The sequence below is a fragment of the Emys orbicularis genome, chromosome 8, assembly GCF_028017835.1.
Source record: "Emys orbicularis isolate rEmyOrb1 chromosome 8, rEmyOrb1.hap1, whole genome shotgun sequence".
NCBI classification, from domain to species: domain Eukaryota; kingdom Metazoa; phylum Chordata; order Testudines; family Emydidae; genus Emys; species Emys orbicularis.
In genome coordinates, this window is record NC_088690.1 from 93,881,486 (window position 1) to 93,987,330 (window position 105,845).

Below are 105,845 nucleotides of genomic sequence, written 5' to 3' on the forward strand. Positions count from 1 at the left end.
GCCTATTTCCTGGATCTGGTTTAGACATGGCTGAGATCTCGCAAGAACAGAAATTTCTATGAGAGTTTGGCACAAGATATCGGAAGTCTCACAAGGCCAGCTATACACATGAGATTTCCATCATCTTGTGAGACTACTTCAAGAACAGCTTTTGAGATTTTGACACCATCAAATCTGAACCTGAATCACAGCCCAGATTTGGTTTCAGATTGAACTCCAAACCCCATCCTAAAATTAATCTGGACCTGAACCCCACCTCTCCAGCCACCATCTACTTAAAATATTCGGGAAGAAATAGAAGAGACAGAGAGAAACAGAAAGACATAACATTTTAACTTCCAATGAAGAGAATTGTATTCATGTGATCTTATATGCGTTCTTCAGCTTGCAAAGATGAACTCAAAGTCCATTGGGTGGAATTTAAACCACTGTTGCTGAGCTAACCGTAGGCACACGGCGTTACTATGGAAAATTCCTGATTAAAGTCTGCAAAGAATTTCCTATGCAGAGGCTGTTTATTAATAGGTACCTCAGCCTCGCATCTGACATTGACAGTTCTGCCCTTTAAACACATCATTTTGCAAGCAGCATGATAAAATGCTGCACTTTTTTTGCCGACGGAGAGATTGTCCCTTCCCTTCCCCCATGCCTCTCTCAGCTCTAACCCCTATAGTTTGCTTTGCTAAGCACAGGAACAAAAACTGCAACCATGAAATTATTTTAACTAGACCATAAAAAAAAATTGCACGAGTGATGCTTGGAAAAAAAATCCTCGCTCTAAACTAACTAAACAGCACTATGTGTCCTTGTGTAGTTCCTGGTGTTTTTCTGGTTCACTCAGTTTCAATAGATACATAAGGACTGGAGCCAGGGCTCCTGAATGACTAGCTCAGAACAAAAGCAGGTCTCCTGAGTATTCTTGAGCAGCCAGCAAATTGAGGGAAAGTTATTTTGGGTTAATCAATGTACTTCAGTTGCAATCACATTTAGCCTCTAACAGAGAAGGCTGCAAACAAGGAATTACTGTTCCGGGCTCAACGATGGATTAGGACTGGGAAGTGTCACTGGCCAGACTATGCTCTCCTCAATGCTTGTTTAAAATGTGTCCTGAATTCAGTTGTGTAATTTCAAGTATCCTCTTCATTTGCATTTTTCTCCTGCTTATTTATTTATTTATTTGTACTGGGAGTCTGGGAAATTATTGGCAGTTGGTTGGAAGTCCCTATGGGGGAGAATTCTAGCCATGTCCTAGCTGGGACTGCCATATGGAGCCAGAGTAATTATGATCAGTATTCAGTTTTCTGATAGCAAAACTTTGGATTATGCGGGAGAGGTCTCTAAATGCTTGTAGTTTAAATCACTTGGGGAAGGCAACATCATGAGCAGAACCTCCTGAGGGACAGGCATAATGGTAGTTTGAGTACTTTGGGCCAGATTTTCAGAAGAACTGGTCAGCACGTTGACTGATCAGCTCTTTTGAAAATATGCCTCCAGATGAGGACGCTGAGCACTGGAAGATCTGGTCCTGAGCTCCTTTGCAAATCTGGTCCATGTACTAAGTTTAAAGGGGTCCTACTACCTGCTGTTTCTGCCCCCATCACAAGATGTCTATGCAAATGCTATATAGTCCCGGAAGCCCCAGCCTGTCATATTGGTTCCTAAACTGCTGCTTCTACTGTAGTGTCGTATCTGCTTCAACTCCTCCTTGCCATCCAAATATGTGCTATTCTACCACAAAACATGCCAGATAATGTAAACCCAAGCATACTGGCTGTGCTACAAGCACAGGCCCAGCAGATATGTCTCCATCCCCATGCAAATCTGCATCTCCACCCTTTTAGACTGCTAATCATCCTTCTCTCTAGTGAAGATCCGGCCTCTTTAAACTTCCAGTCAACTTCTTGGTCCTGATGGGGGACAAACAGCCTGTTTCCATTCCCTCTTTCAAAGCCCAATCCTGCATGATTCTGAGAACTCTCAATTCCTGCTGAACTCAGGGAGCTGCTTGGGCTCTATGGAGCACCATGAATGAGCACTTCTTTACCTGAGCTGCTGCAATTTAAAATGGGATGTGTATATTTTAAGTGCTTTGCTGGAGCAAAGCCAAAGAACTCAGCACCTTGCAGGTTCGAGCCCAAGGAGAATAAGGCCCCTGACCTCTGGTCTTGTGACTTACAATCTGCTGAAGGTGAGTGAAAACACATGCACCCCTCCCCCCAGTTAAAATGTTGCTATCGTTATTTTGTTGTCTCTAGTACTCTAAAGATGGATAGGAACTTCTGTAGGCGAGGCCTTCTGTTTCAGAGATTTATAATCCATCTGTTCTGGGATTGTATGTGCTCTTTCCTTAGTTCAGTTCCTTCTGTTAATTGTGTGTCGAGTAGCTGTTCAAAAATGTCTTTATCTGGATTTGCTTATGCAGTACTTGTAGAAATCTTGGGTGGACGCCATCACTCAGAATCCCATTACTTTCTCAAGCATGGCTTTCTCCGCTTATTGCATTCTGCAAGGGTTGCTTCAGCTCCTCTAATTCTGCACTTAGAAGAGAATTAATTTTGTTATCTGTTCTCCCCCTTTCCTCCTCTTGCCTCAGCTTCTCCTTAAGTAGTTTCCTTTCAGTTTCTTTGGTAACAATCCATTCAGATTTACCATTTTTTAGAGAAGAACCTGAACTAAAATTCCAGACCTTGAGCCTGTGCTACAGTTTGCTTTGGCTCTGACGTTCAAGTCTTCAAGTGTTGCTTTGTTGAGCCCTCATCAAAATGAGAAACAGAGATGAGTCTTGGACCTGATAAGTTTGATAGCCTTGCTCACCTAATTACAAATGGTTTTTGAAGGCCAGTCCATATATATTTGAAACATGGAATGGCTTTGTGCATGGATGGAATGGCTTCCATGTTGCTGAACGTTTGTCTGGTTCGTGGTGTCATGTTGCATGTGAAAGATTTTCTGGACTCAGAGAAACTCAGTCCTTCAACACCCAAATTTCCACAACATCTAGCTTTAGAAGCACCTATAAGGAAGCAGGGAAGAACACAGGCAAACCTGTCAGGTCCAAAGATTCAACTTGGCTTTTCCCTCTGATGTTATTGGTGTTACTCTGCCAACACTGAAAGACTTGACCCATTAAAGCAATGTCAAGCCCTAAACATTCAAAGCATTTCATAGGGTTGTTAGCTATGTGATTCCTTATAACCAATGGGAATACTGTATGCAATGATTTGAAAGTCTAGGGGATTAAAGTCTAACTTTAACTGAGATGAGACATAATATGCATTTCTGAGAACTGTTGCTCTGTCTTTAACTCCCCTTCCCCTCCCCTTCTATGAAAGTATAATGCATGGTGGTTAGAGCAAGGAACTGGAAATGCCAGAACCCCTTGGCTCTGTTCCCTGCTCTGCCACTGACTCACTGTGTGACCTTGGTGTTTGTCTCTTTACCTCTCCATGCCAAAATTTCCCCATCAGTAAAATGGGGATAATAATACTTACCACAGAGGGATTTTGTGAGGTCTAAATAACCAATGTTATAATAATAATTAATTTATTAACAATATAAGGATGCAATACAGCAGAGGTCCCCAAACTAGGGGGCACAGAGGAACATCGTTGGGGGGGGGGCGTGGCTGAGGCTCGGGCCAGCCCCCACAGGTGGCGCGGAGGGAGTGCCACCCAGCTCTGCTCCTGGCCCCAGCGCTGGCTGCCAGCCCCATGCCTGGGGACCCCGCTGCTGGCCCCGCACCCGGGGCTCCGCTCCTGGCCCCTTGCCCGAGACCCTGCCTGCCAGCTCCACACCCAGGGCTCCACTCTCGGCCCTGCCCCCAGCTGTGACCCCAGCAGTGGTCCCCTTACCTCTGTCTGCATCCCCTCCCCCGGCCCTGGCTCGGGGAGGGGGACGCAGACAGAGGTAAAGGGGGGCACGAGTCTCAAAAGTTTGGGGACCACTGCAATACAGAGTTAGCTGCAGATGATGCCCTGGGTGTGACCCTGGATTTTCTAGCTTTTAGCAATTTAGATCATGCATCTCTCTCCCCTTCATGTTATCTTAACACAGTTGTTTATGATTCTTAATACAATGGGCATTTTATTTTATTCCGATAAGTAGCTCTAATTAGATTAAGCTGCTTCAGATTAAGCCAGTCAGATTTCTCAACTGAAATTGACACGTTCATTCTTATTGTGTCTTCATTATCGGATTAAATCTTGATCAAGGGGAATCATTTCCCGAGGCAGTTTTATAACAGGCACAAAACAAAGCTCTGTGTACTGTTCTCTGCCACTCATGTGGGAGGCATTGCATATTATAGCATGACACAGATGTTTACTGCAGTCATCTGCAAACTTGCTAGCCAGTGGTCAACAACAGCTCCCCATGACAGAAAGCTGTTGCCATCAAAATGTATTTTTAGACTTGTATATTCTGAACACCTCACAAACATTCATGAATCTAGCCTCGCTGTTCCACCCACATTTTTCTTACTTTTTGTCAGAAGAAAGGCTCAGGGGTGACTATGTAGAGAAACTGAACTCTCCCCACAGACCTTAAGGTGATCTCTTCAGGTCAGAGTTAAAGTATGTTTTCTACTGCCAACCCTCAAGCCTTTAAAAGTCATGAATGAGGCCTCCCAAAATCATGAGGTTGGCCTAAAAGTCATGAGATTTAAAAAAAAAAAAGTTAGGGGTTCTTTTTATTTGCCTTCTGATTTTAAAGCTTTAGGGTGCACGTAGGCCATGCTTTCAAGGTATTCCTGGTAATCATGAGTAAGGCTACGATTGTGTCACGAAAGTCACGGAAATTACGGAATCCGTGACTTCCATTGACCTCCGTGACATTTTCTGCCCCGGGGCTGTAGCTCCCAGTCAGTCTTGCCCCCGCAGCTCCCAGCCCCCGCCCTGCCGGGGGGACCCCACCCACAGCTGCCCAGTCATGGCAGGTGGCGGAGGGCTGGCAGACCTTGCAGCTGCCCCACTGCGGGGAGGGGCTGGCGGACCCTACAGCTGTCCAGCCGCGGTGGGCAGCCGATGGACCCTGCAGCTGCCCAGCCACAGCGGGCGGCAGGGGTTCTCCACAACTGCCCAACCACGGCCTGCAGCTGGGGGACCCTGAGGCTTCCAGGGGCGAGGGGATCCCAAAGCAGCCCAGCCCCGCGGACAGTGGGACCCCAGAGCTCCCACGCACTGCAGCAGTGGGGGACCCGGTAGCCCCAGCAGCAGTGGGTCCTGAACTCGCCTACCCCTTTTGTCAGGGATCTATTTAGTTAAAGTCAGGGACAGGTCATGGGCTTCTGTGAAGTTTTGTTTATTGCCCGTAACCTGTCCATGACTTTTACTAAAAATATCTGTGATAGAAACTTAGCCTTAATCATGAAGGCTAGAAACTCCCCCCCCTCCCTTTTTTTTAAAGGAAAGCTGAGACTCAGTTAGTTAGAAGCATCCAGGAGCTGGGGCTTCAAGAGGAGCACCAAATATCCCAAGTGCCAGGGTAAAACCACAAATTGCTGATGCTGCAGGTTGGTGGGGCATGTAGGGAAACATGCACTTCTGCCGGGGCTGTCTCCTTCTCAGAGTTCCTACTAGATTTTCAAAGGCACAAATGGGAGTTAGGTGCCCAAATTGTGCCGCTACCTCCCCTCTGCACCTTTGAAAATCTCTCCGTAAAGCAGCTCATATTACTAACTCCAGCTGGTTATAATCCCATTTCAGATAGCTCTGCTCAGCATTGGTGCCCATGACAGCCAAAGTTCAAAGCCAGCATTGTGGGTTGGCAGTTGGCCAGAAGCATAACTTTCTCCCACCTCTGCTGAGGAAAGGGAAAAGCAGCTCGGTATTTAAAGTCCCCATGCCCCTCCTTCCACATCACTTCTTGCCTAGACACTCCCATATATTTGAGAGAGGGGTACCAGAGCCCCAAACTGCTCATTTGGGGCCTATTCCTTGGACAGTACAAGGAGAACCATGTTTCACTCCTCAGTCAAACATCTATGGGTTTTATCAGGGTTCAGTGTGACACACAACACTCACCACTGAGTGCAGGATTGGGGCCTAAAACAACATTCAGTGGCCTAGATACTGATATAACCATCCTCAGCACATCATAGGCTTGCTGCAGAGTGTTAAAAACACCCCCTCCCCAGCCCCCTTTTAAGGGCTATAATGCAGAGGAAACAAATAGGTGGGCCATTGACTTTCTCTGAATTATGTATTCTGAGAACAAAAGGTGCAGGAGGCTTTCCTGCTCCGTGCCATATCTGTGGCAGGCAAAATATGTTGAGCTTCTTATTGGGACTGTGCAGGAGGAGGAGAAGGTGACAGCTCTGTCACTAATGGACTGGTTTACCCAGATCTTTATTGTTTTGGATACACTCAGGGATGCTGCAGTGACTCAGACTAAATTGCTGCTTTGTCTGAGAGACATGTTTTCTCTGGGTAATGAGTCGATCTTAGCTCTGATTAGATTTCACTGCAGTAATAATAACCAATGAGTGTTGGCAGCAGTGGGGGTGGTAGGAGGGTTAGTTCAACATAAAACATGGAGAAGAACTTGCACTACAAAGGGATAGTAGGAGAAAATGAATTAATCACTACTCCAGCTGATCATACAGAGTTGCATTGTTCTTCCTTCAGTCAGACAATTCCTTCAGTCTCAGGCAGACTGGCCCCCAGCAGCACTGGGGATCAGAGGAAAGTACAAGTGATTTATACAGCCACATTTGCCCCGCCTCCCTACTCCAGCTGTGCCAGGCAAGGCTCTAATACAACTGGGGGTCTGAGCCATAATGTGAAACTCGCCCAAGTGTGGAGGACTGGTGCAAGGCCCCCTGCATTAGTTAAACCCTGCATAGGGGCTGTCTGAGATGTCCGCCTACCGAACGCACATCAGTACAAAAGACCTCATTGAGGCTGGACCAGCATCAGGCCAGGATCTTTGGATCTGTGCTTAAGCAGATTCAGGAGCCCATGTATCTTGTACAACCAGCATGATATGACTGTGATTGCTATTTAAGCCCACAGGGAATAGCAGGTACAGCAAAGGCTGTCAACATCCCACAGCATGGCCCTGGGTTGAGAAATTGGTGAGGTGGATTTCACCCTCCGCTCTCCAACATATAAAAGCCGAAGTTAATTTCACCCTCAGTTCTATATTCATTTTACATGTTATGATTCACTAAAGTACAAGAGAAAACTCTGTCTCAGGCAAGCGTGACGTAAGAGTACAGCTGGGCAAATAATACGAGTGACATTTTCTGCTGCTATAAATTCAAACCGAAATCCCTGTTCGATCCAGCCATCTTCAGAACCCTTCTGTGATCACTCCCACACGATTGCGTTGTGCTAGCACAGACGCTGGCAGAAAGTGAACATTAAGGTCACACAATTAAGTACTTGAGGAAAAGTCATCTTTAGTATGCTTTCCACAGGCATTCGCACTAGAAAACTGTTTCCAATAATTTTACTCAGCTAATCACAGAACAGAAGCAACAGCACATGAGTGATGTGGGCAATCGCAACTTGAATACTGAATATCAGAAAGCAAGCCACAGTGTAAAGAAAATGCACTTTGTCACTATTTTGAATAATAAATATATCTGATTAAAATGTCATCTATCCATAGAGGTTCTTCAAACAGAGCTTGATCCTTGTTCACCCAGTGTGCCTGTGGGGGCTGCCCATCTCACAAGTTGCATTCTCTCTGGGACTCTGAAAACGAGAGGTCTAGCTCCAGCCCAGTGCCAAGATCAAGTCTATTTCAGGCCCATGCTTCAGGGCACAATTTACTGTTCAAACACACCACCTCAGGAGTAACACCAAAACAAAGCAATTCCTCTGACCAACAAGGCCAGGGCCTCCTTGCTTTGCTTACAGCAAATGCCCATGAGAGGAGCCAAGTGCCAGTTCTCCAACTCTCTGTCAATATAATACTTTTGCCTCTCTCTGTCCCTGGAAAGAGCATCCTTCCTTTAAATCCCCTGCTGAACCATGTGACTGGCAGGTAGCCCTTAACCCTTACCTGTCACATACCCTGTCACAGGCTGCTTGTCCCTTTCCTGTGCACATAGGGAACGGATGGAGTCTTGACTTCATATCCCCAATGCACTGACTAGCTCATTTGAGCAGGCACAGAGGCGGAGGTAAACTGATAGTCTGACCCTGTCTCTGAGCCACAGTTCAATCCTTCTGCTCCAGCGCCAGCACAACTACATGCTGCCTCCTACTCAGGGCACATTGTATTCTTACAGCCTGGCCCCAAAAGAAGTGAAATTTGTTTAATAAATGATTTGTTACAAATGACTTGCTCAGCTCTACAAAGGAGCCTGATGTGACATAGTAACTCCTCGCCCCAGCAAATATCTAGGAAAAGAACCCAATGTCACTTCTCCTTGTTCCCATAAACCATCTGGTGACTGTGCATAACTACCTCCTTTCTAAGCCTTAAACAAACATTTGGTCAAGGAGGCCAGGGCCTCCTTGCTTTGCTTACAGCGAATGCCCATGAGAGGAGCCAAGTGCCAGCTCTCCAACTCTCTGTCAATATAATATTTTCCACATCAGCCTCACCAGCTCCTGACAGGTCAGCACGTAGCATGAGTCACACAATGTGCAATGGCAGTTGGTGCTATCATTTAATGTTTTAAACAATGTTTAGTCTCTCAAGCTTTCTGTGGCTTTGTGCATCTCAGTCTTGAAACAGATACAGGGATCAATTTTCTGGCTCATTTCTTGGCTTGTTGCTTCAGCCACACCGCCTCTCTCTTTGCAACCCTCTACTGGCTCCCTGTTCACCATAGAATCAAACATAAACTACTTGTCTTCACTTTTAAGGCTCTTCATGGCCTATTCCTCCCTACTAGTCATCTCTTATATGCTATTAAGATGCTGAATCCCATCTTTGCTTTGCCATAGATGCCAGTCTTCATCACCAGTTTGTTAAATTTTCAAAGAAACACCTGGATGCTCTCGCTCATGCCGCACCTTATGCATGAGGAACCCCCTGTAGACATTTGCAGAACCACCTCATTATCCTCCTTCAAAGCCTTCCTTAAAATTCTCCTCTGCCAAAAAGCCTGCAAAATACTCAACAATGGTTAGGCAGCTGGTGTGCTATCAGGATAACCAGTATTGTCTCACCGTGTCCTTGTGCTCCTCCTGTCTGTTTGTATCCCCCGTTATCTCATATCTTACACTTAGGGCTGGTCCACACTAACCCCCCAGTTCGAACTAAGATACACAACTTCAGCTACGTGAATAACGTAGCTGAAGTCGAAGTATCTTAGTTCGAACTACAAAGTACTTACCGCGGGTCCACACGCGGCAGGCAGGCTCCCCCGTCGACTCCGCGTACTCCTCTCGCGGAGCAGGAGTACCGGTGTCGACGGCGAGCACTTCCGGGATCGATTTATCGCGTCTAGACAAGACGCGATAAATCGATCCCAGAAGATCGATTGCTTACTGCCGAACCCGGAGGTAAGTATAGACGTACCCTTAGATTGTAAGATTTTTGAGGCACCATCTTTTTGTTGTGGGTATGTAAAGTCCCTAGCACAACAGGGCCCTACTGCATTGTTGAGGCCCTTAGGCAACTACCGCAATATAAATATTAAATAAGGGTCTGATCAAACTCCCACTGAAATCAGTAGAAGTCCAACCAAGTGTTTCTTTCTCTTTCAGGTCACACCATAAAAGATCCCAAAAGCCAGTTTGTTACTATTGCCATCTTGCTTTTACCCATGTGAGCAACCCTGTCATGGTTTCATAGATAGAGGTTAATGCTGGCCATATGGAAGCTAGAATGCCAAGCTCTTACATGGTTTTGGTTTCTACTAATTTCTATACATTGTGATTTCTAGTAGTGTGTTTAGTTTCTTGTAGTTCTTTAGATTGTAACCTAGCCATTTCAGACTTTCTCAGGACTAGTCATTTAAGATACCAAACCTTGAAATTGTTACTGGTCCCTCTGCTGAGAAGGAAGTTTCTTCTTTTGGCACATGTCTAAGACTGAATCTAGTAAGTTCCAGACCATTATCTCGCCCCCCCCCCCAAAAAAGATAAAACCAAAAGCTAAACTAGTGTTAAGCTATCAGGGACCACTCCTCCATATCTCAGAGAGCTATCTTTGTTAGTCTGGAAGCAAATCAGTGCTTTCCCTAAAGGGAGAACATTGTTGTGACTTCATGTAATTGTTTTTGAGCCACTGCTCTTTAATTTAGCTGAGCTGCAGCCATGGGAACTCCACCACGCCTTCGCTCTAAGGGTATGTTTTAACTGTCAGCTCAGGAGGTCTAGGAGGTAGAGGGGTGTTTGTACATTCCCTCTCCTTGTGTTTGTTACCCACATAACCTGAGTGTTTCTCCTTGGCAGCTACTAACCTGGCACCCGTTCTTTGTAAGTGATTTTAGTGTGAGAGCACAGAGCAATGTGTTTTTGTATTTATCAGACTGCATACTAACAGATCTGGGAATTAATCAACCTTTCATTTCTAACACTGCCTGAGGAAACCTGCAAACTTTAAACCGTTTTTTGATCTTATATTTCAAATTCTAGAGAGTATTTTCACACATTTCTGAGGGCTTTGGTTTAGTTGGTGGGTAGTTTCATGTTGTAGCGTTACCAGCTATTGCTATTATGGCAAAGTGTCAATCGCATTTTCCATTGTGAATGCCCCCATTTTTTGCTGGGGTTCATTTGTGAGACAGTCAGGAAGCAATATCTTCTATCCTACAGAAAATCTCTTTAAGGCTGATATTTTCAGTACTGCTTAGGAAATCTAGATGTACAATTCCCATTGAAATTAATGGGAGTAGTGCATCTAACTCCTTTAGGCAGCTTTGAAAAAATCTCACTTTTTTGTAATAAAGGAATAATAATTTTTGGGTGGCTTCAGAAGCCCAATTTTAAGTCTAGAATTTTGTTGACTCTTGACCCTTGGTATAGTTTGGTGCCATCAAAAAACAGAGTAGAGATAGGTCTGAATAGCAAAATTTGGTTCCAGTTCTGGGTTTCAGACCCATCCCTCCTTCAAAATTCAGGAGTAATCACATCTGCAGTTTGGTTTAGCCCATTACACAGATGAGGCCAATAAAAAATTTGGCTTCAGATTTTGAATTATGATTTTGAAGTTTGAGGGTAGTAGACTTGGGGTCTTGGTTTGAGCCCATCTCGAAAATAAACTAAGCCAAGGAGCTGTCAAACTGAAAAGCAAATGCTGTGGGGATGGGAGGGAAAGGTGAGGATTTTCCTCCCAATCATCATACTTCTAACTGTGAAAGGCTCTTCTCAGGACCTGTCAGTGGCTCTTTAACTAGGTACAGGAAGATCTTCCTTCCCCATCCAGCCAGGTGATGAGTGGACCAGGTAGAGCAGGACAATTTTTTCAATAAATATTTTACTGGCCAAAAAATATAGTTTTGGGACATCCCAAACTGTTCACAATACGGGTCAAATTTGTCAAATGTTTTCAGACGTATAAAAATGGGGACGGGGGAATTTTGAAAAAGTCAAAACGGGTCGTTTTGACTTTTCATTTTGAAATGATTGTTTCCAAATTTAGCTAGATTTATCTTTTATTAAAAAAAGTTAAAAACATCCAGAAATGAAACACAATGTTTCATTTTGTTCAATCCTAAACTAAACTTTTGGGGGGGGGGGGGGTCATTAGCCTCTGAATTGAAAAAATCAATGATTTGCCCTGCTCTAGTGCCAGGCATCTGCCAGTCTATGGAGTAAGAGTGCAGAATAGGGTTCTGTTGGGCAAGCAGGCAAGGCATGGAAACTCAAAAGGCAGGGGATGCTGCAGTTCAGGCCAGAGGTTCACAAGCACACAGTGTGAATAAGGCCAAGGACAGGAATAGCAGAGGGTGCTGTTATGCATGACAGAGATGTTCTGGCAGAGCTGCATGGAGCCTTAGAACTGGAAAAGCAGGTTGAGTTGGGTGGGAGTTCCAGGACTGGAATGGTAGAAGGTGCTGCAGCTCAAGATTGAGGTACATCAGCTAAACTGTGTTGGGAAGGAGTTCATAGAGCCTGCCTGTGCAGTGCCTATGATGATTTGCACAAGTACAATCCATTCCTCACTGCTCTGAGCACTAAATTTCATTGCGCAATCATCACATCCCAACCCCTTGTGTGCCACCCACCTTTTATGTCTTGCCTTTTACATTGTAAGCTCTGTTATTATTTAACATCTATACTGCATTAGTACCTAAATGCCACAGTTTGTGTTTGATGCAGTGGAAGGGAGCCAGTGAAGGGACTTAAAGAGGCAGTGACATAGTCAGAACAACAAGACAAGGAGATGATCTTAGCAGCAGCATTTTGAATGGATATGAAAGGGGTGAGGTTGCAGGCACAAAAGCCAGAGAGGAGAAGATAGCTTAGTCAAGGCATGAGATGATCAGAGCTTGCATAAGAGTTTTAGCAATGTGGGCAGAGAGTTAAAATTGAAGCTTGGAGATGTTGTGCAAGAATAAATGGTAAGAATTAGACACAGCCTGGATCTGTGGGTCAAAGGAAAGGGCTGAGTCAAAGATGAAGCCAAGATTATGGGCTTGAGCAATGGGGAGGATGGTGGTGTCCTCTGAAAGAGAAAGGCGGAAAAGCAGAGGGTTCGGGACGAAAGGTCAGGAACTTGGTTTTGGCCATGCTGAATTTCAGTGGAAAGTTGGCCAGGAACTGTCATTTGTTATACGTGTGTACAGTTCCTAGAACATTGGGGCCCCGACCTGTTTGAAGCTAGGTGCTACTGGGGTGTTGTTGATAAGGGTAAGGACCACAGTGTGAACCCTCCCAAACTTGGGGGCAGGGGAGTATTTAAAATGAAACCCAGAACTGAACCACCCCTCCTTATAATTACACAAAACCTCCCCAGTGCTTTTTTTCCCCATGCTCAAGCCATCTGTTTCCCCATTTCACCAGAAAAAAGCTTACCCAAGGAAAGTATCACAGTACATGCTCACTCCAGTTACGTTTACACTGCAAGTACAAGGAGTATACGTGACTTGGGTTAGCTCACCTGCATAAAATAGCAGTGAAGACACAGTAACTCAGCTTTTAATTCAGGTTAGCAGCTCGAGTTCAAACCCAGGTTCCCCTATAGGCTTGAACCCAAGCTGCTAACCCAGCTAAAAGCAGAGTCTCCACTGCTATTTTAACCCAAGTTAGCTCACACAGGTTAGCTAACCTGAGTTAAGAAGACATCTCTTTTTGCAGTGTAGACACACCTACACAAATGGGGTGGCTAGGTGGGAAGGTGAGCAGCTATTTAACATCCCCAGATTTTACTCTTCTCTGGGGTTAATATGTGAAAAAGGTTACTCAGTCCATCAGTGTTTTGCAATATTTTCACGCAAACCAATGAAAACAACAACAGAAATCAAATTGGTGCCATCCCATTGCAGAATAGGAGCCCTGGCGACTGAACAGCACGTAACCATGTTGGAAATCATTAAAGAACAAGGTTGCATGTGAGTGGTTTTAAATGATAAAGCAGTGAGGTCAGTCTCAACCTAAAAGGGATCCAGGCACACATTGTACTGGGAAGAGAGAAATCTGAGCTAGCTACATGAGCATTCCGTACCTCATCATCATCCCAAGATGACTAGTGAGACTGGGGACAGTTTGAAGAGACCGAGGGGCATGGGAGCGGCAAAGAGGAAAAGCAGTCCTGTAAAATCAAAACAAATTAGGAGGTTGCTAAACCTCTTCGTTTGCACAGCTGTGCCAGGCCCATCAAAGACAAAGCTTTGCTCAGAAGAGAGGGAGTTGCTCTTGGTTAAACAGCCAGTTGATTTTTCACCCCTGAAATTTCCACAAAAAAATGACAGAACTTTTTTTTCAACATGAATTTTTTATTTGGCAAGCTTTTGATTAGTTCCTGATCTGTCACATCTCAAGACTTCAGTTCAAATTCTTCCACTGGATATACCAAGTGAAAATTAGTTAGTAGTGTCAGTATAGTTGTCCATCTATGCACATCACAAACTCACCATATACACATGGCTCAGTTGATAGTCTCCACTCAAGAAAGACCCAGGTCTGAAATAGCAGGATCTCCAGGGATATGTCGCAGGTCAGGGCTGACATGCATTGATAGAATGCTATTGAGTGTGCAGGCACAGGCTAGGAACAGCAATGAAAGTGCCAGTCTAGAGAAATGGCTCTTATTTCTTATGTACTTATACACCTGAGCACTTCAATCTTTAATGCAGTCATCCTCCCAACACCTTGTGAGGTAGGGCAGTGCTATTATCCCCACTTTACAGATCAGGAACCGAGGCACAGAGAAATGAAGTGACTTGCCCAAGGTCACACAGGGAGTCTGTGGCAGAGTAAGGAATTGAACCTGAATCTCCCAAGTCCCACATAGCACCCTAGCCACTAAACCATGCATGTTGTGGGCCAGGATTAAAACAATAAATTAAAATTATAATGCAGTTCTTATATAGCACTTTTCATTCATAGATTTCAAAGTGCTTTACAAAGGAGGTCAGTGTCATTTTACAGATGAGGAAGCTGAGGTGACATGACTTGCCCAAAGCCATCCAGCAGGCCAGCGGTAGAGCTGGGAATAGAACCCAGGTCTCCTGGTTCACTGCTGTATCCACTAGGCAACACTTCCCCCTGTTTTGTTTTAACTGTGTGATATATGGGAAGACATGAGCGCACGACCGTTGAAGCAATGGTACTTTGGGTCAAGGCAGAAGATCATCTTGTCCAGGTATTTATAGAGCACCCATTGACTGAGCTGCGAGTGTGGGAAAGCATGCATAACACTAGGTCCTGTTAGCTTTAGCCTGTGCAAAAAGCCCCTTGCTTTTAGGAACATTAAATTAACTACAAAGTAAATAAATGAAAATGAAGAGTTCTCTCTTGCTATTGTGTTGCAGGCATCGTTTGTTAGATGCTGCTGTACTGTGGAGTCCTTATCTCTCCCTCCAGATAAACTAAATCAGGACTCCCGAGGCTGACTCTCCTAGAGTGTTCTCATCTGCCAGAGATTTAGCTGCCCTTTTCTTGTACGTTTTGCTAGAGAGTGATTTTTTTTAAATTTTACTTTAACCCCCAGCACACTCATCATTCATGGCTCACACACTCAGGACATAAAGGACTGAGGAGGGATCCTCCAAGGTTTTTTGTTCACGTTGATGAACTTTACTTTCCATAGGCAGTGACAGGATCTCTGTTAAACACAGATGCTTCAGCCATGCTAAAAAAGTGGTGCCTTGTGTAGGGTAGAACCTGGAAGAGCTCATAGACAGATCAGTCACTCCCACCTCTTCCCATACCATTACAGTAATTAGACTTAGCTCCCCCATCACTCTTGCTTTCAGTATTCTTTTAATGGGGCTTAATGAGCATTCAGCTGTTGAAACATGAATCAAATGTACAAATTACACTTGAAGTCACTGGGGAAAATCAGTTGACTGTTATTTTGAGCCCCAGTGACTTTTCTCACTCTGCAGGGGTATTTGGTCCAGAGACATGGAAAAGGCAGGTCCCAGGTGGATAAATGAGGCTTGGATTTTCAGTTCAGCTGGAGGAAGATTTGGTGAGACACCATTGCTTTTTTAGCTTAAAGACATTATCTACTCATCCTGCTGATTTATTCTGTAAAGAGGGCTGAAATCTACTTTTAATTAAAGCCTATGGGCCAGAGCATAAATGTAGGACATACATTATCTTCTATGCACAATGGATCTCACTGATGCTAATGGGACATTTCCACAAAAAGCAAGGGTCAAATATGGCCTTTCTGTGATAACTCAGCTTTTAGATATTATCATTGTTATTTAAGTACCTGACTGTCACATTCAGCATCACTCAGTAGGAAAATACACTCCACTTTTAGGACCACCACTATTTCTGCCCTTTATTTCTCTTCCTTTCCCACCTTCCTTTCAATGCTTCTCTTCTACTTCCCTGTCTTTGTGTCCTGCTGCCTTGCTACCCTCTGCATTTCTCTCTCTGCAGTCCCTCCAGCCCTGTCACGTGGGCTTCCCTCTCATCTCTTCCATAATTTATCTGCTGAAATGGTCAACGTTGAAATAATTTATACCAGGGTAAAAACTATAGTGCCTTCTCTCCAACTAGGATTTTACATTGTTAGCTTCCTCAGTATAAAAGCACACTTTTTTTTGCAGTGAAGAAAAAGCCTTAGTTCTATTCCTCCCTCCAACAGGGTTCTTCTTGAGTAAATCAGTTAATTGCTCCGTGCCTCAGTTTGCCTACCTGTAAAATGGGGATAGTGCCCAAGTTCTACTGTTTTATTAGAAGAATAGAGAGAAAATATGTGAGACCAAACAAATGCAAATAAATGTTGAATGACAATAAATGATCTAAATTGTTGAACAGATATTTTAAAGTTTATATTAATAATATATATCTACTTTTTTTGATTGGTGACCAAGGACTATACAAAACAAAGTGACACCCAGCTATATGACATGTTGGTATATGTCCAGACTGCTGAAGAAAAAGAACGTGTATATATCATGTACGTGTATATATACAGAAATGTCTAAATATGAATACTCATATACAAATACATACACTGTGGATTTGGGTAATCTATTCAAATGTTAGAGATGTTAAATAGTAGCAAAAATCCTGTATTCATTTTTGAATTTTCCGAAAACATATTCAGCTGTTCCATCCACCAGAAAACATCTGTCTCGGGAACTGGAAATTGGGGATTAACAAAATCCAATTCCTTTCGAGGGTGATTTTGATCCAGCTGCACCCAGTTATGAAAGTTAAAACAAAAAAATCACAACAAAGCAGCCATCACTTTAGGATGACTTTAGAAAGCAGCTCTGAAACCTCCTAGCAACAACCGCCTAATTATCTCTGCAGGTTGGTGTTCCTGTTCTAAGCTGCAATAAAGCACCCTGTCACCAGCCCTAACTGTTACTGCTGTAATTCACAAGTGGGTATCTGCTACGCAGCAGGGGCTGACGGTTAACATACATTTTGCACAGAAAGTAGAGTTTGTTTTCAAGATCTACAGAACCTTGAACCTATTTCAGCACCCAACCTATGATGGTAGTCAGTATTGTATGTAAACCTGTGGACATTTCATGAATCAAGATCACTACTGGAATTAACTGGGCCTTGGTCATTTACGAAGGAACAGCCTGGTGGATCTCTCCCGGCCCTATATGCCCTGTATTCCAGTCATTTGTACAGTTTTTAATTTCCTGAAGAATCATTTATGTTCTGCAGAAGATGGGGAAGGATGGTTGGGTGGTTAGGGTGCTAGCCTGGACTTAGGAGATCTGTCTTCATTTCATTGCTCTGCCACAGACTTCTTGTGTGACCGTGGAACAAGTCACTTGGTCTCTCTGTGCCTCAGTTCCCTGTCTGTAAAACGGGCACAATAGTACTTCCTTATCTTACAAGGCTGTTGTGGGATTAAAGATTGTGAGGCATGCAGATACTACATAGAAAGAAGGCCATGCAAATATCATGGATAGAGAGGAGGGCATTTTGTTCATCAGGCCTTTTATTAATAAATTGTGAGTTCTCTAAATTAAGGGTTGAAGTGGGCTGGCTCATGACAGCTTGGAATGTTGCTACTCTTCCTTTGTGTTTGCAGGGAGCCTGAGACAGCATATCTGAGAGAGGAGTGAATTGCTTCAATCCATGCCAATTAATGTTAACTCTGAATAGTAATGAAGACATTTTCAATATTGTCAGCATGATCAGGCTTTCCTATAAATTGTCACATCCTACAACTAAATTGTTAAACATCAAAGGCTACAGACAATTTTCTGTGTAGGTGATGAATTAACAATATTCTGACACTGGATAATGGGGAAAAATGGTTTGAGTAAAAAAGTCAACAGAGTCTGCTGTCCGTAATTTAACCTGGAAACACAATACATCATACAAAGGAAATTGTATGATTTAATGGATATGAATCTTTCATCTCCATTAACGATGAGCCCGAGCTGCAACGTTCACATCCAGATCTAGAACTTTTATAGAGTTTGGGGTTATCCAGATCCAGGAGTTTGATTGCACCAATTATACAGTGAGGGGCTATGTCAGAGGATTTTTTGTTTTTTGTTTTTGTGGGGGGAGCAGATTCTTCTTGCAGTTACTGTGGTGTAAATCAGAAGTAATTCACTAGAACCAGCTGAGCTACACCAGTGTAAAACTGGCATAAATGAGAAGAGAATTGGGCCTGGATCTGAAAGTCATGGTGAGCATCTCATGACTTCTTGGAGGTCTCAGTCTAGTTTCTAGCAGGTCTACACTAAATTCACTTTCTCAATTATTTAAATTATTATTATGTTGGTTATTATTAATTTGTCTTCCAGTGGTAAGTTGGGCCCCAATCAGAATTGTGGCCCCATTATGCTAGGCATTGTACAAACACAGAGTAAGACTTAGTCCCTGCCTTGAAGAGCTCACGGGCTAAATATGGCAGGAGTGGATGAGAAGGGAAGGCAGAAGGGGATTAGTTAAAAGAAAAAGAAAAGGAAGGGAGATGGTCAGGGAGGAAAGCAGTGCTGGATTAAAGAATTTTGGGGCCTGTTGCTATGGAATTTGGGGGGGCCTCCACTTTCCTTAAACTAGACAGAGCATATGGGGGGCAGATATTCTGACTAGGCACCAAACCTGAGCGCTGCTGTGACCCCAAGCACCAGGTCACAATGCCACCCACTCAAATTTGGCCTGGTCGTTCCCCCATTATGATGGAGGGGCGACTGGGACAAACCTGAATGAGTGGAGCTGCAACCTGGTGCTTGCCCCCCACCCCATAACCATGTTTATGTGTATTGTTGATTTGGGTTGTGTGTTTTGTTTTGTTTTCTGGTGGTTGGGGCCCTATGCAAGTGAATTTAGGGCACATTGGTTAATCCAGGCCTGGAGAAAAACATGGAGAGGTGTGTAGAAGGAGGCTGAAGTGAGGTGCCTGTGAAGGAAGAGGAGCAAAACCCCACAGCCCTGAGATCTCTAGCTGGAGACGTAACCATTCCAGGGGGATTAGGATTCTTTCACTCTATTTCAGTTTGGTGAAACAGCTTCCATTTGCTTATGTGGTGCTCCTAGAATTTCAGAGTTAAACCAAAAATTCTCCTTCCTCTATCTCCCTCTTTATTTCATAGAATCATAGGACTGGAAGTGACCTTGAGAGGTCATCTAGTCCAGTCCCCTGCACTCATGGCTGGATTAAGTATTATCTAGACCACCCCTGACAGGTGTTTGTCCAACCTGCTCTTAAAAACCTCCAATGATGGAGATTCCACAACCTCCCTGGGCAATTTATTCCAGTGCTTAACCACCCTGACAGGAGGGTTTTCCTAATGTCTAACCTAAACTGCCCTTGCTGCAATTTAAACCCATTGCTTCTTGTCCTATCCTCAGAGGGTAAGGAAAATAATTTTCCCCCTCCTCCTTGTAACAACCTTTTATGTATTTGCTTTGCATCCCTGAGATTCCTCACTACTCTGAGAGTTGAAGTGCCCGCTGGCAGAAATTAGAGCATCCCTGGAAATGCCCAAATTTATAGTAGCCTCCCAAGAGTTGCCTAGTCTGGAGCAGCCAAGCATCTCCATAGTGGCATTCTCTATAGAGACTCCTCCTGCCCCCAAAATACTGACGCCTTCCCTCACCCCCAGCATAGCCCCTATGCTTGGATTTGGGTGGGAGCAATGTAGTACCACTTACAGCAGCCGAACGTTATGCTTGAACTGGCAGAATGCTCCCTGATCCGTTGGAGCACATTTCTGTCCCATATATGCCATCAGAACAGCACATAGGGGCTGGAGCAGGGAATTGAATCTCTCCTAATGAATCTGTTGCTAGGAGAGCACAGTATTCAGTTTATTAAAGTCTGTGGGTGTGTGTGGAAGGGATGAAATGTGTGGAAGGGGGGGTGAAGCCTTTTTAAGTGAGGTTGGGGATATCCTTCCCATCGAATATTAATTTAAATATCTGGCCTTTGTTGCAATCTGGTCTGTTGCTAAAGGCTGATATATTCTCATGAGCCTTAGGGATAAGTGATCTCTGCCAGGAATGATTCAGGAGCACTGAAAGAGACTGCAGAATCACCTGGACTCTCCCAAGCATTGGATGGCAGAATTTTAACAAGGAATTCCTGACAACTCCCCTCCAGCACATCTAAGTTTTTATACAATGCTCATTGCCTTGGTATCTGGGTGCCATGGTATCACCACTGCTTCCCAATCCGAAACCTTATGAAAATGATGAGATGAGACTCTCAACTCCATCTTTTATCCATCTCATAGGAAGGTCAGTGGTGAGGATCTAAGTGGACATCAGAGAGCCCAACCTCTCCCTGCTGGGATTGAATCTCTGCACCACTCTCAGACTCACTCCCTTTCTGAAAAGGTCCCCATTTCAAGTCTGTGATGTTTTCAAGTGCAACAACGTGTGGGTGGGAAGCTCTGTATCAGCTACAGCACTAGCACAGTCCTCAGGTATATGAGCCTGCAGAATAAAGAAATGGCACAACAATGCCTTACTGGAGAACAGCCTTTCCTGGAACATTAGACTAAAGAGAGAATGCTCAGGCTATGGTCTCTCTAGATTGTGTTCCTGGAAAAGCTGTTCAATTATTGATAAAGGTCCTACTGACATCACCAAAAGACAATGAGGCTCTTGCTTCCCTTTAGTAACTTCTTACTCAGCAGATATCACTTTTACAACTCAGCAGAATCAGCAATGCAGAGACATCAGCTGAAATACAATATTCATACTGCAGAGAAAGGACACTGTACAGCCTTTTTATTTTTAAACTGTAAAGAAAGAAATGTGCCGGCATCACACAGAGTGAACATTATTTTGCAAAATGCTATTACTCTGACCCTTCCTGGAGCTTTTCTATAATGCTGTTAACAGCAAATTGTTGTTTTATTTTATCATTTATGGTTGGTCTTGGGTTCCATCCACCTCCTTGCCCAGTATAGGTAAAGGAAGACCGATGCAAATACACTTGGCCTAATTCAATTTAGCAGGCACCATTCTAGCTAGTAAAGTTTGTCCCTGTTTTACTCAGGGTACAGTTCTGACATCTCTTGCAGGGAGGGGCACTAGCCCTATGTGATCCTATTACCAGCCCTAGTTGACAAAAGTTAGCACCTTGAATTCAAACCTCTTTGAAGGGGTGGGGAACAGCAGGATCTCCAAACATGTCCCTCTAGATTCAGTTCCAGGCTGGATCTAGACTGGAATTTCAAAAGAACTTTGTGAGATTCTGGCACCATTGAACCTGAGTCTAATTTGTCCCCAAACCTCAACTGTGAATGGCAGCCTAACATGGCAGCCTAAAGTAAATCCACATACACAGTGCCTTCTCAATCCACTTGTAGTATTCATTCACATCTCTGAGCCTGCTGGTGGCTGCCATACCACTAACAAATGTGATCACTGGCACCACTATGGAGCCTAATGACTGAGGGCTTGTCTACACAGTGGGGTAATGTGCTCTACGGGAGTATGATTTCTAAAGCACACTAATGTGTTGCACATTAATTGATCCATGTAGACTCTGCTGGTGCACTTCAACATAGTACTGTTAAAAACAATACTATGTTAAAGCATGCTATTTTAAAGCATGCTACGGAACTTTTAGTGTCTGTATGGACTAATTAATTTGCAGCACAAAAATATGCTTTAGAAATCACACCCCCATACAGTGCATTACTCCCCTGTGTACACAAGCCATGAGTCTCATTACAGAAGCAAGACATACGCTCCCATGCAGGCAGTGCTGAATGTCATGTAGGGCTTTTGTGTCAACTTGAAATCACTAGGCCTGAAGCCTTCCATAAGTTTCACATGTTGTTGCATCGTCAAGACAGCACAACAGTGTGCTCCAGCAGGGAGGGTCATCTTGGTCATGGAGTTTCACACCATGACTTCCCTTCTGCTTGAGAGAGCTGCAAAGTCAGAGGCTGCCAAACCAGCTGCTCTCCCACTTCCATTCAGGTTTAACAGCCAAAAGAATGTCTGCGTTTAAGCAACCTGTTTGCAGTTCGAAGAGTAAACAGCAAGGTTCTCCTGTTAGTGATTGCTCCTGTATTAAAAGTAGATGTAAACATAGCGTTGCCAATAATACTAGTCACAGGCTTCAGACCTTTTTCAGCAGAAAGGTGGATACCATTGGGAGAAATGATTTTAAATAAAAAATATGGGCCGGATCCTCAGCTGATGTAAATTAGCAGGATCTGAGGATCTGGCCCAATATTTGTCAACACATATGATAACCTGTGAATATTAATATGTTCTGTTTTCCTAGCACCTTGCATCCCAAAGCATTTCACAAATTATATTCATTCAACCCCACTGAAATGCAGCCAGCTTTGGGGTGGATGACAGAAGTCAGGCAGATGACTCTCTGGTAGGGAGGGGGGAAGGAAATTTTGGCCACAGACACTTGAACATTCTTGATTTTTCTCTCAGTGGTGTGGGATCTTTAATCTATGTGCAAAGAAGTCAGCACTTTGATTTCAGTTCTTATCTGAAAATATGCAAACAATAAAACAGCAGAGTACTCTATGTTGGAAAGATAAAGGGCTGAATCATGCCTGCCAGGATTTTGAACCTGTGTTCCAGTGAGCCTAGTTATTTGAAATCTGCTGTGTAGACCACTGAGAGTCCCAAGAATATTCAGTAGTGATGGTTGAAGCAGAAAAATATTCAGATGAACATTCAGATATTTTGATAAATGTTAGCCAAATTTATCTGAATCTTACTTTGAGAAACCTAGCAAGAACAAGCTTTTCTATGGCATCTCCAGCCATAGAATCCAAGTTGGATCAGAACTTCAGTCAGAATAGTGCAGAAAATTAGAATGTCCCTGATGTTCCCAACTGAGAAGATCCATAAAAACTTCAGGAAAAAGTTAGCCAATATTTTTAATCTCAAAAGAGAGACAGATGCATTTTATTTCACTCATTACAGCAGGGATCGGCAACCTTTGGCACGCGGCTCGCCAGGGTAAGCACCCTGGCGGGCCAGGCCGGTTTGTTTACCTGCTGCGTCCACAGGTTCAGCCGATTGCGGCTCCCACTGGCCAATGGAGGCGGCGGGAAGTGCGGCCAGCACATCCCTCGGCCCGCGCCACTTCCCGCAGCCCCCATTGGCTTGGAGTGGCGAACCGTGGCCAGTGGGAGCCGTGATCGGCTGAACCTGCAGACATGGCAGGTAAACAAACTGGCCCGGCCCGCCAGGGTGCTTACCCTGGCGAGCCGCGTGCCAAAGGTTGCCAATCCCTGCAATACAGGTAAAATTAGGGTCAGTTTCTTTTATTCCAACAGATTTATCAGTCCCTAATGCTACCCAGGTTTTTCTCCCTATATGAACTTTCAGGTCATATCTACTGATATTTTTTTTAAGTGCCCATTGCCATGGCAATCCCTTCAATCTCTGTACAATTCCAACAAATCAATATCCATCCTTGCATTATACCAACCAACCAACAATAACTTAGCGATGGGCCATCTTCTAACATACATTTGACAAAAAATGTGTCTTATATCATGCCCTGAGGGTGACAAACTGAGTTCCATAGCCAAATGCTTTCCCCTGAAACTCTAGTCCCTCAAGGATACATAAGAGAGACCTATTGAACACTCAGCAGAATGGAGATAACTTGATCTGAAGCAGTGGAGATCTGATATGGGACAAGTAAACTGATTTTGTTAAAGTTTTTCCCCCCTGCTTACAAAACTAAAGCAGCTGCCAGGAACACATGGATGAACCACTGCACAGCTCTGAGCTTTGAGAACAAGGAATTTAGATTCTGTGACATTGTTTTCCTCTGTGCCATTCTTAGCTGACAAGTAGTAGCAGTTACCAGAAACCATCCTGCACTTTGTACTAAAATATAAACTGTGCTGAATACTTGTCATAGTCCTTTGAGCTTGCTCCTGACTACTGCAGAGTTTAATACTGAGAATGGCAGCACTAACCTGTCTGATGTAATCCATTCCATTACAGATAGTTACAGCATGCCATATTACAGTATAAAGGCTGAGGCTTAGAGACTATAAAGATGAGACAAGCCGACAAAACCAATGTGTTCAAAATGAAGGCTGATGCTGTGGGGTTCATTCCCCTCACTATACAGTCACATAACTCCTTTTGATGGCAGTGGGAGTATGTATAAAGCAAAATTCAGATGTAGTGTAAGCAGGAAGTCAATGAAGTTACTTTTGTTTGCAACATGACTGAATTTGGACATAAGTCTCTAACTTATGCTAGAGGTGCATAATTACAAATGTTCAGCATCCAAAGCCGGCTCTAGGATTCACATAAGGGGGGAGGAGGGAGTCTGCAAAAATGCTGACAAGGGCATCCCCTTCCCTTGCCTCACTGTTAGAAGGGTGGGCTCTACTCTCTGCCCTATGGGGAGGTGAGCATATAAGAAAGTCTCTCTTCCCTACTCCCCATCCTGTACTGTCCTTTCACCAGGGCCTGCAAGTAGCCTAGAAGAAGATTGTGGTCTGTGAGTGACTCAAAGTCTGAAACTCATGTGCAACTGAGTAACATGTTAAGGCACTTATTTTTCTCCTGGAGAGATCCTCACCCCCATTTCCCTCTCTCTGAGTCTTGGCCAGAAAGTGTTGTTTGAGAGCCATACTGAGCAGTTTTTTAATATTTAATGGTGTGACTTGACTAGGTGAATTCCTAAATGTTTCCAGAGCCCAGTTATTTTCTCCAATCCACCCTCTATTGTGGTCTCTATCGTGTATTCTGCACTAATCCTGCTAGAATTTTCACTTATCTCAGTAGGTGCTCTGCCTGCAGAGACCTGCCTTTTAAATTAGAGGTTTCCATTGAAGATCACAGAGGATAAATTTGCCTCGGAACTTCAGGTTCTTGTGACTTGGAGTAAAAAACCACCCACCAACCCACCCAAACCAACCAACTCCAGATAATGAGATCTAAATGCAGTGCTGTGTATTGGACAGAAACAGACCTAAGACAAGAAGTTTATTTCCCCAAAGTCTTTGAGAAGTTGGAGCTGAGGTTCTCATTTGGATCTATTTCTAATTTTGCATTTAGTTTATACTGGAAGTTTAAAATGGAGAAAACATGCATGGAATTATACATCCATTATTTACCTAATAAAGCAGGATCCAAACTGGCTTCTAGCTTTTTGCATTGGCTTCCGTAGTGCTGTTGTCACAAATAATGTTGCTTTTCCAGTATATCAGGTAAGCTGATTTCAACTGCAGTTTCCCCTCTCCTGACCTCCGTATTGCTGGCATTTGAAAAGATTTATTTCATGTACCTATTGATTACCTGACATGTTACTCTAATCTCTAGGAAATACAAACATACCTCCTATATCATACAGATGCCTTCAGATCCATTTAATTTGCTTGGGTAAATAAAGCATATTTTGCCAGGTTTTGTAAGTGTATTAGAAATGGGCCTGATTCTAATATTACACAGGCTTTACACTTGTGCAGTTCCAATGACCTTAGTGATATTACTTGTGAGCACATAAACAGAACCAGAATATCTATATACATTTTTAATTTTTTCAGGGACTAGATGCCTTAAAAGCACTCAGCTATCATGATCCCATTACCAGTCTACTGTAGGTGCCTAGATAGAAGACTGGTAATGGTTTAGGGAGTTTTTAACCATTAGGTCATTGTGTCAGCTCCTTCATAGTGATTGAAAGTCATTTCTTTCTGCTGCCTGTTCAGTGGTTTATGAAGTTGGTGGTCTCAGTCACTTCTCTGTATAGCATTCACTGACCTACAAAAGGCCTTCAACACAGTTAGCAGGAATGGCATATACAAGATCCTGTTGAAAATTGGCTGTCTGCAAAAAGTGCTCTCCCTATTTAAGGAGTTCCATGAGGGAATGAAGGCAACTATCCAGTATGAAAATGAAACATCGTCTGAGTTTAGCATTGATACTAGCAGGCTGTGTCTTAGCACCTATTGGTTTTGGCATCTTCTTCTCTATTCTTCTTAAGTACACTTTTGGAAACAATCAATCTGGCATACTAATTGAATCGAGGACGGATGGCAGCTTGTTCAAACATCAGATGATTTCAGAGCAAAAGGCACGTCACCCAGTTCATTATTTGGGATCTGCTCTTTGCAGATGACACTGCATTCATCTCTAACTCGCCTGATGAATTGCAGATCATGATGAATAAGTTCTCTGATGCATGTATCAAGTTCGGCCTGGTAATCAGTATCAAGAAAACAGTTCTCAAGTCACAAGGCACCAACATCCCACCTAAAGTCTACATTAATAATGAAGCTCTGGACAACATGGATCACTTCTGCTATGCTGGCTCAACTCTGACCAGCTCACATAGCCTGGATAGAGAACTTGATGTGAGAATTGGCAAAGCCTCTATCACCTTTGGCAAATTTACCTCACGTTTGGAACAGCAAACTGCTAACTCTGAACACAAATGTGTCCGTTTATCAGGCTTGTGTTCTGCGTAGCCTCCTTTTCAGCTGTGAAAGCTGGGTCACGTACTCCAAGCAGGAGCAGCTTCTAACTTTGCTGTCTCAGAAAAATCTTTGAAGTCATTTGGGACCAGTGGATCACTAATAACGAGATCCTTGAGAGAACCAACCAGCAGTCTGTGCAGACTATGCTGGATGCTTGCAGGCTTTGGTGGCTGGGACACATGGAGTGCATGCCTCAAGATCGTCTGCCAAAGGCTGTGTTCTGTGGCCAACTCAAGAACTGCTCGCAACACAGAGGAAGGCCAAAGCTCCGATACAGCGACAAGGTCAATCAAGGTCTCAAGAAATTCAGCATTCCCACTGACAACTGGGAGAACCCTGCTCGCAACTGCTCACAATGGAGAAGCCAAATCAAGGCTGGTGCAGTCATTGTGGAGAGCCATCAGAGAGCCCAGGCTGAGGCCTGCAGGTGATCTAGGAAGTAGAGTGTGCTCCAACCTCCATCTGGCGAGTGGACCTGTAGCCACTGTGGGAAGGTCTGCCGCTCATGCATTGGACTCTTCTCCCACACTCACTATCAACACCATTGTCTGACTGACTTCATTGTGTTTCCTTTCATCTGTCAAGATGTTGGATGGCCATAGTAGTGGTCTCAATCAGTTCCTCATGGAGCGGTGTCTGTATCACAAATGCTACCAGCACAATGGCCCCCTTGTTTGCAGCATGAAAGGAGAGAGAATGGAGTATGTAGCCTACACTATTCTTAGTTGTTGTTAGTCCAGCTCAGAGAAATAATAATACTGATAGTTGCAGAGGTACCTGCCCACGTTCTATCTGTCATGTGGGTAGGTAGAAGATTCCATTCTTTAGGGTTTTCAATCCAGTACTTTTCACCCACACAAAATTCAATTAGAAAAACCAAAACAACCCCTCAGAATGTATATCGCTCCGCTCCTTTGAAGCTTCTAGTCCCTGCTAGTTAAAAATTCATTTGTAAAACTGTTTATAAAAGTACACTATTTACCTAGTCCAGAATCATCATGGTCTAATGTGTAAATGCTAAGGCTCATGTTCCATCAGAGCCATGTCTAATGCCCACATTGTGAAAACCTGCTGGAAGTTACAATCACTTCCAAAATAGAGCTGCATCTATGCTAGGATAATTGAGACCCATAATTTCCCACTAGTATAGCTCCACAGCTGGGAACAATAGCAGAGACAGTAGCATAGACAAAATTCAGTCATTTTTTACCACTATGTTGTCTAATTCTGTGCTGGTAAAAAAATGCCTGTGTGCTGTCAACACTGTATCCTACCACCAATGAAACTATACCAATGGGTATTTATGAGTCCTGGTTTTTATAGTGTGAGCAAACTCTAGGCGAGCTAAGCATGGCGGACTCAGCCTCATGAATGTCTTAGGCCCCAATTCAGGAGAGCATCTTTATTCAGGACAGCACTTAAGGATGTGCTTAACTTTAGACACATGCTTAAATCCTATTGACTTCACTCAGATTTAAACCATGTGCTTAATTCCTTTCCTGAACTGGAGCCTTAAAGAATAATGTTGATACAGGGCTTGTTTTTTGTTTTGTTTTAAGAAAGAATAAATCATTTGAAAAGGCTGCTTATGGGTATCACTATTAAAAAGAGAAAAACAATCCTTTTGTAATTCCCACTCCATAGCTAGAATGAAAAGATGTTTAAATGCGAGTTACGTAATAAGCAGCTAAACAGAGAAATATTCTCAGTCAATATAAGTAATGAATGGGCAATCATCACTCTTCTTTATGGCTGGCTGGCTAAAAAGATTGATTCAAAAAATTGTAGTTACAGTTTATGAACCAGATCCTGATCTTGTTACACCATTGTAAATGAAGTTACTCCAGTTTTACACTGCTGCAACTGAGATTAGAATCTGGCCCTATGTAGATATTCATCTTATCTAGTTCTAAAAATAACATTACATTTCAACCGAAAGAGCAAAGAAAGAAAATAAATCCACTGACACCATAATTTGTCTCACTAGATCATTTTTATACTTGTGTTCCATTTAAAAGAATAATCTGTAAATTACTTATTATCAAGAAAAGTTATTTGTTTGCACTAATCAAGCCTTAAACTTGGAGGCATAATGTGGAACTAATTATTTTTAACTAACTAATCAACATGCTTCATTCATAAGTTGGGATTTATCAATATAGCACATGAAAGGAGAGAACATATTATTATTTCAATTTAGATAATATGCAAAAAACAGTGTGTTTGTAATGACCTGCTTTCACTGAATATAATCAAGCTGCAAAGCTCTATTACAGGCTGGAAATAGCAGCAGCTTACTTTAATGAGATTTCTGGCTCTGGGCCCCAGCTGTTCTACGCAAGGCTCTCCCCTTGCTCTATGACCTACCAATATGTGCTGTCACCAGTAATGAGACAGGACCTATTTCCTAACATGGGGAAAAATTGGAAAGTATGTGGTCAATCGACTACTCTGGCAGATACACACACCCTTTTCCCAAGCATGGAAGAAAGAGGGGAACATTTAATATGCTTATGCAACATCTTTATCGGACCCCACCACTCCAACTTGCATTAAGATAACGTTAAACCCATAAGCCAGAGAATTCAGTGTTAATGCTGAAACTCTATTCTCAACTCATCCCTGTTGCACATAGGTATTGCTGTTCATTAGGTACACACAGTATATGCCCCTCCCCTATGAAAGTCCCCTGACAGAGGACTCAAGTCTGCAAGGCATGGGGAAGAGAGGATGATTATCGTCATAGCCTTAACTCGGAATTTTCTAGATTTGGTGGAATTATGTTAGAACAAGGACTGGGAACATGCCAGGAGCCAAAGTGCTTCATCTAATTTGCATAAAATGAGCAGATTGCCACTGCTTTTGTTTTTAATATGGAGATGAAGCCTGGAGACTACAGGTTCCAGCAAGCAATGCTGCATCTCTATCTGAGCAGCCTAGTCACTGAGCTCAAGCTAGAGCACTGCATCCTGGGACCTGAAATCTCTGAAGGCTGTACCTCTGAAACGAAACACTGGCCTAGCCTCAGGTTCCACTGTAAACTCTGTGAACTGCATTTTGGTCATCCTTAATACTATTTTCACTGTTCTTTTTACGAGAGTTTCTTTATCATGTTCAAAGAAAAAGAAATCCCTCTCCTGAAAGTGTTTGATAGTTTCAGATTTTTATTTTTTAAACATATATGTACCTCAAGGCCATAGCACCTCATTTGGAATCATTCAGGCCTTTCACTTGAATCCGTTGTTTAGGGACAAGAAGCCATCATATGTCAGTATTTCAAGCATCTAAAACCCAGAAATTATTCTATTGCCCTGCATACAATCCTCCTAGGAAAAAGCTGATGAACATTTTAGTCAGAGCACGGGAAGGTGTGTGGATAACTGCACTTTGAAATTAAATGACTTACTGCTTTTTAATTTGTCTTTTCACCCTTCCAAAATACCCAAAGGCACTAGCCCATATTATAAACGAATGGGCTTTGAAATCTTACTTTGAAAAATGAAGATGTTACTGAAGCTATGTCTACACTGCAATTGAAGATGTTATTGCATCGTGGGTAGACATATCTATGCTAGCTTTGATCTATCTAGCACAGCTAAAAGTAGCAGTGAAGATGTGATGGTGTGGACTTCAGTGCAGGCTTGACATGTAAGTATGGACCCAGGGTTCTGAAGTCCATGCCACTGAGTCTTCACTGCTATTTTTAGCCATGCTAGATAGATTAATGTTAGCATAAGGTATGCCTACCTGAGCTGCAATCACACCTCTGATTGCAGTTCAATTGTGGTGTAGATACAGCCTGCATTACATTGATGATAATACTTGGCACTTATACACTGTTGCTCTTTACAGGCATTGACTAATGACCCTCACAACACCCATGATGTATTCCTATTTCATTAATTATTCCTCTTTTATAGAAAGGGAAACAGAAACATTGAGGATCTAATTCTCCACTAGCATAAATGGGCTCAACTTCCATTGATTACACCGAACTGAATTTGGTTAAGAACACACACATTACTCTTGTCTACACTGAGCTTTTTGCCAAAATCTCCCCCTGTTGCTCCTCCAATGGTAGTAATGCTGTGTCAGAGCTAGGATTTCTAGGATTAGGACTCAGGAATTCCTTCCTGTGGGGACCCTGCCCAATCCATAATGGTTAGATACCACAGTAATATGGCAGGTGCTGTATAAAACTTATGATTGGTAGAGCACAAGATGCTGCACTTTTGGAAATTAAATGGCAAAACAGATTTTATTTCAAATTTTCTTTTAAAATACGTATTTTTGTTGGAATTTTTCTATGCCCAGTGTTATCCCAGAGAGAATTGTTATGACTGAGTGAAAATAAGAGTTTTCAACAGTCAGGTTGCTAATCTTTTAAGTGTAGTTGCATAAAGAACCCCACTGTCCTAATACTATCTATTTCCTCTTTTAAATTATTTATATATTTATTATATTTTACATGAGCTGTGGAACCTGGAGGCATTTTTGCAGTGTCAGGTCATTCTGAAGCACATTACATACAAAGAATCTACTCCATTACATTACAGGGCTGGCAAATGCAGTTGTATGTGATATTGTTCATTAATATTGCATAATTACTGTATGTGAAATAGTTCTTTGGGCAGTGATGACATTTTTTTCATAAGGACTTAAAGCTCCAAGGCAATGTTCTCTATTAAGGGGCTGTCTAACATATGAGGGTATATCAATATACAGTACCTTAATGCAATTGCAGAAAAATAGTGAAGGCTGCTTAGCCAAATGAAGCTATTAACATGTATAATGTATTTTCCACAAGATTTAAATCGTTTACTGAGTTTATAAAAATCACACTTCATATCTCAGCTCTGTCATTGTAATACCTAGTGACTATCTAGTGAATAGCAGTTGCAGCTACATCAGTTTCAGACAAATACTAATTTCCTATGTGGAGATGAATTGTTGGTTTTTCTCTGAAGCCTATAAAATACTTGTGCGCTCTTTGAAAATTGCTATAAAACCAGAATTTTCTCTAGATCTTGGATAATATTAGCTATTCCTAGCATGCCTGAAGATTTTAGCTCAGTCATCCTGGAGCGATGGTTGAGGACAAAACATTTTCTTTCAAATCTGTCAGTTGCCTTTAGCATTGTTGAACATGAGCCGTGCCCTATGTACTGTGTGGCACGTTAAACCTAAGCTATTTAGCGGAGACCCCAGAACTATGCCCCCCACAAATCCTCTTACCTTCAATTATTCCTTCCACCCTCTGCAGTCCAGTCCAATATGTACTGTATTTCTGATACTGTAAGTATAATTTTAATCTTGACACTTCATTCAATTAATTTCATGTCACCCCTAATATTTAAATGTTTAATGGGTTGCAGACTCCTCTATGGTAAGGCATAACTGCCCCACAGAAGTTGCCAGAGGGGAAAGCTGGTGGTTTGGGCACATGGGTGGGGATTTTGACACCCAAGAAGCAAGAACATACGTGAGCTGTTTTTGGTACCTAGGATATAGTTGTGGCATCTGGTTCTGGGAAGGGGTTGCATCTCCTCTTTCCACTCCCTCTTTTGGACAGGGCCTTTAAATCTGTGGGGACTGTGGGGAAACTGGAGATTTGAATTCCTTGTCGCTCCACCCCAATGTCAGCTAATACATCCCACAATGATAAATGAGCATGTCAGCCTGATGTTTTCCTAATATTATTGGCAATAGTATACAATGCTAACGTTTAAAGTTTGTGTCCTTATTAACTGAGGGTTCGCCTTTCTACCCAGATGATACCATGGCATCTGCATTCAGTGGAGGCACTAGAATTTACAGTCCCCTGATTTAAAAGAGGGGCCTGCTGTTAGGGCATTTTCCGTAAGGGACGGGGCGGGGGGAGTCTTTTGGCTTGAGAGGGCCCTGATTTTTTAACATCCAGGGCATACTGCAAAGCACATTTGTTCTCCTGGGCTTTTCTGGAAAGAGAGAGGTGAAGGATTTAAGGATTGTGAGTTGTAGGTACTGGGTTTTTTGGGGGGGGGAGGGTTGTGGGTTTTAGGAGGACCTATCACATTATGTTATGGCTTATTATGCCATTAAGTTGGTTGTGTCATATTCTATATTGTTATTTGGGGTATATACCTTGGTTGGCAGAGTTCTTCTATTTTGCATTGAGAATATTTACTCTTTGTTGTGTTTTATCATTTGTACAGCACTAAAACTTCAGACAGGTGCTTTATTAAATCCAAATAAACCACAATCCCAAGGTTGTTTCTGAGTCATTAAAGTAAGTGAACAGATTTTTCTGCACCACTGCAGCTTTTCTCAATTTTTACTGTGACCCAAGTCACAATCTAACATTTATTGGGTGATGTGTTGCAGTCAGAATTGTCAGGATAAGGTTTTTACAAAGCAGGCTAGGAAATCTAATCCTCTAAGAGAGCAATACATTCCCCCTCATGAGTTAGCCTTGCAGTGAGGAGCTGGTCAAGGAGCTTGTGCCCCTGAAAAACAATTGTAGGAGGGTCTATCTCAGTGGTTAGCGCCATTGAAGAGCCATCAACTAGAACTGTCTAATAATGCCAGTAGAAATGGTCTGTAGAATTCCCCCATATAAGTCAATAGAAACTGAACCCATTAGATATTGGTAATACAGTAATTTGTTATGATACCTTACGGTTAAATAATATTTTAAAAATACTTCATTTCTAAAGCTCTTTCAGGAGAGAGGTGCTAGCTTCATACATCACCACTGAATTGCAGCCTCCTCTTTGATGGAGAGTGGCCGCAAACTTGCACATTGCACCTTGCACAGTCTTGATGGTGGGGAAGGGAAATTTTAAAATATACTAGAGCAAACCTCCACTCTTGTGGTCATGGGATCTTTAATGTCCAGGAGGAGCAGACAGGAACTTAGGGTCAGATTTTTTTTAAAGTTATTATGGTACCTAAAGATACAGATAGGTGCCTAGGTGCTTTTGAAAGTCCCAGTAAGCGCCTTTCTGCAGTTTTAGGTGCCTACATACCTTTAAAAATCTGACTGTTTTTAAGGTTCCACCCAAAAGAGACCCATGTAATAAGTGTCAAGGAACTACAGGAGGAGGATGACGGACTGACTTGACCCTGCAAGTATTTGGGTTTGTGGTTTGAGTGAGTCTAGATATTACAAAGGTCCTGCTTAGACTTCTAAGCAAATATTTAATTAGAGCAATAAGAATATGTATATATTGAAGGTTTTTAGAAATAACTGTCACTGTTTCAATATGTCCATCACTGCAGAAACTAGTAATAATATCTTTAGCTCTCAGTGGAGGCTGCTGCTGTTCTGATATTTCCCAGCAGGAACTACAGGCTGGTGATGTAGCATGTGATTTGGAAAATGCAAGCTCCTATTTTAACATTTGGGAAAGCAGGAGACTTTCAGAGTTGTTTGAAATTCTATAGCTGTTAAATGTGATTGATTTAAAAGTATTTATATAGCGTCTAAATTAATCAGTTAAAAAAACTCCACACAACTTATGTGGCAAATCATAATTCCTCCTGTTTGTTCATGCATTCCAAATAAAGCTCAGCTGCATTTCCTGAGCTTTTCTTACTTTACATCATCAAACCATCAATGCGGCAGCTTCCTTTCTGGTTGCTCATATTTATAGACACTACTAATTTTCTTTAGTGATTTATTCTTCTTTGCAATTACATGTCATGACTGCAATCTCTTCTATATCATTGTGCAGTTTTCCTTAAAGAGATTGTATAAAATGACGCAAATCCTGCTGGGAAGCCGATGCCATCAAAATATCACCCGTTGAGAAGCCTCCATCAGGTAGCTAGTGCCAAGAAACCGTGTTTTTCATGCAAGGTGATTAACATCAGAGTTTGGAAGTTCTACTTGTATCACTAGTTGATCAGCACTTTGCTAATGCATTGCACGGGTGTGCCTGAATTTAAATGAAGGCCAGCCACGCAGTCCTTTTCCAACTGTTTATTCAACAATACATTGTTGAAGCCAGGTTCATTGCTTCTTGACAGAAGTGCTTGTTAACTCTGAATCTATGTTGATGATGATAATAATAATAGAGTGACTGGAAAGTGTAGAGAAAAATAGTGTTTAAAATTCAGACAGGCTTGCATAGGTTGCAAAACAGTAAACAAAAGGGGAAATTGTAACCCAGTAATTAGATGTTTGAAAACAATGATGCTTTTCATTGTATGTAAACAAATATATTTTCAGAAACAGGGTGTATACAATTGCAGAGAAAAGGGCTTGCTTAATAAAATGCATGAACAATACTGGATTTGTTGAAAATATCATGTCGCAATTGGGTGACAGAACAGGTTCAAAACAGCCTTGGAGTAGGTGGTGGTGGATACCCCACTACTGAGTGAAACTCTTTGAGAAGTGTTTCTATGTGGTGATTTCCATCTTTCCCTCTAGAATATACATAACATCTTAATTTCTTTTTCCCTTTTTTGTTTCTTAACTCTGGAAAATGTTTGTATTTATTTATTTTGATTTATAGACATGCTGAAAAAGAATGCCTGTCGCTAGATGCCCTTGACATAACTCAAAGTATCAGTGTAGTACTTTAAGATCACTCATCACAATCCTCCACCCCATTATTTCCCCATCTCTCCAATTACAATCCTGTCACCCACCCATTTTCTAATATCTGGTGGGAGGGAGGGAAAATGAGTCTATGGCAAGCACTGAAGTTCATCAACTTTGGACTATTTCAGACCATGATGGAGCAAATTCCAAAGTTGTGAACCCGTCACAGAGAATACCCTGCTAGCAGTCCCTATTATTTATAGCTCATCTGATCTCAGCTGTAGCAGTGAGGCATGGGGACAGAAGTGATCTTTCAGGAACAGGTAGATAGTTTTGTGATGGATATCCAGCTGCCCTGTAATAATTTGTGAATATTGTATACTAACCTGGTTATTGGGATATTTATTGTATTAATATATTGGTTTAGTTTAACTGTGGGCTGTAAGGAAAAACAAGTAGGAAGGGAAGAAGAATAGCTCAGGATAAATCACTCCTCAGCAAACATTTGAGGATTGATATGGGCTCTGTCGCGTCTGGCTCGACCTCCTGTTAAGCCTACTGAACTGATTTTGTCCAGAAGCCGACGAACTGACAAGAACAAGGGACTCTAGCTGGACTAAAAGGGGCTCTCTCTATCTTGAGTTGTTAAGGAGCTGGTCAGGGAAACCAGACTGATGCAGGCACCCACAGGGGTGTCTGAGGAATCTAGGCCTAGGATCATCACAGGATGATAGTGCGTTAGGTAAGACAGATGTGCATGTAGACTGTTGTTTTAAAATCCTTTTTATGCAGAAGGAAAAAAACACAGGTGCCAAACCCAGTTGGACCTGCTGAGTAAGCACAGTCAGTACACAAGATTCTGTAGCCCAGGACTAGGCTAAGTATGGGAGAATCACAGGATTGCACTCTAGAGGAGATAAAGGCATGAGGCCTATGACCTGAGAGGGTGCCCTCATAGCGATTACGAAGGGGAGAAGCCTAGCTAGCCCTGTAACCACCACAGATTTGTTTATTTTTCATTTAGAAAATGCAACCAATACAATCTTTATGCTGCATGTGTAATATTTAACATAAGATGACTTTTAAAAGACAGAAATGGGAACAAAAGATTCCCTTCCCCCCTCCTCAGGATAAACTACACACCAAATTCCACCCAAGGAAGGCAAAAGCAATGAGCCCTGCATCCATACAGTCCATACACTGTTGCAGGGACAGATTTTCAAACATGTGAGGTATGCAAATATGTGTCTATTGTGTGCATGCAGACCAGGTAACTGCACTCAAATTAAGCACGGAATTTCACTTTGCATACCTAATGGCCTTGAAAATCAGTCTCACTGTATGGAGGTTGCTATACAAGGTACAAGAATAGTAACTAAACTTTTAATAAACATATAGGTATATCATAAAGTATGCTTAATTACTATTATAATATATATATATATAGCCTTTCATCCCTAAGCTTCCTAAAGTGCTTTAGAAACCAAGGACCTGATCCTGTAGTACTTACTCAGTAAAAACTCTTCACTAAAGTCAGTTAGATCCTAGGTTCTACTATATCTACTTCATACCAGTGCTGGTATTCAGGGTTAATAATGCTGTGGCCTGGGCGTGGTAGTTCAAGAAGAAATTACAATAATGCTCATGAGGGCAGACTAAATTAAAATGGTCCTTTCCTTCCACCACTCCAACTTTGACAGTTGAATTTCAGCACTGGTATATAGTGGTGTGAACATGGCTCAGTATTTTTTCTATCCCTGTATAAACACCCCTATTTTTAGCTCTCATGTTATAATGTCCTCATCTCATCATCCTGAAAGATCAGATTTATTGGATATCACATTTTAAACCTCCACTTCCTTCCTCTACAAATTTAGCTAAGAATCACAACCCCTTTAAATTAGCCAATGCATGCACGGTGACTTCCATTTGCATTGATACAAGAACATCTGATCTGACTTCTGTATTTTGTTTTTGGGTTTATGGGTTTATAGGTTTATGGGGCAAGGGAGGAGGGGGAAACACTTGCAAATGAAAGATTCCAGCTGACCTTTGAAGTCATCCCGAATAGGCACCACTCAGCTGCCCAGATGACTTCGCTATATGTTCTCAATGACATCTATGGATAGAGTTAATGCCAGAAGGACAACACCATGGTGAACTGAAGGGGAGAGGACTGAGCAATATGTGCCACAATGGGTTGCCATCTTTAATGAGAGCAAAATATGGCTTCTTGGATCTCATTTTATACTGAAACTCTTTCCCTATTTTCATTCTAGTTTATTTGTAACTCATTTGCTTTCAGTGGGAGTAGTTGTGGTGAATATTTTAAACACTTCATCCTTAAATGTAATGTTTTTGTTGGCTTTTTGATTATGAGGGGCTGTGCAATTCCTAGTACCTGCAATTAAATTTATTGTACCTTCCTTTGTTTATATTCATGTTTATATCTTTTACTTGCAACTTTTGCCTCAGGGAGAAAATTCTAGTGCCAAAACACTACAAATTCTTGGATAAATTTTCAAAAATACGTAAGTGACTCAGGAACCTAAGTCCCAGGCTCATAAGTGGCTACGTCCCTTTTGAAAATGGGACTTAGGCTCTTAAGCCAATGTAGCCAACTTTGAAAATTTGGCACCTTGTCTTCGTATGCTATTTCTGCCATATAGAAACTAAAATGTTGTGATCAGATCTGATGGTATTTTGTCTAAATATATAACTCCTTGAAGTATTAAAGGCAGTGAGAAAAACACAAATATAAACACCAATATCTACAGTCGGGTTTGTTTCCTGTGGAACATGCATGTTCAGTCCTGTAAATTATTTCCTTTACCTTTTAAAAACACATATATTCTTCTGTAATGGTACAACCCCCCACTCCTTCAAGTAGTGATATTGTAATGTTTGTGATGATTAGATACTGCAGATATGGGGCAGATAGATTCTAGAACAGTGCTTCTCAAAGCCGGTCCGCCGCTTGTTCAGGGAAAGCCCCTGGTGGGCCGGGCCAGTTTGTTTACCTGCCGCGTCCACAGGTTCGGCCGATTGCAGCTCCCACTGGCCGCGGTTCGCCGCTCCAGGCCAATGGGGGCTGTGGGAAGGGCGGCCAGCACATCCCTCGGCCCGCGCCGCTTCACGCAGCCCCAATTGGCCTGGAGCGGCGAACCGCGGCCAGTGGGAGCTGCAATCGGCCGAACCTGTGGACGCGGCAGGTAAACAAACCGGCCCGGCCCACCAGGAGCTTTCCCTGAACAAGTGGCGGCCCAACTTTGAGAAGCACTGTTCTAGAATATACTTTAGTATTTATTTTATGGGTTCTTTGTGCCTTGTTCTTTCTCTTGTTTTATTCCATTCTTATTCACTTATCATCACGTCTGTGCCCTGCAATCCACCCTTGGGATGACGTGGTATTGATTACAGGGAGGTGGAGTTGCAATGGGCCTCAGTTCACAGGGTGATGAAGTCCTATAGCAAAGTAGGTTTTGTAACGTACATCAGTCCACGGGGTGATAGGGTAGTGCAGGCAGGGAGGGATTGCTATACTGCTCAGCCCCTGTGGTTTCAGGGTTTGCAAAAGGCTTCTGCCCTCAGGGCAATGTGGGGAGGGAGATGGGGCTTGTAATGGGCCTGAGTTTTCAGGGTGTGGGTGTTACAATGAGGTGGGGTTTGCAGTGAGCCGAAACCCTCAGGGCATTACTGGGAGGTGGAATTTGCCGTGGCCAGAGCCCTCCGGGCATATAGTGAGACAGGGTTGGCAGCGGGTGTTACGTGCTCCCCAGGTTTTCCCCATGCAGTTCTATATCTTACTGGTTTCAGGCCTTTTGCCCCTTCCCCTCCCCCATTTAACAATGGAGTTTTGCCCAGGGACGTGCCCCCTGCTCGTTCTCATCCATGCAGGACAACAGAGAACCAGCAGTTACCGAGCGCTGCCATATTCAAAGATGGCTGCTCAAGGAGTACCTGCTTTCTTCAGTCCAAGATGGCCGTCCTGCTGGCAGCTAGCAGATGCTTGCCCCAATCCAAGATGGCCACCAAGCAGGGAAGAATGCCAACCACAAAGATGACGGTCGGAGTGGCACCTCTGTGCCCCTACCAAAAATGGCCGCCGCCCCTCCTTGAATCTCATGACGTCGCCAGGAAGAGGCTTGTAAAGCAGGCGGGGGCGCGGCCTCCGCCTGAGGAGACGCGAGGGAGGCGGGGCTGGAGGTGTGTCCTCCCCCAAACCGGAAGTGCCGCGCTGCCTCCCTCCAGCTGGTTGTCATTTCGCTCAGCGGCTCTGTCCTGAGGAGACGGGACTCGGCGGCGGCCGGGAGGGGAGGGAGGTACCGGCTGCGGCAGCGAGCAGGAGGCGGCCGGGGACAAGAGATTCCGTAATATCCAGACTCGCCGATTACTGAAACGCCTCCCGACTCCTCGGAGCCGGTCTCGCGCCCCCTCCCCCCGCGATAATCGATTGTTTTACATGAGGGGTAAGGGCAATCGCCTGCAGCTGCGAGGACGCGAAGCAAGGAAAGGACGCTTCGGAGCCGCCGCCGCAGGACCCCACCCCCCTGGTGACTCCAGCGGTCTCCCTCCCCTGCAGTACTAATCGATCGTGACCCTGTCCCGTAATCTGCGGGCGATTTGGGAGAGCCGGTTAAACACCTTCCATGGGGGAGAGAGGAGCCTGGCCCCTCGCCGCCTGCACCATCCCCTCCCCGCTGGAGGCGGCTGCTCTCCTGAGGTAAAATCCCTCCTGCCTTCCCAGACGCCAGGACTTCTGAAGGGGGGGTGAGGGGGTACCCCATAGAGAACGGGGGCCTGGCGAGCTCAGCCTCCCTGCACCAGCCTCTCGTCCCCTGCCGCATGCCGAGTCCCTGAGGTAAAATCCATCCTCCCTTGCAGACAAGGGCTCCCGCAGCTGAAGGAAGCCTACCTAGCTCAGTAAAAGGAGGCGAGCCCAGTACCAGAAACCACCCTTCCAGAAGCAGCAGCAAGACACCTCCCTCACCCTCCTCCTGCACAAGTCATTGCCTGCTCTCACCCCCTCCCCCGAATGCTGAATGCAGCTTTCTAAGATGAAACTCTTCTTCGGACAGCCAGGACTCATCTGAAGGACACAAATATCTGATCATAAATAGGAGGCGAGCCTGGCGAGCTCAGAAACCCAGCCCAACAGGAGCAGCATCAAGAATCCACCCTTCTCCTGCACAGCTCACTCCCCTCTCATCTCCAGAATACTGACTTTCTGAGATAAAAATCTTACCCCTTCAATAAGCCAAGACTCCTCTAAAGGACACATACAAAATAATATATATTATTATTATTATACACAATAAAGGCTTACCGAGCAGCAGCCGGGGGGGGGGGGGGGGGGGGAAAAGCCTCCTACACAATTCATTCCCCCACTGAATGCTAAAATCCTGAGGTAAAATCTTCCCATATCCACAGCAAGGACTCTTTTGAACAGGAAACAAATATATATTAGATTATATAGAATTTATTAAATTATTCCAGACTTAATTTTTTTTTTTCAGACAAGAGGTGGAGGGACCAGACGTCATTGTTTCTCTTTTCCTCTTAACTCATTTATGGCCGAGTCAAGGCTACTGAGGAGGAAAAAACAGGATAGTTAAAATCTCTTTATATCTGTCCCCAGAAGATTTTTCTCTTATTGATGTGCATTTCCTTTAGGAAAAGGAAACCTCTTATTTTGCTAACCAAAGATTTATTTTTCTTTTCCTTCAAATCAGAGAAAGGAAACAAACATAAATTGACACACGTTAAATATTTAAAGAGATTTATCTTTGAAAGAACCAGAACTTATATCCAAATCAGAAATATCTAAGGAGTGTGTGGAGGAAGAAACTGGAATATCTAGATTAAAACAAGATATTTGCTAGTTCCTCTTTGGTGGAGGAGGAGAGAAACACTAAACGTTGTTTTTTACCGGAGAAAATCAAATCCTAAATATAATAAATGGGGGATTACGGGTTTGGAGTGTTAGTGCAAAACAACACTGGGAATAAGTCAGCTTTTCCAGTGAGATTTCATCCACATCTGCAGCCTCCACACCATCATCAAAATGCAGCCCCCAGCCCTGCTGCTTTTATAAATAATAACACAGCTGCCAATGGCAGTAGTGCTGGGTCAGCTTGGCTCTTTCCTGCTCCAGCTGCCCATAACATTCAGGATGAGATTCTGGGGTCAGAAAAATCTAAAACTCAGCAACAGGAAAAGCAAGAGTCTCTAGAAAAACAGCAGCTTTCCCCTAGTCAAAGTCAGGAAGCAGGCATGCTGCCTGAACCTGAGAAAGCTAAATCTGAGGAAAATCAGGGAGACAATTCTTCAGAGAATGGCAACGGGAAAGAGAAAATAAGAATAGAATCACCAGTGTTAACAGGATTTGATTATCAAGAGGCTTCAGGGCTAGGTACTTCAACTCAGCCCTTAACATCCACTGCATCTTCTCTGACTGGTTTTAGTAACTGGTCAGCAGCTATAGCTCCTTCTTCTTCTACAATAATCAATGAAGATGCCAGTTTTTTTCACCAGGGAGGGGTCCCTGCTGCCTCAGCTAATAATGGTGCTCTGCTGTTTCAGAATTTTCCACATCATGTCAGCCCTGGCTTTGGAGGTAGCTTTTCCCCTCAGATTGGACCCCTCTCTCAACACCACCCTCATCACCCCCATTTTCAGCATCATCACAATCAGCATCAGCAACAGAGAAGATCACCTGCAAGCCCTCATCCACCTCCATTTACACATAGAAATGCTGCTTTTAATCAACTGCCTCATTTGGCCAATAATCTTAACAAACCACCTTCTCCATGGAGCAGCTACCAAAGCCCATCACCTACACCATCTTCTTCATGGAGCCCTGGTGGCGGTGGATATGGTGGGTGGGGAGGGTCCCAAGGGCGAGACCACCGCAGGGGACTGAATGGAGGGATAACACCCCTGAACTCCATCTCACCCCTGAAGAAGAATTTTGCAAGTAATCATATCCAGTTGCAGAAGTATGCTAGGCCCAGCTCGGCCTTTGCTCCGAAATCCTGGATGGAAGATAGTTTGAACAGAGCTGACAACATATTTCCTTTTCAGGTGAGAGTCTACTCTGCTAATATACATGGAAAAAATGATGATTTAATTTAATTTTTATAGAAACGATAAGGTTTTTTTTGTTTTTTTTGCAATATACTTCAATTATCAGACTTGCATGGTTGAAAATGAATTTAAATTGAAATAAAGTGAACATGTCTAACTTGTAATTCATCCTGTGACATTTCAGTCTTCATGATCTGAGCTGTGAATCATGTATTTTTTTTCAATAGTGCTTGTCAGATAAATATCTATTTATAGCCCAGCGGGACATCTATTAAAGTTCAGTTCCATCGTGGTAATTAACATTACACGCAGTAAGCAATAACAGTTGGTGAACAAATGTTTCTGCTTTTTTAAAAATGTAACATAAAAAGGAGTGAAGAAATGAAATATTTTTTGACTTTAACACTTAGATTTTAACTATTTGGAAATGATATTGCACTATATCTTGAGAACAAGCATTCCGTAATCCTTAAATCTGTCTGCCTTGTGTTGCAAAATAGTTCATGGATTTGCATTGTGACATGGCTTAAATATTTTTTTTAGATTTTTTTTTTTTCCCCCTGTACAATTGAAATTACTAATCTGATTTATTTTATTTTTTTGCCGTGAACTGCATAACATTTTTTTCACCAGCAAGGGTAACAAATATTGGTTATACAATATTAAATCTTTACTAAAAATCTGGACTAGTCAGTTGTTGGCCTGCACTGTGCTACACCTTATACTGTCAGGAGGCCGGTTGTCTGACTCTTCAAATTCATGAGAAACGTATCTAGTTTGTGGAGGTTAAAATTAGCTATCTGATATTGATCCAGATATACAATCAACATTTGGATGGTAATAGTTGTCTCTGTATCTGATCACTAGTTAAGACCTGGCTTGGTAGCTTTCATATGTTTAAAAAAGACCTCATAAGGTGGATCCAAAACACAAGGTTCTTTAATGTCTAGTGGCTTGTTTTTCAGGATCTTCAGACAAGGGCAAAAGTAAAGATTGCAAAATGATTGCAGTATTTCTAGCCATGGTGTAAGAAGCAGGATGACCTACTTTTAAGTAATTTGGGGATGAAAGATCAGTAGATTAGAAGAACCTCAGAACATTTGTCATGGTAACTACAACCCCAAAGAGATCTAAATATATTTTATAATGACCTTGTAGAATCAGAGGGAGGATCAATTCATTTCCCCTTGGTAAATTATTCAGTTTGTTTGGTTTACAGGGCCTATGCAGCCTTCTGAAAACAGCAGCAGCTGCTGGCAATACCTTTCATTAAGGATTTCTTTTTACTGCAGAATCACTAGCAGTTTAAACCTCAGGTAGAGTCGTAACCTTGTACTGCATAGCAATAATAGATCTTAATTTTAAGAGTTGGAAATAATATAAAGAACTGGTATCCAATATACCAAATTCATACACTCAGACTATTAGCAAAGAGACACAGCTGTAGTTGGTCTTTTTTCAGCCTCACTGCAGCAAGACTTGGCTTGCTGTTTAATTCATTCTGTACCCTGACACGTAGCTGATGTACAGAGTGACAGAATGAGATCGTGTGTACTTGGTGCCGCATTTAAGGCCCAAATGTATATGTACTGATAGAAATGTGCTCCTTTTGGTATTGAGGAAATTAACAAAGCTAAGTGATTCCTGAGTGTGGCTTTTGTATTATGTTCTAAATCTCAAAATATGTCTGATATTTTATCATGGCTAAATATAATTTCTACATAACATACTGGTGTCTGTTTATGTAAACAGTAAGATGAAGGTATATATGTCAAGACCATGTCTGACACTTCTTCATGCCAGGAAAAGGAAAGTATTGGAGTGAAATGCTTTCCAGTCTCTTACTATCAGTTATGTTCTGTGATGAACAAGAAAAGGGCAGGGCAGCGAAACAGGACTCCAGCACTGCAGATCCAGAAAAGATGTTGATGATTTTCCAGACCATTTTGGGTAATTGCTTTTTATAACATTTGTGGTGTGAAATCCTTAATACCTTTGTGATCATTTTAAAAGGTGACTTCAGTTCTGAGAACACTGGGGAAAAAATTATGGCCATAGGTTTTTGTTATGCTGGAGGTAGGGTTCAGATTGTATTCTTGTGTCAAATCAGTCATGAGGATTTTTGCTTATGATGGAATACGTGAATGTAGTTGCACATATATGAAGTGTCCTTGAGGAGGCAATCATGTTTTGTTTGAGACTTTCATTACCAGAATCTTCTTGGATCCATATTTAGTGTGGTACCAAAATCTACCTTTGCTGCTGAAACAGAATGGGGGTATTTGATTAACTGTATCTATTCCTGGTTCTCCCTTTCATTTAACATTTATTTTCTTATTTAAATCTGTTCACGAGTGTTGCTCTTATATTATGAGAATTAGCTTATTTAGAATGCAAGAGTATGGAAGAAGAAACACGAATTTTTGAGAATGTGATTTTTAGAAAAGGTATCGTTACTCAAAAGCTTAGTGAAATACAAAAGTACATATTGGAGCATATCTTGTGACAGAGATCATATAGCAGCCGTACCTAAATGCTCATTTTTTATTGACGAGTGTTGCATATGTCTGTGTAAATAACTTACGTGAACAAATGTTGATTTTAATTGTTTTTGCCTCATGATTCTTAGTGACTTGCCATGAGACAAAAATCCCTAATTTTTGTAGATTAAAAATAGGAATGATTTCTTGTGTTGATTCACTTGGTATTTTTGTAACAGCTTAGGTAGCTCATTCGGTATTGTGGTGGCCATGTACAAATTGGTTTGGTATTTGTGATGCCTAGTACCATAAATTTTCCATGCAGTGCCATCAATGTCGCATTCACTCCCACACCTTTGTCTCAAATACTCTGACTGCAGAGTGTGCTACAAGACTTTTATAGTACTACTCATTTGAGGGTCTCAAAGTCTCGGAGCACAACTTGGGAGTAGACAAGATCCTCTTCTTACAGTTGGGGAATCCAAGGCACAGGAGGTTGACTGACTTGCCCAAGATCAGCTGGCAGAGCAGTAAACAAAACCTAGATATTTTTACTCCTCATCTTGTGCTTTTACTACTATACAAAGCTTCCTCTCAATTAAAGCAGTTAAATCTGTTAAAAAAATTAACTAATTCCTTTTTTTTTTTTAGCTTTTCAGAATTAGACTTACAAGAGATCTGTTTCAAAAGAGCAAAGCCACAATTTGTCGTCATCCTTTGACCTCTCATTTGGAAAGTTTCTAGTTTTCAAAAGAATAAACTGTGCTCTTGAAAAGGGAAATGGCAGGTTATAGTAACCTTCCATAGACATCTGACCAAATGAGTGAGTGGACCTACCTTGTAACATGAGGGATTTTCAAAAAACAATTGCTCTCCATTTTCCTCCCTGTGACACTGAAAGTTTAGCAGCTCAATGGGATGGTGAATTGTCAGTAATTGAACTGCGCACTGCAGCATTGTCCTCAGGATTGTACAGACTTTCCTCTTGCTACATACTTGCACGTTTAAAAAGACAAGCACTCTGCTTGTTATGCAATCTATAAATCTTGCTTTGATAGGCATTTCCAGGTTTCAAGCTCTCTTCTTCAAACATGTGAGGATGTTTGTAGAATCAGTCCTTGAAGGCACTAACAAGTTGAGCAATAGTGCTCAGCTTTCTGCAAAAAGTACTCAGACAAATTTCTGCATAGCTTCTTTGACTAGGACATGAAAATAAAAATTCAAATTGCCCATTTCATAGAACTTTACACTTGTGGGCAGTTCACTGAATTCACTTGCTCAAAATGTTTTTTTTTTTCTCCCCAGAGAAAGGCCTCCAGACATTTAACCCCATCCCAATCCATGGAGGTTCTGTGCCAAGGGGGGTTTCTCTTCCCCAAGGTAGATGTGGAATGTTTGTGAAAACACACATGATTACTGTAGTGTAAAATTAAAACTCCCTTCTGTAATCTGTTTGTACACAAAAACCCTGACTATATTGATAAGTGTATTAAAACAATCCCATTCATAAAGCATTTTAGAACTAAAAATATTCTGTTACATGCATTTGTCAACCTTTCATCAAAAAGGAATCTTGCTAATCTAATGGTCTTTAGTTTGCTCACTTCAGGATTTTGATTTATATTTTCTTATTGTTCTGAAGGAGCCTCTTGAGAGACTGAGAGCTGGTTGCATAAAATGATGAGGCAACCTGTTTTGTAGAAAAGGTTTACTTTTATTCTATCAGTAGGTTTTATTCCATAAAGTTATCATTTTAGATTAAAATACATGTATTTGGGTTTTTTAAATACCTGCTTACCCATTTTCTATAACTATATCCACTGCATAGTAACTAGTGTTTTTTGTATGCCATCCCCCAACTGATTTAGCTATTGGTCTGTGGAATTAAAAGCACTATAATGTGGTATGACATACACAATTTAAGTACTGTGGAAGTTAACACTGTTCTTGTTTTATAAACTTACTACTGACGTTTGTACTTAGGCTTCAGCCCTCCTGCATATTTCTGACCTCAGGGATTTTTTAAAAAGAGAGCCTTTGTTAGGAAGCTATTTGAATTATGTTTCCTAAGATTAAAAGAAGGAAACTTATTAAGCATTTTTCTTTGAAAATGAATTGCGTACACAGCAGGGTAGCACAGAGCAGAGAACATTGGGTAGTGTACAGTAGTAGACACATAAAGAGGTTTATGTGCAGCAGAAGTGGGCTCAGGCATGTTATTTGAAATTTATAGACAGGACAGTGACTCTTCTTGATATTTAACAACTCTTTCAGTTTGACAGAGCTTAAGAGCTTTTGTGGGAGTGAGCACTTTTGATTCACTTGAGTTTTCCAGCTTTCATCTTACTCTTCCTGGTGAAGCTATAAAAAATGATCAGAGCAGCATACAGAAACATCCGTTCAGGAAAAACCTGTTTATTCAGTGCCTTGTTAATTCAGCGGTTACTGGATTGGGAGTTGGAAGACACCACTTACTGGGAGGGCTGGGTGGGGTGTATATAGCATCTGAGTTAAGCTTCATCATTCTACTTCAGTATGAAATAAAAATGTGGAATTCATGTCCAGTGCCTAAGGCTACCAAGACACTTGACTAAGTTAGGGACTCCTGGATAGAGAGTTACTAGAAACTATAAAGGCAAACATAAAGAAATAAACAGGCTTTGGTTTATAATAGTAAATATTTACTTTATAGCCATGACACCAGTTATTTAAATTATGGGAACTAGGACAAGTTTTCAGAAAGCTTCAAACCTCCAAAGCACATACGGTGAATAGGAATTAGAGCCAATCTTTCTACAATTATAGTATGCAGCAATTCTGCGAAGCAAGGTTCTCCAAAGAACTAAACAATATATATTGAATAGAATTGATAGTAAAGTATGATATATGCAACTGTGCTTGCCCCATAAATACTGCTTAATCATCATCTTCAATAAATTGCTTAAATCAACAGTTTACTTTGCATCATTATAGATGCCTGACTCTTCAAAAAATTCACATTTTGTAATATTAGGCACAGCCTTTGCTACAAGCAAATTGTCACACCCAGGCAGGCTTTGATTTTATACTGTTTGGCTTTCATAGCATTGGCAGACTATGGTTGTGATTGCCTCATCTTGGGACGCATTGAATAGAAACTCTCAGTTTCTGGAGTCTTAATTGGTCAGGCGATACTGATGGCATGGGTACAGATTAAATGTAGTTAGGCCTGTACTTCAGTGGTTGAATCCAGATCAACTGTCTGTGAAGCGCAGGAGAATTTAGATCTAAGGTTTTGGTTCAGGTCCATGCTGAACATTCTCTTCCATGGCATCAAGTTTTCATGTTCAATTTCCAGTGCATATAGTTTCACAATATGAACTATCCATAATTTATCCTAAGTGTTTTTATTCTGTATGGGTCCCTTTGGACTTCAAGAAGGGAAGAAGATGGATTTTATGGAATCTGAATTGTATGACTTAATGGTTTCCTACTTATAAGCATCTCCATTTTAAACTTTGTCCTTACATAGTACCTGTCAACCATAGATTTCAAATTACTTAAAATATTCTTTACAGATAGATGTGGGGAGAACACGGGGCACAAAGGTTAAGTGACTTGCCCAAATTCACATGAGTCAGTGGCAGAGTTGAGACTAGAATCCGGGAGTTCATCTCTCAATCCTTAACCACTAGATCACATGATCATGGTTACTGTATGTATTTTGAAATTATTTCTAGGCAGCATGAAGGAAACAGACCAGTAATTCCATTTCCTTTTTAGAGTGATTTGGCCAGATATTTGCATAAAGTTCACTGGTATAGAATATTAGCTCTATATTAATTGGGTGTGGTCTGCTAAATATTACCTTTCTATAATTTAGTCTTCTAAGCAATGCTGTTTTTATATAAATTCCACTATTTCTTACAGCATGTAAATGTTGATATCTTAAAAGCAGCCTTTTGTATTGGGGCTATAACTTGATTCTCATTAGGATCTTATTTCTCAAAGTCCTTTTTTGCCAAAGGTAAATGTGCTTGTCCTTTGAGCCCTCTTACAAAGCAAAAGTTCAGATAACCCAATACAAACTCTTGAAATGTTCTTTTTGTGATCAATTTAGGTAAGCAATATCAGCCACCAGCTAAAATGTCTATAGCTATATAGACATTTTACTTTCTTTTGGGTGATCATGATCCCTATATCCATTCTTTCTCATTCATATATTTATTACACACAGATCACTAGTAGGATTCCCCTGGGGCCACTGCCAATGTCACTCAGTGAATTGGGCCATTTAGAAAACAACACCATGCTGTGGGATGAATCTCCCTCCCCACTGTATGCTTGAAAGAAGAACTACACTCATTTTTGCTGATCACAGCATAGTGAACATTCATATGCTTCTCAAAGACCAACTTTTCCCCATATTTGGTTACCGAGTTAAAAATCAGAGCTTAATATTTACATGTTACAGCAGTAATGTTAAAGCAGTATTCAATGTGTAGTTACATGTCTCTTTGGCAAGATGGCCACCAATGCTAGTCTCACATGTTAATTTTTATCATTTTCAGATAAAGTACTTCTTGGTTTGTTTGCTGACCACCATGTGAACTTTTAGAACACTGCACTGAGCAAAACTGGTGCTGTTTTTTCTTTTAAGTAATTGAGGATCAAATATCTTACATTAATAGAGAAATTCTACTAAAAATAAAAATGTGTTCATGGTGCTTGTCTCTCTTCAGGCCATTGTACTATCCTGATACTTAGCCTGACAAATTGTTAATGGACCCCTCTGCACAGTGAACCAAATTTGCTGATATAAACACTGTGCAAGCTCACTGAAATTGATGAGGTTTCAGGGTAGTCAGCACAGATTTAGGTCTGTATTCAGGAATCTGGGAGCCCTGTGATATCTGTTCTTTTCAGAATAGGCACCATCTACAATTGATTGAATAAACAAAGTACTGGGATTCACCCAGTAGTTCCAAAAAGTAAGTAAATCAATAAAATATTTGCTCTATCCACTTCAGGGATAAATCTGCTTTTCTGGTTTTATGCCTTGTTGCTGCCCTCTGGGTTCAAGGTGCTATGTGTATTTCTAGGCTAGTCTATCCTACCCAATGTAAATAATACATAATACAGGGTGGACAAAATGCTCATAATTGTGCAAACTGGCAAATGACATGCTGCGTTTTGAATGTCTTACAGGTGATCGAGAAGCCATGCTGAAAGGGAATTGCAATTAAATAGCACTCAGGAAACATGGGTTGCTATTGTGAGTGTGTCATAGTATAAATAGGGACATAGTCTGCTTAAATTCTGCAATTGGACAATAGCATCAGATGTCATGAAATAAAGTATTTGTACTGGGCTTGCCACCATAGTAACTGAGCAACTTAGAAAGATTATGATAACTAGAGTAGAGTATTGGTCTAGCTTCTACTTTTTCACTAATAAGTGTTGCTTTGTGGCAGGCACATGATGCTAAGATGCATATTAACTTGGTTTGTGGCCTTTTAATGAATGCCCTCAATAAGCAGGGACCCCGAGGAGCAAACTTTTTCAAATGTCCCAGTAGCAAGACTTGTGTTTTCCCAGGATTGAGGCTGAGGCAACTCAGTGCCTTAAGCTGACTAGGCCATTAGGCATTCCCTCAGGCCTGAGAAAAAACTTGCTTATCAGTTGTATATTGAGAATGCTCTAGATTGTTTAGAAATCTCATCATGACATATGACTGAATGTGGAGGATAAGGGCCTCTTGGTATTCAGCATTTTGTATCACCCAGACTCTTCCATCATCTAGGTACGACTGGAACCACGAGAGGGTGGCGAGGATGAGGCTCTGAACGTTTCAGAATCGTCTGCACCCTTCCATTGTGAATAATCCATTAATGGTGCCTACCAATAGGAACACAGCCACGTAACTTTATTTGGTAATCAAGATGAGCATGGTTTAGAACTGCGGGTGGGGAACCTTGGGAAGCTGAGCTTATAAGACATGGATATCCTCATTAAAAAATCATGTATCATAAAGGGGGAGAATAAATGGGGCATGTCATTAAAAATGGAACGGGTAGAAAGTGAGCAGGCTCAGGGAAAATTTCCATTAAAGAATCTAGTTGTCCCTTTGAGGGAATTTCCAGTTTATTCCCTCTTTCTTCTCCCTTATATATGATTAAATACTGTCTCTGTTCTGAATGCCAAACACTGCCCCCCCCCACACACTCACATTCCAGTTGATGAATGCAGATCCCTCTCTGTGACATTCAATAATATAACTTAATCTCAGCACAACACTAAAAATTTAGGGGAGAGAAGTTATTTTGGGGCTGACCCTACAGTTTGTTGGCAGCATTGCATGCAAAATAACATACAGAAGCTGCCTGGCAGTATTCTTCCCATTAAATGTTTGCCAGAGAACTGAGATGTCATTGACAGCGTGGCAGCTGAAGGGTCTGCAAGCTCCTGAAATTCCATGCTCCCCCTGTTGTGAGATAGGAGCAGTGGCAGATGCACACAAGGGAGTTTCCAGCTGCTTCAATATTGGTGAGGCTGAGTTCTAGATCTATTGCTAAAGAGAGATTCAAAACACAAAATTAAGGTACAGAACAGAAAGAAATACATAGTGAGAAATGTTGAGAGATTGGAAAGTGCTACAATACCTTTAAAAACAAAAACAGCCTCCCCCCCAGCTCCCCACCACACACACACACACACACACACACACACACACACACACACACACACACACACACACCAGTCCTGGATGGAAGCAATACAGACAGTTTGGAAAATTTAGAGATAATGTCTGCCTTTATTCATTTCTGACTTGCATGGATTATACCTATTCCCATTCAAGTCAATAAGGATAAGGAACACCTTTTTACCTCTGTAAACTATTCAAATTGATTTCATGGAAATGTAAGGCTTATCTACACTAATAGTGCTGCAGTGGCACAACTGCACCAGTGCAGCTGCACTGCTGTAGTGCTTAGTGAAGAGGCTATCTATGCTGATGGGAAAGCTTTTCCTGTCGGCCTAGGTACTCCACATCCCCGAGAGGGAGAAGAGCTGGGAGAAGCTGACATGGCGCTGTCTACACCAGGAGTTAGGTCAGTGTAACTGTCACTCACGGGTGTGGATTTTCTACACCGTTGAGTGATGTAATTATACCAACATAAGTTTGTAGTGCAGACCAGGGCTTGGAGTTGTTAGAATTATAACTAGACTTTGAAATCTATAGGAACCAGGGACAAAAATATCAAATCAAGCAACTTAAAGAACCAGTGAGGAAAGAAACAAGTGGGAGAAGAAACAAATGTGAAGCTGGAGGGAAAAAGTGTAAGGAACCAAATGTACCTAAACTAGTATTTTTTGGTAGATACGTGTGCTCTCTTGTAATACAGGTTAGTGAGAAAAATAAACACTGAAAAGATGAGGCAGATACACAGCAAATTGAATTTTGGCCATATTAGTATGGTAAATGTTTCTGTCCTGTTAGTGACCGGAGTACATCTAACTTCACCTTTTTGCCATACTTTCTCTAAGGATCATCTACATGCTACTGTAATGAGCTGCCTCTGGAGAGGAGTACTTGAACCATTCTGTGGCAGCCACACACAAAGTTGTGGGTTTTGGGGGTGTGTTTTATTTTGAGGGGGAAGTGAAAAATAAATTCCCAGTTAAAATTACTATTTTGTTTTTGGTAGGAATGTGACTTACTAAATAGGAATTAGGCTAGGACACCAGAGCCAACCACTTCTACTCTTAAAATACCACGGAGTATTTAATGACCACAAATGGCCATGACCAGTTTCTCATTTAAAGATGGACTCTCCTGCAATATAGTGCCCAGCCAAAATGGCAGCAGTATTTCAATATTGAGGCAAATGAAAATATCAGTTATTGAATATACAGCACCATTTTATGCGGTTTTTTAAAACTTCTCATCCAAATACTGAGCAAATCTGGCTCTACTTACTTTGCAAAAGTTTAGCTTTGCATCTAGATGTAAAGAGAAACTAAACCCCCACATTGGTGGGTGGTGGTTGATATAGTTGTATACAAGTTTACTCTAATTGCCTATCTAGAGTTGCTTATAACTTTCCTTGTTTCTTTATGGGCAGAAACTTTCCACACTTGGTCTTGGTTTTGGGTTAAAGGTGAATCTCTCTTGGAAAATGAACAAAATACAACACTTGGGATTAGAGGTGGTCTCCTTTTTGAACACAGAAATTAAATGCAATGTCTGTTAATGCAGTTTAGCAAAATTCTACTTGCCTGTTTCCTTGGGACGGGGTGGTTGTGGGGAAACCTTTTTCGGTGATGTGCCTGGACTAGTGAACACTTGTATTTTTGCAAGACTCTATTATTGAAACATGAAAGTTAAATATAGACACTAAAATCAAGAAATTGAGAACCATAATGCTTGGCCAAAGTGTTTGGTGTTGGTTTGGTACTACGTAAATGCAATACATTACTTTTAACTTGGATAACCAGAGAGGTGGCTTTGACAGACATGTGTGAACTTTGATCTTCTCGTCAGTTGAGCATTGGCTGTTTTAGTCAAGAAAGGGTGACCTATGAAATATGCTAAAGGATGACGCTAAGGAGAAATCCTTGGTAAATTTACTTCAAATGGATCAAGATGATGTGATGGTAATGTATAAGTCAACTTCTCTCTAAAGTTTGTCTAGTGCTTTTGTTTTTAAGTGTTCGTGTAAAATTGCAAAGTTCTGGGTGTAGAGAGTGAAATTTTAAAGTACAAAATGTTAACTTTTTACCAAAAAACGAGGCTGTTTGGCACCAATATTTGCAGTAAATGGAATTCTGTGAACTTCAATTTTAATTGTGCAGACTCTGAAATGACGGATAACTGTATAGCACTTGATTAACATCCATTGTATTGTAATGGCATAGTTTAAACTGGTAAGTGCTTTCCTTAACAAGGATGCTTTCTTGAACTGGGGCCTTAAATTGCAATTCGTTTCATTGCTTCAAACAGGATTTATTTGAGGGTGGAGAGTATTAAACTTGGCAAATAAAGTTTTTGGAGTAGTTCAGCCTCCAGACTTCAGCTGGCCTGAAAACGTCAATGGAAACTAAATTGATGAAAAAGGAAAACAAACGTTTGTGTCATTTGTTTTTCCATTTTCCAGCCAACTCTAAAATATACCTGAACACTCCTATCTTACATTACTTTTCTTTCTTAAAACAAACATAAAGCAACCCAAATTTTCTTGGCCTCTTAACAGTATCAGTTCTGACTCTATTTCTATGGCTGGCAAAATAAATGCTCAATGTCAGTACGATAAACGTATTGTTTTTTTGTTTTTTTTAAAGAGATTGCTTTGCAGTGAGCTTTAATACAGGCTGTCTTATTTTAATTAAATGTTTTTAAAACTACTTATTGCAATGAGGCTTTTTTAGGAGTAAAACTGTACTTTGATTTGTTATCAGATATTTTGTTCATGGTGTTGCTAATGCAAAACTGAAACTTCAGATATGAATTTACTGTTACTCAATAAAAGCCCAAGAGTCTTGTAGTTTTACTTTAAATATAATTTCATTGTATATGTTTAATTCTGATCTAATGACGTAGGGTGGAGTTGAAGCTTCTGCATATTTGAGGTAGCCTTGGATAGCATTTTGCTGTCTAAATTGACTTTGTTTGTGTTTACTTGCAGGATCGCGCAAGAACTTTTGACATGCATTCACTGGAGAACTCGCTGATTGACATAATGAGAGCTGAAAATGATTCACTGAAAGGTAAATTTAGAAGGTGACTGTTTCCTGCAGTAAATAATTAGGATGATGTGCTTGGGCAGGATACAAAACTTGTCTTTTGTTAGAACAACTAAGGTATGATTTGCATATTGCATGCTGGTCAACTCATCTAGGCCTCATTTTCCTTCTCTGTCAAGAGACGAAGGTGTCAATGCAAGTGAGCACCTGTGTGTGTCTAATGTCTTGATCAAGGACACTATGAAATGGAAGCACAAGGCATTCTTTTGTGTAATTGGCTTGATTTGTGTTGATTTTTTTTTTTAAATGCGCAGAATGTAAAAATTAAATTCCCAGTTTCTGGAATCTTATTCAGATAGGTAAAACATACCAACCTACTTGACAGTGTTTTCCCTCTTCAGCCACATATGCTCTTCTGTCTCTGCAAAAATACGTCTTCGGTACTTATTTAACTAACCCAGTGTCTAATATGAGTACTAAGCTATTTCATCACAAGTCTTTCTCTCAAGTAGTCTTTCCATTGACTATGCCACACACTTGCGTAATTATGTCCATTTCCCTTTTGAATTATAAGGTTCTCTTGATGCAATACTTTCTCCAGAGTAAAGATTGAACATTCTTGTGCTGTCTCTCAGGAATGAGAGATGCTTAAATATATAGGAGCAATATACTTTGCAAGGGAAAGATTTAAAAAGAAATGAGTTTTAAGCTTCCCATGAAAGTGTTCTGAAAATATCGACTAAAGAAACAACTGTCTTCTGAAAATGCTTTTAATACACATAGGTTTTACATTAATATATTGCTTAATAGAAGCAGCACATGCTATAAAACCCTGAAGTTTAGTTCATTGCAGGTCAGTGCTAAACACTAATCTTACAATTTCAGTCTCAGGGTTACAGTTGTCTGAGTACTCTTATTTATCCACTTCAAGGTTTTTGCACATTTTTTTGTTATTGACCTGAGGCCACTAAAACAGATTTATGGTAGTCTTTAAAAATAAATTTCCCCTAACACCAAGGTTTGTGTTATTAATGGAAGTGACTTGCATTTTAATAGTGCTTCTCATCTAGTACAATCCCAAAGTACTTAACAGATGTCTACTAAAAGTCCTTGCATCCAGCTCTGGGGTGAAATGCAGGACAATTCAGTGCAGGAAATAACTTTCCAACTGAAACTACAAGGGAGTTCTAAGTAGGCAAAACTCCCACTGAGTTTAAAAATAAAAACAAAAAACTTTCCCCGTGGGGAGAAGGGTACCAGTGCCATTGGCTCTTTAATAAGGTTGCCAATTTTGGCTGGATATATTCCTGGAGGTTTCATTACATGACATAATCTTCAGTTAAATATTAATCTTTAATTCCTGGAGACTCCAGGATAATCCTTGAGGTTTGCTACTCTTTAATAACAGCAAGTGACAAGGGCCTTGTTTGTTTTTGTGTTTGTTTTTTCCCCCCCCCACATGTCATCAGAGCACAGTACCCTGTGTATACCTTAGCATCATAATGGCGCCTTAGTTCAATCCTGAGTCAAAAGTCAAGAGTCCCACTTAAATTAAGCACCTGGAGTTTGCTTGGAGGTCTTTCATCCAGCTATGAGGCGGGCCCAATCCAACTTTTAGCTGATTAAATCTGACAAGCTCACAGTGATGTGGCTGCAGACCAAATTCAGCTTTTAAGGGAAATTTAGTTTTCTAACAAAGTAAGGTTGCTATATTGTCATGTTCGGTAATTAAGGGCAGTTTTATACAGTACTGTGATTGATTGGTTTAACTGCTCTGAAAAAGTCCTTTGGTTTTCAAATGGTTCTTTACTTTGAAGTGAAAAGTGTTCAAAGAGTGGAATAAATGTCAGCAAAGAATAGTGTATATTTCTGATGCTTACAAATTCTTGCTTGAGCTTGATTTGTTAATCCCCAGTGCACAATCATCTATATTCGGTATAAAGCTCTGTGTATTGTTGCATAATCAGAACACAGCAACATCAATCAGATATTATTCTGGGAAATTTTCTACTGTATTTTCGTTAGCTGCTAGACATATATTACTCCTAAACTATAATATTCCTTTTTGATGTTTTAAGGTTAATAGCCCTAAAAATATACTTGCCTTAACAATGCTTCCATTTTATAGTAGTACTTCCTGGGCTATGTTTTTAAGTTACTTACATGAAACTTGTGGTACATAAATCCCTGTTCTCTGCTATTATAGCTTAGCAGGCTTGTGCAGTGGTTTATTTGCTGTAGTATTTTAAGGAATGTGCCTTTTAAAAAAGAATTAGCTTGAATAATGTTTAAAAGAATCAGCAGAAGGTAAGAAGCTTAAAATATGACTTGTGGTTGTCATTTTATAGTCTTGCTGTCCTTTTTTTAATACCTGCAGTTATGTAAGTTGATCCATAAAAATAGCTACGCAGTTTGTTTTTATATGGGTTACTTTTCATGGGCAGTGTTTTTAAACTAATTTGGATTGGCCTTCCATGTGAAGTGATGGAAGTTCCATTGCTTGAGGCTTTAAAAATAGACTGGACAGAGCACTAGCAAACATACTGTAGGAAACAATCTGGGATTGGCAGGGAGATGGACCAGATGAACTAATAGGTCTCGTTGCTAACTTCTGACTCTTTGATAAAATTTAACAATGATTTACGTGTCAGTATTCTAAATCAGGTTACTTCTTCCTTTCATAGCACAATGCACTCCAGAAATAAGGAAAAATATTAAAATACACCAAGTGAGCCTTTTAAAGTCTTCAGACCAATTCAGACCTGGGGGGAAATATGTTTAGGGATTGGGAATCATAGTGTTGGGACCATTGTCTCTTAAGGTTTTGACAGAAACGCCTGTATGTTTAAGTGATAGCCTGACTTAATATTGGGATGTACAGAATAGTGGTAGTTTTTTGGTTTGGAAGTCTACAGCATAACAATCACAAAAACTAAACAAAATCTATATTCTGTTATGACTACTTAGTGATTGAGTCTTACATTTACTAATCTTAGGTTTCTTTATGAATAAGTGTAACAATTGTTCTTTGCTTGCGATATTAAGCATACAAACAAGGCAATGCTTTGTATTTTTGGTGGATCCTTGAGAAGCATTTTGAAAATAGCATTGATTCACTATTAGATTCAGTGTTAAAATCCTGATGAGATTTTGTAAAACGTGATAACAAATATTTTTTTGTGGCTGTTTCATTTTTTTCTTCCCTTGAATCCTATCCCCATTTCCTTTCCTGAACAGCTGCCATTTCAGTATGTTATTTTTATCCACGAGAGTGAGCATGCTGACTTCTACATAGCCAATGACAATCTGCAGAAGCCTTTCCCTAGAGACTAATTGCATCTTCTTTATATTGTACTCGGCCTTCAGCTGAGCCGGAGATCCAGAGACTGATTTTTGAATCTTCCAGATTGCAGTTTGAGCATTGGTGTAACACTAGACGGCTGACTAAATATTTCCCTCTTTCATCTAGAATGAAATGTCTTTAAACGCGGTGTAGTGGCAGACTTGCTGCTTTAGTGACTATCCTGTACCTCTGTTCTTTCCAGGCTATGGGACTGGCGCTTATTGCCTGGAAGTGGTGCAAAGTGAAAGGGATTAGAGAAGCAGGCTGGCACACATGCTTCCAGCACTGCAAAGCACTGTTGTAAAAGAGTCTGTCTAGAAACAGCCAAAGGAAAAGATGTGAATCAGTTCTAAAGCTGCATGAGAGATACCTGGGGAAAAATTAGGCTAAAGATGGCTAGGGTGAGAAAAAGCTAGGCTTTGGATAGAGTAGACTAAAACTGAAAAGGATTGGGTGCATGGTGGCGGGCGGGGAGGTAGATGTGAAGATGGTGTGCACATTGCCTGAAAATTGGATGGGGGGGAAGGCAACCTGATGAAAATGGAATTCAAAGACCTGATGTTTCTCAAAATGGATTACTTTGAGTTAACTGCTACATGTAGTAATATTTCTAGAACAATCATCAGCCTCTTCAAGTCCTGAAAAACTACTAGATTTTTAAAAATGTGTGATGATCCATAATGATCCTATGGAAAAGATATTTGTGTCAAAGGGTTGGGATGACTTGTACAAAGATTTTTCTGAATGTTTGGGAAGGAAGAAATTAACTGGCATTTTTTTGTGCAGTGTTTGGAATGTGGTTTGTTTTTGTGACATCCTATCTGGCTCCTCAAATATATGCTCAGAAAATATATTTGACACAGAGTCATGTGTTAATAATCGCACAATGGTCCCCAATCCTGGTTGAGGCCTATAGATGCCATGGTAATATAAATAACTAATAATAATATATAAGGCTATCGTTCTGGCCAGATAAGTGAGTGACCATGCATAATCAGTGTAAAAAAAAAAAAAAAAAAAAAAAAACAAAAAAACAAACAAAAAAAAAAACCTAAGGTTTGATTTTTGTCAGCATCCTAAAGGGATCTACAAAAACAGAAGTATACATATTTTTATGCTGAGCAGGGATGTTAAACTTAATAGCCAAAAACAACTACTCCTTTCCTCCCTTGTGAAGCACTCCCAAAGCAAAACAGTACCCTTCTGGGATCCTGAGGGTATTCAGACCCATGCGTTAAGACCTGCACTTAATATAGCTTTATAATCAGTGAAGCCTTTTGTATTATATATTAGTTTGGGTGAAAGAGGAGCTGCAGAATGCCTGTCAATTTTTTTTATAAAAAAGCTGAACTGATGATCCAATCTGTGCACCCTCTTCTCTGAGCAATTTATAGAAAAAAAGATCATTACTCATTTGAAACTGAAATACATAAAACTTAATATGAAATGCTGAAAAACTAACTGCCTCTTCCCCTCGTTGTGTGGTACGCTGGCCCAGTTTGTCCTAACCATGATTAGGAAGTACTTGTGAGTTATGCATTAAATGACTGCAGCCTGTAGTCACTGGTGGTCATCCTGCAAGTTCACTTTGTCATAATAAAAATGAAGAACCCATGGGATTTCTGAGTTAATTGATAATATAATTTAGATTACAAGCAGATAAATTATTCACTTTTAAAATGGAAGTGAATGTAATACCTATAAGTTAGGGTCTAATAGACAAGTTAAGAAACAGGCTAGACCTGACACTACATTGGTTTTCCCCTCACCATGACTCTGCCAATCCTGACCTGGGAACAAAGGATTCCAGTCCTATAATTGTCCATTGCAAATGGGTTAGGATACTACTGCCGGACTCTTCATTTGTGACAGTCAAGGATTTGTACTCTTGCCAAATGTTGTTAATGTACTAACTCATCATTTGACCTAGTCCTTGAATTATTTACAAGCCTTTATTTTAAGTCCCTTTAGCTATTTCTAGTTTACAACATGTTTATTTCTACAACTTGTGTGGGTGTGTACATATTATATGTATGTATATATAAAATGCAGTGTTTCCTATACCTGTATGTTGGTTCTCCGCAACCTTTCCTGTATATCTTATTGGCTCTTTCCCAGAGCCTTTAATTTAAAAATAGCTAAATTATAATCTCTTAAGAAGTATCTTTCTGTTTGGTTTTTAACAAAATGAAATAAACAGAGACACGCTAACAGAAATCAAGGCCATGTCGGAGGTTTGATTTTAAACTAATAAAGGAAAAGTAATGACCAATCATCAGGTCTTGGCTTTCACGATTCTTATGCCTATTATCTGGCCAATTTTTGACAACTCTTCCATTTAAAAAACAAACCCAAATCACCTTATATTGTGATCATTTCACTTTTTTAAATATGGAAGAACTCAGAATTCATAGCAAGCAGAAAGAACAGAGTAGACAGGTGGAAGAAATAATGTTGGTACTCTGGTAAATGAAAGACTAAAATGGACAGCGCAAGGACTTTCACTTTTTGACACTGGTTTAATATATTGATTGTTCCTGGTCCTCCTTTGAGCCTGGTAGTCACGTGTGTATGACCCATATATAAACTGCCCTAAGACTTAGAAATCAAGAGGGAATTTGTTTTGAGCTCCTAAACAGATCTGAGATGAACTTCTTAGGGCATTTTTGCAGGGTGGGGAAAAAGGAGAAGGATAACCAAACCCCACTCCAAATTCTGCAATTTGGCCTAATCTCGAATTATTGTAGATTAAAAAATAGGAAGACTGATGATTGCAAGTGAACTTTTGTCTTGATGTAGCTAGCTGTCACGGAATTTGGTCTCAATCTGAACTCGGGGTAGATTTGCATTGAAGAGATACTTAGCATGATGTACCATATGTAGAAAAAATAGAAATGGCATTGATATTAATAGTTTTAGCAAGAAAAAATTGGTTATGCATCAGATCAGCTCTGGAAAAATACGCATGAGGCGGGTGAAGCTCACTGTGTACACTTAAAAAAACAAAATAACAAAACAAAAAAAAACCACTCCCACTTTGTGAGCCTACAGTGTGTAAAGTCATTACCCTAAAATTTCTATGAAGAAATAAACTGAAAGATTACTTAGGGCTTGCTTGCTTGTCTTTCTGGAAAGTGCTCAGTCTCTGAGCTGGCTGGATGATACCAAGTACTGTGAACTGCAGGTGAGAGCACATTTTAATCCCAGAAAGAATTGGAGTAGCTTGTATAAGTGTTACAGTACCCTGAAATAGAGTTTGTTATTTGAAAGCAAAGGGTTTTATGTGTGTGGTGGTGGGTATGGGAGGGGGCAAAGACTTGGTGGGGAGTGTAGTAAGGAAGAAAATGTTCTTGACTCCCCTGCAGTTACTGCTGTTATGGTATGTCCCAAATACTTGTTTCTTTCTGTGCCTGGTCTGTTGTGTTTGTGTTGCTGCTATTTTCTTAAGTGCCTGTAATACAAGGAGCAGTCCTAATTTGCGTATGAAGATTGTACAGCACAAGGTAACTTCTCTCTTGGGATGCAGGAAGAGGGTGTACTTGTGGGGTTGTGGTGTCCCATGCAGTCACTGCGAAGCTTAATAATGAAACTGCAAATGTAACATTAGCTAGCTCTCTCTGGCTTGCTTTCAAATTGCTGCCAACTCAGAAGATTCCTGTTGGAGCATGGGTGGGGGCGCACACGTTGGCTTGTATGTGTAGTGAATAGCTCACTGTAATGCTACTTAAAGCACATCCCTTTTTGAAGTCCATCGTTAAAGGTGATCATTTGTTTTGTACTTCCTGGTGGCATGCCGGATTGTGGATTGCTATCATGTCAGTTTATGTAATGTAAACCTTAAGTAAAAATGGAGAAGCTTTTAAAAATGGCTGGAGTCTTGAAGTCACGTGCAAGCCCCATGATTTTTTTTTCCATAATGTTAGTCTCGCTCATAAAACACATGCATAACTGGCATCTCCCACTAAACTATAAAACATAGAGGAGGTGAGTGAGGTAATAGCTCTTATTGGACCAACTTCTGTTAGTGAAAGAGACAAGTTTTCAAGTTTACACAGAGCTCTTCTTCAGGTCAGGAGAATAGTTTAAAGGGTCATCTTCCCCATATTCTAATTTGGGACTGAAAAAAAACAAAAAATATTTAAGGTTAAAATTGATCTCTAATGTACGTAGTGATTACCTTTGTTTAGTGCCAGCACAGAATGAGACATTTGTCTCCAAAGAAAACAGGGCAAAATTCTGCTCTCATTTATAATGATGTAACTGAAGTCAGTGGAGTTAATTTACACCAATGTAGACTCAGAGTTAACTCAGAAATTGTCCCTTAGTCTAAAAGATAGTTATGTGGACTAGAAGACAAGATGCTCTGGGAAAACCCATAGGGCCTGACCTAGGTCAAGACTTTCAGAAGGGACAATGATTTTGAGTGCCTAACTTGAGACAAAATATAGGGACCGGATTTCAGAAAATGGTGAGCCTCACCTTCTGAAGATCAGGCTCCTTCATGGTATCTCAGATTAGGCACCAGATATTGAGTTAGGCCAGGGGTCAGCAACCTTTCAGAAGTGGTGTGCCGAGTCTTCATTTATTCACTCTAATTTAAGGTTTCGCGTGCTGGTAATAAGTGCTAAAATGCCCCACGTGCCCCCCGGATCCCCCCTCGCCTAGGGTTACCATATTTCAACAATCAAAAGAGAGGACGGGGGGAGTCCCGCCCCCATCCACTCCCTCCTACTTCCCACCCCCTGACTGCCCCCCTCAGGATCCCCAACCCTGTTCCTTGTCCCCTGACTGCCCCCTACTGAGACCCCCCCCACCCTAACTGCCCCCCAGGACCCTACCCCCTACCTGTCCCCTGACTGTCCCGACCCTTATCCACACCCCCACCCCCAGACAGACCCCCGGGACTCCCAAGCCCCATCCAACCACTCCCTGCTCCCTGACTGCCCCCCAGGACTCCCCTTACCATGCTCATGCCGGTCAGACGCTGGCTCCACGTGGAGACAAAACACGCTGCCGCGCGCACAGCCCCTCCCCCGCAGAGTGCTGAGGCAGCGGGAGGGGGGGAGCGCCGAGAGGGGCGGCGGCTCACATTTCCGGGAGCTGCAGAACCCAAGCGCGGTGAGGGGGGGGTGCTGGGGGGCGCGCCTGCCTGGGCTGCGGCCTGGTACAGCAGATGCATGTGGGCGGTGGTCCCCGTGCTCCCCCCTTGCTCCGCTCGGGCTCTGCGGCTCCCGGGAGTGTGAGCCGCCGCCGCCCCTCCCGGAGCAGGCTCAGGGCCTCGTGCCCCGGCGGCTCACACTTCCGGGAGCCGCAGAACCCAAGCGCGGTGAGGGGGGAGCTGGGGGGCGCACCTGCCGCCGGTCTGGGGTCCCGGCCACCGGTCTGGGGTCCCGACCGCCAGCCCCACTCAGCCTCCTGCCGGCCTGGGGTTCCCTTCACTCAGCCGGTAGCAGGCTGGGCGGGGCTGGCGGCCAGGACCCTGGCTGGCAGCCGCGTGCCAGGCAAAATTGGCTCGCGTGCCACCTTTGGCACGTGTGCCGTAGGTTGCTGACCCCTGAGTTAGGCTTTTAAAAGGCTAGCCATCATAGTGATATCTGAGCCTCCTTTCTACAGTGTCACACATGACCCCATGACCACTGTAAAAACTCCCGGAACCTGACATTTAAGATGTTACCTTTGAGTAAAATTGTTTTGTATTTAGCAGACATAATGAATCAGGATCATAACACAGGACAAATTAACAGACTGAAAATGTAGGAGTTAAATTTTGGTTCATGTTTAAAAACACTAGTAATTGTAAGAGGTAAATTGCCTTTTATGCTAAGTTGATTCCTGAGTGTTCTTTGATGCTTAAAATACAGTTTTTGAGGTACAGTAGATCACTTGGGATGAATTATTAATATGAGAGTTTATTCCCCCCTATGTTGGCATTTTACCTCTGACATTCAGAGTTTTGTTTGGCTTGTGCCAAATGTGTGTCCTTCATTTTCTTACCTTAATTTCTTCTTGAAATAATGTTGATTGGCAGCATTTGCTGTGCTGTTTTTAACAGAAATAACTAATTTAAACTTTCTTTTTGACTACATCTGTGTTTTTAGAATAGTGGTCCTTAATAAATGCAAGTTTTAAACCAACCAGAGATTTATTCTCATGGCAGAATGTCTCAGTGAAAGTGTTTGAGCGTTTGTTAACTTGCTGCCTCAGGATAGACCAGATTAATGACCTTATGCTTTTGAGTGAGAATAACACCTGCATTTATGCCATCTGATCTAAAAATTAGGAATTATCAAATCACATACTTCAGAGTGGGGGGAGGGATAGCTCAGTGGTTTGAACATTGGCCTGCTAAACCCAGGGTTGTGAGTTCAATCCTTGAGGGGGCCACTTAGGGATCTGGGGCAAAATCAGTACTTGGTCCTGCTAGTGAAGGCAGGGGGGCTGGACACCACCATGGGGCATTCCTGCACAACTGCCCGGTGGCTTTTTGGGCTTGATCCTGCTCTCACTGATATCGGTGTAAAGACTATTGACTTCACTGGTGGAAGATCGGGTCTTATGTGTTTATTTCACCTTCTCCTGAAGCATCTAGCATAGTTACTGTTTTACTTAAGATCCGGGGTGAAAATTAAATGTACCCCATTGGTTTGTTCAGATATGGCATGTGTACATAATATGTAAATTCTCTTGATAATAAGAAGCATCCATTGTGGTTAGTGAGAGCAGTTTTGAAAATCTTGGTTAAGATCTTCTCCTGACCACTTTTAGTCAGGTCTTTTAACTTGTTGAACCATGATTTTCAAACACTTCCCTTCTGTTTTTAAGGGCAAACCACGCTTTCTCCTTTTTAAGACTCTGCTTAACTTCCTCTCCTATGTTTTGCCTAATCTCCTCCTGCTTCACCCAAGTTTCTCTTGTGACTTCTTCCTTGATGGCCATTTCCCATTCTGGGTCATCTTTCAAGACACTCTAAGTTTGGAGCAGCACTCCCAAGTAATATTTGCCAGTCTCTGCTTTCAAAGAAACTATCAGACCACCTGTTTTGTAAAGATTTCAAACTTTCTCCACTCATTTTTGTTGAATTTTTCCACTTCTTTCTATGCTCATTCTGCAATTCTCATCTCTTGCCTTTAGACAGTAAGTTCTTCAAGAGAGGGGCTAACATGTTTGACATGTTTTACTTACTCCACAGCACTGTATACATCTGCAGTGCCATATATAAATTGGGTAGAAATAAAAAATAGAATTAAGACTAAAACAGTTGCATCAGATACATAGACCTGAAAATGAAGAGGAAATTGCAGAAAAAATGAAAAAAGGGACAGATATTGAGATGAGAGAAGATAGTAAGGACTAAGACAAAAATGCATGCGTTGCTACAATATTAGCAACGCATGTAAGAGAACAAGAGTCTGAAATATGCAAGTGGTGGACCTGCACTTTCCTCTGTGCTCTTGTCAGCTGAGAGAAAAGTCTAGGAACACAAAGCTGAAATGGCTGTCTTGTTTCAAACTTCACGGACCGTGAAATCTGCATAGTATAGGATAAAGCACACAAGACCAGATTTCACGGGGAAGACCAGTGTATCTCAAACTGGTGGTCCTGACCCAAAAGGGGTTGCAAGGTTATTTCAGGAGGGTCACAGTATTGCCACCTTTACTTCTGCATTGTCTTCGGAGCCGGGTGGCCGGAGAGTGGCGGCTGCTGACCAAGGGCCCAGCTCTGAAGGCAGCAGCACAGAAATAAGAGTGGCGATACCATACCATGCCAGCCTTACTTTTGCACTGCTGCTGGCGTTCAGAGCTGGGCTCCCGGCCAGCAGCTGCCACCTTCCGGACACCCAGCTCTGAAGGTATCGCCACCGCCAGCAGCAGTGCAGAAGTAATGGTAGCAATACAATAACCATGCAACACTCCCCCCCCCCCCCCCCCCCACACACACACACAACTCCTTTTTGGGTCAGGACCCCTACAATTACAACACTGTGAAATTTCAGTAGGGTGGAAGCAAGGATGCATAGGGGAGCAAATGGTTGATTATAGTATAGGAGGCTGTTTGCTTAATATTAGGGTAACCAGATGTCCTGTTTTTATAGGGACAATCCCGATTTTTGGGTCTTTTTCTTATATAGGCTCCTATTACCCCCCACCTCCTGTCCCGATTTTTCACACTTGCTGTCTGGTCACCCTATGTAGTATGCATAGGAGCTTCTGGCTACCTAATTCTCTGCACAATTTCCCCCCCCCCCAACTTTATGTGGCAATCATGTAATTAAAGACTGCATCATAATGCATTTGCGCAAGGGGGCCAAATTAAGGTTGCACAGGCAACTATAAATGTGCACTTTTACTTTTGAATTCTTGACTTTGCAACCTAAATAATGTTTTTTTAATACAATTTCCTAGAATTTTAAAAAGGAAGCAGGCAACAGTAGTTTGGAAACAGCAGTGATGTGTTTTGGGACCGCATGCCTGTGATGTTTGTCAGGGGATAACTGGCTAAAATCCATTGCTTGTTGAGACGCTTACATTTCCTACAAGTTTTCTTCTCTGCTTAAGTGAAAGAATAAACAAACTTATGCATTAGTGCAAGTACACTTATCAGGTCACTTTTCGTTGTGTTTTGACTCATGATTTGAGAACTCCGATACCTGCTTTAGAAATTGAACAGTTTTAGTGATATTGGGGTCGGTTTAATTATACAAATGCTTACAAACCAATACCATTCATTCATTTAATTTAAAAAGAAAATCATGTAGACCTTGATGAACCTGGACCAGTATTCCACTTCTTAAAAGCCAACGGCATGTATACAGTTAAACCAATGGCTAAATCTTCTGGCATCTTTTTATGGCTACACTTCTTATCTCTAAAAATATAGTGTAAACTAGTTCTGATACCACTCTTAGAAAGACCATATAAATATAATTTCAGTATTGGGTGATCTGTGTTTATATGCAAAGGAGTTACTATTCAACAGATTGAAATCTTACATATGGTTCATTTATTTATGATCTCTTGTAATTTTAAGATTCCAGAAAATTCAAATCTAGAATTTGAGCATGTGTAGTGCCAAACTTAATTTTTTAGCCACTGAGGACATTCGTTATAAAGCTAAGATAATTTTTAATTAGGTGAATATGAACATGCAGTTTAAATTTTAAATGACATATTAAGAAATAGGTATCATCCTAGTGTGGTTTGTTTCATTGTTTGTGGAATACAAGTTGATTAGCTGTAATGCTGTGTTTTATTAAATCTACCACCAACGGCTTGACTTCCAGATGTGTGGAGCACCCACATCTCCAGTTGAAGTCCAGTGAGAGTTGCAGATGCTCAGCACCTTTGTAAAGTAGGCCATAGAAATAAGGAGACAAATTCTCTTTGGCTTATACCCTTGAAATTCCACTGACAATAATGAGGCCATGTAGGTATTTGTAAGAATGATTTGGTCCTTGGAACATGTGGAATTTTTGTGATCAAATAAGTTAAGATATTTAAGTTGGGTATAAAACCTTGTCCCAGTAACATCTAAGAGTAGTAATGTTCCATGGAAGTTTCCAAGCTGTGGTAAGTGTTCCAGGACAAAGGTTTGGGCAGATAAAGCCCTGTACTGGGTTAAAACTGCAGTTTGTGGAAAGAGAGACACTCAAGAGGGTGTCATGCTTGTCCTCAGTAGAATTAAATTGTTGGGAAAATGTTGGTGGTATCCAAGCCTCTCTCCACTTGCCCTGTCAAGGTTCTGAATGGTTGCCTGCATGGAAGTCTCATTTTAAAAAAAAAAAAAATTATTCCAGTTTTGTGATGCAATTTACATGCGATGAAGAATGTGTGGTACAGCCAGTTTCTACATGAATTACTGCTTGTAAAATAACAGCCCTCTTGTCGTTGCTCGTTATTGTGAAAATGAGAAATGGGGAAGCTTCGGCTGCAAACAGCTGGGGTATGTTTGCTGCTGCTTTTGCTGGGACTACCATTTACTTGTTGCTTTGGGAGTGAAATAAGAGGAAGCTGTAAAAAAAAAAAAAAAAAAAAAAAAAAAAAACAGAAAAACCTCATGTAAAATTCCAAACTGCCCTGTGAGCATTCCTTCCACAGACACAAGTCAGTGTATTTGAACCTACCAGTATTAACCATAAAAAATCCATGCTAGTTTAAATCCTGCAGCATGCTAGTACATGCCAACGTAAATCCAGCTCTTGCTGTGAATCATGTGCATGAATTGCACTTCCAGTTATTCATTAAATCATAGGAAGGGTACCGCCTGCCCATCTATTTAAATTGTTTATTTGTTAGTATGGGAATAGACCAGCATCTGCTTGAGGAGAAATGCTTATATAGACTCCAGGAATAGTGAATGTGATCTAGGAGTATGAATGGGAGGTTTGGGAAGAAGCTTTACAGCTTTTCCAAATGCCTTTTCTTTTCTCATCCACGAACAGTTTAGCAAGATAAATTACAGATTAGAATAATTCCTTGGAAAAAAAAGTATTCCACCAAGAGGACCTGTAGTGTATGACATCCTACTTACTCCTTCCCTTTGGCCATAAAGTCCATCAGTTTCATATAACACCACTTTTGCCAGCTGACTATAGATCAGTGTGGGCAAACTACAGCCCATGGGCCACATCCAGCCTGTCAACCAATTTAATCCAGCCCTCGAGCTCCCACTGGGGAACGGGGTCTGGGGCTTGCCCTGCTCCAGCCAGGGAGCAGAGTCGAGGGCTGCTCTGCAGCTCCTGGAAGCAGCAACATGTCTCCCTTCCAGCTCCTACATTTAGGGGCAGCCAGGGGGCTCTGCCTTGTCTGCAGGCAGCACCCCTGCAGCTCCCATTGGTTGGGAACTGCGGCCAATGGGAGCTGCAGGGGCGGTGCCCGCGGATGGGGCAGCGCGCAGAGCTACCTGGCCGCGCCAGAGCCGGAGGGGGGACGTGCCGTTGCTTCCGGGAGCTGCTTGAGGTAAGCGCCGCTCAGAGCCTGTACCCCTGCCCCAGCCCTGATCCCCCTGCCCTCCGAACCCCTGAGCACCCTCCTGCACCCAAAACCTCTCATCCCCTGCTGAAGCCCTCAATCCCCCGCCCCGCACCCCAACTCAGAGCCGCCTCCTGCACCCTGAACTTCTCTTTTCTGGCCCCACCCCAGAGCCTGCACCCCCAGCCAGAGCCCTCACCCCCTCCTGAACCCCAACCCCAATTTTGTGAGCATTCATGGCCCGCCATACAATTTGCATACCCAGATGTGACCCTCGGGCCAAAAAGTTTTCCCACCCCTGCTGTAGATCATATTCTCAATTATGAAACCATTTTTAAATAAGTGCATATATCTGTTCTAAAAGGTGTGATAATCTTTCTCTTCTCCCCCCTGTGTCATAAACCCAACCCCTTGAATCTCTGTATTTAAAAAAAAAAAAAAGTGGATATAGCAATAACACTTCACCTTCACATCATCTAACCCGTTCAAATCCGAAATTTTGTAGCATTCCACCAATATATAAGTGTTAATTGATTTTATCACTTGGAACCACCAAGGAAGTGTAAAGATAAGATCTACTTGAAATTATGTTCCCCTTCAGTCAATTGAAATAACTGGTATAATGTCACGAATTGTGAAATGATAGTGGTACACTTTGGATAACGTGATACATTATATGTTTAGGATGTACAGCAGATTTAAAAACTGGAGATGAAACTTCAGAAGAGTATTGAAGTGCACACCTCAGTTTGACACCAAAGAACAATGTAAAGTGCATTATAGCCTAGTCCCATGGTAGTCAATGTGACCAAGATTTGGCTCATGATGTCTGGTAGTTGTGCAGTGGCTGCAGTGAATGCAGACATCTTTTGGGGTTCAGTCCATAAAATCACATTTTAATATCAAGAAGCAGGATGCCATAATGCTAGTAATCTGGTGTTGTGGGGGACGGAGGGGGAATAAATGGTGATTCATTTATATAAATGGCTAAGACATTTATTTCTCTCTGCTTAGATCCCAATGATATACTGAAATATAACATTACAAAATCTGCTCAGTATTGAGAAACTTTGAATAGGCAGATTAAAGCCCTAACAAATGAGAGCCATTTATTTCAACTTCAGTTTTCCAGAGCATTCCCAATTAATGTTAAATATGTTAAATTTTGGGGGAAACCTTTATAGTTTATGTTCAAAGATCTTCATTAGAAAATATTATTAAAATGCCGTTGTTCTGGTCTGTGCCAAACAAACAGTGAGGATCTCTTCCCCTACTCCACAGAGCCAATCTAAATCAGACAAACAATGCAGCATATACTGGTAGAAAACAATGTTAGACAGTGCTGATGTTTTCAGAAGGATCAACCTTGACAGGCTTTGTGGAAGAAGTTTATATTCAGCAGGGATTTGGAAGACAGAGGTTGCTTAATGTTGAAATATAAAATAGACTATAGTGTGATGATAACTTTGAATTTAAAACCAAATAAGGCCCTCGCCCTAGTACTATTAAAAAAAAAAAAATACCAGAAACTATTACAATATGATCTTGTCTGCTTAACACATTGGTTTTATAATACCTGTACAAGTTTGATCTCCAGCATGCTTGCCCCAAGAAAGATCTAGGATGGGATCTGATTAAAGCTTGTGGCACAGTCTTTCTTACATTTGGAGGTATTCAGAATTTCATGCCCGTTTATTCCATTCAAACCACCAACATATGATCTGGCATTTCCTCTTCAATGTATACGAAGAATTAGTAAAAACAATGAGGAATCCTTGTGGCACCTTAGAGACTAACAAATTTATTTGGTCATAAGCTTTCATGGGTTATAACCCACTTCATCAGATGCATAGAGTGGAAAATACAGAAAGCAGGTATAAATATACAGAACATGAAAAGATGGGAGTTGCCTTACCAAGTGGAGGATCAGTGCTAACGAGGCCAATTCAATTAGAGTGGATGTAGCCCATTCCCAACAACTGACAAGTTGAAGAGGCAGTCCATGTGTTACTGTGTAGACTCATCTAATTAGTTGCATTCAACTTTCCATAGGAAAAATATCCAGAAATATCTTAATCCCAAGACCTACTCAATCAAGGTGTTTTCTGTCTCCACAGTGACTATAATATTGTATTGTGCTCTTCCATAATAAAACAAAAGAGAGAAATTTCAAAACACCTTTTTCTCCTAGGGTTCTGCAGGATCAACAGCAGTATATGTGAAGGGCACTCTGCTGTTTATTCTGGAGCCAAACAAGCCCTACTTTTGTATTTATGGTACCTTTTTGGAGTTGCATATAGTGCTTCATATTATCTGAGTTTCCTGTAGGTATACATGGGTTTTCTTGTATTCTTAGAATTTGATGCCAATATTTATTTTACAAAACAATATGCACATCTTTCTCCAGTGTCCTAAGTTTGAAGACTTGTATGAGAAATCCATGTCATGTGAAGTCTCCTACATGTTCCCTTTCAGTATTTCATGTGTCATCACTATTCAAACTAAGTCTTCCAGCCTTCTAAGTTAAGAACAAAAACGTAGGAATGCATGAAAATGACATTTTCATTTTGCCTTATGAGAACTTATGAAATTTTCTATCCTAAATCTAATTAAAAATTTCATGTAAATAAGCATTCCATTGTAATGCCCATTTTATCAAATAGGTGCACAAATTTATGCAAAAGTGTAACTTCCATGACAATCCCAGTTTGAGCATGCCTATGTATGTAGTAGACACATGAATATCTGACCTGGAATATGAATGGCTGCTACAAATATCCAGAATAACTTCAAATATAGTTATAATGGAATATACAGATACTCAGAATAACTTCATTGGTCACACCGCATGATGCTGTCATTACAAAAATGAAGCAATATTTTATAAACATGGCATGTCAAGAAGTATATTAATACTAGGTTGGCCACAGTATTTTGCAGCTTGCTTTTAGCCTTGAGCTGAGGTGGGCTGGTATAGCAGCATACCTATTTCCATGGGTGTTTTTTTGTTTGCATAAGCAGAATCCCCTTCTCTCACTATTTCAGAAAGATTGGATTCATTATCCAAATCTTTTCCTCTGAAGTCCTGGTAGTAAACTCAGCTCAAGTTAAAATACTTAAACTTGCAATATTAATAATTTTAAGTACAATCTTATCTGACTCATGCTTGCTGTTTCCCATGCCAGCTTTAAGGGAGTCTTCAGGGCCACCTGTTAACATAAAATATTGTTTTCAGTGATGCTGCAGTACATAGAATATGCATTTAGAGAGCAAAACCAAGGATTCATAGTAGATCAGGATGTATTCATCACATCTTGAGGCATTAAAACGCTATTTTCTGTACAGATAGCAAAATATCACTGAGGGATACATACTTGTCTTTCACGGTAACTTCTGTGCTAATTCATTTTTGATTGTGTAATTAAAAGGGATCTTCTGATTTTTAAGCTGTATTTGGTTGTGTCTCTGTTTTAAAAAGCATGTGTCTACAGACCAAGACAGGAACTTTCAGCTGACATACACAGTGCTGTGTAAAAGGGAAGTGGTTGCCTCTTATTTGATGAGAGTTTGAATGTAGATACTGTGAATTAAATAATGCTTCTAATCAGTGGAAATCTTACTTCCACTGACTAGTACTTTACTTCACAAGTTGCCTCTTGACTTCTGTGGAACTCCTCATGATATAAGGTACTATTTAACATGAGTAGGAATATCATCGCAATCTGGCTCTTTAAAGATAATAGAACGACTCATGGAGTAAGTTGCTATGCAACATGAATGAGTGGTAGAATCTGGCTCTCCGATTGTAATCTTACTTCTTCCTCAGAAAACAACAGATAAGTTAAATAGAAATAAGAGTCTAGTCATTTTAGCACACTAAAACTTTTCTGGGTAATCAGTCAGGGCCCAAGTCCAACAACAAGAAGATCTTTGTTCAAATAGAAAACTAACTGTCCAGCCAATGCAGTGAATCTTCATATCTTCAAAAAAAAAATACTATTCAGAGAAGTAACGGAAAGCGAATTGAAATAAACGTACAATATATTTTTTTCTAGAGGCAACCTTCCTATCCCCTGCTTTGACTCTCCGTTTTAAAGCTTGTTCATACCTCTAATATTTTTTAAGTGACGGCTGATTTTGAGGTGGGTCCTTGTTCTCTTTGAGTGATCTTCTGTCCCCAGGCTTTCACCTGCAAGTGGTGCAACCTATGTCTTATGTAATAAAGGACAGATTCAAACACTTCAGTGTAACATCAAGTTCTTATTTGTTGAGAAATTAGTAGCAAAATATCACTGCATTAGAGAGAACTTACAAACAATGAGTCATTTGGGCAGCCCAGCTTGGTCACTCTTAAATATTGAATTTTAGGGCCTGCACTAACAGTATAGTACTAAACATTCAATTTAGTATAGTGCTTAGTATACTATAGTACTAAGCATATGTAGGGTGGCCTTTAAATACAAGCTTTCCAGTTTCTGTGATTTCAGCAGTAGTTCTAGGTAGTATAGGAGGTAATAAGCAGGGTTTTTTTGGGTGCTTGTTTTTGGGGTCATGTGGCAGGGAAGTGGTGTTACTTTTCCATACTCTTACCTACAAATAAATGCCCATGTGAGTTGCCAAAATTAGTCACAACTCATTGTAGATTGTACAGATGTTCAAATTATGTGTGCTCTGAACTCCACTGGGGTCTTTGAGCTTTGCTGCTCCTTGGTGGGGCTTCAGAGGAGAGAATGATTAAAGTATTGGAAATATGCCTTATAATGATAGACTCAGGGTAGGTCTTCACTACAGAGGGGGGTCGATTTAAGATACGCAAATTCAGCTACGCGAATAGCGTAGCTGAATTCAACGTATCGGAGCCGACTTACTCCGCTGTGAGGATGGCGGCAAAATCGACCTCTGCGGCTCCCCATCGACGGCGCTTACTCCTACCTCCACTGGTGGAGTAAGAGCGTCGATTCGGGGATCGATTGTCGCGTCCCGACGAGACGCGATAATTCGATCCCCGAGAGATCGATTTCTACCCGCCGATTCAGGCGGGTAGTGTAGACCTAGCCTCAAGGAGCTCAACCTGTTTAACTGGACAAAAAGAGGGCTAAGGGATAATCTGATCAGTTTATAAATCCCCACTGGAGGAAAATATTTGTGTTCTTCAATCTAACAGCAAGATCCTGAGTCTGGAAGTTGAAGACAGACCAATTCAGACTGGAAATAGGGTATAAATATATAACAATGAGGGTAATTTAACCATTGGAACAATTTACCAAGGCTTGTGGTGGATTCTCCATCACCAGCATTTTAAAATCAAGACTGTATGTTTGTGTAAAAGATATACTCTAGTTCAAACAGAAATTATTTTGGGGCCGTTCTATGTCAAGCAGGAGGTCAGACTAGGTCAGTGGTTCCTTCAGGCCATAGAATTTTTGAATATGCCTGTGAATTCTGCTGTAGGTTCCTTGGACTTGGCTCTTTGATTTAAGGAGGAGGAGTGGTGGTATATCCCAATGTTACCCACTGGTGGCACCAAAATGACATGTCACTCAGTAAACTACAGATCTGTAATCCTCTCTCTCCTTTCTTACGTGAGGAATAAAATGATTAACAATGTTGACACTTAACTCAGATGTCCAGTGGTAGTAATTTAATTCCTTAGTGAGGTAGATGGGGCAGTTCACACTTCTCTGAGCTGTTGTTCCAGGCTCTTTGCAGATTCACACAGGCATATCTGTATTCAATTACATAAAAACTATAAACAGAGAACTTCATAATAACAGCTAGAGACTGTAATTTTTTTAAATGAAAACTAAGATTCAGGAGAACAAGGTTTCAGAGTGGTGCCTCTAAGCCGATGTGTTTCTGAACCCTGGGTGTTTAGTCTTTGCATGACACACTTCATATCTTTGTCTTTTGTTTTTAATTATATATTTACTCATTTAAAAAAGAAATCATGGGGGCACCATTTGCAAAATCCTTACATTTTGACAGGGTGAATTTGATTTAAATCAAATTGATTTAAATGATGATTGATTTAAATCACTAGTCAGGAAGACTCAATTTAATCATGGATTTGTTATAACCAGTGGTTCTCAAAGCCGGTCTGCCGCTTGTTCAGGGAAAGCCTGCGGGAAGGGCGGCCAGCACATCCCTCAGCCCCGCGCCGCTTCCCGCAGCCCCCATTGCCCTGGAGTGGCGAACCACGGCCAATGGGAGCCGCAATCGGCCAAACCTGCGGACGCAGCAGGTAAACAAACCGGCCCGGCCCGCCAGGAGCTTTCCCTGAACAAGCGGCAGACCGGCTTTGAGAACCACTGGTTATAACCTTAATACATATTCTTCACAACTCACATCGATGTAGGTTTCATTTTTAGAAAATAATCACTATACATTTTTAAGTTTATGTATTTTGAAAAGTTTTCAGATTAGTTTTACAGCTATGTCAGAAAATGAATGATTGGTTATTTAATTTACCAAAGGTGATTGAAGCAGATCTTTATGAAGTCATTGAGAGGTGAACTATCTCCAGTTCAACAAGTTAATCATTAATATTTGGAGGATTTTCTTGCCATGCTGTATTAGGAGGAGAACATCACCAGACAGACATTTGAATTGTGTTATTTAACTAAAACAAAAACGTTATGTATTCTGGATTTGTTTCTTCAACAGCAAACATATAATATTTTATTAAAACAAGCATATGAATTTTTGAATTTAAACATTCAGGTTTTTAAAAATCAGGTTTATTTTTGTTAAAATTGTTTAACTAAAATAGTTAAATGAAATTTAAAAAAAAAATAGACTGTCAGCCAGGTGAACATGAGAAACTTAAAATATTGGCTTCTGCAACTAACTCAGTCGTCTTCATCTTCATTTTCCTGTTTGTTCATAATCTGGAAAAGAAAAACAAGCTTTCCTGCTTTTTCAGGTCCCAAACGATTTCTCAATTTGGAATGAATTAGTCCAAAGGAAGAAAATATTCTTTCTATACTGGCAGAAGAAGTTACTGCTGTTAAAAGTGAGATTATCACTTCAGCAGTTTCTGAATCCAAGTGCTTAAGTGACTTCCACCAGTTCAGTGGTGTGACTTTCTTTAAAACGTCATCAGCAAACATATTTCTTGAATGGTTCACCCTTAGCTCTGAAGTTCATTATAGTTGGCATTATGAAGGGATGATTGCTGGATGTCCATGTCAAAGCCAACTCCTCTTCAGCAGTTAAGGTTTGACCCTGGTATCGAGTATTGAGAATATTTGCAAGAAAGTGAACTGGAGATAGTGCTTGTCCCATTTGGTTTTTTTAATGCTTGTAATTTAACTCTGTCATTGCATATTTCTCTTTAAGATCTTACTCAGTTCCTTCCAAATTTCAACAGCGTCAGCAATAAAACAGCTATTTCCCTGCATTTTGTTCAAGGCTACAGATATAGGCTTCTGGGTACTCAGCATGTGTTCAACATTTCTCTTAAACTCAATGTTGAGAACTTTGGCTGTGACAGTGCCATCTATTTTTTCACTATTTTGTTCACAATCTGTCATCAGATTAGGCCAGTCCTTGATATAGTGTTCAAAACAGTCCACTACTGAGTTCCATCCCACGTCTTGTGGGAGAGTTAGCCTGGTTCCTCCTACTTTTTTCAGAGCAGCTGCTGCAAAGCGGTGGTTACGGAAGTATTTTGCAATTTCAGCAACATTAGCCTTTATTTCTGGAACACTGAAGTCTTTGGCTAGGAGGTGAATCAAATGAGCACTGCAACCCGTATGTTATTAGCTTGGGACTCTTCTAAATTTCTTCTCATCTTGGATACATTTGCAGCATTGTCTGTGACCAAGCTGCGTACTAGACATTTGAATTTTTTTTTTTCAGTTTGTTATAGCTTTTACTGCTACTTCTTGTAAGTATTGTGCTTATGTGCATTTCTTGATGTATCAATTGTTTCTGTAAGGAAGACAATACCTTCTTCTGTTGTCCCACAAGCACATACAACAGGATCGTTGTGGACATTGCTCCACCCATCAAGACTCAGGTTAACAATTTTACCTTCTAGACCTTTTGCACACTACTCAATTTCTCTTTCATACACTTTATCCAGCAATTTTCCTGCGACATCTGCTCTGTTGGGTGGACTGTATCCTGGTCTTAATGACTGAACCATGTTAATGAAGTGTGGGTTCCCAATCATACGGCAAGGAGTTTGTTGCATAAACAAACTGGGCAATTTTTTCATCAATTACCTTTTTGTAATCTGCTGGTTCTTATCACAAACTTATCTATGGTTGATTCTGGATGATGTAGGGTTTTTTTGTTTTTGTTTTGTTTTGTTTTTTGGCTGCAGGTGATGTACTGTGGCTATGTGACCAACATGATGTGACTGAAACACTATCATTGGCAGATAATTCTGAAACTATAGAAAATGATGGTGATCTTGAAGGTGGTTAGTCTTCAGAATCCTGTATATTGAGGATGGATTCTCCTAAACAAAATAAGTCAATGCAGTTACTTAATTATTACCATACTGCTCATTTAGTATTACTCATTGCATTCACTGACACTCAGTGCTACTTTAAAGGTGAAATTGTAAAAGGAAGATCTGCCCATTTCAGCTATTTATTTTTATCACTTATGACCTATTATTTTTCTTAGTAATAGAAATGATTCTTGTTAAACAGATGCTGTTGGGTCACATTTGCCACTGTAGTCAGGTTGTATAAAAACTTGATTATAAATCTAAGCTCAATGGGAATGTTTATCCTTTTTATGTTTAAAATAAGCATTTCTTTGCAGCCTCAGCATTATCCTAGTGCGTCAAGACCTCAAATTAACTGGAAACTTACTAATGAAGCAGATTTATTTCAGTGTCAGAACTAAAAAATGAAAGAGAGCATATTATGGACCAATATATATAGTAGAAAGTGGCAAGTGCCTTACATTGGCAGGTGTGCTAGGCAACGAATAGAATCGCTGTCTTAAGGAGCTTCCAGACTGAAGGCATACGTGGGTACAGTACTCCTACAAGATAGAATAGTGTCATTTAGGTCTTGGCTAGAAAAAAAGGTTTTTTTTAAATGCCAGCTGACGCTTATTAAAATCCTAATGAAGACAAGGCAATTGTGAATTTTTTTTAAACGTGTGTTGGTCAATGTAAATCTTAGGCTGCCCCCTCAGGGTTTATTTTGACCAGCTAACATACAGTTTCCTGTCTAAATTAGGATTTTAATTAGAGTTAGAGGACGTGTATAAATTGTTTTCCTAGTGTAGATGTAGTGTTAGGCAGACAGGGTGGTGTGTGATCAGTGAGGTTGGTGTGCTAAATGGAGCTTGTGTGTCAGTCCAACTCCCATCTTTGTGCTACCTTACATGTTGCCTCTTTTGCATGGAACAGCCTCCCAATGCTAGGCTGCTAGCCTTCTCATTCAAGTCCTCATTCAGCCCACACATAAAACCAAATTCATTAGGGCCCCAATCCTGCAAGTTGTTTCATATGAGTGGATATATTTTAGGAGCCCCACAAAAATCATGAGGGGCTCTGCATGGGCTCAGGGCTTCTCCCGCACAGTGTTTGTTGCAGGTTTGGGATTTAAGGAACTTTAAATCTAAGGTGACCCTTTTATCTAGATTCTCCAGTGTATCTTCTCCTTTAGGGCTGTCTTCTAGATTGAGATCTCTGAGGCAACGACTATGTGTGCCTTATACAGGGCTGAGCACATTGGTAGCACATAATGTAATACCACATACTCATCTTGTTGGCGCTTCTAAAAGAAGATGGAAGGAGCTTGACATATGTTAATTGGGAGACTATACTAGGCATGACAGGTGGCATGGAGATGCCAGTAGACAAGAGAAACCATTGAAAGTCTCACGTGGGCTTGAGGGAGTGGAGGTGGGAGATATATGTGGAAACAAGGATCTAAATGGACTCATTGAGGAGTGCCTTGAAGATGAGGAAGTGCAAAAATCATACTGTACTCAAATTGAAGGGAGGTGATTGGGGATATTGAGGGGGCCAAAGAACGGAAATGATTGGTTTTAGATTAAGTTGCTCACCCCTTACTTTCTTGGGAAAAAATTTTCCTGGGCTAATAACAGTAAAAAAATATTATATTAACTAGATCAGTGGTCCTCAAACTGTAGTATGTACTCCCCATAGGTGGAGTAGAGGAACATTCCGGGGGGGGGCGTGGAGGAACATTTTGGGGGTGTGTGGAGAGCCCCAAGGCCAGCCCCAACATGGGGCAGGGAGGGAGCACCACCTGACTCCGCTCCCGGCCATGGCCCCAGCCTGCCTGCAGCTCCCAGCCATGGCTCCACTCCCGCTCCCAGCAGGGGCCCCATCTCATGGTCCCGGGAGGGAGTGCCACCTAGCTCTGCTCCGTCCCCGTTCCAGGCCCCATCTCATGGTCCCGGCCGCAGCCCTGGCTCCGCTTCTGGCCTGGGCCAGCCCCCACGGGGGGCAGGGAGGGAATGCCACCCAGCTCCATTCCAGCCCCATCTCGCCGCCACGGCCCAGCTGAGGCAGACCGATTACATTACAGGGAACGGTGACATAAAAAGTTTGGGCACCACTGTTCTAGGTGATACAGATGTTATGGCCCTCTTATTCAGAGCAGTGGGTGACCTTACATGCAATATAACAGTATATTGCAATTTTCTGGCAAAATGAAATGAGTTAAGGATGAAGTTTCAGCCTTCACTCAATTTTCTTGGGTATGAGCCAAGCCCTTGATGTTGTTTTTGACTTAAATTTTAGAGGAATTCGAGAAAAACTAGGGTAATCAGTGAAGAGGAAGCTGTACAAAGTAACACTGAAGTGGTCTTACTTTTTAGTGCTAACTATATAGACAGATCTCCTTTTATCCAAGAACTAGGAGACAGACTTTGCACCACTGGTAACTGTTTCCTTAAAGAAGGCTTTATTTGAGCTGAATCTTAGCTAGTACAGTTGCAAAGCACAGATTTCTCTAAAGCAAATAATGAAAGTCATGTACCGAATAAGGCTTTAGTAAGTTTTAGTCAGGCATTTCTTCAGTCTCCCCAAAACACAGCACTTCCCCCAAACATCCCAAAAAGTGCACAAAATACTGGGACATGATGGGCTCTGAGCCCAACAGGCAGACATGGTTTGTGTCTGCATTTCATTGGGATATCTTTACAAAATAAAATAAAATCTGTGGCTCCTAAGGAATATTTTGAAATGTCAAAAATAGTGGATTAGATTAAATAAATGTGGAAAACTACAAAGGAAAACTGCCATACTTTTTTTTTTTTTTTTTAATAAATTAAAACACAGAATCCAGGCATAGTGCTGAGTGATTTTTGAATGTATCTTGTATTTCCTTTTTTGGGGAGGGAAGACCGGGGGGGGGGGGGGAGCAGCGGCTTGCTGTCTGAAAAATACGGTTGGGTCTCAAAATCTGCTTAACAGTATTCTGTACTGGAAATGCCAACAGCTAGTTGCTGAACTGCATTTTTATAGTGGTAATGCTGAGAAAACGTGGCTTGTAATGATACAGGTGACAAAGCAGCAAGGAATCTGCTGACGTACACATCTCTGTGTCACATAGGCCCGTCTCAGGAATTACAGCTATGTTGAATAGCTAATTTTCAGGAGTCAGTGCACGAGATCAGTGAGTTTGTGTATGTTTTGGTTTTGTTAGCAACTTACAGACCACAGGATTTTATGGTTTTATAGACAGGGTACACTTTGAAACCACTTTAGGTTCTTAAATGCACAAAAGCTTCTGAGCTCTCTGTCCTATGCAAAGCAACTGGTAAGGTCATTGCATGGAAAAAAGCTTATCATAGCTTTTCACTCATTTGGGAACTATAGAAGCACCTTAGATTTCGTACTTCAAAAAAGCAGTATTAATTACTATGCAGAAATTATACTTGTAAAGACCCCAAAATGTAAGCTACTGTTTTTAGCAGGAAATATGTGCCAAGCACTTGTGGCTATATTCTCAACTGAGGACCAATGCTTAGCTATACTTTCTCATTGGGATTGTGTGTGTCGACTGTCCCCATCAAAAAAGGATCAGTGAAGTAAATGTAAAATAAACACCTAAGTAAACTGAATCGGTATGCTTTCTTGCATATGGGTTAAATACCCATGACTTGTAGGGTGGGTTAAAACATTTAGATGCTGTAGCAAACTATGGCGGGCCCGCGGGACCGTCCTACCTGGCCCCCAAGCTCCTGGCCTGGGAGGCTAGCCCCCAGCCCTTCCCCCCCACAGCTTCAGCCTGCTTGCTCCGCCGCTGGCGCAGTGCTCTGGGCGGCGGGGTTGTGAGCTCCTGGGGCAGCGCAGCTGCAGAGCCTGGCCTGACCTGGTCTCTGTGCGGCGTGGCTGTAGTGCTGCCAGCCACTGGTGTTCCAGGCAGCACAGTAAGGGGGCAGGGAACGGGGCGGGGGGGGGGGGGGGCGAGGACGTTGGATAGAAGGCCAGGGAGTTCGGGGTGGTGGTCTGGGGGCGGAGTGTGTGGATAGGGATTGGGGTGGTTGGGGGGGAAACGGGGTTGAATGGGGGCAGGGGTCCCGGGGGGGGGGAGAGTCAGGAAGGAGGGGGGATTGGATGGAGCAGGGGGGCCGTCAGGAATGAGAGGACGGGTTGGATGGGGCGGTGGGGGTCCGGGGGCGGTCAGGGGACAGGGAGCGTTCAGGGGACAGGGAGCGGGGTGTGTGTGTGGATGAGGCAGGGGTCCTAGAGGGGCCATCAGGGAACGGGGGGGGGGTTGGATGGGCAGGAGTCCGGGGCGGGGCAGATAGGAGGTGGGAACCGGCCCTCGACTCCCTCCCCTAACCGGCCCTCCATACAATTTACGAAACCCAATGCGGCCCTAAGGCCAAAAAGTTTGCCCGCCCCTGCTGTAGCTACTTGTGTGTCTGTCTGCAAGATGAATTCTGAATGAGGAAAGAAAATAAATCTGGTGATATATTCAGAACTTTTTATAGTACTCTCCAGGAAATTCAGACTTTGGAACAGAGTTGTTTTCTTATCTGTTGAGGATTTGGACTACATTATTATTTTTAAGTGTAATTTTGAGTGGGGAATCAGTTATTGGGCATGTTCTGATAGATGTAGAGATCATCTTAATTATTTTGGCAGTAGAATGTTCTCCACTTTCATCCCAGAAAGGCGCGCACACAAAAATGGAGGGAGCACAGTAGTTGTATATACATGAGTTTTAATAAGGGAGTGCAAAAGGTTCTTGAACTGTGGTCCATAGATCTCTGGAGGTGTGCAGAGGGCAGTGGCCCACGAAGCTGTTACACTTCACCACTGTGACTGTCAGTCTTGCAGCAGTAAAGCTTCCTGTTAGTAGTAAGTTAATCAAGGACTCTCTTAGGGTTCGTGCTGGCTTTTTGGTAACCTTAACTTACAAAAAGGTGCCTGCATTTTTTTTTTTTTAATCCTGTATGTCTTTATCAAGAGTTTTCCTGTAAATTCTCATGATCAAATAGGAGGCACTAAAATTGGAGGGGTAGGGAACACAGAGAATGGCAGAATCAGTGTCAAGTAACTTTAGTGCCTAGTACAATGGGGGGTGATCCATTACTAATCAAGTCATACATCCAGGGAGAGCAGTAAAGAGCACACATACTAAATAAGGATGTAACCCAGATGCTAAAAGAATTGTATTAAAAAGCAAGTCTCTTTACTATTCTTATCTCCTTTGCAGATGTAATGTTAATTTGTGTAACCAAACAGAGTGGTGCAGGGAAGGTATGGGATTGTGTGTGTGTGTGTGTGTGTGTGTGTGTGTGTGTGTGTGTGTGTGTATAATCTTGTGGACACCATTTTAAGTGGTCTGCAGTATGGAAAGGCTTGAGAACCACTAAGCTAGTATAAAGGAGAATCTTTTGGTCCTTAACAATGTTTGAAAGGCTGTTTTCTTTCTCATTTAACATGCAGCAAGGACATATGGGAGAAGGCGAGGTAACAATATTCCTCTTTAATTTTCTAATGTTGACAATGTCTCATGGCGCACATAGCACTAAGCTGTTATTAGAAAGCAACCTAAAAAGATAAGATTTGAAACCATCACTTTAACCCAAGATTACTTACTAGTTTGTCTGCATGCTGTGGTAAACATTTTAACTGAATGAAATATTTCCCCAGAATAGTACTACCTAGATTGAGCTGAGCATAATCCTATAGCTAAGTGTCATCTACATGAATTACTACTTGGGAGAGCTAAAATGCTGTTGTTTTCCTCCTGTGTTTATTTATGAATGACATCTCTGTAGAAGTGATTCCTATTATTACTTGTATTTGAGTGCTGACAGTTGTGTTGGGCCCTGAATATAGGCCCCGTCCCATTGGATTTATAGTCAAAGGCTCAGATCCTGTAAACATGCATACTGAGTAAGTTTATGCATATTGGTTTGTGGTTGTGTTCATCATGACTACCTAGATATCCAAAGTTACTCACATGCATAATTGTCTACAGGATTTGGGTCTTAATAGACAAGACAAATGAAAATGGATAATGCACCAGATAAGGAAAAAACCACTGTAAAGCCTTGAAAGCTATAATGGTAGAAACTTAATCATAAAAGTGGGTGTGATTCCATTTTGTCAGTTTTCAAATGGTTCCTTGAGTAAAAGACATTTAAAAAAATAGATTGTTGAATACTGAAACTAAGACTGGGTCAGTATTGAGTTCTTTAATTTTCTGAATATATTAATTCCATAGATTAAGGAAGAAAATTGGTGAAGTGTGATCTCTATTAGACTTTGACTTTGCCTAGAAAATGTCTGAATTTCAGAGGTGGTCAAATCTGCAGTCTCTCATAATTCGATTTAATTTAAAATCAAGTAAATGTATGTAACCTATTTGACATTGCAAATGAAGGATAACAAAAGAAGATAAATTAATCCCACTGATAACCATTTTTATAGATTGTAGTGAATTCTGAAATATCATCCCCATATAGCAAACTGTAGACAAATGAAAAATTATTCTAGAAGCCTTAACATACCTCACATCTATTCGCTTGCTTTTTCCAATGTGTGTGTTAGTGGAGGACTGGCCACATATGTTGTGACTCTAGTTATTGTATTTTGTAATAAGGAGTAGTAATATTGCAGGGATCAGTTTGTGTGCATTCATATGTATTGTGTTAGACAACTGCATTTGTAAGTCAAAGATCTTTCGTAAAGGAATATGCAAAAAAAAAATGTTACAGCAAAAGGACATGTGACTGTCTCAATAGAGGAAGAATGCTTGCAACATGTTAGAAAACGAGTTAATGAATGAATCTTCTTGTACAATATCTCAGTAAAGTTGATCTGCTCCAAGAATGACACGTTACTTAAATGAGTCTTCACAGGAAATTACAGTGGGTCTTACTGCTTTTATCAGTGTTCTTGTTATCTACAAATGGATGGTTTGTGTTTTAAGTGTTTTGATATCGAGTGACCTAAAAGATTAATGCATTTAGCTGGTGTGGGAATCCTTTTTTCATCTGTACTGTGAAATTACCTTGTGCATGTAAGAAGTTGTTGTTTGAGAAATGGTATGCGTCCTAGATTTTTAGTTATGTATATACAATCAGGACAGTCCCTACAAAGTAGTTGTTATGGTTATATAATGTTTTTCTGTGGCAAGTCTTTTAAAAATATGACTTACATAAAAAACAGGCAGCAGAATTAGGCAATAGCAATTGCAAAACTTCTCAAAAATGAGCTAAGATGAGTTCTAGCTATGGAAAGATTGTGGATTTTCAGGACCTTTTAAAATGCTGTTTGTTTTGTTACAAATTTTCTCTAATAAAAGATACTGCCTCTTTCTGTAGCTGTGTAATTAACAAGGTGTTTGGATTGTTGTAGAACTAGAAATGGTAAGGTTAAATGAAATAAGCAGAATATCAAAATGATCATGTTTTTAGTCTTCCCATTACTCATTAAAGGGGAAGAATACAAGAAGATGTACTGTTAATATTGAACATTATTTCTTTAATATTTAAATGGTATGTTCTTTGTCCTATTAGTATGGGGGTTCCCCCCCCCCTTTTTTTTTTTTTTTTTTAGGTCAGTCTTCACTGTTTCCAATGGAAGACGGGTTCTTGGATGATGGACGTGGGGATCAGACTCTTCATAGTGGCTTAGGATCACCACACTGCTTCTCTCACCAAAATGGAGAAAGAGTGGAACGGTATTCCCGCAAGGTGTTCGTAGGTGGACTGCCACCAGATATCGATGAAGGTATTTTCAGAAACAAGCTCAGTCAGAACAACTCATGTTGACTTAATGATAAATTATAGAATGGACCCTGTTGTTAACAAGCTAAAGAATGATTATAATAGGAGATTTTTTTTTTTTTTTTTTTTTTTTTTTACAAATTGTTGGCCAGATCCTGAGCGGCACTGAACACCTGCTGTTCCCATTAGCCCTGTCTCTACAACTGCTTTGTTACTGAAAGATAAAAATATGAGCTCTTTAAAAAGAATAGTACTTTGGTTATGAATTTGAGAATGAGGACTTAATGTGCTATAACGTTTGTGTGATAAATCTGTTCTTTCGCCAGCCCCTCCTTTTAATTGTATATAGCCCAGACCTAGACCATAAAAAGAGGCAGATCTGTTTTAGGGAGCTGGCCATGCTAAGACCTTCATGTTTATGAGATTATCATAGAAATGTTCTTTGGTCAGCAGCTGTGGTCTTGACAGATGGATGCAATGCCTCAAATGCTTAAGGCTGTTGTATCTAATCTAGATCAAAAACTTTCAACCCTGAGAAAATACAAATCTTGTGACAGAAATAAATTGGTTTCTATTAGGGCTGTAGATTAATCGCAGTTAACTCACATGATTAACTCAAAAAATTAATCACAATTGAAAAAAATTAATCTAGATTAATCGCAGTTTTACTCGCACTGTTAAACAATATTAGAATACCAATTGAAATTTATTAAACGTTTTGGATGTTTTTCTACATTTTCAAATATATTGATTTTAATTACAACACAATACAAAGTGTAGTGCTAACTTTATATTATTATTTTTATTACAAATATTTGCACTGTAAAAATGATAACCAAAGAAATACTAACTTTCAATTCCCCTCATACAAGTACTGTAGTGCAATCTCTTTATTGTGAAAGTGCAATTTACAAAAGTAGATTTTTTGTTACATAATTGAACTCAAAAATAAAATTGTGTAAAACTTTAGATCTTATAAGTCCACTCAGTCCTACTTCTTGTTCAGCCTATCATTAAGACAAACAAGTTTGTTTACATTTATGGGAGATAATGCTGCCCGCTTCTTATTTACATTGTCAAAAGAAAGTGAGAACAGGCGTTCGAATGGTACTTTTGTAGCCAGCATTTCAAGGTATTTATGTGCCAGATATGCTAAACGTTTGTATACCCCTTCGTGCTTCAGCCACCATTCTAGAAGACATGCTTCCATGCTGATGATGCTCGTTTAAAAAAAAGTGTCAATTAAATTTGTGACTGAACTCCTTGGGGGAGAATTGTATGTCTCCTGCTCTGTTTTACCCACCTTCTGCCATACATTTCATGTTATAGTAGCCTTGGATGATGACCTAGCACATGTTGTTCTTTTTAAGAACACTTTCACTGCCGATCTGACAAAACGCAAAAAAAATCCCATGTGAGATTTTTTTTAAACGTGAAAATATGCAATATTGAATTGTTATTTGAATATTAAATCACTTGAATTATATGTTCAAACTGAAAAAGAGCTAGAAGATAAGGAACTAAGTTATCCCTCTTCCTCATGAAACCCATTTTAAAATATTCTTCTAATGGGCTTCAGAAACTTAAGAGTAGGAGTAATATTACCAGTAGTTCTATTAGGTTTGTACAATCTTTTAGGTTTTGGCTCTTCATTCAGCTCCATATGTAAAGTGTTGCTCTATTCTGTGGCAGCTTTTGACAGTGGTTATGTCCAGTGGTAACGTGTCACCCCAGTGGATGGTAAGAACTGAGTCAGGAATCAATCCAGAGGCACTTAATTTTGGTGAGAAGCCAAGAGTGTTTGGTGAATTCAGCATGAATATTGGGGGTTGAGGGACACTGAAGTGTTTGTGTAAAGAAACACCCATGATATGCCGCAACACTAAGGCCATAGCTACACTACCACTTATGTCTGCAAAACTTGTGTTGCTCAGGGGTGTGAAAAAACCACCCCCCTGAGCAACATAAATTACGTCAGCATAAGTGGTAGTGTGCACAGTGCTATGTCAGCGGGAGAAGCCCCCAGTGAGGGAAGATTGTTGTAATGTCTTTGAGGGAAGAGATCAATAAAAGAATAGAAAATGGGGGGAATCCAAGAAGTTACGTTGTAATTGCTATGGAAAAAATTGTTTAGTGAGATGAAGGGATGAATGACAAAACACTGGGAAAACATTTGTCTAGGTATTTTTAATATATTGTAGCACCTACGTGCTAACATAGTCTACTTAAAACTTGCAGATGCCTCTTCAGTAATAGGAAATTTTATCCCTACTTGAGCTTTGTACACAGGTGTTTCTTGTTCAGAAGCTTCTTATTACTAGCAACCATTCTACTGAGGGGAGAAAAATTACCCAAGCTCAAAAAGAACAATGCCATAATTAATGGAACATCTTTACAGGACTAGCAAATAATAAGATAATTATCTTAGCGGAATATTGAAGTGGAAGGAGGATTTGAAATGGGTGCTGCAGTTGCTTCCTGTTACACTACTGTATGTGTTCTCTGCATTCTTTCCAATAGCTATTACATAACTGCATTCTGCAAGCATTACTGTAAGTTAGTCTGAGGTCAAACTCAGATAATGCAGACAGATGTGGCACAAGCATGTGATGTGAACAGGCTTGACTGGGCCTTGATATTCCCTTTCCTTTTCTCCAAACCGTTTGTGATTGCAAGGCAGATTGGCAGAATTTACTGCTAAGCAGTCAGTCAAGGATTCGGACTTTGAACTCTTTATGTTGGAGAATGCCTGAAGCTAGGATATGGTAGCTATTTAGATTCATTGATTTCATTCCTGTGACTTAGTGGGCTGCAAGCCTTTATTTGTAACCATTAATAAAGAGACAAAACCTTGATCTTTGAACTGTTTTCCTCACTATTTAATGTATGTTCTGACTTGTCATGAAGAGTCCCCTTCCCTCAGTAAATGCTTTCAGTGGTCTGATATTTGTTTATAGGTTAGGAAAAATATCTGAAATCCAGATTCTCCAAGGTTTTATGTTCAGTGGGTTTTAACTTCTATTCATGCTCCTTTTTATCCCTCTGTTCCTCATCCCTCAGATGAGATCACGGCTAGCTTTCGTCGCTTTGGTCCTTTGATTGTGGATTGGCCGCACAAGGCAGAAAGCAAATCCTATTTTCCTCCTAAAGGTAACGATCATGATGTTAACATTATTTTAAGAACCATTGCAGAACCAGTGACTGTATTTTTCAGTGTGAGGATTTGAAGTGTAATTTTCATTATGTAAAAGATCTTCATGTTCACTGCCCCCCATACTATGCTGAAAATATGTGATGTAACTCAAATCCTGCAGGATGTTGCAAGTAGGTGGACTGCAGAGCAGTGCATGATATAATACACATTTAAAATAATTACTTACTTCACTTCCTGTCTGACTCCCCTTTCTTTCTCTGTGCCTCCTTCCTTTCATTTCTCTATTCTTTACTCTGCCTGACCTCTTATTTACTACATCATATGCAAAATGTTAAAGACTAGTACTGTGTAAGGGGAATGCAGAGCTAAGCAGCCCGTGGAAGAAATTGCACCTCACATTCACAGCTCACCTGTGCTGGCAGGATGGAGCCAAGGCTCTATCCGTTTCCACCTCTTTGCTTGCTTCCTCCCCACCAGTGGGAAAGAGATAGGGAGAAGAGAGTACTGAGCACATAGCTCTTGTTTTCCCTCCTGCTTTTGGAGGCATGCTGGGAGGCTGCACAGGGGAGTGTTTGTGTGTGTTGGGGGGTGTCTTACTGTTAATCTCTTACGTTGCTGTGTAATCATGTGGGATCAGCGCATAGTCTGGCCCTAAATAATGACACTGAATATTATAAACTATAGAAAACTAAATCTCTTGAGAATCTCATCAGGAATTTTGCAAGTCATCTTGTTCTCTTACCTAGGATATGCGTTCTTGCTGTTTCAAGATGAAAGTTCTGTACAGGCTCTGATTGATGCATGTATTGAAGAGGATGGAAAACTCTACCTTTGTGTCTCCAGCCCCACTATCAAAGACAAACCGGTAGGTAACATTTTCAAGTACTTTAGAGTTGGTATAAAATAAGGCTATAAATTGTGCACTGCAGATGTCATGCATATTTGCTGACTTCAGTGAAACAGATTAGTGTCCAAAGAGGATGGTATGGTTATGCATTATGTACTGGTACTGCAGTGACTATGGGCCTGATCCAAAGCCTAGTGACTCCCACTCATTTTAGAGGGCTCTGGGTCAAGACCCTCTGTCGGCAGACATTGTTGCTTAGTAAATAAACTATGCATAGCCTTGCATGCTGGAACCTGTGTTATTGTGATAGTGATTAGCCTGATGTCTACAGTACAGCTTACTTCGTCAGAACAACACACATCATGGATACATGTGTATTTATAAAGTTTATATAGCATGATTGGATTGTGATAATGCATCACATTAACAGGAAGAACTTGTATATCTCATACCAGTTAAATAACAAGGTGAAATCTGATCTGCTTAGGTCACCATTAATAGAGCATATTGGCATTAACTCCTAATTGGTAGTTTATATACAGTTTGAAAGTGAGTTCAGAGTATAGTCACTGATACCATTTTAAAGTTTTTACCATCAGGGAGGCTACATTGTAACTGACAGTTGATATTGCTAAAATACTTACCTCAACTCTTAATCTGAATTAAGAACAGTAAAAAAGTTTGTTTTCTGGCCATAGGTTCAGATAAGGCCTTGGAATCTCAGTGATAGTGACTTCGTGATGGATGGTTCGCAGCCTCTTGATCCACGAAAAACTATTTTTGTTGGAGGTGTTCCTCGGCCATTACGAGCAGGTACAGTACATGTGTTGCAGCCTTTGGCATGTTGTACAATCAGCCTTACTGCTTTGGGAGAACACTGGGAGTTATTTCAGCAGGACATTTCAGGAGAAAAACATATATTATATATGTAGCTGTAATGGGGCTTGGCCGCGGTTCGTCCCTCAGCGGGGCTGTGGGGTATCCCACCGCCTTGCTCTAGTTCACTGTCAGTCCTGGTCCTGCGGTAGTGGGGGACAGCAAACCCACTGTTAGGGGCTCAGGCCCTTTAGGTCGGGGCTGAGCCGATAGTTCTATACAGATGCCCAGGCCCTAGGTCAGGGCGGGGCAGCAACCAAACAGTCAGGGACTCAGGCCCTTAAGCAGGGGCTGAGTCAATAGTTCTGTAGCAGCCCAGGCCCTAGGTCAGGGCGGGGCAGCAACCAAACAGTCAGGGACTCAGGCCCTTAAGCAGGGGCTGAGTCAATAAGCAAGAGGTCCCAGTCTCTCCAGGCTAGGGAAAGGGGGAGTCTGCCATCCAAGGGGTGGGTGGCAGGGGGGACGCAGGCCCTCCCACTCCACTGCGTCCCAGCCCAGGGCCCTAGCAGCGGCGGAAACTCGCTGCTGTCAGTGGGGATCCTGGCCGCAACACACTGACATAGGCTCTGGCAGTGCTGCAGTGAGACTGGGGTCGGCTGCCCCCGGGCTACTTCCACACTCCCCCTCGTAGAGTACCTGGGTCGCGCCAGTGTCCTCGGCGGTCTCCAGCAGCATCGGTTCCTCCGGGTAGGTGGTGAAGGGTAGGCTTGGCCAGTCCTCCTCGGGGTAGCTGGCACGGGGCAGGCTCAGCTGGCCCGGTGAATCCTCAGGCCGGCCGCGGCCTGCTGCCATCTCCCAAGTGCGAGCACGGCCACAAACGTCTGGTCTCTCCGGTGGCTGGTTCTCAACTGAGCACTGCAGGCGGGCTTTTATACTTCCGGGTCTGCACCGTGACCTCTGAGGGGCGGGTGCAGGACCGAGTGGCTCCGCCCATGTTGGTGTTAGGGAGGTTCGTCCCTCAGCGGGGCTGTGGGGTATCCCACCGCCTCGCTACAGTAGCATATAGACATATATTAGTGTTTGAAAAATGTAAGTATTGCTGATGCTGTGTAACTGTAGCTAGAGACAGGAGTACAAATAAATGTGCATATTCAATGCTTAGAATGGCAGAAAAGGTAGATTTTTACTTTCTAAATCCCCAACTGAGTGTTTGTTTTCTGCTTTAGTGGAGCTTGCAATGATAATGGACCGGCTGTATGGAGGGGTATGCTATGCTGGAATTGACACAGATCCTGAGCTGAAATACCCAAAAGGAGCTGGGCGGGTTGCATTTTCTAATCAACAAAGTTACATAGCTGCTATCAGTGCCCGCTTTGTTCAGCTGCAGCATGGAGAGATAGATAAACGGGTAAGGGCTAAAGCACATTTTGTTTGTTCAGTGTCTTGTCTAGAAATGTCTTGTTTCCGTGTAAATATCAGTGTTTCATTGTGAAGACTATAAATGTTACATACAGACTTTTACTGCATGCATAGATTTAAATTGTGCCATGTAAGCACAGCCCATGGTGCACTGGGAGGTAACCTAGAGGAAAAAGTCTCCTTGAACTCCCTGGCACATAGGGGGGTCATGCCAGGTGCCATACCCCTTCAGAGGGGTACAGAATACTCCCACTGCGAGGCTGTCTGACTCTAAAGGCTGGGGCAGAGGGATGGACTGAAGCATTCTTCAAAGAGGGAGCAGTTCTTGCTCTTTCCCACCTCCACTGTGCACCAGCATAAAGGATGAGCAGAATCTGTTGCTGGGTGGATGGGGGTGTGTTTGCATGTGTGTGTATGTGTAAATAGTCAGAGGCCAGAAGGGACCACCAGATCGAGTCTGACCTCCTGTATAACTTCAGCCACTAACACCACCCAGCACCTGCACACTAAACTCAGAAACTGAAATTGGACCAAAGTGTTACAGCCCACAGGAGACTAGACTGGTTATATACTACAGGCAGAGAATAGGAAGGTCTGAGAGATGCACCAGTGCCAGAGAATTCCCTGCCATTGCAGGGGTAAGTGACATAGAGAGACATAATCCTGGCAACCCATGCGTCAGGGGAAGGCCCCACATGTGAGCTAGAACCAGCTAGCCAAGCACCTGAGAGAGAGACTGCTCGGTGCCGCCTCAGAGCACTGACCTATCCCATCCAGTGTCCATCTCCAACGGTGACCATCTCTGGTGCTTCAGAGGAAGAAGAACGAAAAAAAATCACCCCACCCAACAACAGCAAAAATACGTTGAGGGGAGAAAAATCCCTTCCTGACCCCAGTAGGTGACTGCTGAGGCAGGAAATTTTGGGAATGTTCCCATAAGAGCATCATAGGAGTGCACTGTACAGCATACTGTAAATATTCTGGTATAGCCTCATAACAACCCTCCCCACCTGCCTTAGCAGTTTTTAGTATTTTGTCCTGTCAAGTTAACTTTTTAAAGGAGACAATTAAAGAAGGAGCACAGTTGTTCTCATTCTAATATACCTGAAATTAGTGTGCCTGTTGTATCAACACTGTGTGCACCTCTGCCTGTTGTCTCTGCTTCACGTGTAAGAAACCCAGTTTGGTCATCTGAAAGGCTTCAGTGTTCTGGACTATAAATGAAACAGACTTTCAGGTCATTACTGCCACTCTTTGCTCCATTTAGTGCTACATCTTCGGTTTTTCTTTCTGCAATTGGGTAGTCTCTCATTTTCTCTTTGAAAAACTTTCCCTAAAACTCCAGCAGTCTCTCACTACTGTTGGATGACAGAACTGCTCTTATAATTTTACTTCCACTCTGGGCTCAAAGTCTGTGCAGACAGGTGGTAGTCTTTCAGTGATTTGAGAATGGAACTGGGAATCAGGAACTCCTTTGTCCTAATATTAGTTCTGATATGAATTCCTTCTGTGGTTTTGAACAAATCACTTATGGCCCAGTTATGCAACCTCTGCTTGCATAAGTGAGAATGTGGGTGAATAGTCCAACTGAAGCCCATGGTACTGTTCATCTGAGTAAGTCCTTGCTATTATGAGTCAGGATTTTACAATCAGGTCTATCACCTCTGCCTCAGTTTCTCCATTTGTGATTAAAAAGAAATGGGGGGATGATAATAGATGCAGGGAGGATTCATTAGAAGAACACTTTGAATGTGCAAATGGTAAATAAATTCTGAATGGTATTGTTACTAAATAAAACTAAGCACTGCTAGACTTCAGAGATGAGCATCAAAACATTCATCTTCTTCCAGATACACAGTACTGAGTAACACTGATTGCATATTTATGACCACCTCTTGGAAGCTGGGAAGGTTCTCCCCATTACTCCTTCCCTTAAGAAAAAGGAAGCTACAGAGTGTCAATAGGATTTTCTTCCCCAGCTTTCTGTGTCTAACAATGAGGGTGGCAAGAATATAGTTGACATCCGTTCACATCCTCCCTTCATATCTTCAAAAGGGAGCTTGTTGGCTCCGTGCTCACTTGTACTAATTTCTCAAAATGAAACTGGCAGTTCTGCTGGCTAGTTAGATATAGATTAAATTCTCAGTGGTGACTGGCTTCCTTTGGATGCAGGTGAGAGGAGGAACCACAATAGAGCTGGATGCAGCTCCCTGAATCTGGGGCCTATTCTATCTTGGCCCAGTCCCCAGTGTACTTTAGAGCAGCCTCTCTATGCTACTACAAAATATGCCAGCTGGTGGGTCCCCAGTGGGTCATCTTTAGCTGGGAATTGCAAGAGTGTAGCATGCTCTGACCATGGTCCTTTCTCTACCCCTCCTTGTTCCATATATAGGGATTGGCATGGGAACTACGTGTACAGTAGTCAGAACTCTTCCCTAGCAAGAGAATCCTTAGCTAGGAAGATCTGTGTGCTTTCTGCATTTTTTTTTTTTTTCCTGTGCCAGAGTGGCACATAAGGGCTAGATTACTGCTCAGAATCTTGTCCTTGATGTCAGTTGTATAGTTGTCTCGTGTAATCTATCAAGTTCTAGTCTCACTAATAGTAAACAAGTAGATTAGTTCCATCTCCTACTGCTGACTGGACTAAGTTGAAGTACCAAAGGAAAACGAAACAAACTAAATGTAGCATTTGTTGTTAAAGGTGTGAATGAAACTCGCAAATAAGTGGAAATATGGACTTTGGACTTTTCAAATGTTTGAGTGCTTAAGCTGCAATTTTAATGTTGTGTAAATAATTTACATTCCTGGCGGAAAGGAAATTTTGTGAACGATAATGCCTGTAACTATACTTAAAATAAATCCCCAGCATCCTCCTCTGATTTTAATCTGAATCTGTTCACACACGTGCTGGAATAAAACGAGTTGATTCACCCTTGTGCTGACAACTGCTTGTGCAACATTGATTTTCAGCAGCTAGTTCTTTTCTTAAACTGACTCTCAACCAAAACCGGCATACACTGAGAGTATCACCTGCACAGTTACTAAGTATTGTAAACTTTCTTGTTTTTTGAATGCAGGTGGAAGTTAAGCCATATGTCTTGGATGATCAGCTGTGTGATGAATGTCAGGGGGCCCGTTGTGGTGGAAAATTTGCTCCATTTTTCTGTGCTAATGTTACCTGTCTGCAGTATTACTGTGAATATTGCTGGGCTGCTATCCATTCACGCGCTGGCAGGGAATTCCACAAGCCCCTGGTGAAGGAGGGAGGAGATCGCCCAAGACATATTTCATTCCGCTGGAACTAAAAGATTACTGCAGTGCTCATATGCAGGCCTCAAAATAAGTGCACTCTTCTGTTATCCTGATCCCTCCCCACAATCCCCCTTATTCAAGATAGCATGTCCTTTTGTAGTAGTCTGTAATTTAACAATAGTATAATGAAAGAATGACCTATAATATGGGTATTTTGTAGAATCTTGTCATTGAAAACTGTATTGGGAACTCCTTTTCGTATTGATAACATGTTGCGTGTAAGTTACATCCTCTTGTCTTTGGTATCAAGAGGACACTTACTTCATGCAACGTTTTCATAGAGGAGAGAAAAAAATGTTAAGAAAAGAGAAATGAAATAATAGAGTATTTTGTTTTTTTAATTAAATTATTGTTAATAAAAACATAAGAATACTTTTATTAAAATAACCATGCAACAATAACACTATCAGTCTGTTCTGACACTCCCCTCCTTCGCCCCGCCAAGGGAAGCCTGTTTTTTTTGCCTTTTCTTACTGTTAAATTTTACAGCAATGAAAGAAGCTAGCAACTGCCTAGGAAAGAGCATGTTTAAAGCAACAAAAATGCATGAGCAAGGTTAAAGCAGCATTATAACAATTATTTTTACTTATGTTAAGGGTTTTGAGGCTGAATTTTTAGCACAGGATATATCTCACCATGTCTCCAACTTCCAACCACATCCAAAGTACTAATCAAATAGGCAGATCTTAGTATATTTTGTCAAAACAGTTACCGTTTAAAGGTTCCCAAATATAAAAGTTGGGTAAAATTACTACTGAGTGGAGTGGGGCGGGGGGAGGAGTGCACTTATTACTTTTCATTAAAAAGAGATAACTCAATTGTCTGGTTACTGCCCTAGAAATCCTACCAAAGTTAGAGTAATAACAACTAGTAAACTGGCATTTCCTCTCCTGAAGGACAAATGTATAGATTTTATTTTTGATGGTTATATATAACTCTATATGCTAATATACTAACATTCATCAGGGGCCAGCCTTTGCTCTCCATTTTGACATGAAAAATAAGATACCTCAAGGATATCACTGATTTTATCTAAATTCTGGTATTCCACTGTATCACAGACTAAAAATTGGCTGCTAATTGGTTTTACTCTTGGATGTAAAGTCAGTTTTAATATCCTCTAACTTAGCTAGCTATAAGGTAGAAAGCATAAATAGAACAAAGCTAAGTAGTCTAAGTCTGTTTTGCACTGTTTGCTGAACTAATAAGTGTGTAAATCTGTGCAAAGAGGCATATGCCTATCTTACTGTTCCTGTAGAGAATCCTAACTAAGAATCCTTTTCTTCAGAACTTAGCATGGGGAAATAAAGAATTACAGGTGTCTGAAGTGCCAACTTTGCTAAGTTAATGCATGCTTTATTATAAATAAACTCCAGCTTGAGAAGCATTAACACAATACCTGATAACTGAATGCTTAGGGGTGAGGTGGGGGTTTTGTTTGAAATAGTCTCTTAATGCCCTGGAAGGGGCATAGACTTCCAAACTTGATTTTAACTAATGCCCTGGTCAACTTTTAAAATGATTGTGTAGCAGTGTGCAAAACAAACCAATCCAACGGCAATCTTCTAAACTGTCTGACTGGCATGGTACCATCCTAGATTCTCTCAAACCAAAGATTTGCCTCAGCGCTGCAGAAAACATCTACTCTGTGAGCCCCCTAACCCTCAAGATTATCTTTATGAGAAGCAGTTTTTATTTTCAATACAGGCTTTAATGAACTATACCTTATTAAGTTCCAAAGGTCAAAATGGAGACATTTGCTGTCTACTAGTCAAGTAAAGAAAGGGAGCTGCTTTTAATGAAATCCCTGAAAATATTGACAACAGTAATGCAAATGGAGAGTGCTCTTGTGTAGATTGTCAGGGACTTTTTTTTCTCTGAAGTCCATAATTCTAGTTGGAATGTTCCTTTTAATTTTTTTAATGCTTGTTAGATGGCTTGGGGTGTGCTATTGTGCCGATCCTACCCAGTAAACAGGTGAGATGGGTTACCATTACAAGAAATAACACTGTTTGAGAACTAGCTTTGAATAATAATTTTCCCTTTGTACATGACCTGCTGAATTTCGGTACAGTGTTTTTGTAGCTAACTTATTTTGTCATGCACATAATGTATATTTGTTATGCACTACTTTTGTATATCTTGTTTTTCCAACAGTGAGCATTTTTAGGCACACTTTTCACTGACGGGATATCTCTTTATGCAATACCTCAATTTTTCATATTGCAAAGAGTAGCTTTTTGTACTTTTATTACTGAGAGATCTTCATATACTTCATTTTTTAATATAAATAATTTTAATAAATTTTATTTTCTTATATTCTGCTTTTTATACATTTCAGTGCTCTGCATACATTTTGAATTATGGATGTTGTGCACTGGCAATGCTATTTTAGAATCTGCAGAGAAAAGAAAGCATGTTGCTTAAACATCTTAGCCCAGCACCAGGTATTTGGTGTACATATAATTTAAGAAATAGTATATGTAAAGTTGAGAATTAAAGAAGAAAAAAAGCATGAAAGTGACAAATGACAGTCTTTAGACCCTCAAAAATTAAATGCATAAATGTAGTGTAGAAATTTAAAAGTAAAGTAACATCAAAATTGTCTACCGCTTCTTACTAGGTTTTTAAAAATTATACACAAATGCAGATGTTTTTGGTGAATGTTTAGCCATTTTTAATATTAACAAATTGATGTTAGGTGTTTGATGCAGAAAGGTGTCTGCTCTTTTAAATTATATTTAAAGAAATAAAAGCAAGCCTGCTATGTGGCAGGCATGTAATGTTAGTATGCATGACTAATGTAAGAAATTGTTATTCTACTAATATTCACTTGTGATTGTGTGACAAGCGTGTTTACAGATTATTTGGTTACACTTCAATTTACGGGGCATAAACAATTACATATATTACTCTGTACTTAGATAGTGATTACATGTCCTTCCGATTACATGGGATTTGTAGTTGGAGTTACCATGTCACTCCAAACATAATTAACATGCAATTAGTTTACAAATCTTAGGGTATCACTTCAGTTTGCAAAAGGGTTAAGCCTATAGTTCTATCACGCTAGCATGGCACTGGCCATGTATTTACAATGTAGTTACAGAGTAATTACATGGTTATTTTTGCAGTGTAAAATAAAGTGTTTCTGATTACTTTATATGTAAAGGACCCCCCCCACCACCACTGCCCCGTGCTTTTTGGTATAGTATATACTTCTCCATACACAGACCTCTGCAGAATGCAAATTTAAAACTTGCAGTGAATGAATCTAGCGTTTTATAAGGATGCTGTTGGAAAGACTTGATAATTCACCCCTTTTGTTTTTGAAGAGTTAAAACCTTCTGTTAAAAGGTGATTTAAAACTTGAATGTGATGAATTGTGGCAAGTTAACTTCAAGTTATGTGCAATACTTATTTCAGACTTCTGGAAGATCTTTGCAGTGTAATTCTTTGTTTTTAATTGCAGACATTTAAAAATGTCATTTTCTACTGTTCTAGTAAATCCTCTTTCTTGCTGGTGTTTCTAAAGAAAAGAATCAGAAATCAATCTTTCTACTAATGTAAATTTGAGATTATTTTTAAAAAAAAGGAATAAAAGAGGTTTGGTCATTTGCTTTATTTTATTATCTTATTTTAAAGCTACTGTGATTGATAGCATTGTAAGAATTGGGACAATATTGTATTCAACTGTTTTATTTTTTATATTTTTAAATTTTAAAGTATAATTAGTTTTTATAATTTTCATCAGATTTTTTGTTATATTTTTTGGACGTGAAACTTTTAGCAAGTGGGTGTCTAGTTTTTACTAATCCCTAATATGTTTTTCCCCCAATGTATTGCTCATATTATCAGAAGGAAAAGTTATTTAAGTATGTCAGTTAATTGTACTACTTGGCTGAATTTCCATATAGTTTTTACTGTGTATGGGGAGGTTGTAGTATTTATTATAGCATTTTAAATAAGGGTAATTCATTTTTTATTAAAGTAATTTTCACATTTAAGTTCATATTTTTGTATGTTCTACTCTAAGTTATATAACACAAGTTACTTTTTTTAAAGAGTTCATTTGTTGAAGTGCTAGTGGAAAATTAATGTTATTAAATAGTTTGCAAATGACTATTTATACCAGTATGCATATAATTTTTAAATATTTGTAATGTGAGATGTTGAATGAATAAAACTTTTAATTCAAATTTCTTCTTAACCTTTTTATTTTAAAACACTAAAAGCAGCAGCCATTTGTGGAAACAGTGTTTTACTGTTTGGCTGGTTGAAGTCGTGAGGGCCTGGAATGTGATTTTGATGGAGTGTACAGACATATCTGTGTGTACAATGTGCTACATCCTTAAGGCCAAATCCTGCAGTCCCTACTCAAGTCAAAACTTCTGGGAATTAGAGCTTGATGGTATAGGGTGGTAAAAACTGCTGGTGCCCTCAGTGAAATCCAGCATGAGTAGAGGCTGCTTAACACTACAGAATCAAGCCCATAACTTGGGAGACTTGCCTGAGGAGGACTGCAGGTGTTAGCCATTTTGGATCAGGTTATCCTCTAACAGTGTGCTGTGAGAACAGTCTTGAGAGCTGAATAGTGGTTATATTTTGTGAATTCGATGCTTGTGGAAGTGAGATCACTGGCTGGAATTTCATGTGACTTTGCAGTGACCCTCAAGCAGACTCAGCACCTCAGTGCTTTATTTGTGCAGTCTTCAGCATGTCAACCAGGCCAAAGAGTAGTAGCCAAATGTTCAATCTCCTGCTTCCGCTTGCTGCCCTTCTGCTAGTAATTAACAGGGACAGGGACAAAGACAAGCCCAGGACAAAGCAGAAATAATGGAATGTTTGCTGAAAATTAAACCTAACTGGGCAGGACCTAATGAGGAGAACAGCCCTGAGCCATTGGCAATGCAGAGCCTCAGAAGCGACTGTGCGGACCATGTCAAAAAGGCTTGGCCAAATCTGGGCTAGAGCCAATCATGGAATGGACAAAGGCCCCTGTAGATTCACCTCAACCCCTAACATGCTTTGAAGCTCCTTGAGGGGAAAAAGACTAAAGCTTTTTATAAAAAGCTTCAGACGCTGCAGCGATTGATCCACCGGGGATCGATTTAGCAGGTGTAGTGAAGACCCGCTACATTGACTGCAGATCGCTCTCCCGTTGACTCCGGTACTCCACCGGAAAGAGAAGAGTAAGGGGAGTCGACAGGAGAGGGTCTCCCGTCGACATAGTGTAGTGTGGACCCTGCGGTAAGGAGATCTAAGCTGTGTCGACTTGAGTTATGCTATTAAGGTAACTCAAATTGCGTAGCTTAGATCGACTTTCCCCCCATAGTGTAGACCTGCCCTAAAATTTAGACATGTAGGGGTATAGCTTCTATTATCTCTGTCTCACAAGGAACATTCTGAAGGAGCCTCACAAGGGATTTTAATTGGCACCACTTCAGCGCCCTGGATCTCCCAAATAGCTTAAGCATTCTTACTGTGCTAAGAATATCTAAACCTTAGAGAATCTGAATTGTCTGGTAAGGAAGTTGCTTTCCACCTGGTGGAACCATGCATTGGAATATGTGTGCGTGCCTCCCAAGGAAATACAGAAACTCCCCAAAATAAGAGAATATTTTGCCAGCGAAATAATCAAATCCATGCCTTTTGTGATATCTCTGTTCCCCACAATCCTACTCACTGCATGTAAATGAGCTGCTCATCTGAGCAATTAATTTCCTAGACCATGATCTAGGTACATAGGTTTCAATTTAAGAGGATCTGTCCTGCCAAGTGCTGAGCCTCTCGTATGAGGTACTGGGTAACTTTAATTTCCATTGGCAGCTGAGGCTGCTCAACACCCTGCAGGATTGAGGTCCACTCACATTGGCTTGAGAAAATGTGTACATAGGGAAAAGTTAATGCTTTTAAGCAATGTCCTGGTTAAGCAAAGTTTTCATTAATAGACTTAATACGGAGAGTCCCTCAACTAACTGGCTTGTCACGCATCCCCTCAAAACAGATATTTTAAAGACAACAGTCAGCCGTCTAATTGGGTCATAAGCACAAATTTACAGAAAAATCTGAATGTCTCCTTAGTAATGAATTCCTCATTAGAGCATTTTGTGCCAGCCAAATAGTCCCAGACAGCATTGACCTTTCTCTGGCTGGTTAATGTAAAGAGCCAAGTTTTGGCTCTTTACATAAGTATTAATTATAGCTCCTTTCCCTCTGTTACTGTTTTGTTATGGATTAGAGGTAGTTTGACTTACACAAAAAAAAATTGTTAGGCTGGTGTGCTAACACCCACTTTCAAGAGAAAATAATCTTTTAGGAAGTGTGTGGGGGGTGGGGGAGAGGAATGCTTTATCTACAAGTGATTTTTTTTTTTAAATGTATAATGAACTTAAAGGAAGCTTAGTCTTCTGATGCTGTATCAATAGTCTTCCTTCCCAAATAGCACCTGATTCATAGGCATTCATATGGCAAAGCCATACACAAAAAGTTATTGACTAGAATGGAAACACGGAACTAAACAGACTGGGGGGAGGTATATTTTAGTTGTGATGTTAAACTTTGTCTTTAGCTCCTTCCATCTGAGCATCTTAAAGTACTTTATAAACTTATTGAACTAAACCTCATGGGACTCAGATGTGGTACATAAGCACTATTACCTCTATTATAAGGAAGCTGACACAATGAGTTGAAGTGACTGCCCAAAGGTCATACACGTTGCAAAATGAAAGTTGTTGCTTTTGCTAGTGTGTGTGTCTGTTGCTGAAGTTGACTTGCTCGGAAGCAGATATATCAAGGTCCTTTTGAAACTGATTCTGTCCTCAAACAATTAAAATGAAATATCATGGGCAGGCATTGGAAGGTGGAGATGCACATGATGATAGGTAGAACTCCAACACCACCTCAGCACGTACATCTTTGGAAAGTATTTTCCTTCACACAAACTGTTCATTGAACACAACAGTAAATCACATTTTTCTCTGGGATACCACATTCACTGACTGAACTGATATTTTTCCACATCAGTTGAGAGAGATTCATTTTGGAGGGGAAGACAAACCTATAGTGTAGATTTTCATCAAATGGTATATTTTTAAAAAGACTCTTTTTGCTGCCAGACTGATTGCTCAGAAGAAACTGTTTAGCAAATGTCTGTCATGATTCTTTAGCTGCTATTTATTCAGTGCTATGAAAGCCTGTTCAGACCACAGTCCAAAAAGCTCACCACTTCCCTGCTGGAAATCAAAGACAAATAGCATCAGAAAGGACAGATGAGGGAAAAACACTGACATCTCTTCCAATGTGTAAAATAAACTGATTGATATATAAGCAGCCTCCAGGGTGAGAATATATATGCAGCTTTCTTCAGTTGTAGAAATTTAATTTGAAAAAAAGACTGAATTGATTATTTAAATAGATTACCTCCTAAATCCCCATTTAGAGGTGGTTCTGGAGAGAATCTATCTGAAACTCTAAACACTCTTTAATGCTGTCAAATATTGCCTGCTTTCAAGGCAAATTGTAGCTTATGTACTTACTTTTGCTTGGAATGGGAAGTCAAATTCATAACTGAGAAGATCGAGAAACCCCTGTACCCACCATGGCTATGGAATTGATGACAATTTTGTGCTCCCCTGCTCGCTTTATGGTAGTATTCTACTAAGATGCAGGTCTAAATTTATGATACTGGTTCAAATATGTTAACATGATAAGAGGGCAAACTTCCAGTGGGCCACTTTAGCTGTCTCTGCAAAACATGAAAATCTGTTGTTTTTCTGACAAAAAACAGGTTGATTTTTTTAAAGTTATTTTAGTGGTTGTGAAAGATACTGGCTTAATAAACTGTGAGACTGAAGTCCTCTGGCCAAAGAGCAGATCCAGAATAACACAGCTAGTGGGTGTATAATCAACATATCTAAGGGCTGCCCTGGAGGGACAACCTCTAAGGGTATTTCAGGCTTCATGCCTATTTAATGGATGGACTTTTAGTTGAAACTGTTAATAAGGGAGCCATTGTGGTGGTGGCTTTGTGAAGTGTTTACCACTCCATTTGGAAATGGAGTGAGACTATCAACTCACTTCATATGCGACCATTACAAATGATCAGAATAACAATTTTTGGTAGCAACTGATTACCCGAGATTTGAATGGGTATCCAAGAGCTGAAACACTCCATGTTTCATTACCAGTTCCTTAAACCATCCAGTCTACATTCTGTATTTGCTAGGCAATCTCTAATACCAATCTATTCATTGTCAGAACTTTGTGAACATGCATTTTTCCTTTTGCATTAAAACTATAAATTTTGTTGGTGCAGTGTTCCCTTCTTAGGGTACGTCTATACTTACCCGCTGGTTTGGCAGCAAGCAATCGATCTTCTGGGATCGATTTATCGCGTCTTGTCTAGACGCGATAAATGGATCCCGGAAGTGCTCGCCATCGACGCCAGTAATCCTGCTTCGTGAGAGGAGTGGATGGGGGAGCCTGCCTGCAGCGTGTGGACCCGCGGTAAGTACCTTTAAGTTCGAACTAAGATACTTCGACTTCAGCTACGTTATTCACATAGCTGAAGTTGCGTATCTTAGTTCGAACTGGGGGCTTAGTGTGGACCAGCCCTTAGACTTCTATATAAATAAAAATCAATCACTGGGCATTTCCACATCATGGAATGGGTCAGATTGCTTTTCATGCGGCATTATGAGTGAAGAATGGTGAAACTACTTAAATGGCAGAATGATAGTCAGTATATACAGAGCTGTGGCTGTTCAGTGTGTCACATTAACTGTGATGTAGTTTTGTAATCTGAGGGGTATGAATTCACATACATTGTAATGCATTTAAAAGTTGTCGCATTTCAAGACAGTTTTCAGATGTTCATTTAATCCAAATCATCCCAATCTGCTGCTGAGTCGTATAAACTAATTTCTGTTCTGCAGGTGAAATAATTAAGGCTCTGGTTTAAAAGCACCCTATTCGGGACAGTACTTAAGTGCTGTCCTGTAGATGGATAGGTGCATATGCTTTTAAGTGCTTTCTTGGATTGGGGCCTAAAAATGTCCTTTTATTGGATTTATATTTGAAACTCAAATTTTAGTTTTGCAGTGCTCACTGTATATGTGGCACTTCTAGGAGTGTTCATAGTATAAGCAGCATAGAATTGCCCCCAGCTTTGCTTCAGGAGGACCAGCTGTTCACAGGCAGATGCTGCTCTGTACACATTGGCAGAATCAACTCAGTTCTCCAATCAATAGCAAGAAAACTTGCTCAAAGGTCGGTTTTTCAAGGGGGTGTCTTTTTGACTAGATGTTGATGGCAGAACAAAGCCACGATTGCTATAATTTTCTTTGCAGAGCTAGCTCCCGAGACAGATGCTCCACTCTGTTCTCTTTTGGCATCATCCTTATGTCATCTGAGAAATATGTGACTGTAAGAATTTGAAACAGTACTGGGAAGACCTTTCATGGTTAAACAAGGTGGATGTGGTGCTAAGGAACAAGTGTACTCACTGATACTTATTACTGTAATCAAATAATCATCTCACCTATCCAGTCAGATGTATTGATGGCACAGGTCTCTCTACAACATTAGCCAGCAGTCAAATTTGGGGCTGTGATCACGTCAGATCTCACAAGCTAAGAAAACTCAGACTTTTAGTACTTGAACAGAAGGCCCCGGAAAACCCAGTATACTGCCAAATGTAGTGCTGGTGATTTAGTGATTCACATTCTGAATCTATACCCAAGAACTGCTCCCAGGATAGTGTTAAGAATAGCAGTGCAGTGTTGTGCCTCATGTAAAAATTAATTTGACCACTTGTGAGGTCACTGAAGATCTCATCACATTTTTTCCAAGACAAACAGTAATAAATCTTAGCACTCCAGCCTCCACAGATGTAAATGGGGGGGAAAGCATCATTATCCTCACTTTGAAAATTTGGAAACTAAAGCAGAGAGAGGTTAAATACCAGTAATTTATCCAAGGTGTCACAAAGTCTATGACAAAATTGGGAACAGAACTGTAGTCCTGACTCCGTCTTCTGCTCTAACTAATGGACCACAACTGCCTCCCTAAAACTGTTAACCCTGGTGCCCTAGATCAATGTGTCTCAATGACTGGGCCATGGACCCTGAGAGCTCCCTGACAATTTAGGAAGGCAGGAAGCTGATTCCTAGTATCAAAAAAAGTTGAGAAACACTGCCTTAGATATATTCAGTTTTGGTGATCATTTTGTCTATCTAAATTCCCCTGCAGTTTCACTTGACTTTGGTATTCTTCCCTTATTATATTACTGATAGGCAGGCTTGGCAGAATTTGATTTTTTTTTAAATAATATCTATGTTCATTTTTAAGCATTTTACCAATGTTTATTGATTTAAATTTCCACAGTTGTGAAAAATTTATGGAGGGCTGGACAGTTATTTAATTACAGTAGATATTGCGATTCAAAAAGTTAAAGCTTTATCACCATTAAAACACAAACTGTCAACATCATATGACAAAATATACCAAGTAAATAAATAGCCTTAAATCAAACTAAGTTTTCAAGCAGCATTTTTCTTTGCCTATCTGTATGTTTAGATTAGCGATGGAAATATTTTTGTCAGTTTGTGTGTGTATGGTGAAATCGACATTTACCAATAATCTAATCCCTCTAAGCCTACTCATAAACTTCTAAACCAGAGGTGTTAAACTTCTTGTGAGGTGAAGGTTGAATTCCAGTTTTGGTTATAGTCCATGGGCCCACTTATTTAATGGGAGATTTGCAAAAAGATCCAGGGGAGGTTTAGGCTTTTATGTACTAAATAAACGTTGTTGTTTACTGTTTGTTCAGTACCTTTGTCATGTTCAGCATCACTTAGTGGGAAAATATACCCTTACCTCCCTTTGGCCAACTGCTAGTTCTGCCCTTTGTTTCTCTTCTTTCTCTGTTGTTTCCTCTCTTTCTTTTCTATTGTTGTCTTTCTTTTATACCCATTGCTTTTCCTTTCCCTTTCCCTTTCCCTTTCCCACAGCAACTCCTAATTCCTGCCCCTTTGGATTCACAGTCGCCCTTTCCCCTGGTCCATGAATAAAACTGAAAGAGGCAAGGCAGAGAATCAGTGTCTTTATTAGGCTGAAGGCCTTGTCTACACACCCATTTTGTAGCAGTGCAGTTATTTTGGTTAGGGGAGTGATTTTTTTTTTTATATAGTTATACCAGTAGCCCCCCTAGTGTGGATGCAATTATATTGGCATAAAGGTGCCTCATACTGGAATAGATCATTCCCCTTCCCATATGGGAATGCCATACCAGTATAAAATGTAACTGCATCTACACTAGGAGTTTGTACTGCTTTAGCTGGTATAGTTAAAATAGTACAACTTTTGCATGTAGAAAAGACGTTAGTTCATGCTGTAACAAGATAAACCAGAAAGGGTGTGTGTGTGTGTGCGCGCGTGCATAGGTGTGTTCTCACCTCTCAGAACTATTGTTCTAGATTGGCAACACTGCACTGGTTTACACTTGGTTCCAATATGGAAGG

The 105,845-nt window shown here is 41.0% G+C and overlaps 1 protein-coding gene across 2 annotated transcripts; it reads left to right on the plus strand.

Annotated features, from left to right (window-relative positions):
- Window positions 1–39,310: 39,310 nt before the first annotated feature.
- CPEB4 (cytoplasmic polyadenylation element binding protein 4) lies at window positions 39,311–98,513 on the plus strand. 2 transcript variants are annotated; one of them, XM_065410092.1, is made up of 8 exons: window positions 39,311–42,065; window positions 54,214–54,295; window positions 84,606–84,779; window positions 87,836–87,925; window positions 88,676–88,794; window positions 89,475–89,589; window positions 90,819–91,000; window positions 94,089–98,513. In XM_065410092.1, the coding sequence occupies exons 1-8, from the start codon at window positions 40,941–40,943 to the stop codon at window positions 94,314–94,316; spliced, it is 2,115 nt and encodes a 704-aa protein (XP_065266164.1). In that variant the 5' UTR covers window positions 39,311–40,940; the 3' UTR covers window positions 94,317–98,513. The 2 variants fall into 2 exon arrangements, with proteins under 2 accessions (XP_065266164.1, XP_065266165.1); XM_065410093.1 differs by lacking the exons at window positions 39,311–42,065; window positions 54,214–54,295 and adding an exon at window positions 61,039–61,117.
- The last annotated feature ends 7,332 nt before the right edge of the window (window positions 98,514–105,845 follow it).

Excerpts from the sequence above, each read along its gene's own strand:
- CPEB4 (XM_065410092.1), top strand. The coding sequence starts at position 40,941 with ATGGGGGATTACGGGTTTGGAGTGTTAGTGCAAAACAACACTGGGAAT. Across the intron at positions 42,066-54,213 it reads ACAACATATTTCCTTTTCAG|GATCGCGCAAGAACTTTTGA; the intron begins GTGAGAGTCTAC and ends GTTTACTTGCAG. Across the intron at positions 89,590-90,818 it reads TCCTCGGCCATTACGAGCAG|TGGAGCTTGCAATGATAATG; the intron begins GTACAGTACATG and ends TTTCTGCTTTAG.